Below are 141,181 nucleotides of genomic sequence, written 5' to 3'. Positions count from 1 at the left end.
GAAATTCGGCTTCAAAAAAGTTGAAAATATTCATGAAGAAATTCGGCTTCAAAAAAGTTGAAAATTTTCTTGAAGTATTTGGGCTTCAAAAAAGTTGAAAATTTTCATGAAGAAATTCGGCTTCAAAAAAGTTGAAAATTTTCATGAAGAAATTCGGCTTCAAAAAAGTTGAAAATTTTCACGACAGGATTTCGTCTTTAAAAAAGTCGAACATTTTCATGAAGTATTTGGGCTTCAAAAAAGTTGAAAATTTTCATGAAGTATTTGGGCTTCAAAAAAGTTGAAAATATTCATGAAGAAATTCGGCTTCAAAAAAGTTTAAAATTTTCATGAAGAAATTCGGCTTCAAAAAAGTTGAAAATATTCATGAAGAAATTCGGCTTCAAAAAAGTTGAAAATTATAATGAAGAAATTCTGCTTCAAAAAAGTTGAAAATATTCATGAAGAAATTCGGCTTCAAAAAAGTTGAAAATTTTCATGAAGTATTTGGGCTTCAAAAAAGTTGAAAATTTTCATGAAGAAATTCGGCTTCAAAAAAGTTGAAAATTTTCATGAAGAAATTCGGCTTCAAAAAAGTTGAAAATTTTCTTAAAGTATTTGGGCTTCAAAAAAGTTGAAAATTTTCATGAAGGATTTGGGCATCAAAAAAGTTGAAAATATTCATTAAGTATTTGGGCTTCAAAAAAGTTGAACATTTTCATGAAGGATTTGGGCATCAAAAAAGTTGAAAATATTCTTGATGTATTTGGGCTTCAAAAAAGTTGAAAATTTTCATGAAGGATTTGGGCTTCAAAAAAGTTGAAAATTTTCATGAAGAAATTCGGCTTCAAAAAAGTTGAAAATTTTCATGAAGTATTGCGGCTTCAAAAAAGTTGAATATTTTCATGAAGTATTTGTGCTTCAAAAAAGCTGACAATATTCATGAAGAAATTCGGCTTCAAAAAAGTTGAAAATTATAATGAAGAAATTCGGCTTCAAAAAAGTTGAAAATATTCATGAAGAAATTCGGCTTCAAAAAAGTTGAAAATTTTCATCAAGTATTTGGGCTTCAAAAAAGTTGAAAATTTTCATGAAGAAATTCGGCTTCAAAAAAGTTTTTGCAAGGGGGGGGGTGTTTCGTCTTTTTTCAACCTTTTCGTAAGAGAGGGGTGTTTCGTCTTTTTTCAACTTTTTCGTGAGGGGGGGGTGGGTCAATTGAAAATTTTCATGAAGAAATTCGGCTTCAAAAAAGTTGAAAATTTTCATCAAGTATTTGGGCTTCAAAAAAGTTGAAAATATTCATGAAGAAATTCGGCTTCAAAAAAGTTGAAAATTTTCATGAAGAAATTCGGCTTCAAAAAAGTTGAATATATTCATGACAGGATTTCGTCTTTAAAAAAGTCGAACATTTTCATGAAGTATTTGGGCTTCAAAAAAGTTGAAAATATTCATGAAGAAATTCGGCTTCAAAAAAGTTTAAAATTTTCATGAAGAAATTCGGCTTCAAAAAAGTTGAAAATATTCATGAAGAAATTCGGCTTCAAAAAAGTTGAAAATTATAATGAAGAAATTCTGCTTCAAAAAAGTTGAAAATATCCATGAAGAAATTCAGCTTCAAAAAAGTTGAAAATTTTCATGAAGTATTTGGGCTTCAAAAAAGTTGAAAATTTTCATGAAGAAATTCGGCTTCAAAAAAGTTGAAAATATCCATGAAGAAATTCAGCTTCAAAAAAGTTGAAAATTTTCATGAAGTATTTGGGCTTCAAAAAAGTTGAAAATTTTCATGAAGAAATTCGGCTTCAAAAAAGGTGAAAATTTTCTTGAAGTATTTGGGCTTCAAAAAAGTTGAAAATTTTCATGAAGGATTTGGGCTTCAAAAAAGTTGAAAATATTCATGAAGTATTTGGGCTTCAAAAAAGTTGAAAATTTTCATGAACGATTTGGGCTTCAAAAAAGTTGAAAATTTTCATGAAGTATTTCGGCTTCAAAAAAGTTGAAAAATTTCATGAAGAAATTCGGCTTCAAAAAAGTTGAAAATATTCATGAAGAAATTCGGCTTCAAAAAAGTTGAAAATTATGATGAAGAAATTCTGCTTCAAAAAAGTTGAAAATATTCATGAAGAAATTCGGCTTCAAAAAAGTTGAAAATTTTCATGAAGTATTGCGGCTTCAAAAAAGTTGAATATTTTCATGAAGTATTTGTGCTTCAAAAAAGCTGAAAATATTCATGAAGAAATTCGGCTTCAAAAAAGTTGAAAATTATAATGAAGAAATTCTGCTTCAAAAAAGTTGAAAATATTCATGAAGAAATTCGGCTTCAAAAAAGTTGAAAATTTTCTTGAAGTATTTGGGCTTCAAAAAAGTTGAAAATTTTCATGAAGAAATTCGGCTTCAAAAAAGTTGAAAATTTTCATGAAGAAATTCGGCTTCAAAAAAGTTGAAAATATTCATGAAGAAATTCGGCTTGAAAAAAGTTGAAAATTATAATAAAGAAATTCTGCTTCAAAAAAGTTGAAAATATTCATGAAGAAATTCGGCTTCAAAAAAGTTGAAAATTTTCATGAAGTATTTGGGCTTCAAAAAAGTTGAAAATTTTCATGAAGAAATTCGGCTTCAAAAAAGTTGAAAATTTTCATGAAGAAATTCGGCTTCAAAAAAGTTGAAAATTTTCATGAAGAAATTCGGCTTCAAAAAAGTTGAAAATTTTCTTGAAGTATTTGGGCTTCAAAAAAGTTGAAAATTTTCATGAAGAAATTCGGCTTCAAAAAAGTAGAAAATTTTCATGAAGAAATTCGGCTTCAAAAAAGTTGAAAATTTTCTTGAAGTATTTGGGCTTCAAAAAAGTTGAAAATTTTCATGAAGGATTTGGGCTTCAAAAAAGTTGAAAATATTCATGAAGTATTTGGGCTTCAAAAAAGTTGAAAATTTTCATGAATGATTTGGGCTTCAAAAAAGTTGAAAATTTTCATGAAGTATTTCGGCTTCAAAAAAGTTGAAAATTTTCATGAAGAAATTCGGCTTCAAAAAAGTTGAAAATATTCATGAAGAAATTCGGCTTCAAAAAAGTTGAAAATTATGATGAAGAAATTCTGCTTCAAAAAAGTTGAAAATATTCATGAAGAAATTCAGCTTCAAAAAAGTTGAAAATTTTCATGAAGTATTTGGGCTTCAAAAAAGTTGAAAATTATAATGAAGAAATTCTGCTTCAAAAAAGTTGAAAATATTCATGAAGAAATTCGGCTTCAAAAAAGTTGAAAATTTTCTTGAAGTATTTGGGCTTCAAAAAAGTTGAAAATTTTCATGAAGAAATTCGGCTTCAAAAAAGTTGAAAATTTTCATGAAGAAATTCGGCTTCAAAAAAGTTGAAAATTTTCACGACAGGATTTCGTCTTTAAAAAAGTCGAACATTTTCATGAAGTATTTGGGCTTCAAAAAAGTTGAAAATTTTCATGAAGTATTTGGGCTTCAAAAAAGTTGAAAATATTCATGAAGAAATTCGGCTTCAAAAAAGTTTAAAATTTTCATGAAGAAATTCGGCTTCAAAAAAGTTGAAAATATTCATGAAGAAATTCGGCTTCAAAAAAGTTGAAAATTTTCTTGAAGTATTTGGGCTTCAAAAAAGTTGAAAATTTTCATGAAGAAATTCGGCTTCAAAAAAGTTGAAAATTTTCATGAAGAAATTCGGCTTCAAAAAAGTTGAAAATTTTCACGACAGGATTTCGTCTTTAAAAAAGTCGAACATTTTCATGAAGTATTTGGGCTTCAAAAAAGTTGAAAATTTTCATGAAGTATTTGGGCTTCAAAAAAGTTGAAAATATTCATGAAGAAATTCGGCTTCAAAAAAGTTTAAAATTTTCATGAAGAAATTCGGCTTCAAAAAAGTTGAAAATATTCATGAAGAAATTCGGCTTCAAAAAAGTTGAAAATTATAATGAAGAAATTCTGCTTCAAAAAAGTTGAAAATATTCATGAAGAAATTCGGCTTCAAAAAAGTTGAAAATTTTCATGAAGTATTTGGGCTTCAAAAAAGTTGAAAATTTTCATGAAGAAATTCGGCTTCAAAAAAGTTGAAAATTTTCATGAAGAAATTCGGCTTCAAAAAAGTTGAAAATTTTCTTAAAGTATTTGGGCTTCAAAAAAGTTGAAAATTTTCATGAAGGATTTGGGCATCAAAAAAGTTGAAAATATTCATTAAGTATTTGGGCTTCAAAAAAGTTGAACATTTTCATGAAGGATTTGGGCATCAAAAAAGTTGAAAATATTCTTGATGTATTTGGGCTTCAAAAAAGTTGAAAATTTTCATGAAGGATTTGGGCTTCAAAAAAGTTGAAAATTTTCATGAAGAAATTCGGCTTCAAAAAAGTTGAAAATTTTCATGAAGTATTGCGGCTTCAAAAAAGTTGAATATTTTCATGAAGTATTTGTGCTTCAAAAAAGCTGACAATATTCATGAAGAAATTCGGCTTCAAAAAAGTTGAAAATTATAATGAAGAAATTCGGCTTCAAAAAAGTTGAAAATATTCATGAAGAAATTCGGGTTCAAAAAAGTTGAAAATTTTCATGAAGAATTTGGGCTTCAAAAAAGTTGAAAATTTTCATGAAGAAATTCGGCTTCAAAAAAGTTGAAAATTTTCATGAAGAAATTCGGCTTCAAAAAAGTTGAATATTTTCTTGAAGTATTTGGGCTTCAAAAAAGTTGAAAATTTTCATGAAGGATTTGGGCATCAAAAAAGTTGAAAATATTCATGAAGTATTTGGGCTTCAAAAAAGTTGAACATTTTCAAGAAGAAATTCGGCTTCAAAAAAGTTGAAAATTTTCATGAAGTATTTGGGCTTCAAAAAAGTTGAAAATTTTCATGAAGAAATTCGGCTTCAAAAAAGTTGAAAATTTTCATGAAGAAATTCGGCTTCAAAAAAGTTGAAAATTTTCTTAAAGTATTTGGGCTTCAAAAAAGTTGAAAATTTTCATGAAGGATTTGGGCATCAAAAAAGTTGAAAATATTCATGAAGTATTTGGGCTTCAAAAAAGTTGAACATTTTCATGAAGGATTTGGGCATCAAAAAAGTTGAAAATATTCTTGATGTATTTGGGCTTCAAAAAAGTTGAAAATTTTCATGAAGGATTTGGGCTTCAAAAAAGTTGAAAATTTTCATGAAGAAATTCGGCTTCAAAAAAGTTGAAAATTTTCATGAAGTATTGCGGCTTCAAAAAAGTTGAATATTTTCATGAAGTATTTGTGCTTCAAAAAAGCTGACAATATTCATGAAGAAATTCGGCTTCAAAAAAGTTGAAAATTATAATGAAGAAATTCGGCTTCAAAAAAGTTGAAAATATTCATGAAGAAATTCGGCTTCAAAAAAGTTGAAAATTTTCATGAAGAATTTGGGCTTCAAAAAAGTTGAAAATTTTCATGAAGAAATTCGGCTTCAAAAAAGTTGAAAATTTTCATGAAGAAATTCGGCTTCAAAAAAGTTGAATATTTTCTTGAAGTATTTGGGCTTCAAAAAAGTTGAAAATTTTCATGAAGGATTTGGGCATCAAAAAAGTTGAAAATATTCATGAAGTATTTGGGCTTCAAAAAAGTTGAACATTTTCAAGAAGAAATTCGGCTTCAAAAAAGTTGAAAATTTTCATGAAGTATTTCGGCTTCAAAAAAGTTGAAAATTTTCATGAAGAAATTGGGCTTCAAAAAAGTTGAATATATTCATGAAGTATTTGGGCAACAAAAAAGTTGAAAATATTCATGAAGTATTTGGGCTTCAAAAAAGTTGAACATTTTCATGAAGGATTTGGGCTTCAAAAAAGTTGAAAATTTTCATGAAGGATTTGGGCTTCAAAAAAGTTGAAAATTTTCATGAAGTATTGCGGCTTCAAAAAAGTTGAATATTTTCATGAAGTATTTGTGCTTCAAAAAAGCTGAAAATATTCATGAAGAAATTCGGCTTCAAAAAAGTTGAAAATTATAATGAAGAAATTCTGCTTCAAAAAAGTTGAAAATATTCATGAAGAAATTCGGCTTCAAAAAAGTTGAAAATTATAATGAAGAAATTCTGCTTCAAAAAAGTTGAAAATATTCATGAAGAAATTCGGCTTCAAAAAAGTTGAAAATTTTCATGAAGTATTTGGGCTTCAAAAAAGTTGAAAATTTTCATGAAGAAATTCGGCTTCAAAAAAGTTGAATATTTTCTTGAAGTATTTGGGCTTCAAAAAAGTTGAATATTTTCATGAAGTATTTGTGCTTCAAAAAAGCTGACAATATTCATGAAGAAATTCGGCTTCAAAAAAGTTGAAAATTATAATGAAGAAATTCGGCTTCAAAAAAGTTGAAAATATTCATGAAGAAATTCGGCTTCAAAAAAGTTGAAAATTTTCATGAAGAATTTGGGCTTCAAAAAAGTTGAAAATTTTCATGAAGAAATTCGGCTTCAAAAAAGTTGAAAATTTTCATGAAGAAATTCGGCTTCAAAAAAGTTGAATATTTTCTTGAAGTATTTGGGCTTCAAAAAAGTTGAAAATATTCATGAAGTATTTGGGCTTCAAAAAAGTTGAAAATTTTCATGAATGATTTGGGCTTCAAAAAAGTTGAAAATTTTCATTAAGTATTTCGGCTTCAAAAAAGTTGAAAATTTTCATGAAGAAATTCGGCTTCAAAAAAGTTGAAAATATTCATGAAGAAATTCGGCTTCAAAAAAGTTGAAAATTATGATGAAGAAATTATGCTTCAAAAAAGTTGAAAATATTCATGAAGAAATTCGGCTTCAAAAAAGTTGAAAATTTTCATGAAGTATTGCGGCTTCAAAAAAGTTGAATATTTTCATGAAGTATTTGTGCTTCAAAAAAGCTGAAAATATTCATGAAGAAATTCGGCTTCAAAAAAGTTGAAAATTATAATGAAGAAATTCTGCTTCAAAAAAGTTGAAAATATTCATGAAGAAATTCGGCTTCAAAAAAGTTGAAAATTTTCTTGAAGTATTTGGGCTTCAAAAAAGTTGAAAATTTTCATGAAGAAATTCGGCTTCAAAAAAGTTGAAAATTTTCATGAAGAAATTCGGCTTCAAAAAAGTTGAAAATATTCATGAAGAAATTCGGCTTGAAAAAAGTTGAAAATTATAATAAAGAAATTCTTCTTCAAAAAAGTTGAAAATATTCATGAAGAAATTCGGCTTCAAAAAAGTTGAAAATTTTCATGAAGTATTTGGGCTTCAAAAAAGTTGAAAATTTTCATGAAGAAATTCGGCTTCAAAAAAGTTGAAAATTTTCATGAAGAAATTCGGCTTCAAAAAAGTTGAAAATTTTCATGAAGAAATTCGGCTTCAAAAAAGTTGAAAATTTTCATGAAGAAATTCGGCTTCAAAAAAGTTGAAAATTTTCTTGAAGTATTTGGGCTTCAAAAAAGTTGAAAATTTTCATGAAGGATTTGGGCTTCAAAAAAGTTGAAAATATTCATGAAGTATTTGGGCTTCAAAAAAGTTGAAAATTTTCATGAATGATTTGGGCTTCAAAAAAGTTGAAAATTTTCATGAAGTATTTCGGCTTCAAAAAAGTTGAAAATTTTCATGAAGAAATTCGGCTTCAAAAAAGTTGAAAATATTCATGAAGAAATTCGGCTTCAAAAAAGTTGAAAATTATGATGAAGAAATTCTGCTTCAAAAAAGTTGAAAATATTCATGAAGAAATTCAGCTTCAAAAAAGTTGAAAATTTTCATGAAGTATTTGGGCTTCAAAAAAGTTGAAAATTATAATGAAGAAATTCTGCTTCAAAAAAGTTGAAAATATTCATGAAGAAATTCGGCTTCAAAAAAGTTGAAAATTTTCTTGAAGTATTTGGGCTTCAAAAAAGTTGAAAATTTTCATGAAGAAATTCGGCTTCAAAAAAGTTGAAAATTTTCATGAAGAAATTCGGCTTCAAAAAAGTTGAAAATTTTCACGACAGGATTTCGTCTTTAAAAAAGTCGAACATTTTCATGAAGTATTTGGGCTTCAAAAAAGTTGAAAATTTTCATGAAGTATTTGGGCTTCAAAAAAGTTGAAAATATTCATGAAGAAATTCGGCTTCAAAAAAGTTTAAAATTTTCATGAAGAAATTCGGCTTCAAAAAAGTTGAAAATATTCATGAAGAAATTCGGCTTCAAAAAAGTTGAAAATTTTCTTGAAGTATTTGGGCTTCAAAAAAGTTGAAAATTTTCATGAAGAAATTCGGCTTCAAAAAAGTTGAAAATTTTCATGAAGAAATTCGGCTTCAAAAAAGTTGAAAATTTTCACGACAGGATTTCGTCTTTAAAAAAGTCGAACATTTTCATGAAGTATTTGGGCTTCAAAAAAGTTGAAAATTTTCATGAAGTATTTGGGCTTCAAAAAAGTTGAAAATATTCATGAAGAAATTCGGCTTCAAAAAAGTTTAAAATTTTCATGAAGAAATTCGGCTTCAAAAAAGTTGAAAATATTCATGAAGAAATTCGGCTTCAAAAAAGTTGAAAATTATAATGAAGAAATTCTGCTTCAAAAAAGTTGAAAATATTCATGAAGAAATTCGGCTTCAAAAAAGTTGAAAATTTTCATGAAGTATTGCGGCTTCAAAAAAGTTGAATATTTTCATGAAGTATTTGTGCTTCAAAAAAGCTGACAATATTCATGAAGAAATTCGGCTTCAAAAAAGTTGAAAATTATAATGAAGAAATTCGGCTTCAAAAAAGTTGAAAATATTCATGAAGAAATTCGGCTTCAAAAAAGTTTAAAATTTTCATGAAGAATTTGGGCTTCAAAAAAGTTGAAAATTTTCATGAAGAAATTCGGCTTCAAAAAAGTTGAAAATTTTCATGAAGAAATTCGGCTTCAAAAAAGTTGAATATTTTCTTGAAGTATTTGGGCTTCAAAAAAGTTGAAAATTTTCATGAAGGATTTGGGCATCAAAAAAGTTGAAAATATTCATGAAGTATTTGGGCTTCAAAAAAGTTGAACATTTTCAAGAAGAAATTCGGCTTCAAAAAAGTTGAAAATTTTCATGAAATATTTCGGCTTCAAAAAAGTTGAAAATTTTCATGAAGAAATTGGGCTTCAAAAAAGTTGAATATATTCATGAAGTATTTGGGCAACAAAAAAGTTGAAAATATTCATGAAGTATTTGGGCTTCAAAAAAGTTGAACATTTTCATGAAGGATTTGGGCTTCAAAAAAGTTGAAAATTTTCATGAAGGATTTGGGCTTCAAAAAAGTTGAAAATTTTCATGAAGAAATTCTGCTTCAAAAAAGTTGAAAATATTCATGAAGAAATTCGGCTTCAAAAAAGTTGAAAATTTTCATGAAGTATTTGGGCTTCAAAAAAGTTGAAAATTTTCATGAAGAAATTCGGCTTCAAAAAAGTTGAATATTTTCTTGAAGTATTTGGGCTTCAAAAAAGTTGAATATTTTCATGAAGTATTTGTGCTTCAAAAAAGCTGACAATATTCATGAAGAAATTCGGCTTCAAAAAAGTTGAAAATTATAATGAAGAAATTCGGCTTCAAAAAAGTTGAAAATATTCATGAAGAAATTCGGCTTCAAAAAAGTTGAAAATTTTCATGAAGAATTTGGGCTTCAAAAAAGTTGAAAATTTTCATGAAGAAATTCGGCTTCAAAAAAGTTGAAAATTTTCATGAAGAAATTCGGCTTCAAAAAAGTTGAATATTTTCTTGAAGTATTTGGGCTTCAAAAAAGTTGAAAATTTTCATGAAGGATTTGGGCATCAAAAAAGTTGAAAATATTCATGAAGTATTTGGGCTTCAAAAAAGTTGAACATTTTCAAGAAGAAATTCGGCTTCAAAAAAGTTGAAAATTTTCATGAAGTATTTCGGCTTCAAAAAAGTTGAAAATTTTCATGAAGAAATTGGGCTTCAAAAAAGTTGAATATATTCATGAAGTATTTGGGCAACAAAAAAGTTGAAAATATTCATGAAGTATTTGGGCTTCAAAAAAGTTGAACATTTTCATGAAGGATTTGGGCTTCAAAAAAGTTGAAAATTTTCATGAAGGATTTGGGCTTCAAAAAAGTTGAAAATTTTCATGAAGTATTGCGGCTTCAAAAAAGTTGAATATTTTCATGAAGTATTTGTGCTTCAAAAAAGCTGAAAATATTCATGAAGAAATTCGGCTTCAAAAAAGTTGAAAATTATAATGAAGAAATTCTGCTTCAAAAAAGTTGAAAATATTCATGAAGAAATTCGGCTTCAAAAAAGTTGAAAATTATAATGAGGAAATTCTGCTTCAAAAAAGTTGAAAATATTCATGAAGAAATTCGGCTTCAAAAAAGTTGAAAATTTTCATGAAGTATTTGGGCTTCAAAAAAGTTGAACATTTTCATGAAGGATTTGGGCATCAAAAAAGTTGAAAATATTCTTGAAGTATTTGGGCTTCAAAAAAGTTGAAAATTTTCATGAAGGATTTGGGCTTCAAAAAAGTTGAAAATTTTCATGAAGAAATTCGGCTTCAAAAAAGTTGAATATTTTCTTGAAGTATTTGGGCTTCAAAAAAGTTGAAAATTTTCATGAAGTATTTCGGCTTCAAAAAAGTTGAAAATTTTCATGAAGAAATTCGGCTTCAAAAAAGTTGAAAATTTTCATGAAGTATTGCGGCTTCAAAAAAGTTGAATATTTTCATGAAGTATTTGTGCTTCAAAAAAGCTGAAAATATTCATGAAGAAATTCGGCTTCAAAAAAGTTGAAAATTATAATGAAGAAATTCGGCTTCAAAAAAGTTGAAAATATTCATGAAGAAATTCGGCTTCAAAAAAGTTGAAAATTATAATGAAGAAATTCTGCTTCAAAAAAGTTGAAAATATTCATGAAGAAATTCGGCTTCAAAAAAGTTGAAAATTATAATGAAGAAATTCTGCTTCAAAAAAGTTGAAAATATTCATGAAGAAATTCGGCTTCAAAAAAGTTGAAAATTTTCATGAAGAAATTCGGCTTCAAAAAAGTTGAAAATTTTCTTAAAGTATTTGGGCTTCAAAAAAGTTGAAAATTTTCATGAAGGATTTGGGCATCAAAAAAGTTGAAAATATTCATGAAGTATTTGGGCTTCAAAAAAGTTGAACATTTTCATGAAGGATTTGGGCATCAAAAAAGTTGAAAATATTCTTGAAGTATTTGGGCTTCAAAAAAGTTGAAAATTTTCATGAAGGATTTGGGCTTCAAAAAAGTTGAAAATTTTCATGAAGAAATTCGGCTTCAAAAAAGTTGAGTATTTTCTTGAAGTATTTGGGCTTCAAAAAAGTTGAAAATTTTCATGAAGAAATTCGGCTTCAAAAAAGTTGAAAATTTTCATGAAGTATTGCGGCTTCAAAAAAGTTGAATATTTTCATGAAGTATTTGTGCTTCAAAAAAGCTGAAAATATTCATGAAGAAATTCGGCTTCAAAAAAGTTGAAAATTTTCTTAAAGTATTTGGGCTTCAAAAAAGTTGAAAATTTTCATGAAGGATTTGGGCATCAAAAAAGGGGAAAATATTCATGAAGTATTTGGGCTTCAAAAAAGTTGAACATTTTCATGAAGGATTTGGGCATCAAAAAAGTTGAAAATATTCTTGAAGTATTTGGGCTTCAAAAAAGTTGAAAATTTTCATGAAGGATTTGGGCTTCAAAAAAGTTGAAAATTTTCATGAAGAAATTCGGCTTCAAAAAAGTTGAATATTTTCTTGAAGTATTTGGGCTTCAAAAAAGTTGAAAATTTTCATGAAGTATTTCGGCTTCAAAAAAGTTGAAAATTTTCATGAAGAAATTCGGCTTCAAAAAAGTTGAAAATTTTCATGAAGTATTGCGGCTTCAAAAAAGTTGAATATTTTCATGAAGTATTTGTGCTTCAAAAAAGCTGAAAATATTCATGAAGAAATTCGGCTTCAAAAAAGTTGAAAATTATAATGAAGAAATTCGGCTTCAAAAAAGTTGAAAATATTCATGAAGAAATTCGGCTTCAAAAAAGTTGAAAATTATAATGAAGAAATTCTGCTTCAAAAAAGTTGAAAATATTCATGAAGAAATTCGGCTTCAAAAAAGTTGAAAATTATAATGAAGAAATTCTGCTTCAAAAAAGTTGAAAATATTCATGAAGAAATTCGGCTTCAAAAAAGTTGAAAATTTTCATGAAGAAATTGGGCTTCAAAAAAGTTGAAAATTTTCTTAAAGTATTTGGGCTTCAAAAAAGTTGAAAATTTTCATGAAGGATTTGGGCATCAAAAAAGTTGAAAATATTCATGAAGTATTTGGGCTTCAAAAAAGTTGAACATTTTCATGAAGGATTTGGGCACCAAAAAAGTTGAAAATATTCTTGAAGTATTTGGGCTTCAAAAAAGTTGAAAATTTTCATGAAGGATTTGGGCTTCAAAAAAGTTGAAAATTTTCATGAAGAAATTCGGCTTCAAAAAAGTTGAGTATTTTCTTGAAGTATTTGGGCTTCAAAAAAGTTGAAAATTTTCATGAAGAAATTCGGCTTCAAAAAAGTTGAAAATTTTCATGAAGTATTGCGGCTTCAAAAAAGTTGAATATTTTCATGAAGTATTTGTGCTTCAAAAAAGCTGAAAATATTCATGAAGAAATTCGGCTTCAAAAAAGTTGAAAATTTTCATGAAGTATTTGGGCTTCAAAAAAGTTGAAAATTTTCATGAAGAAATTCGGCTTCAAAAAAGTTGAAAATTTTCATGAAGAAATTCGGCTTCAAAAAAGTTGAAAATTTTCACGACAGGATTTCGTCTTTAAAAAAGTCGAACATTTTCATGAAGTATTTGGGCTTCAAAAAAGTTGAAAATTTTCTTGAAGTATTTGGGCTTCAAAAAAGTTGAAAATTTTCATGAAGGATTTGGGCTTCAAAAAAGTTGAAAATAGTCATGAATTATTTGGGCTTCAAAAAAGTTGAAAATTTTCATGAAGAAATTCGGCTTCAAAAAAGTTGAAAATTTTCATGAAGTATTGCGGCTTCAAAAAAGTTGAATATTTTCATGAAGTATTTGTACTTCAAAAAAGCTGAAAATATTCATGAAGAAATTCGGCTTCAAAAAAGTTGAAAATTATAATGAAGAAATTCGGCTTCAAAAAAGTTGAAAATTTTCTTAAAGTATTTGGGCTTCAAAAAAGTTGAAAATTTTCATGAAGGATTTGGGCATCAAAAAAGTTGAAAATATTCATGAAGTATTTGGGCTTCAAAAAAGTTGAACATTTTCATGAAGGATTTGGGCATCAAAAAAGTTGAAAATATTCTTGAAGTATTTGGGCTTCAAAAAAGTTGAAAATTTTCATGAAGGATTTGGGCTTCAAAAAAGTTGAAAATTTTCATGAAGAAATTCGGCTTCAAAAAAGTTGAGTATTTTCTTGAAGTATTTGGGCTTCAAAAAAGTTGAAAATTTTCATGAAGAAATTCGGCTTCAAAAAAGTTGAAAATTTTCATGAAGTATTGCGGCTTCAAAAAAGTTGAATATTTTCATGAAGTATTTGTGCTTCAAAAAAGCTGAAAATATTCATGAAGAAATTCGGCTTCAAAAAAGTTGAAAATTTTCTTAAAGTATTTGGGCTTCAAAAAAGTTGAAAATTTTCATGAAGGATTTGGGCATCAAAAAAGGGGAAAATATTCATGAAGTATTTGGGCTTCAAAAAAGTTGAACATTTTCATGAAGGATTTGGGCATCAAAAAAGTTGAAAATATTCTTGAAGTATTTGGGCTTCAAAAAAGTTGAAAATTTTCATGAAGGATTTGGGCTTCAAAAAAGTTGAAAATTTTCATGAAGAAATTCGGCTTCAAAAAAGTTGAATATTTTCTTGAAGTATTTGGGCTTCAAAAAAGTTGAAAATTTTCATGAAGTATTTCGGCTTCAAAAAAGTTGAAAATTTTCATGAAGAAATTCGGCTTCAAAAAAGTTGAAAATTTTCATGAAGTATTGCGGCTTCAAAAAAGTTGAATATTTTCATGAAGTATTTGTGCTTCAAAAAAGCTGAAAATATTCATGAAGAAATTCGGCTTCAAAAAAGTTGAAAATTATAATGAAGAAATTCGGCTTCAAAAAAGTTGAAAATATTCATGAAGAAATTCGGCTTCAAAAAAGTTGAAAATTATAATGAAGAAATTCTGCTTCAAAAAAGTTGAAAATATTCATGAAGAAATTCGGCTTCAAAAAAGTTGAAAATTATAATGAAGAAATTCTGCTTCAAAAAAGTTGAAAATATTCATGAAGAAATTCGGCTTCAAAAAAGTTGAAAATTTTCATGAAGAAATTCGGCTTCAAAAAAGTTGAAAATTTTCTTAAAGTATTTGGGCTTCAAAAAAGTTGAAAATTTTCATGAAGGATTTGGGCATCAAAAAAGTTGAAAATATTCATGAAGTATTTGGGCTTCAAAAAAGTTGAACATTTTCATGAAGGATTTGGGCACCAAAAAAGTTGAAAATATTCTTGAAGTATTTGGGCTTCAAAAAAGTTGAAAATTTTCATGAAGGATTTGGGCTTCAAAAAAGTTGAAAATTTTCATGAAGAAATTCGGCTTCAAAAAAGTTGAGTATTTTCTTGAAGTATTTGGGCTTCAAAAAAGTTGAAAATTTTCATGAAGAAATTCGGCTTCAAAAAAGTTGAAAATTTTCATGAAGTATTGCGGCTTCAAAAAAGTTGAATATTTTCATGAAGTATTTGTGCTTCAAAAAAGCTGAAAATATTCATGAAGAAATTCGGCTTCAAAAAAGTTGAAAATTTTCATGAAGTATTTGGGCTTCAAAAAAGTTGAAAATTTTCATGAAGAAATTCGGCTTCAAAAAAGTTGAAAATTTTCATGAAGAAATTCGGCTTCAAAAAAGTTGAAAATTTTCACGACAGGATTTCGTCTTTAAAAAAGTCGAACATTTTCATGAAGTATTTGGGCTTCAAAAAAGTTGAAAATTTTCTTGAAGTATTTGGGCTTCAAAAAAGTTGAAAATTTTCATGAAGGATTTGGGCTTCAAAAAAGTTGAAAATAGTCATGAATTATTTGGGCTTCAAAAAAGTTGAAAATTTTCATGAAGAAATTCGGCTTCAAAAAAGTTGAAAATTTTCATGAAGTATTGCGGCTTCAAAAAAGTTGAATATTTTCATGAAGTATTTGTACTTCAAAAAAGCTGAAAATATTCATGAAGAAATTCGGCTTCAAAAAAGTTGAAAATTATAATGAAGAAATTCGGCTTCAAAAAAGTTGAAAATATTCATGAAGAAATTCGGCTTCAAAAAAGTTGAAAATTTTCATGAAGTATTTGGGCTTCAAAAAAGTTGAAAATTTTCATGAAAAAATTCGGCTTCAAAAAAGTTGAAAATTTTCATGAAGAAATTCGGCTTCAAAAAAGTTGAAAATTTTCACGACAGGATTTCGTCTTCATAAAAGTCGAACATTTTCATGAAGTATTTGGGCTTCAAAAAAGTTGAAAATTTTCATGAAGTATTTGGGCTTCAAAAAAGTTGAAAATATTCAGGAAGAAATTCGGCTTCAAAAAAGTTTAAAATTTCCATGAAGAAATTCGGCTTCAAAAAAGTTTAAAATATTCATGAAGAAATTCGGCTTCTAAAAAGTTGAAAATTATAATGAAGAAATTCTGCTTCAAAAAAGTTGAAAATATTCATGAAGAAATTCGGCTTCAAAAAAGTTAAAAATTTTCATGAAGTATTGGGGCTTCAAAAAAGTTGAAAATTTTCATGAAGAAATTCGGCTTCAAAAAAGTTGAAAATTTTCATGAAGAAATTCGGCTTCAAAAAAGTTGAAAATTTTCTTAAAGTATTTGGGCTTCAAAAAAGTTGAAAATTTTCATGAAGGATTTGGGCATCAAAAAAGTTGAAAATATTCATGAAGTATTTGGGCTTCAAAAAAGTTGAACATTTTCATGAAGGATTTGGGCATCAAAAAAGTTGAAAATATTCTTGAAGTATTTGGGCTTCAAAAAAGTTGAAAATTTTCATGAAGAAATTCGGCTTCAAAAAAGTTGAAAATTTTCATGAAGAAATTCGGCTTCAAAAAAGTTGAATATTTTCTTGAAGTATTTGGGCTTCAAAAAAGTTGAAAATTTTCATGAAGGATTTGGGCATCAAAAAAGTTGAAAATATTCATGAAGTATTTGGGCTTCAAAAAAGTTGAACATTTTCAAGAAGAAATTCAGCTTCAAAAAAGTTGAAAATTTTCATGAAGTATTTCGGCTTCAAAAAAGTTGAAAATTTTCATGAAGAAATTGGGCTTCAAAAAAGTTGAATATATTCATGAAGTATTTGGGCAACAAAAAAGTTGAAAATATTCATGAAGTATTTGGGCTTCAAAAAAGTTGAACATTTTCATGAAGGATTTGGGCTTCAAAAAAGTTGAAAATTTTCATGAAGGATTTGGGCTTCAAAAAAGTTGAAAATTTTCATGAAGTATTGCGGTTTCAAAAAAGTTGAATATTTTCATGAAGTATTTGTGCTTCAAAAAAGCTGAAAATATTCATGAAGAAATTCGGCTTCAAAAAATTTGAAAATTATAATGAAGAAATTCTGCTTCAAAAAAGTTGAAAATATTCATGAAGAAATTCGGCTTCAAAAAAGTTGAAAATTTTCATGAAGTATTTGGGCTTCAAAAAAGTTGAAAATTTTCATGAAGAAATTCGGCTTCAAAAAAGTTGAAAATATTCATGAAGAAATTCGGCTTCAAAAAAGTTGAAAATTTTCTTAAAGTATTTGGGCTTCAAAAAAGTTGAACATTTTCATGAAGGATTTGGGCATCAAAAAAGTTGAAAATATTCTTGAAGTATTTGGGCTTCAAAAAAGTTGAAAATTTTCATGAAGGATTTGGGCTTCAAAAAAGTTGAAAATTTTCATGAAGAAATTCGGCTTCAAAAAAGTTGAATATTTTCTTGAAGTATTTGGGCTTCAAAAAAGTTGAAAATTTTCATGAAGAAATTCGGCTTCAAAAAAGTTGAAAATTTTCATGAAGTATTGCGGCTTCAAAAAAGTTGAATATTTTCATGAAGTATTTGTGCTTCAAAAAAGCTGAAAATATTCATGAAGAAATTCGGCTTCAAAAAAGTTGAAAATTATAATGAAGAAATTCGGCTTCAAAAAAGTTGAAAACATTCATGAAGAAATTCGGCTTCAAAAAAGTTGAAAATTATAATGAAGAAATTCTGCTTCAAAAAAGTTGAAAATATTCATGAAGAAATTCGGCTTCAAAAAAGTTGAAAATTATAATGAAGAAATTCTGCTTCAAAAAAGTTGAAAATATTCATGAAGAAATTCGGCTTCAAAAAAGTTGAAAATTTTCATGAAGAAATTCGGCTTCAAAAAAGTTGAAAATTTTCTTAAAGTATTTGGGCTTCAAAAAAGTTGAAAATTTTCATGAAGGATTTGGGCATCAAAAAAGTTGAAAATATTCATGAAGTATTTGGGCTTCAAAAAAGTTGAACATTTTCATGAAGGATTTGGGCATCAATAAAGTTGAAAATATTCTTGAAGTATTTGGGCTTCAAAAAAGTTGAAAATTTTCATGAAGGATTTGGGCTTCAAAAAAGTTGAAAATTTTCATGAAGAAATTCGGCTTCAAAAAAGTTGAGTATTTTCTTGAAGTATTTGGGCTTCAAAAAAGTTGAAAATTTTCATGAAGAAATTCGGCTTCAAAAAAGTTGAAAATTTTCATGAAGAAATTCGGCTTCAAAAAAGTTGAAAATTTTCACGACAGGATTTCGTCTTTAAAAAAGTCGAACATTTTCATGAAGTATTTGGGCTTCAAAAAAGTTGAAAATTTTCTTGAAGTATTTGGGCTTCAAAAAAGTTGAAAATTTTCATGAAGGATTTGGGCTTCAAAAAAGTTGAAAATAGTCATGAAGTATTTGGGCTTCAAAAAAGTTGAAAATTTTCATGAAGAAATTCGGCTTCAAAAAAGTTGAAAATTTTCATGAAGTATTGCGGCTTCAAAAAAGTTGAATATTTTCATGAAGTATTTGTGCTTCAAAAAAGCTGAAAATATTCATGAAGAAATTCGGCTTCAAAAAAGTTGAAAATTATAATGAAGAAATTCGGCTTCAAAAAAGTTGAAAATATTCATGAAGAAATTCGGCTTCAAAAAAGTTGAAAATTTTCATGAAGTATTTGGGCTTCAAAAAAGTTGAAAATTTTCATGAAGAAATTCGGCTTCAAAAAAGTTGAAAATTTTCATGAAGAAATTCGGCTTCAAAAAAGTTGAAAATTTTCATGAAGAAATTCGGCTTCAAAAAAGTTGAAAATTTTCTTAAAGTATTTGGGCTTCAAAAAAGTTGAAAATTTTCATGAAGGATTTGGGCATCAAAAAAGTTGAAAATATTCATGAAGTATTTGGGCTTCAAAAAAGTTGAACATTTTCATGAAGGATTTGGGCATCAAAAAAGTTGAAAATATTCTTGAAGTATTTGGGCTTCAAAAAAGTTGAAAATTTTCATGAAGAAATTCCGCTTCAAAAAAGTTGAAAATTTTCTTAAAGTATTTGGGCTTCAAAAAAGTTGAAAATTTTCATGAAGGATTTGGGCTTCAAAAAAGTTAAAAATATTCATGAAGTATTTGGGCTTCAAAAAAGTTGAACATTTTCATGAAGAAATTCGGCTTCAAAAAAGTTGAAAATTTTCATGAAGTATTGCGGCTTCAAAAAAGTTGAATATTTTCATGAAGTATTTGTGCTTCAAAAAAGCTGAAAATATTCATGAAGAAATTCGGCTTCAAAAAAGTTGAAAATTTTCATGAAGTATTTGGGCTTCAAAAAAGTTGAAAATTTTCATGAAGAAATTCGGCTTCAAAAAAGTTGAAAATTTTCATGAAGAAATTCGGCTTCAAAAAAGTTGAAAATTTTCACGACAGGATTTCGTCTTTAAAAAAGTCGAACATTTTCATGAAGTATTTGGGCTTCAAAAAAGTTGAAAATTTTCATGAAGTATTTGGGCTTCAAAAAAGTTGAAAATTTTCATGAAGAAATTCGGCTTCAAAAAAGTTGAATATATTCATGAAGTATTTGGGCAACAAAAAAGTTGAAAATATTCATGAAGTATTTGGGCTTCAAAAAAGTTGAACATTTTCATGAAGGATTTGGGCTTCAAAAAAGTTGAAAATTTTCATGAAGTATTTGTGCTTCAAAAAAGCTGAAAATATTCATGAAGAAATTCGGCTTCAAAAAAGTTGAAAATTATAATGAAGAAATTCTGCTTCAAAAAAGTTGAAAATATTCATGAAGAAATTCGGCTTCAAAAAAGTTGAAAATTTTCATGAAGTATTTGGGCTTCAAAAAAGTTGAAAATTTTCATGAAGAAATTCGGCTTCAAAAAAGTTGAAAATATTCATGAAGAAATTCGGCTTCAAAAAAGTTGAAAATTTTCTTAAAGTATTTGGGCTTCAAAAAAGTTGAACATTTTCATGAAGGATTTGGGCATCAAAAAAGTTGAAAATATTCTTGAAGTATTTGGGCTTCAAAAAAGTTGAAAATTTTCATGAAGGATTTGGGCTTCAAAAAAGTTGAAAATTTTCATGAAGAAATTCGGCTTCAAAAAAGTTGAATATTTTCTTGAAGTATTTGGGCTTCAAAAAAGTTGAAAATTTTCATGAAGAAATTCGGCTTCAAAAAAGTTGAAAATTTTCATGAAGTATTGCGGCTTCAAAAAAGTTGAATATTTTCATGAAGTATTTGTGCTTCAAAAAAGCTGAAAATATTCATGAAGAAATTCGGCTTCAAAAAAGTTGAAAATTATAATGAAGAAATTCGGCTTCAAAAAAGTTGAAAACATTCATGAAGAAATTCGGCTTCAAAAAAGTTGAAAATTATAATGAAGAAATTCTGCTTCAAAAAAGTTGAAAATATTCATGAAGAAATTCGGCTTCAAAAAAGTTGAAAATTATAATGAAGAAATTCTGCTTCAAAAAAGTTGAAAATATTCATGAAGAAATTCGGCTTCAAAAAAGTTGAAAATTTTCATGAAGAAATTCGGCTTCAAAAAAGTTGAAAATTTTCTTAAAGTATTTGGGCTTCAAAAAAGTTGAAAATTTTCATGAAGGATTTGGGCATCAAAAAAGTTGAAAATATTCATGAAGTATTTGGGCTTCAAAAAAGTTGAACATTTTCATGAAGGATTTGGGCATCAATAAAGTTGAAAATATTCTTGAAGTATTTGGGCTTCAAAAAAGTTGAAAATTTTCATGAAGGATTTGGGCTTCAAAAAAGTTGAAAATTTTCATGAAGAAATTCGGCTTCAAAAAAGTTGAGTATTTTCTTGAAGTATTTGGGCTTCAAAAAAGTTGAAAATTTTCATGAAGAAATTCGGCTTCAAAAAAGTTGAAAATTTTCATGAAGTATTGCGGCTTCAAAAAAGTTGAATATTTTCATGAAGTATTTGTGCTTCAAAAAAGCTGAAAATATTCATGAAGAAATTCGGCTTCAAAAAAGTTGAAAATTTTCATGAAGTATTTGGGCTTCAAAAAAGTTGAAAATTTTCATGAAGAAATTCGGCTTCAAAAAAGTTGAAAATTTTCATGAAGAAATTCGGCTTCAAAAAAGTTGAAAATTTTCACGACAGGATTTCGTCTTTAAAAAAGTCGAACATTTTCATGAAGTATTTGGGCTTCAAAAAAGTTGAAAATTTTCTTGAAGTATTTGGGCTTCAAAAAAGTTGAAAATTTTCATGAAGGATTTGGGCTTCAAAAAAGTTGAAAATAGTCATGAAGTATTTGGGCTTCAAAAAAGTTGAAAATTTTCATGAAGAAATTCGGCTTCAAAAAAGTTGAAAATTTTCATGAAGTATTGCGGCTTCAAAAAAGTTGAATATTTTCATGAAGTATTTGTGCTTCAAAAAAGCTGAAAATATTCATGAAGAAATTCGGCTTCAAAAAAGTTGAAAATTATAATGAAGAAATTCGGCTTCAAAAAAGTTGAAAATATTCATGAAGAAATTCGGCTTCAAAAAAGTTGAAAATTTTCATGAAGTATTTGGGCTTCAAAAAAGTTGAAAATTTTCATGAAGAAATTCGGCTTCAAAAAAGTTGAAAATTTTCATGAAGAAATTCGGCTTCAAAAAAGTTGAAAATTTTCATGAAGAAATTCGGCTTCAAAAAAGTTGAAAATTTTCTTAAAGTATTTGGGCTTCAAAAAAGTTGAAAATTTTCATGAAGGATTTGGGCATCAAAAAAGTTGAAAATATTCATGAAGTATTTGGGCTTCAAAAAAGTTGAACATTTTCATGAAGGATTTGGGCATCAAAAAAGTTGAAAATATTCTTGAAGTATTTGGGCTTCAAAAAAGTTGAAAATTTTCATGAAGAAATTCCGCTTCAAAAAAGTTGAAAATTTTCTTAAAGTATTTGGGCTTCAAAAAAGTTGAAAATTTTCATGAAGGATTTGGGCTTCAAAAAAGTTAAAAATATTCATGAAGTATTTGGGCTTCAAAAAAGTTGAACATTTTCATGAAGAAATTCGGCTTCAAAAAAGTTGAAAATTTTCATGAAGTATTGCGGCTTCAAAAAAGTTGAATATTTTCATGAAGTATTTGTGCTTCAAAAAAGCTGAAAATATTCATGAAGAAATTCGGCTTCAAAAAAGTTGAAAATTTTCATGAAGTATTTGGGCTTCAAAAAAGTTGAAAATTTTCATGAAGAAATTCGGCTTCAAAAAAGTTGAAAATTTTCATGAAGAAATTCGGCTTCAAAAAAGTTGAAAATTTTCACGACAGGATTTCGTCTTTAAAAAAGTCGAACATTTTCATGAAGTATTTGGGCTTCAAAAAAGTTGAAAATTTTCATGAAGTATTTGGGCTTCAAAAAAGTTGAAAATTTTCATGAAGAAATTCGGCTTCAAAAAAGTTGAAAATTTTCATGAAGAAATTCGGCTTCAAAAAAGTTGAAAATTTTCATGAAGAAATTCGGCTTCAAAAAAGTTGAAAATTTTCTTGAAGTATTTGGGCTTCAAAAAAGTTGAAAATTTTCATGAAGGATTTGGGCTTCAAAAAAGTTGAAAATATTCATGAAGTATTTGGGCTTCAAAAAAGTTGAAAATTTTCATGAATGATTTGGGCTTCAAAAAAGTTGAAAATTTTCATGAAGTATTTCGGCTTCAAAAAAGTTTAAAATTTTCATGAAGAAATTCGGCTTCAAAAAAGTTGAAAATTTTCATGAAGTATTGCGGCTTCAAAAAAGTTGAATATTTTCATGAAGTATTTGTGCTTCAAAAAAGCTGAAAATATTCATGAAGAAATTCGGCTTCAAAAAAGTTGGAAATTATAATGAAGAAATTCGGCTTCAAAAAAGTTGAAAATTTCCATGAAGAAATTCGGCTTCAAAAAAGTTTAAAATATTCATGAAGAAATTCGGCTTCTAAAAAGTTGAAAATTATAATGAAGAAATTCTGCTTCAAAAAAGTTGAAAATATTCATGAAGAAATTCGGCTTCAAAAAAGTTAAAAATTTTCATGAAGTATTGGGGCTTCAAAAAAGTTGAAAATTGTCATGAAGGAATTCGGCTTCAAAAAAGTTGAAAATTTTCATGAAGAAATTCGGCTTCAAAAAAGTTGAAAATTTTCATGAAGGATTTGGGCATCAAAAAAGTTGAAAATATTCATGAAGTATTTGGGCTTCAAAAAAGTTGAACATTTTCATGAAGGATTTGGGCATCAAAAAAGTTGATAATATTCTTGAAGTATTTGGGCTTCAAAAAAGTTGAAAATTTTCATGAAGGATTTGGGCATCAAAAAAGTTGAAAATATTCATGAAGTATTTGGGCTTCAAAAAAGTTGAACATTTTCATGAAGGATTTGGGCATCAAAAAAGTTGATAATATTCTTGAAGTATTTGGGCTTCAAAAAAGTTGAAAATTTTCATGAAGAAATTCCGCTTCAAAAAAGTTGAAAATTTTCTTAAAGTATTTGGGCTTCAAAAAAGTTGAAAATTTTCATGAAGGATTTGGGCTTCAAAAAAGTTAAAAATATTCATGAAGTATTTGGGCTTCAAAAAAGTTGAACATTTTCATGAAGAAATTCGGCTTCAAAAAAGTTGAAAATTTTCATGAAGTATTGCGGCTTCAAAAAAGTTGAATATTTTCATGAAGTATTTGTGCTTCAAAAAAGCTGAAAATATTCATGAAGAAATTCGGCTTCAAAAAAGTTGAAAATTTTCATGAAGTATTGCGGCTTCAAAAAAGTTGAATATTTTCTTAAAGTATTTGGGCTTCAAAAAAGTTGAAAATTTTCATGAAGGATTTGGGCTTCAAAAAAGTTAAAAATATTCATGAAGTATTTGGGCTTCAAAAAAGTTGAACATTTTCATGAAGAAATTCGGCTTCAAAAAAGTTGAAAATTTTCATGAAGTATTGCGGCTTCAAAAAAGTTGAATATTTTCATGAAGTATTTGTGCTTCAAAAAAGCTGAAAATATTCATGAAGAAATTCGGCTTCAAAAAAGTTGAAAATTTTCATGAAGTATTTGGGCTTCAAAAAAGTTGAAAATTTTCATGAAGAAATTCGGCTTCAAAAAAGTTGAAAATTTTCATGAAGAAATTCGGCTTCAAAAAAGTTGAAAATTTTCACGACAGGATTTCGTCTTTAAAAAAGTCGAACATTTTCATGAAGTATTTGGGCTTCAAAAAAGTTGAAAATTTTCATGAAGTATTTGGGCTTCAAAAAAGTTGAAAATTTTCATGAAGAAATTCGGCTTCAAAAAAGTTGAAAATTTTCATGAAGAAATTCGGCTTCAAAAAAGTTGAAAATTTTCTTGAAGTATTTGGGCTTCAAAAAAGTTGAAAATTTTCATGAAGGATTTGGGCTTCAAAAAAGTTGAAAATATTCATGAAGTATTTGGGCTTCAAAAAAGTTGAAAATTTTCATGAATGATTTGGGCTTCAAAAAAGTTGAAAATTTTCATGAAGTATTTCGGCTTCAAAAAAGTTGAAAATTTTCATGAAGAAATTCGGCTTCAAAAAAGTTGAAAATTTTCATGAAGTATTGCGGCTTCAAAAAAGTTGAATATTTTCATGAAGTATTTGTGCTTCAAAAAAGCTGAAAATATTCATGAAGAAATTCGGCTTCAAAAAAGTTGAAAATTATAATGAAGAAATTCGGCTTCAAAAAAGTTGAAAATATTCATGAAGAAATTCGGCTTCAAAAAAGTTGAAAATTTTCATGAAGTATTTGGGCTTCAAAAAAGTTGAAAATTTTCATGAAGAAATTCGGCTTCAAAAAAGTTGAAAATTTTCATGAAGAAATTCGGCTTCAAAAAAGTTGAAAATTTTCACGACAGGATTTCGTCTTTAAAAAAGTCGAACATTTTCATGAAGTATTTGGGCTTCAAAAAAGTTGAAAATTTTCATGAAGTATTTGGGCTTCAAAAAAGTTGAAAATTTTCATGAAGAAATTCGGCTTCAAAAAAGTTGAAAATTTTCATGAAGAAATTCGGCTTCAAAAAAGTTGAAAATTTTCATGAAGAAATTCGGCTTCAAAAAAGTTGAAAATTTTCTTGAAGTATTTGGGCTTCAAAAAAGTTGAAAATTTTCATGAAGGATTTGGGCTTCAAAAAAGTTGAAAATATTCATGAAGTATTTGGGCTTCAAAAAAGTTGAAAATTTTCATGAATGATTTGGGCTTCAAAAAAGTTGAAAATTTTCATGAAGAAATTCGGCTTCAAAAAAGTTGAAAATTTTCATGAAGTATTGCGGCTTCAAAAAAGTTGAATATTTTCATGAAGTATTTGTGCTTCAAAAAAGCTGAAAATATTCATGAAGAAATTCGCCTTCAAAAAAGTTGAAAATTATAATGAAGAAATTCGGCTTCAAAAAAGTTGAAAATATTCATGAAGAAATTCGGCTTCAAAAAAGTTGAAAATTTTCATGAAGAATTTGGGCTTCAAAAAAGTTGAAAATTTTCATGAAGAAATTCGGCTTCAAAAAAGTTGAAAATTTTCATGAAGAAATTCGGCTTCAAAAAAGTTGAATATTTTCTTGAAGTATTTGGGCTTCAAAAAAGTTGAAAATTTTCATGAAGGATTTGGGCATCAAAAAAGTTGAAAATATTCATGAAGTATTTGGGCTTCAAAAAAGTTGAACATTTTCAAGAAGAAATTCGGCTTCAAAAAAGTTGAAAATTTTCATGAAGTATTTCGGCTTAAAAAAAGTTGAAAATTTTCATGAAGAAATTGGGCTTCAAAAAAGTTGAATATATTCATGAAGTATTTGGGCAACAAAAAAGTTGAAAATATGCATGAAGTATTTGGGCTTCAAAAAAGTTGAACATTTTCATGAAGGATTTGGGCTTCAAAAAAGTTGAAAATTTTCATGAAGGATTTCGGCTTCAAAAAAGTTGAATATATTCATGATGTATTTCGGCTTCAAAAAAGTTGAATATTTTCATGAAGTATTTGGGCTTCAAAAAAGTTGAAAATTTTCATGAAGGATTTGGGCTTCAAAAAAGTTGAATATATTCATGAAGAAATTCGGCTTCAAAAAAGTTGAACATTTTCATGAAGTATTTGGGCTTCAAAAAAGTTGAAAATTTTCATGAAGGATTTGGGCTTCAAAAAAGTTGAATATATTCATGAAGAAATTCGGCTTCAAAAAAGTTAAAAATTTTCATGAAGTATTTGGGCTTCAAAAAAGTTGAAAATTTTCGTGAAGAAATTCAGCTTCAAAAAAGTTGAAAATTTTCATGAAGAAATTCGGCTTCAAAAAAGTTGAAAATTTTCTTAAAGTATTTTGGCTTCAAAAAAGTTGAACATTTTCATGAAGGATTTGGGCATCAAAAAAGTTGAAAATATTCATGAAGTATTTGGGCTTCAAAAAAGTTGAACATTTTCATGAAGGATTTGGGCATCAAAAAAGTTGAAAATATTCTTGAAGTATTTGGGCTTCAAAAAAGTTGAAAATTTTCATGAAGAAATTCGGCTTCAAAAAAGTTGAAAATTTTCATGAAGAAATTCGGCTTCAAAAAAGTTGAAAATTTTCTTAAAGTATTTGGGCTTCAAAAAAGTTGAAAATTTTCATGAAGGATTTGGGCTTCAAAAAAGTTGAATATATTCATGAAGAAATTCGGCTTCAAAAAAGTTAAAAATTTTCATGAAGTATTTGGGCTTCAAAAAAGTTGAAAATTTTCATGAAGGATTTGGGCTTCAAAAAAGTTGAATATATTCATGAAGAAATTCGGCTTCAAAAAAGTTAAAAATTTTCATGAAGTATTTGGGTTTCAAAAAAGTTGAAAATTTTCATGAAGAAATTCGGCTTCAAAAAAGTAGAAAATTTTCTTAAAGTATTTGGGCTTCAAAAAAGTTGAACATTTTCATGAAGGATTTGGGCATCAAAAAAGTTGAAAATATTCTTGAAGTATTTGGGCTTCAAAAAAGTTGAAAATTTTCATGAAGACATTCGGCTTCAAAAAAGTTGAAAATTTTCATGAAGAAATTCGGCTTCAAAAAAGTTGAAAATTTTCTTAAAGTATTTGGGCTTCAAAAAAGTTGAAAATTTTCATGAAGGATTTGGGCTTCAAAAAAGTTGAAAATATTCATGAAGTATTTGGGCTTCAAAAAAGTTGAAAATTTTCATGAATGATTTGGGCTTCAAAAAAGTTGAAAATTTTCATGAAGTATTTCGGCTTCAAAAAAGTTGAAAATTTTCATGAAGAAATTCGGCTTCAAAAAAGTTGAAAATTTTCATGAAGTATTGCGGCTTCAAAAAAGTTGAATATTTTCATGAAGTATTTGTGCTTCAAAAAAGCTGAAAATATTCATGAAGAAATTCGGCTTCAAAAAAGTTGAAAATTATAATGAAGAAATTCGGCTTCAAAAAAGTTGAAAATATTCATGAAGAAATTCGGCTTCAAAAAAGTTGAAAATTTTCATGAAGTATTTGGGCTTCAAAAAAGTTGAAAATTTTCATGAAGAAATTCGGCTTCAAAAAAGTTGAAAATTTTCATGAAGAAATTCGGCTTCAAAAAAGTTGAAAATTTTCACGACAGGATTTCGTCTTTAAAAAAGTCGAACATTTTCATGAAGTATTTGGGCTTCAAAAAAGTTGAAAATTTTCATGAAGTATTTGGGCTTCAAAAAAGTTGAAAATTTTCATGAAGAAATTCGGCTTCAAAAAAGTTGAAAATTTTCATGAAGAAATTCGGCTTCAAAAAAGTTGAAAATTTTCATGAAGAAATTCGGCTTCAAAAAAGTTGAAAATTTTCTTGAAGTATTTGGGCTTCAAAAAAGTTGAAAATTTTCATGAAGGATTTGGGCTTCAAAAAAGTTGAAAATATTCATGAAGTATTTGGGCTTCAAAAAAGTTGAAAATTTTCATGAATGATTTGGGCTTCAAAAAAGTTGAAAATTTTCATGAAGTATTTCGGCTTCAAAAAAGTTGAAAATTTTCATGAAGAAATTCGGCTTCAAAAAAGTTGAAAATTTTCATGAAGTATTGCGGCTTCAAAAAAGTTGAATATTTTCATGAAGTATTTGTGCTTCAAAAAAGCTGAAAATATTCATGAAGAAATTCGGCTTCAAAAAAGTTGAAAATTATAATGAAGAAATTCGGCTTCAAAAAAGTTGAAAATATTCATGAAGAAATTCGGCTTCAAAAAAGTTGAAAATTTTCATGAAGAATTTGGGCTTCAAAAAAGTTGAAAATTTTCATGAAGAAATTCGGCTTCAAAAAAGTTGAAAATTTTCATGAAGAAATTCGGCTTCAAAAAAGTTGAATATTTTCTTGAAGTATTTGGGCTTCAAAAAAGTTGAAAATTTTCATGAAGGATTTGGGCATCAAAAAAGTTGAAAATATTCATGAAGTATTTGGGCTTCAAAAAAGTTGAACATTTTCAAGAAGAAATTCGGCTTCAAAAAAGTTGAACATTTTCATGAAGTATTTGGGCTTCAAAAAAGTTGAAAATTTTCATGAAGGATTTGGGCTTCAAAAAAGTTGAATATATTCATGAAGAAATTCGGCTTCAAAAAAGTTAAAAATTTTCATGAAGTATTTGGGCTTCAAAAAAGTTGAAAATTTTCGTGAAGAAATTCAGCTTCAAAAAAGTTGAAAATTTTCATGAAGAAATTCGGCTTCAAAAAAGTTGAAAATTTTCTTAAAGTATTTTGGCTTCAAAAAAGTTGAACATTTTCATGAAGGATTTGGGCATCAAAAAAGTTGAAAATATTCATGAAGTATTTGGGCTTCAAAAAAGTTGAACATTTTCATGAAGGATTTGGGCATCAAAAAAGTTGAAAATATTCTTGAAGTATTTGGGCTTCAAAAAAGTTGAAAATTTTCATGAAGAAATTCGGCTTCAAAAAAGTTGAAAATTTTCATGAAGAAATTCGGCTTCAAAAAAGTTGAAAATTTTCTTAAAGTATTTGGATTTCAAAAAAGTTGAAAATTTTCATGAAGGATTTGGGCTTCAAAAAAGTTGAATATATTCATGAAGAAATTCGGCTTCAAAAAAGTTAAAAATTTTCATGAAGTATTTGGGCTTCAAAAAAGTTGAAAATTTTCATGAAGGATTTGGGCTTCAAAAAAGTTGAATATATTCATGAAGAAATTCGGCTTCAAAAAAGTTAAAAATTTTCATGAAGTATTTGGGCTTCAAAAAAGTTGAAAATTTTCATGAAGAAATTCGGCTTCAAAAAAGTTGAAAATTTTCTTAAAGTATTTGGGCTTCAAAAAAGTTGAACATTTTCATGAAGGATTTGGGCATCAAAAAAGTTGAAAATATTCATGAAGTATTTGGGCTTCAAAAAAGTTGAACATTTTCATGAAGGATTTGGGCATCAAAAAAGTTGAAAATATTCTTGAAGTATTTGGGCTTCAAAAAAGTTGAAAATTTTCATGAAGACATTCGGCTTCAAAAAAGTTGAAAATTTTCATGAAGAAATTCGGCTTCAAAAAAGTTGAAAATTTTCTTAAAGTATTTGGGCTTCAAAAAAGTTGAAAATTTTCATGAAGGATTTGGGCTTCAAAAAAGTTGAAAATATTCATGAAGTATTTGGGCTTCAAAAAAGTTGAAAATTTTCATGAATGATTTGGGCTTCAAAAAAGTTGAAAATTTTCATGAAGTATTTCGGCTTCAAAAAAGTTGAAAATTTTCATGAAGAAATTCGGCTTCAAAAAAGTTGAAAATTTTCATGAAGTATTGCGGCTTCAAAAAAGTTGAATATTTTCATGAAGTATTTGTGCTTCAAAAAAGCTGAAAATATTCATGAAGAAATTCGGCTTCAAAAAAGTTGAAAATTATAATGAAGAAATTCGGCTTCAAAAAAGTTGAAAATATTCATGAAGAAATTGGGCTTCAAAAAAGTTGAAAATTTTCATGAAGAATTTGGGCTTCAAAAAAGTTGAAAATTTTCATGAAGAAATTCGGCTTCAAAAAAGTTGAAAATTTTCATGAAGAAATTCGGCTTCAAAAAAGTTGAATATTTTCTTGAAGTATTTGGGCTTCAAAAAAGTTGAAAATATTCATGAAGTATTTGGGCTTCAAAAAAGTTGAACATTTTCATGAAGGATTTGGGCTTCAAAAAAGTTGAAAATTTTCATGAAGGATTTCGGCTTCAAAAAAGTTGAATATATTCATGAAGTATTTCGGCTTCAAAAAAGTTGAATATTTTCATGAAGTATTTGGGCTTCAAAAAAGTTGAAAATTTTCATGAAGGATTTGGGCTTCAAAAAAGTTGAATATATTCATGAAGAAATTCGGCTTCAAAAAAGTTGAACATTTTCATGAAGTATTTGGGCTTCAAAAAAGTTGAAAATTTTCATGAAGGATTTGGGCTTCAAAAAAGTTGAATATATTCATGAAGAAATTCGGCTTCAAAAAAGTTAAAAATTTTCATGAAGTATTTGGGCTTCAAAAAAGTTGAAAATTTTCGTGAAGAAATTCAGCTTCAAAAAAGTTGAAAATTTTCATGAAGAAATTCGGCTTCAAAAAAGTTGAAAATTTTCTTAAAGTATTTTGGCTTCAAAAAAGTTGAACATTTTCATGAAGGATTTGGGCATCAAAAAAGTTGAAAATATTCATGAAGTATTTGGGCTTCAAAAAAGTTGAACATTTTCATGAAGGATTTGGGCATCAAAAAAGTTGAAAATATTCTTGAAGTATTTGGGCTTCAAAAAAGTTGAAAATTTTCATGAAGAAATTCGGCTTCAAAAAAGTTGAAAATTTTCATGAAGAAATTCGGCTTCAAAAAAGTTGAAAATTTTCTTAAAGTATTTGGGCTTCAAAAAAGTTGAAAATTTTTATGAAGGATTTGGGCTTCAAAAAAGTTGAATATATTCATGAAGAAATTCGGCTTCAAAAAAGTTAAAAATTTTCATGAAGTATTTGGGCTTCAAAAAAGTTGAAAATTTTCATGAAGGATTTGGGCTTCAAAAAAGTTGAATATATTCATGAAGAAATTCGGCTTCAAAAAAGTTAAAAATTTTCATGAAGTCTTTGGGCTTCAAAAAAGTTGAAAATTTTCATGAAGAAATTCGGCTTCAAAAAAGTTGAAAATTTTCTTAAAGTATTTGGGCTTCAAAAAAGTTGAACATTTTCATGAAGGATTTGGGCATCAAAAAAGTTGAAAATATTCATGAAGTATTTGGGCTTCAAAAAAGTTGAACATTTTCATGAAGGATTTGGGCATCAAAAAAGTTGAAAATATTCTTGAAGTATTTGGGCTTCAAAAAAGTTGAAAATTTTCATGAAGACATTCGGCTTCAAAAAAGTTGAAAATTTTCATGAAGAAATTCGGCTTCAAAAAAGTTGAAAATTTTCTTAAAGTATTTGGGCTTCAAAAAAGTTGAAAATTTTCATGAAGGATTTGGGCTTCAAAAAAGTTGAAAATATTCATGAAGTATTTGGGCTTCAAAAAAGTTGAACATTTTCATGAAGAAATTCGGCTTCAAAAAAGTTGAATATTTTCATGAAGTATTTGTGCTTCAAAAAAGCTGAAAATATTCATGAAGAAATTCGGCTTCAAAAAAGTTGAAAATTTTCATGAAGTATTTGGGCTTCAAAAAAGTTGAAAATTTTCTTGAAGTATTTGGGCTTCAAAAAAGTTGAAAATTTTCATGAAGACATTCGGCTTCAAAAAAGTTGAAAATTTTCATGAAGAAATTCGGCTTCAAAAAAGTTGAAAATTTTCTTAAAGTATTTGGGCTTCAAAAAAGTTGAAAATTTTCATGAAGGATTTGGGCTTCAAAAAAGTTGAAAATATTCATGAAGTATTTGGGCTTCAAAAAAGTTGAAAATTTTCATGAATGATTTGGGCTTCAAAAAAGTTGAAAATTTTCATGAAGTATTTCGGCTTCAAAAAAGTTGAAAATTTTCATGAAGAAATTCGGCTTCAAAAAAGTTGAAAATTTTCATGAAGTATTGCGGCTTCAAAAAAGTTGAATATTTTCATGAAGTATTTGTGCTTCAAAAAAGCTGAAAATATTCATGAAGAAATTCGGCTTCAAAAAAGTTGAAAATTATAATGAAGAAATTCGGCTTCAAAAAAGTTGAAAATATTCATGAAGAAATTGGGCTTCAAAAAAGTTGAAAATTTTCATGAAGAATTTGGGCTTCAAAAAAGTTGAAAATTTTCATGAAGAAATTCGGCTTCAAAAAAGTTGAAAATTTTCATGAAGAAATTCGGCTTCAAAAAAGTTGAATATTTTCTTGAAGTATTTGGGCTTCAAAAAAGTTGAAAATATTCATGAAGTATTTGGGCTTCAAAAAAGTTGAACATTTTCATGAAGGATTTGGGCTTCAAAAAAGTTGAAAATTTTCATGAAGGATTTCGGCTTCAAAAAAGTTGAATATATTCATGAAGTATTTCGGCTTCAAAAAAGTTGAATATTTTCATGAAGTATTTGGGCTTCAAAAAAGTTGAAAATTTTCATGAAGGATTTGGGCTTCAAAAAAGTTGAATATATTCATGAAGAAATTCGGCTTCAAAAAAGTTGAACATTTTCATGAAGTATTTGGGCTTCAAAAAAGTTGAAAATTTTCATGAAGGATTTGGGCTTCAAAAAAGTTGAATATATTCATGAAGAAATTCGGCTTCAAAAAAGTTAAAAATTTTCATGAAGTATTTGGGCTTCAAAAAAGTTGAAAATTTTCGTGAAGAAATTCAGCTTCAAAAAAGTTGAAAATTTTCATGAAGAAATTCGGCTTCAAAAAAGTTGAAAATTTTCTTAAAGTATTTTGGCTTCAAAAAAGTTGAACATTTTCATGAAGGATTTGGGCATCAAAAAAGTTGAAAATATTCATGAAGTATTTGGGCTTCAAAAAAGTTGAACATTTTCATGAAGGATTTGGGCATCAAAAAAGTTGAAAATATTCTTGAAGTATTTGGGCTTCAAAAAAGTTGAAAATTTTCATGAAGAAATTCGGCTTCAAAAAAGTTGAAAATTTTCATGAAGAAATTCGGCTTCAAAAAAGTTGAAAATTTTCTTAAAGTATTTGGGCTTCAAAAAAGTTGAAAATTTTTATGAAGGATTTGGGCTTCAAAAAAGTTGAATATATTCATGAAGAAATTCGGCTTCAAAAAAGTTAAAAATTTTCATGAAGTATTTGGGCTTCAAAAAAGTTGAATATATTCATGAAGAAATTCGGCTTCAAAAAAGTTAAAAATTTTCATGAAGTATTTGGGCTTCAAAAAAGTTGAAAATTTTCGTGAAGAAATTCAGCTTCAAAAAAGTTGAAAATTTTCATGAAGAAATTCGGCTTCAAAAAAGTTGAAAATTTTCTTAAAGTATTTTGGCTTCAAAAAAGTTGAACATTTTCATGAAGGATTTGGGCATCAAAAAAGTTGAAAATATTCATGAAGTATTTGGGCTTCAAAAAAGTTGAACATTTTCATGAAGGATTTGGGCATCAAAAAAGTTGAAAATATTCTTGAAGTATTTGGGCTTCAAAAAAGTTGAAAATTTTCATGAAGAAATTCGGCTTCAAAAAAGTTGAAAATTTTCATGAAGAAATTCGGCTTCAAAAAAGTTGAAAATTTTCTTAAAGTATTTGGGCTTCAAAAAAGTTGAAAATTTTCATGAAGGATTTGGGCTTCAAAAAAGTTGAATATATTCATGAAGAAATTCGGCTTCAAAAAAGTTAAAAATTTTCATGAAGTCTTTGGGCTTCAAAAAAGTTGAAAATTTTCATGAAGAAATTCGGCTTCAAAAAAGTTGAAAATTTTCTTAAAGTATTTGGGCTTCAAAAAAGTTGAACATTTTCATGAAGGATTTGGGCATCAAAAAAGTTGAAAATATTCATGAAGTATTTGGGCTTCAAAAAAGTTGAACATTTTCATGAAGGATTTGGGCATCAAAAAAGTTGAAAATATTCTTGAAGTATTTGGGCTTCAAAAAAGTTGAAAATTTTCATGAAGACATTCGGCTTCAAAAAAGTTGAAAATTTTCATGAAGAAATTCGGCTTCAAAAAAGTTGAAAATTTTCTTAAAGTATTTGGGCTTCAAAAAAGTTGAAAATTTTCATGAAGGATTTGGGCTTCAAAAAAGTTGAAAATATTCATGAAGTATTTGGGCTTCAAAAAAGTTGAACATTTTCATGAAGAAATTCGGCTTCAAAAAAGTTGAATATTTTCATGAAGTATTTGTGCTTCAAAAAAGCTGAAAATATTCATGAAGAAATTCGGCTTCAAAAAAGTTGAAAATTTTCATGAAGTATTTGGGCTTCAAAAAAGTTGAAAATTTTCATGAAGAAATTCGGCTTCAAAAAAGTTGAAAATTTTCATGAAGAAATTCGGCTTCAAAAAAGTTGAAAATTTTCATGAAGAAATTCGGCTTCAAAAAAGTTGAAAATTTTCTTGAAGTATTTGGGCTTCAAAAAAGTTGAAAATTTTCATGAAGGATTTGGGCTTCAAAAAAGTTGAAAATATTCATGAAGTATTTGGGCTTCAAAAAAGTTGAAAATTTTCATGAATGATTTGGGCTTCAAAAAAGTTGAAAATTTTCATGAAGTATTGCGGCTTCAAAAAAGTTGAATATTTTCATGAAGTATTTGTGCTTCAAAAAAGCTGAAAATATTCATGAAGAAATTCGGCTTCAAAAAAGTTGAAAATTATAATGAAGAAATTCGGCTTCAAAAAAGTTGAAAATATTCATGAAGAAATTGGGCTTCAAAAAAGTTGAAAATTTTCATGAAGAATTTGGGCTTCAAAAAAGTTGAAAATTTTCATGAAGAAATTCGGCTTCAAAAAAGTTGAAAATTTTCATGAAGAAATTCGGCTTCAAAAAAGTTGAATATTTTCTTGAAGTATTTGGGCTTCAAAAAAGTTGAAAATATTCATGAAGTATTTCGGCTTCAAAAAAGTTGAATATTTTCATGAAGTATTTGGGCTTCAAAAAAGTTGAAAATTTTCATGAAGGATTTGGGCTTCAAAAAAGTTGAATATATTCATGAAGAAATTCGGCTTCAAAAAAGTTGAACATTTTCATGAAGTATTTGGGCTTCAAAAAAGTTGAAAATTTTCATGAAGGATTTGGGCTTCAAAAAAGTTGAATATATTCATGAAGAAATTCGGCTTCAAAAAAGTTGAACATTTTCATGAAGTATTTGGGCTTCAAAAAAGTTGAACATTTTCATGAAGTATTTGGGCTTCAAAAAAGTTGAAAATATTCAGGAAGAAATTCGGCTTCAAAAAAGTTTAAAATTTCCATGAAGAAATTCGGCTTCAAAAAAGTTGAAAATATTCATGAAGAAATTCGGCTTCTAAAAATTTGAAAATTATAATGAAGAAATTCTGCTTCAAAAAAGTTGAAAATATTCATGAAGAAATTCGGCTTCAATAAAGTTAAAAATTTTCATGAAGTATTTGGGCTTCAAAAAAGTTGAAAATTTTCATGAAGAAATTCAGCTTCAAAAAAGTTGAAAATTTTCATGAAGAAATTCGGCTTCAAAAAAGTTGAAAATTTTCTTAAAGTATTTGGGCTTCAAAAAAGTTGAACATTTTCATGAAGGATTTGGGCATCAAAAAAGTTGAAAATATTCATGAAGTATTTGGGCTTCAAAAAAGTTGAACATTTTCATGAAGGATTTGGGCATCAAAAAAGTTGAAAATATTCTTGAAGTATTTGGGCTTCAAAAAAGTTGAAAATTTTCATTAAGAAATTCGGCTTCAAAAAAGTTGAAAATTTTCATGAAGAAATTCGGCTTCAAAAAAGTTGAAAATTTTCTTGAAGTATTTGGGCTTCAAAAAAGTTGAAAATTTTCATGAAGGATTTGGGCTTCAAAAAAGTTGAAAATATTCATGAAGTATTTGGGCTTCAAAAAAGTTGAAAATTTTCATGAATGATTTGGGCTTCAAAAAAGTTGAAAATTTTCATGAAGTATTTCGGCTTCAAAAAAGTTGAAAATTTTCATGAAGAAAATCGGCTTCAAAAAAGTTGAAAATTTTCATGAAGTATTGCGGCTTCAAAAAAGTTGAATATTTTCATGAAGTATTTGTGCTTCAAAAAAGCTGAAAATATTCATGAAGAAATTCGGCTTCAAAAAAGTTGAAAATTATAATGAAGAAATTCGGCTTCAAAAAAGTTGAAAATATTCATGAAGAAATTCGGCTTCAAAAACGTTGAAAATTTTCATGAAGAAATTCGACTTCAAAAAAGTTGAAAATTTTCACGACAGGATTTCGTCTTTAAAAAAGTCGAACATTTTCATGAAGTATTTGGGCTTCAAAAAAGTTGAAAATTTTCATGATGTGTTTGGGCTTCAAAAAAGTTGAAAATTTTCATGAAGAAATTCGGCTTCAAAAAAGTTGAAAATTTTCATGAAGAAATTCGGCTTCAAAAAAGTTGAAAATTTTCTTGAAGTATTTGGGCTTCAAAAAAGTTGAAAATTTTCATGAAGGATTTGGGCTTCAAAAAAGTTGAAAATATTCATGAAGTATTTGGGCTTCAAAAAAGTTGAAAATTTTCATGAATGATTTGGGCTTCAAAAAAGTTGAAAATTTTCATGAAGTATTTCGGCTTCAAAAAAGTTGAAAATTTTCATGAAGAAATTCGGCTTCAAAAAAGTTGAAAATTTTCATGAAGTATTGCGGCTTCAAAAAAGTTGAATATTTTCATGAAGTATTTGTGATTCAAAAAAGCTGAAAATATTCATGAAGAAATTCGGCTTCAAAAAAGTTGAAAATTATAATGAAGAAATTCGGCTTCAAAAAAGTTGAAAATTTTCATGAAGAAATTTGGCTTCAAAAAAGTTGAAAATTTTCATGAAGAAATTCGGCTTCAAAAAAGTTGAATATTTTCTTGAAGTATTTGGGCTTCAAAAAAGTTGAAAATTTTCATGAAGGATTTGGGCATCAAAAAAGTTGAAAATATTCATGAAGTATTTGGGCTTCAAAAAAGTTGAACATTTTCAAGAAGAAATTCGGCTTCAAAAAAGTTGAAAATTTTCATGAAGAAATTTGGCTTCAAAAAAGTTGAAAATTTTCATGAAGAAATTCAGCTTCAAAAAAGTTGAAAATTTTCATGAAGAAATTCGGCTTCAAAAAAGTTGAAAATTTTCTTAAAGTATTTGGGCTTCAAAAAAGTTGAACATTTTCATGAAGGATTTGGGCATCAAAAAAGTTGAAAATATTCATGAAGTATTTGGGCTTCAAAAAAGTTGAACATTTTCATGAAGGATTTGGGCATCAAAAAAGTTGAAAATATTCTTGAAGTATTTGGGCTTCAAAAAAGTTGAAAATTTTCATGAAGAAATTCGGCTTCAAAAAAGTTGAAAATTTTCATGAAGAAATTCGGCTTCAAAAAAGTTGAAAATTATAATGAAGAAATTCGGCTTCAAAAAAGTTGAAAATTTTCATGAAGAAATTTGGCTTCAAAAAAGTTGAAAATTTTCATGAAGAAATTCGGCTTCAAAAAAGTTGAATATTTTCTTGAAGTATTTGGGCTTCAAAAAAGTTGAAAATTTTCATGAAGGATTTGGGCATCAAAAAAGTTGAAAATATTCATGAAGTATTTGGGCTTCAAAAAAGTTGAACATTTTCAAGAAGAAATTCGGCTTCAAAAAAGTTGAAAATTTTCATGAAGAAATTTGGCTTCAAAAAAGTTGAAAATTTTCATGAAGAAATTCAGCTTCAAAAAAGTTGAAAATTTTCATGAAGAAATTCGGCTTCAAAAAAGTTGAAAATTTTCTTAAAGTATTTGGGCTTCAAAAAAGTTGAACATTTTCATGAAGGATTTGGGCATCAAAAAAGTTGAAAATATTCATGAAGTATTTGGGCTTCAAAAAAGTTGAACATTTTCATGAAGGATTTGGGCATCAAAAAAGTTGAAAATATTCTTGAAGTATTTGGGCTTCAAAAAAGTTGAAAATTTTCATGAAGAAATTCGGCTTCAAAAAAGTTGAAAATTTTCATGAAGAAATTCGGCTTCAAAAAAGTTGAAAATTTTCTTGAAGTATTTGGGCTTCAAAAAAGTTGAAAATTTTCATGAAGGATTTGGGCTTCAAAAAAGTTGAAAATATTCATGAAGTATTTGGGCTTCAAAAAAGTTGAAAATTTTCATGAATGATTTGGGCTTCAAAAAAGTTGAAAATTTTCATGAAGTATTTCGGCTTCAAAAAAGTTGAAAATTTTCATGAAGAAAATCGGCTTCAAAAAAGTTGAAAATTTTCATGAAGTATTGCGGCTTCAAAAAAGTTGAATATTTTCATGAAGTATTTGTGCTTCAAAAAAGCTGAAAATATTCATGAAGAAATTCGGCTTCAAAAAAGTTGAAAATTATAATGAAGAAATTCGGCTTCAAAAAAGTTGAAAATATTCATGAAGAAATTCGGCTTCAAAAACGTTGAAAATTTTCATGAAGAAATTCGACTTCAAAAAAGTTGAAAATTTTCACGACAGGATTTCGTCTTTAAAAAAGTCGAACATTTTCATGAAGTATTTGGGCTTCAAAAAAGTTGAAAATTTTCATGATGTGTTTGGGCTTCAAAAAAGTTGAAAATTTTCATGAAGAAATTCGGCTTCAAAAAAGTTGAAAATTTTCATGAAGAAATTCGGCTTCAAAAAAGTTGAAAATTTTCTTGAAGTATTTGGGCTTCAAAAAAGTTGAAAATTTTCATGAAGGATTTGGGCTTCAAAAAAGTTGAAAATATTCATGAAGTATTTGGGCTTCAAAAAAGTTGAAAATTTTCATGAATGATTTGGGCTTCAAAAAAGTTGAAAATTTTCATGAAGTATTTCGGCTTCAAAAAAGTTGAAAATTTTCATGAAGAAATTCGGCTTCAAAAAAGTTGAAAATTTTCATGAAGTATTGCGGCTTCAAAAAAGTTGAATATTTTCATGAAGTATTTGTGATTCAAAAAAGCTGAAAATATTCATGAAGAAATTCGGCTTCAAAAAAGTTGAAAATTATAATGAAGAAATTCGGCTTCAAAAAAGTTGAAAATTTTCATGAAGAAATTTGGCTTCAAAAAAGTTGAAAATTTTCATGAAGAAATTCGGCTTCAAAAAAGTTGAATATTTTCTTGAAGTATTTGGGCTTCAAAAAAGTTGAAAATTTTCATGAAGGATTTGGGCATCAAAAAAGTTGAAAATATTCATGAAGTATTTGGGCTTCAAAAAAGTTGAACATTTTCAAGAAGAAATTCGGCTTCAAAAAAGTTGAAAATTTTCATGAAGAAATTTGGCTTCAAAAAAGTTGAAAATTTTCATGAAGAAATTCAGCTTCAAAAAAGTTGAAAATTTTCATGAAGAAATTCGGCTTCAAAAAAGTTGAAAATTTTCTTAAAGTATTTGGGCTTCAAAAAAGTTGAACATTTTCATGAAGGATTTGGGCATCAAAAAAGTTGAAAATATTCATGAAGTATTTGGGCTTCAAAAAAGTTGAACATTTTCATGAAGGATTTGGGCATCAAAAAAGTTGAAAATATTCTTGAAGTATTTGGGCTTCAAAAAAGTTGAAAATTTTCATGAAGAAATTCGGCTTCAAAAAAGTTGAAAATTTTCATGAAGAAATTCGGCTTCAAAAAAGTTGAAAATTTTCTTAAAGTATTTGGGCTTCAAAAAAGTTGAAAATTTTCATGAAGGATTTGGGCTTCAAAAAAGTTGAAAATATTCATGAAGTATTTGGGCTTCAAAAAAGTTGAACATTTTCATGAAGAAATTCGGCTTCAAAAAAGTTTTAAATTTTCATGAAGTATTGCGGCTTCAAAAAAGTTGAATATTTTCATGAAGTATTTGTGCTTCACAAAAGCTGAAAATATTCATGAAGAATTTCGGCTTCAAAAAAGTTGAAAATTTTCATGAAGAAAATCGGCTTCAAAAAAGTTGAAAATTTTCATGAAGTATTGCGGCTTCAAAAAAGTTGAATATTTTCATGAAGTATTTGTGCTTCAAAAAAGCTGAAAATATTCATGAAGAAATTCGGCTTCAAAAAAGTTGAAAATTATAATGAAGAAATTCGGCTTCAAAAAAGTTGAAAATATTCATGAAGAAATTCGGCTTCAAAAACGTTGAAAATTTTCATGAAGAAATTCGACTTCAAAAAAGTTGAAAATTTTCACGACAGGATTTCGTCTTTAAAAAAGTCGAACATTTTCATGAAGTATTTGGGCTTCAAAAAAGTTGAAAATTTTCATGATGTGTTTGGGCTTCAAAAAAGTTGAAAATTTTCATGAAGAAATTCGGCTTCAAAAAAGTTGAAAATTTTCATGAAGAAATTCGGCTTCAAAAAAGTTGAAAATTTTCTTGAAGTATTTGGGCTTCAAAAAAGTTGAAAATTTTCATGAAGGATTTGGGCTTCAAAAAAGTTGAAAATATTCATGAAGTATTTGGGCTTCAAAAAAGTTGAAAATTTTCATGAATGATTTGGGCTTCAAAAAAGTTGAAAATTTTCATGAAGTATTTCGGCTTCAAAAAAGTTGAAAATTTTCATGAAGAAATTCGGCTTCAAAAAAGTTGAAAATTTTCATGAAGTATTGCGGCTTCAAAAAAGTTGAATATTTTCATGAAGTATTTGTGATTCAAAAAAGCTGAAAATATTCATGAAGAAATTCGGCTTCAAAAAAGTTGAAAATTATAATGAAGAAATTCGGCTTCAAAAAAGTTGAAAATTTTCATGAAGAAATTTGGCTTCAAAAAAGTTGAAAATTTTCATGAAGAAATTCGGCTTCAAAAAAGTTGAATATTTTCTTGAAGTATTTGGGCTTCAAAAAAGTTGAAAATTTTCATGAAGGATTTGGGCATCAAAAAAGTTGAAAATATTCATGAAGTATTTGGGCTTCAAAAAAGTTGAACATTTTCAAGAAGAAATTCGGCTTCAAAAAAGTTGAAAATTTTCATGAAGAAATTTGGCTTCAAAAAAGTTGAAAATTTTCATGAAGAAATTCAGCTTCAAAAAAGTTGAAAATTTTCATGAAGAAATTCGGCTTCAAAAAAGTTGAAAATTTTCTTAAAGTATTTGGGCTTCAAAAAAGTTGAACATTTTCATGAAGGATTTGGGCATCAAAAAAGTTGAAAATATTCATGAAGTATTTGGGCTTCAAAAAAGTTGAACATTTTCATGAAGGATTTGGGCATCAAAAAAGTTGAAAATATTCTTGAAGTATTTGGGCTTCAAAAAAGTTGAAAATTTTCATGAAGAAATTCGGCTTCAAAAAAGTTGAAAATTTTCATGAAGAAATTCGGCTTCAAAAAAGTTGAAAATTTTCTTAAAGTATTTGGGCTTCAAAAAAGTTGAAAATTTTCATGAAGGATTTGGGCTTCAAAAAAGTTGAAAATATTCATGAAGTATTTGGGCTTCAAAAAAGTTGAACATTTTCATGAAGAAATTCGGCTTCAAAAAAGTTTTAAATTTTCATGAAGTATTGCGGCTTCAAAAAAGTTGAATATTTTCATGAAGTATTTGTGCTTCACAAAAGCTGAAAATATTCATGAAGAAATTCGGCTTCAAAAAAGTTGAAAATTTTCATGAAGTATTTGGGCTTCAAAAAAGTTGAAAATTTTCATGAAGAAATTCGGCTTCAAAAAAGTTGAAAATTTTCATGAAGAAATTCGGCTTCAAAAAAGTTGAAAATTTTCACGACAGGATTTCGTCTTTAAAAAAGTCGAACATTTTCATGAAGTATTTGGGCTTCAAAAAAGTTGAAAATTTTCATGAAGTATTTGGGCTTCAAAAAAGTTGAAAATTTTCATGAAGAAATTTGGCTTCAAAAAAGTTGAAAATTTTCATGAAGAAATTCGGCTTCAAAAAAGTTGAAAATTTTCTTGAAGTATTTGGGCTTCAAAAAAGTTGAAAATTTTCATCAAGGATTTGGGCTTCAAAAAAGTTGAAAATATTCATGAAGTATTTGGGCTTCAAAAAAGTTGAAAATTTTCATGAATGATTTGGGCTTCAAAAAAGTTGAAAATTTTCATGAAGTATTTCGGCTTCAAAAAAGTTGAAAATTTTCATGAAGAAATTCGGCTTCAAAAAAGTTGAAAATTTTCATGAAGTATTGCGGCTTCAAAAAAGTTGAATATTTTCATGAAGTATTTGTGCTTCAAAAAAGCTGAAAATATTCATGAAGAAATTCGGCTTCAAAAAAGTTGAAAATTATAATGAAGAAATTCGGCTTCAAAAAAGTTGAAAATTTTCATGAAGAAATTCGGCTTCAAAAAAGTTGAAAATTTTCACGACAGGATTTCGTCTTTAAAAAAGTCAAACATTTTCATGAAGTATTTGGGCTTCAAAAAAGTTGAAAATTTTCATGAAGTATTTGGGCTTCAAAAAAGTTGAAAATTTTCATGAAGAAATTCGGCTACAAAAAAGTTGAAAATTTTCATGAAGGAATTCGGCTTCAAAAAAGTTGAAAATTTTCATGAAGAAATTCGGCTTCAAAAAAGTTGAAAATTTTCTTGAAGTATTTGGGCTTCAAAAAAGTTGAAAATTTTCATGAAGGATTTGGGCTTCAAAAAAGTTGAAAATATTCATGAAGTATTTGGGCTTCAAAAAAGTTGAAAATTTTCATGAATGATTTGGGCTTCAAAAAAGTTGAAAATTTTCATGAAGTATTTCGGCTTCAAAAAAGTTGAAAATTTTCATGAAGAAATTCGGCTTCAAAAAAGTTGAAAATTTTCATGAAGTATTGCGGCTTCAAAAAAGTTGAATATTTTCATGAAGTATTTGTGCTTCAAAAAAGCTGAAAATATTCATGAAGAAATTCGGCTTCAAAAAAGTTGAAAATTATAATGAAGAAATTCAGCTTCAAAAAAGTTGAAAATATTCATGAAGAAATTCGGCTTCAAAAAAGTTGAAAATTTTCATGAAGAATTTGGGCTTCAAAAAAGTTGAAAATTTTCATGAAGAAATTTGGCTTCAAAAAAGTTGAAAATTTTCCTGAAGAAATTCGGCTTCAAAAAAGTTGAATATTTTCTTGAAGTATTTGGGCTTCAAAAAAGTTGAAAATTTTCATGAAGGATTTGGGCATCAAAAAAGTTGAATATTTTCATGAAGTATTTGGGCTTCAAAAAAGTTGAACATTTTCAAGAAGAAATTCGGCTTCAAAAAATTTGAAAATTTTCATGAAGTATTTCGGTTTCAAAAAAGTTGAAAATTTTCATGAAGAAATTGGGCTTCAAAAAAGTTGAATATATTCATGAAGTATTTGGGCATCAAAAAAGTTGAAAATATTCATGAAGTATTTGGGCTTCAAAAAAGTTGAACATTTTAATGAAGGATTTGGGCTTCAAAAAAGTTGAAAATTTTCATGAAGGATTTCGGCTTCAAAAAAGTTCAATATATTCATGAAGTATTTCGGCTTCAAAAAAGTTGAATATTTTCATGAAGTATTTGGGCTTCAAAAAAGTTGAAAATTTTCATGAAGGATTTGGGCTTCAAAAAAGTTGAATATATTCATGAAGAAATTCGGCTTCAAAAAAGTTGAACATTTTCATGAAGTATTTGGGCTTCAAAAAAGTTGAAAATTTTCATGAAGGATTTGGGCTTCAAAAAAGTTGAATATATTCATGAAGAAATTCGGCTTCAAAAAAGTTGAACATTTTCATGAAGTATTTGGGCTTCAAAAAAGTTGAACATTTTCATGAAGTATTTGGGCTTCAAAAAAGTTGAAAATTTTCATGAAGTATTTGGGCTTCAAAAAAGTTGAATATATTCATGAAGCATTTGGGCTTCAAAAAAGTTGAACATTTTCATGAAGGATTTGGGCTTCAAAAAAGTTGAATATATTCATGAAGAAATTCGGCTTCAAAAAAGTTGAATATTTTCATGAAGTATTTGGGCTTCAAAAAAGTTGAAAATTTTCATGAAGTATTTGGGCTTCAAAAAAGTTGAACATTTTCATGAAGGATTTGGGCTTCAAAAAAGTTTAACATTTTCAAGAAGAAATTTGGCTTCAAAAAAGTTGAAAATTTTCATGAAGTATTTCGGCTTCAAAAAAGTTGAAAATTTTCATGAAGAAATTGGGCTTCAAAAAAGTTGAATATATTCATGAAGTATTTGGGCATCAAAAAAGTTGAAAATATTCATAAAGTATTTGGGCTTCAAAAAAGCTGAAAATATTCATGAAGAAATTCGGCTTCAAAAAAGTTGAAAATTATAATGAAGAAATTCGGCTTCAAAAAAGTTGAAAATATTCATGAAGAAATTCGGCTTCAAAAAAGTTGAAAATTTTCATGAAGAATTTGGGCTTCAAAAAAGTTGAAAATTTTCATGAAGAAATTTGGCTTCAAAAAAGTTGAAAATTTTCATGAAGAAATTCGGCTTCAAAAAAGTTGAATATTTTCTTGAAGTATTTGGGCTTCAAAAAAGTTGAAAATTTTCATGAAGGATTTGGGCATCAAAAAAGTTGAAAATATTCATGAAGTATTTGGGCTTCAAAAAAGTTGAACATTTTCAAGAAGAAATTCGGCTTCAAAAAAGTTGAAAATTTTCATGAAGAAATTTGGCTTCAAAAAAGTTGAAAATTTTCATGAAGAAATTCAGCTTCAAAAAAGTTGAAAATTTTCATGAAGAAATTCGGCTTCAAAAAAGTTGAAAATTTTCTTAAAGTATTTGGGCTTCAAAAAAGTTGAACATTTTCATGAAGGATTTGGGCATCAAAAAAGTTGAAAATATTCATGAAGTATTTGGGCTTCAAAAAAGTTGAACATTTTCATGAAGGATTTGGGCATCAAAAAAGTTGAAAATATTCTTGAAGTATTTGGGCTTCAAAAAAGTTGAAAATTTTCATGAAGAAATTCGGCTTCAAAAAAGTTGAAAATTTTCATGAAGAAATTCGGCTTCCAAAAAGTTGAAAATTTTATTAAAGTATTTGGGCTTCAAAAAAGTTGAAAATTTTCATGAAGGATTTGGGCTTCAAAAAAGTTGAAAATATTCATGAAGTATTTGGGCTTCAAAAAAGTTGAACATTTTCATGAAGAAATTCGGCTTCAAAAAAGTTGAAAATTTTCATGAAGTATTGCGGCTTCAAAAAAGTTGAATATTTTCATGCAGTATTTGTGCTTCAAAAAAGCTGAAAATATTCATGAAGAAATTCGGCTTCAAAAAAGTTGAAAATTTTCACGACAGGATTTCGTCTTTAAAAAAGTCGAACATTTTCATGAAGTATTTGGGCTTCAAAAAAGTTGAAAATTTTCATGAAGTATTTGGGCTTCAAAAAAGTTGAAAATTTTCATGAAGAAATTCGGCTTCAAAAAAGTTGAAAATTTTCATGAAGAAATTCGGTTTCAAAAAAGTTGAAAATTTTCATGAAGAAATTCGGCTTCAAAAAAGTTGAAAATTTTCTTGAAGTATTTGGGCTTCAAAAAAGTTGAAAATTTTCATCAAGGATTTGGGCTTCAAAAAAGTTGAAAATATTCATGAAGTATTTGGGCTTCAAAAAAGTTGAAAATTTTCATGAATGATTTGGGCTTCAAAAAAGTTGAAAATTTTCATGAAATATTTCGGCTTCAAAAAAGTTGAAAATTTTCATGAAGAAATTCGGCTTCAAAAAAGTTGAAAATTTTCATGAAGTATTGCGGCTTCAAAAAAGTTGAATATTTTCATGAAGTATTTGTGCTTCAAAAAAGCTGAAAATATTCATGAAGAAATTCGGCTTCAAAAAAGTTGAAAATTATAATGAAGAAATTCGGCTTCAAAAAAGTTGAAAATTTTCATGAAGAAATTCGGCTTCAAAAAAGTTGAAAATTTTCACGACAGGATTTCGTCTTTAAAAAAGTCGAACATTTTCATGAAGTATTTGGGCTTCAAAAAAGTTGAAAATTTTCATGAAGTATTTGGGCTTCAAAAAAGTTGAAAATTTTCATGAAGAAATTCGGCTTCAAAAAAGTTGAAAATTTTCATGAAGGAATTCGGCTTCAAAAAAGTTGAAAATTTTCATGAAGAAATTCGGCTTCAAAAAAGTTGAAAATTTTCTTGAAGTATTTGGGCTTCAAAAAAGTTGAAAATTTTCATGAATGATTTGGGCTTCAAAAAAGTTGAAAATTTTCATGAAGTATTTCGGCTTCAAAAAAGTTGAAAATTTTCATGAAGAAATTCGGCTTCAAAAAAGTTGAAAATTTTCATGAAGTATTGCGGCTTCAAAAAAGTTGAATATTTTCATGAAGTATTTGTGCTTCAAAAAAGCTGAAAATATTCATGAAGAAATTCGGCTTCAAAAAAGTTGAAAATATTCATGAAGAAATTCGGCTTCAAAAAAGTTGAAAATATTCATGAAGAAATTCGGCTTCAAAAAAGTTGAAAATTTTCATGAAGAATTTGGGCTTCAAAAAAGTTGAAAATTTTCATGAAGAAATTTGGCTTCAAAAAAGTTGAAAATTTTCATGAAGAAATTCGGCTTCAAAAAAGTTGAATATTTTCTTGAAGTATTTGGGCTTCAAAAAAGTTGAAAATTTTCATGAAGGATTTGGGCATCAAAAAAGTTGAATATTTTCATGAAGTATTTGGGCTTCAAAAAAGTTGAACAGTTTCAAGAAGAAATTCGGCTTCAAAAAAGTTGAAAATTTTCATGAAGTATTTCGGCTTCAAAAAAGTTGAAAATTTTCATGAAGAAATTGGGCTTCAAAAAAGTTGAAAATATTCATGAAGTATTTGGGCTTCAAAAAAGTTGAACATTTTCATGAAGGATTTGGGCTTCAAAAAAGTTGAAAATTTTCATGAAGGATTTCGGCTTCAAAAAAGTTCAATATATTCATGAAGTATTTCGGCTTCAAAAAAGTTGAATATTTTCATGAAGTATTTGGGCTTCAAAAAAGTTGAAAATTTTCATGAAGGATTTGGGCTTCAAAAAAGTTGAATATATTCATGAAGAAATTCGGCTTCAAAAAAGTTGAACATTTTCATGAAGTATTTGGGCTTCAAAAAAGTTGAAAATTTTCATGAAGGATTTGGGCTTCAAAAAAGTTGAATATATTCATGAAGAAATTCGGCTTCAAAAAAGTTGAACATTTTCATGAAGTATTTGGGCTTCAAAAAAGTTGAACATTTTCATGAAGTATTTGGGCTTCAAAAAAGTTGAAAATTTTCATGAAGTATTTGGGCTTCAAAAAAGTTGAATATATTCATGAAGCATTTGGGCTTCAAAAAAGTTGAACATTTTCATGAAGGATTTGGGCTTCAAAAAAGTTGAAAATTTTCATGAAGGATTTGGGCTTCAAAAAAGTTGAATATATTCATGAAGAAATTCGGCTTCAAAAAAGTTGAATATTTTCATGAAGTATTTGGGCTTCAAAAAAGTTGAAAATTTTCATGAAGTATTTGGGCTTCAAAAAAGTTGAACATTTTCATGAAGGATTTGGGCTTCAAAAAAGTTGAACATTTTCAAGAAGAAATTCGGCTTCAAAAAAGTTGAAAATTTTCATGAAGTATTGCGGCTTCAAAAAAGTTGAATATTTTCATGAAGTATTTGTGCTTCAAAAAAGCTGAAAATATTCATGAAGAAATTCGGCTTCAAAAAAGTTGAAAATATTCATGAAGAAATTCGGCTTCAAAAAAGTTGAAAATATTCATGAAGAAATTCGGCTTCAAAAAAGTTGAAAATTTTCATGAAGAATTTGGGCTTCAAAAAAGTTGAAAATTTTCATGAAGAAATTTGGCTTCAAAAAAGTTGAAAATTTTCATGAAGAAATTCGGCTTCAAAAAAGTTGAATATTTTCTTGAAGTATTTGGGCTTCAAAAAAGTTGAAAATTTTCATGAAGGATTTGGGCATCAAAAAAGTTGAATATTTTCATGAAGTATTTGGGCTTCAAAAAAGTTGAACAGTTTCAAGAAGAAATTCGGCTTCAAAAAAGTTGAAAATTTTCATGAAGTATTTCGGCTTCAAAAAAGTTGAAAATTTTCATGAAGAAATTGGGCTTCAAAAAAGTTGAAAATATTCATGAAGTATTTGGGCTTCAAAAAAGTTGAACATTTTCATGAAGGATTTGGGCTTCAAAAAAGTTGAAAATTTTCATGAAGGATTTCGGCTTCAAAAAAGTTCAATATATTCATGAAGTATTTCGGCTTCAAAAAAGTTGAATATTTTCATGAAGTATTTGGGCTTCAAAAAAGTTGAAAATTTTCATGAAGGATTTGGGCTTCAAAAAAGTTGAATATATTCATGAAGAAATTCGGCTTCAAAAAAGTTGAACATTTTCATGAAGTATTTGGGCTTCAAAAAAGTTGAAAATTTTCATGAAGGATTTGGGCTTCAAAAAAGTTGAATATATTCATGAAGAAATTCGGCTTCAAAAAAGTTGAACATTTTCATGAAGTATTTGGGCTTCAAAAAAGTTGAACATTTTCATGAAGTATTTGGGCTTCAAAAAAGTTGAAAATTTTCATGAAGTATTTGGGCTTCAAAAAAGTTGAATATATTCATGAAGCATTTGGGCTTCAAAAAAGTTGAACATTTTCATGAAGGATTTGGGCTTCAAAAAAGTTGAAAATTTTCATGAAGGATTTGGGCTTCAAAAAAGTTGAATATATTCATGAAGAAATTCGGCTTCAAAAAAGTTGAATATTTTCATGAAGTATTTGGGCTTCAAAAAAGTTGAAAATTTTCATGAAGTATTTGGGCTTCAAAAAAGTTGAACATTTTCATGAAGGATTTGGGCTTCAAAAAAGTTGAACATTTTCAAGAAGAAATTCGGCTTCAAAAAAGTTGAAAATTTTCATGAAGTATTTCGGCTTCAAAAAAGTTGAAAATTTTCATGAAGAAATTGGGCTTCAAAAAAGTTGAATATATTCATGAAGTATTTGGGCATCAAAAAAGTTGAAAATATTCATAAAGTATTTGGGCTTCAAAAAAGTTGAACATTTTCATGAAGGATTTGGGCTTCAAAAAAGTTGAAAATTTTCATGAAGGATTTCGGCTTCAAAAAAGTTGAATATATTCATGAAGTATTTGGGCTTCAAAAAAGTTGAAAATTTTCATGAAGGATTTGGGCTTCAAAAAAGTTGAATATTTTCTTGAAGTATTTGGGCTTCAAAAAAGTTGAAAATTTTCATGAAGGATTTGGGCATCAAAAAAGTTGAATATTTTCATGAAGTATTTGGGCTTCAAAAAAGTTGAAAATATTCATAAAGTATTTGGGCTTCAAAAAAGCTGAAAATATTCATGAAGAAATTCGGCTTCAAAAAAGTTGAAAATTATAATGAAGAAATTCGGCTTCAAAAAAGTTGAAAATATTCATGAAGAAATTCGGCTTCAAAAAAGTTGAAAATTTTCATGAAGAATTTGGGCTTCAAAAAAGTTGAAAATTTTCATGAAGAAATTTGGCTTCAAAAAAGTTGAACATTTTCATGAAGGATTTGGGCTTCAAAAAAGTTGAACATTTTCAAGAAGAAATTCGGCTTCAAAAAAGTTGAAAATTTTCATGAAGTATTGCGGCTTCAAAAAAGTTGAATATTTTCATGAAGTATTTGTGCTTCAAAAAAGCTGAAAATATTCATGAAGAAATTCGGCTTCAAAAAAGTTGAAAATATTCATGAAGAAATTCGGCTTCAAAAAAGTTGAAAATATTCATGAAGAAATTCGGCTTCAAAAAAGTTGAAAATTTTCATGAAGAATTTGGGCTTCAAAAAAGTTGAAAATTTTCATGAAGAAATTTGGCTTCAAAAAAGTTGAAAATTTTCATGAAGAAATTCGGCTTCAAAAAAGTTGAATATTTTCTTGAAGTATTTGGGCTTCAAAAAAGTTGAAAATTTTCATGAAGGATTTGGGCATCAAAAAAGTTGAATATTTTCATGAAGTATTTGGGCTTCAAAAAAGTTGAACAGTTTCAAGAAGAAATTCGGCTTCAAAAAAGTTGAAAATTTTCATGAAGTATTTCGGCTTCAAAAAAGTTGAAAATTTTCATGAAGAAATTGGGCTTCAAAAAAGTTGAAAATATTCATGAAGTATTTGGGCTTCAAAAAAGTTGAACATTTTCATGAAGGATTTGGGCTTCAAAAAAGTTGAAAATTTTCATGAAGGATTTCGGCTTCAAAAAAGTTCAATATATTCATGAAGTATTTCGGCTTCAAAAAAGTTGAATATTTTCATGAAGTATTTGGGCTTCAAAAAAGTTGAAAATTTTCATGAAGGATTTGGGCTTCAAAAAAGTTGAATATATTCATGAAGAAATTCGGCTTCAAAAAAGTTGAACATTTTCATGAAGTATTTGGGCTTCAAAAAAGTTGAAAATTTTCATGAAGGATTTGGGCTTCAAAAAAGTTGAATATATTCATGAAGAAATTCGGCTTCAAAAAAGTTGAACATTTTCATGAAGTATTTGGGCTTCAAAAAAGTTGAACATTTTCATGAAGTATTTGGGCTTCAAAAAAGTTGAAAATTTTCATGAAGTATTTGGGCTTCAAAAAAGTTGAATATATTCATGAAGCATTTGGGCTTCAAAAAAGTTGAACATTTTCATGAAGGATTTGGGCTTCAAAAAAGTTGAAAATTTTCATGAAGGATTTGGGCTTCAAAAAAGTTGAATATATTCATGAAGAAATTCGGCTTCAAAAAAGTTGAATATTTTCATGAAGTATTTGGGCTTCAAAAAAGTTGAAAATTTTCATGAAGTATTTGGGCTTCAAAAAAGTTGAACATTTTCATGAAGGATTTGGGCTTCAAAAAAGTTGAACATTTTCAAGAAGAAATTCGGCTTCAAAAAAGTTGAAAATTTTCATGAAGTATTTCGGCTTCAAAAAAGTTGAAAATTTTCATGAAGAAATTGGGCTTCAAAAAAGTTGAATATATTCATGAAGTATTTGGGCATCAAAAAAGTTGAAAATATTCATAAAGTATTTGGGCTTCAAAAAAGTTGAACATTTTCATGAAGGATTTGGGCTTCAAAAAAGTTGAAAATTTTCATGAAGGATTTCGGCTTCAAAAAAGTTGAATATATTCATGAAGTATTTGGGCTTCAAAAAAGTTGAAAATTTTCATGAAGGATTTGGGCTTCAAAAAAGTTGAATATTTTCTTGAAGTATTTGGGCTTCAAAAAAGTTGAAAATTTTCATGAAGGATTTGGGCATCAAAAAAGTTGAATATTTTCATGAAGTATTTGGGCTTCAAAAAAGTTGAAAATATTCATAAAGTATTTGGGCTTCAAAAAAGCTGAAAATATTCATGAAGAAATTCGGCTTCAAAAAAGTTGAAAATTATAATGAAGAAATTCGGCTTCAAAAAAGTTGAAAATATTCATGAAGAAATTCGGCTTCAAAAAAGTTGAAAATTTTCATGAAGAATTTGGGCTTCAAAAAAGTTGAAAATTTTCATGAAGAAATTTGGCTTCAAAAAAGTTGAAAATTTTCATGAAGAAATTCGGATTCAAAAAAGTTGAATATTTTCTTGAAGTATTTGGGCTTCAAAAAAGTTGAAAATTTTCATGAAGGATTTGGGCATCAAAAAAGTTGAAAATATTCATGAAGTATTTGGGCTTCAAAAAAGTTGAACATTTTCAAGAAGAAATTCGGCTTCAAAAAAGTTGAAAATTTTCATGAAGAAATTTGGCTTCAAAAAAGTTGAAAATTTTCATGAAGAAATTCAGCTTCAAAAAAGTTGAAAATTTTCATGAAGAAATTCGGCTTCAAAAAAGTTGAAAATTTTCTTAAAGTATTTGGGCTTCAAAAAAGTTGAACATTTTCATGAAGGATTTGGGCATCAAAAAAGTTGAAAATATTCATGAAGTATTTGGGCTTCAAAAAAGTTGAACATTTTCATGAAGGATTTGGGCATCAAAAAAGTTGAAAATATTCTTGAAGTATTTGGGCTTCAAAAAAGTTGAAAATTTTCATGAAGAAATTCGGCTTCAAAAAAGTTGAAAATTTTCATGAAGAAATTCGGCTTCCAAAAAGTTGAAAATTTTCTTAAAGTATTTGGGCTTCAAAAAAGTTGAAAATTTTCATGAAGGATTTGGGCTTCAAAAAAGTTGAAAATATTCATGAAGTATTTGGGCTTCAAAAAAGTTGAACATTTTCATGAAGAAATTCGGCTTCAAAAAAGTTGAAAATTTTCATGAAGTATTGCGGCTTCAAAAAAGTTGAATATTTTCATGCAGTATTTGTGCTTCAAAAAAGCTGAAAATATTCATGAAGAAATTCGGCTTCAAAAAAGTTGAAAATTTTCATGAAGTATTTGGGCTTCAAAAAAGTTGAAAATTTTCATGAAGAAATTCGGCTTCAAAAAAGTTGAAAATTTTCATGAAGAAATTCGGCTTCAAAAAAGTTGAAAATTTTCACGACAGGATTTCGTCTTTAAAAAAGTCGAACATTTTCATGAAGTATTTGGGCTTCAAAAAAGTTGAAAATTTTCATGAAGTATTTGGGCTTCAAAAAAGTTGAAAATTTTCATGAAGAAATTCGGCTTCAAAAAAGTTGAAAATTTTCATGAAGAAATTCGGTTTCAAAAAAGTTGAAAATTTTCATGAAGAAATTCGGCTTCAAAAAAGTTGAAAATTTTCTTGAAGTATTTGGGCTTCAAAAAAGTTGAAAATTTTCATCAAGGATTTGGGCTTCAAAAAAGTTGAAAATATTCATGAAGTATTTGGGCTTCAAAAAAGTTGAAAATTTTCATGAATGATTTGGGCTTCAAAAAAGTTGAAAATTTTCATGAAGTATTTCGGCTTCAAAAAAGTTGAAAATTTTCATGAAGAAATTCGGCTTCAAAAAAGTTGAAAATTTTCATGAAGTATTGCGGCTTCAAAAAAGTTGAATATTTTCATGAAGTATTTGTGCTTCAAAAAAGCTGAAAATATTCATGAAGAAATTCGGCTTCAAAAAAGTTGAAAATTATAATGAAGAAATTCGGCTTCAAAAAAGTTGAAAATTTTCATGAAGAAATTCGGCTTCAAAAAAGTTGAAAATTTTCACGACAGGATTTCGTCTTTAAAAAAGTCGAACATTTTCATGAAGTATTTGGGCTTCAAAAAAGTTGAAAATTTTCATGAAGTATTTGGGCTTCAAAAAAGTTGAAAATTTTCATGAAGAAATTCGGCTACAAAAAAGTTGAAAATTTTCATGAAGGAATTCGGCTTCAAAAAAGTTGAAAATTTTCATGAAGGATTTGGGCTTCAAAAAAGTTGAAAATATTCATGAAGTATTTGGGCTTCAAAAAAGTTGAAAATTTTCATGAATGATTTGGGCTTCAAAAAAGTTGAAAATTTTCATGAAGTATTTCGGCTTCAAAAAAGTTGAAAATTTTCATGAAGAAATTCGGCTTCAAAAAAGTTGAAAATTTTCATGAAGTATTGCGGCTTCAAAAAAGTTGAATATTTTCATGAAGTATTTGGGCTTCAAAAAAGCTGAAAATATTCATGAAGAAATTCGGCTTCAAAAAAGTTGAAAATTATAATGAAGAAATTCGGCTTCAAAAAAGTTGAAAATATTCATGAAGAAATTCGGCTTCAAAAAAGTTGAAAATTTTCATGAAGAATTTGGGCTTCAAAAAAGTTGAAAATTTTCATGAAGAAATTTGGCTTCAAAAAAGTTGAAAATTTTCCTGAAGAAATTCGGCTTCAAAAAAGTTGAATATTTTCTTGAAGTATTTGGGCTTCAAAAAAGTTGAAAATTTTCATGAAGGATTTGGGCATCAAAAAAGTTGAATATTTTCATGAAGTATTTGGGCTTCAAAAAAGTTGAACATTTTCAAGAAGAAATTCGGCTTCAAAAAAGTTGAAAATTTTCATGAAGTATTTCGGCTTCAAAAAAGTTGAAAATTTTCATGAAGAAATTGGGCTTCAAAAAAGTTGAATATATTCATGAAGTATTTGGGCATCAAAAAAGTTGAAAATATTCATGAAGTATTTGGGCTTCAAAAAAGTTGAACATTTTCATGAAGGATTTGGGCTTCAAAAAAGTTGAAAATTTTCATGAAGGATTTCGGCTTCAAAAAAGTTCAATATATTCATGAAGTATTTCGGCTTCAAAAAAGTTGAATATTTTCATGAAGTATTTGGGCTTCAAAAAAGTTGAAAATTTTCATGAAGGATTTGGGCTTCAAAAAAGTTGAATATATTCATGAAGAAATTCGGCTTCAAAAAAGTTGAACATTTTCATGAAGTATTTGGGCTTCAAAAAAGTTGAAAATTTTCATGAAGGATTTGGGCTTCAAAAAAGTTGAATATATTCATGAAGAAATTCGGCTTCAAAAAAGTTGAACATTTTCATGAAGTATTTGTGCTTCAAAAAAGCTGAAAATATTCATGAAGAAATTCGGCTTCAAAAAAGTTGAAAATTTTCATGAAGTATTTGGGCTTCAAAAAAGTTGAAAATTTTCATGAAGAAATTCGGCTTCAAAAAAGTTGAAAATTTTCACGACAGGATTTCGTCTTTAAAAAAGTCGAACATTTTCATGAAGTATTTGGGCTTCAAAAAAGTTGAAAATTTTCATGAAGTATTTGGGCTTCAAAAAAGTTGAAAATTTTCATGAAGAAATTCGGCTTCAAAAAAGTTGAAAATTTTCATGAAGAAATTCGGTTTCAAAAAAGTTGAAAATTTTCATGAAGAAATTCGGCTTCAAAAAAGTTGAAAATTTTCTTGAAGTATTTGGGCTTCAAAAAAGTTGAAAATTTTCATCAAGGATTTGGGCTTCAAAAAAGTTGAAAATATTCATGAAGTATTTGGGCTTCAAAAAAGTTGAAAATTTTCATGAATGATTTGGGCTTCAAAAAAGTTGAAAATTTTCATGAAATATTTCGGCTTCAAAAAAGTTGAAAATTTTCATGAAGAAATTCGGCTTCAAAAAAGTTGAAAATTTTCATGAAGTATTGCGGCTTCAAAAAAGTTGAATATTTTCATGAAGTATTTGTGCTTCAAAAAAGCTGAAAATATTCATGAAGAAATTCGGCTTCAAAAAAGTTGAAAATTATAATGAAGAAATTCGGCTTCAAAAAAGTTGAAAATTTTCATGAAGAAATTCGGCTTCAAAAAAGTTGAAAATTTTCACGACAGGATTTCGTCTTTAAAAAAGTCGAACATTTTCATGAAGTATTTGGGCTTCAAAAAAGTTGAAAATTTTCATGAAGTATTTGGGCTTCAAAAAAGTTGAAAATTTTCATGAAGAAATTCGGCTACAAAAAAGTTGAAAATTTTCATGAAGGAATTCGGCTTCAAAAAAGTTGAAAATTTTCATGAAGGATTTGGGCTTCAAAAAAGTTGAAAATATTCATGAAGTATTTGGGCTTCAAAAAAGTTGAAAATTTTCATGAATGATTTGGGCTTCAAAAAAGTTGAAAATTTTCATGAAGTATTTCGGCTTCAAAAAAGTTGAAAATTTTCATGAAGAAATTCGGCTTCAAAAAAGTTGAAAATTTTCATGAAGTATTGCGGCTTCAAAAAAGTTGAATATTTTCATGAAGTATTTGGGCTTCAAAAAAGCTGAAAATATTCATGAAGAAATTCGGCTTCAAAAAAGTTGAAAATTATAATGAAGAAATTCGGCTTCAAAAAAGTTGAAAATATTCATGAAGAATTTCGGCTTCAAAAAAGTTGAAAATTTTCATGAAGAATTTGGGCTTCAAAAAAGTTGAAAATTTTCATGAAGAAATTTGGCTTCAAAAAAGTTGAAAATTTTCCTGAAGAAATTCGGCTTCAAAAAAGTTGAATATTTTCTTGAAGTATTTGGGCTTCAAAAAAGTTGAAAATTTTCATGAAGGATTTGGGCATCAAAAAAGTTTAATATTTTCATGAAGTATTTGGGCTTCAAAAAAGTTGAACATTTTCAAGAAGAAATTCGGCTTCAAAAAAGTTGAAAATTTTCATGAAGTATTTCGGCTTCAAAAAAGTTGAAAATTTTCATGAAGAAATTGGGCTTCAAAAAAGTTGAATATATTCATGAAGTATTTGGGCATCAAAAAAGTTGAAAATATTCATGAAGTATTTGGGCTTCAAAAAAGTTGAACATTTTCATGAAGGATTTGGGCTTCAAAAAAGTTGAAAATTTTCATGAAGGATTTCGGCTTCAAAAAAGTTCAATATATTCATGAAGTATTTCGGCTTCAAAAAAGTTGAATATTTTCATGAAGTATTTGGGCTTCAAAAAAGTTGAAAATTTTCATGAAGGATTTGGGCTTCAAAAAAGTTGAATATATTCATGAAGAAATTCGGCTTCAAAAAAGTTGAACATTTTCATGAAGTATTTGGGCTTCAAAAAAGTTGAAAATTTTCATGAAGGATTTGGGCTTCAAAAAAGTTGAATATATTCATGAAGAAATTCGGCTTCAAAAAAGTTGAACATTTTCATGAAGTATTTGTGCTTCAAAAAAGCTGAAAATATTCATGAAGAAATTCGGCTTCAAAAAAGTTGAAAATTTTCATGAAGTATTTGGGCTTCAAAAAAGTTGAAAATTTTCATGAAGAAATTCGGCTTCAAAAAAGTTGAAAATTTTCACGACAGGATTTCGTCTTTAAAAAAGTCGAACATTTTCATGAAGTATTTGGGCTTCAAAAAAGTTGAAAATTTTCATGAAGTATTTGGGCTTCAAAAAAGTTGAAAATTTTCATGAAGAAATTCGGCTTCAAAAAAGTTGAAAATTTTCATGAAGAAATTCGGTTTCAAAAAAGTTGAAAATTTTCATGAAGAAATTCGGCTTCAAAAAAGTTGAAAATTTTCTTGAAGTATTTGGGCTTCAAAAAAGTTGAAAATTTTCATCAAGGATTTGGGCTTCAAAAAAGTTGAAAATATTCATGAAGTATTTGGGCTTCAAAAAAGTTGAAAATTTTCATGAATGATTTGGGCTTCAAAAAAGTTGAAAATTTTCATGAAATATTTCGGCTTCAAAAAAGTTGAAAATTTTCATGAAGAAATTCGGCTTCAAAAAAGTTGAAAATTTTCATGAAGTATTGCGGCTTCAAAAAAGTTGAATATTTTCATGAAGTATTTGTGCTTCAAAAAAGCTGAAAATATTCATGAAGAAATTCGGCTTCAAAAAAGTTGAAAATTATAATGAAGAAATTCGGCTTCAAAAAAGTTGAAAATTTTCATGAAGAAATTCGGCTTCAAAAAAGTTGAAAATTTTCACGACAGGATTTCGTCTTTAAAAAAGTCGAACATTTTCATGAAGTATTTGGGCTTCAAAAAAGTTGAAAATTTTCATGAAGTATTTAGGCTTCAAAAAAGTTGAAAATTTTCATGAAGAAATTCGGCTACAAAAAAGTTGAAAATTTTCATGAAGGAATTCGGCTTCAAAAAAGTTGAAAATTTTCATGAAGAAATTCGGCTTCAAAAAAGTTGAAAATTTTCTTGAAGTATTTGGGCTTCAAAAAAGTTGAAAATTTTCATGAATGATTTGGGCTTCAAAAAAGTTGAAAATTTTCATGAAGTATTTCGGCTTCAAAAAAGTTGAAAATTTTCATGAAGAAATTCGGCTTCAAAAAAGTTGAAAATTTTCATGAAGTATTGCGGCTTCAAAAAAGTTGAATATTTTCATGAAGTATTTGTGCTTCAAAAAAGCTGAAAATATTCATGAAGAAATTCGGCTTCAAAAAAGTTGAAAATATTCATGAAGAAATTCGGCTTCAAAAAAGTTGAAAATATTCATGAAGAAATTCGGCTTCAAAAAAGTTGAAAATTTTCATGAAGAATTTGGGCTTCAAAAAAGTTGAAAATTTTCATGAAGAAATTTGGCTTCAAAAAAGTTGAAAATTTTCATGAAGAAATTCGGCTTCAAAAAAGTTGAATATTTTCTTGAAGTATTTGGGCTTCAAAAAAGTTGAAAATTTTCATGAAGGATTTGGGCATCAAAAAAGTTGAATATTTTCATGAAGTATTTGGGCTTCAAAAAAGTTGAACAGTTTCAAGAAGAAATTCGGCTTCAAAAAAGTTGAAAATTTTCATGAAGTATTTCGGCTTCAAAAAAGTTGAAAATTTTCATGAAGAAATTGGGCTTCAAAAAAGTTGAAAATATTCATGAAGTATTTGGGCTTCAAAAAAGTTGAACATTTTCATGAAGGATTTGGGCTTCAAAAAAGTTGAAAATTTTCATGAAGGATTTCGGCTTCAAAAAAGTTCAATATATTCATGAAGTATTTCGGCTTCAAAAAAGTTGAATATTTTCATGAAGTATTTGGGCTTCAAAAAAGTTGAAAATTTTCATGAAGGATTTGGGCTTCAAAAAAGTTGAATATATTCATGAAGAAATTCGGCTTCAAAAAAGTTGAACATTTTCATGAAGTATTTGGGCTTCAAAAAAGTTGAAAATTTTCATGAAGGATTTGGGCTTCAAAAAAGTTGAATATATTCATGAAGAAATTCGGCTTCAAAAAAGTTGAACATTTTCATGAAGTATTTGGGCTTCAAAAAAGTTGAACATTTTCATGAAGTATTTGGGCTTCAAAAAAGTTGAAAATTTTCATGAAGTATTTGGGCTTCAAAAAAGTTGAATATATTCATGAAGCATTTGGGCTTCAAAAAAGTTGAACATTTTCATGAAGGATTTGGGCTTCAAAAAAGTTGAAAATTTTCATGAAGGATTTGGGCTTCAAAAAAGTTGAATATATTCATGAAGAAATTCGGCTTCAAAAAAGTTGAATATTTTCATGAAGTATTTGGGCTTCAAAAAAGTTGAAAATTTTCATGAAGTATTTGGGCTTCAAAAAAGTTGAACATTTTCATGAAGGATTTGGGCTTCAAAAAAGTTGAACATTTTCAAGAAGAAATTCGGCTTCAAAAAAGTTGAAAATTTTCATGAAGTATTTCGGCTTCAAAAAAGTTGAAAATTTTCATGAAGAAATTGGGCTTCAAAAAAGTTGAATATATTCATGAAGTATTTGGGCATCAAAAAAGTTGAAAATATTCATAAAGTATTTGGGCTTCAAAAAAGTTGAACATTTTCATGAAGGATTTGGGCTTCAAAAAAGTTGAAAATTTTCATGAAGGATTTCGGCTTCAAAAAAGTTGAATATATTCATGAAGTATTTGGGCTTCAAAAAAGTTGAAAATTTTCATGAAGGATTTGGGCTTCAAAAAAGTTGAATATTTTCTTGAAGTATTTGGGCTTCAAAAAAGTTGAAAATTTTCATGAAGGATTTGGGCATCAAAAAAGTTGAATATTTTCATGAAGTATTTGGGCTTCAAAAAAGTTGAAAATATTCATAAAGTATTTGGGCTTCAAAAAAGCTGAAAATATTCATGAAGAAATTCGGCTTCAAAAAAGTTGAAAATTATAATGAAGAAATTCGGCTTCAAAAAAGTTGAAAATATTCATGAAGAAATTCGGCTTCAAAAAAGTTGAAAATTTTCATGAAGAATTTGGGCTTCAAAAAAGTTGAAAATTTTCATGAAGAAATTTGGCTTCAAAAAAGTTGAAAATTTTCATGAAGAAATTCGGCTTCAAAAAAGTTGAATATTTTCTTGAAGTATTTGGGCTTCAAAAAAGTTGAAAATTTTCATGAAGGATTTGGGCATCAAAAAAGTTGAAAATATTCATGAAGTATTTGGGCTTCAAAAAAGTTGAACATTTGCAAGAAGAAATTCGGCTTCAAAAAAGTTGAAAATTTTCATGAAGAAATTTGGCTTCAAAAAAGTTGAAAATTTTCATGAAGAAATTCAGCTTCAAAAAAGTTGAAAATTTTCATGAAGAAATTCGGCTTCAAAAAAGTTGAAAATTTTCTTAAAGTATTTGGGCTTCAAAAAAGTTGAACATTTTCATGAAGGATTTGGGCATCAAAAAAGTTGAAAATATTCATGAAGTATTTGGGCTTCAAAAAAGTTGAACATTTTCATGAAGGATTTGGGCATCAAAAAAGTTGAAAATATTCTTGAAGTATTTGGGCTTCAAAAAAGTTGAAAATTTTCATGAAGAAATTCGGCTTCAAAAAAGTTGAAAATTTTCATGAAGAAATTCGGCTTCCAAAAAGTTGAAAATTTTCTTAAAGTATTTGGGCTTCAAAAAAGTTGAAAATTTTCATGAAGGATTTGGGCTTCAAAAAAGTTGAAAATATTCATGAAGTATTTGGGCTTCAAAAAAGTTGAACATTTTCATGAAGAAATTCGGCTTCAAAAAAGTTGAAAATTTTCATGAAGTATTGCGGCTTCAAAAAAGTTGAATATTTTCATGCAGTATTTGTGCTTCAAAAAAGCTGAAAATATTCATGAAGAAATTCGGCTTCAAAAAAGTTGAAAATTTTCATGAAGTATTTGGGCTTCAAAAAAGTTGAAAATTTTCATGAAGAAATTCGGCTTCAAAAAAGTTGAAAATTTTCATGAAGAAATTCGGCTTCAAAAAAGTTGAAAATTTTCACGACAGGATTTCGTCTTTAAAAAAGTCGAACATTTTCATGAAGTATTTGGGCTTCAAAAAAGTTGAAAATTTTCATGAAGTATTTGGGCTTCAAAAAAGTTGAAAATTTTCATGAAGAAATTCGGCTTCAAAAAAGTTGAAAATTTTCATGAAGAAATTCGGTTTCAAAAAAGTTGAAAATTTTCATGAAGAAATTCGGCTTCAAAAAAGTTGAAAATTTTCTTGAAGTATTTGGGCTTCAAAAAAGTTGAAAATTTTCATCAAGGATTTGGGCTTCAAAAAAGTTGAAAATATTCATGAAGTATTTGGGCTTCAAAAAAGTTGAAAATTTTCATGAATGATTTGGGCTTCAAAAAAGTTGAAAATTTTCATGAAGTATTTCGGCTTCAAAAAAGTTGAAAATTTTCATGAAGGATTTGGGCTTCAAAAAAGTTGAAAATATTCATGAAGTATTTGGGCTTCAAAAAAGTTGAAAATTTTCATGAATGATTTGGGCTTCAAAAAAGTTGAAAATTTTCATGAAGTATTTCGGCTTCAAAAAAGTTGAAAATTTTCATGAAGAAATTCGGCTTCAAAAAAGTTGAAAATTTTCATGAAGTATTGCGGCTTCAAAAAAGTTGAATATTTTCATGAAGTATTTGGGCTTCAAAAAAGCTGAAAATATTCATGAAGAAATTCGGCTTCAAAAAAGTTGAAAATTATAATGAAGAAATTCGGCTTCAAAAAAGTTGAAAATATTCATGAAGAAATTCGGCTTCAAAAAAGTTGAAAATTTTCATGAAGAATTTGGGCTTCAAAAAAGTTGAAAATTTTCATGAAGAAATTTGGCTTCAAAAAAGTTGAAAATTTTCCTGAAGAAATTCGGCTTCAAAAAAGTTGAATATTTTCTTGAAGTATTTGGGCTTCAAAAAAGTTGAAAATTTTCATGAAGGATTTGGGCATCAAAAAAGTTGAATATTTTCATGAAGTATTTGGGCTTCAAAAAAGTTGAACATTTTCAAGAAGAAATTCGGCTTCAAAAAAGTTGAAAATTTTCATGAAGTATTTCGGCTTCAAAAAAGTTGAAAATTTTCATGAAGAAATTGGGCTTCAAAAAAGTTGAATATATTCATGAAGTATTTGGGCATCAAAAAAGTTGAAAATATTCATGAAGTATTTGGGCTTCAAAAAAGTTGAACATTTTCATGAAGGATTTGGGCTTCAAAAAAGTTGAAAATTTTCATGAAGGATTTCGGCTTCAAAAAAGTTCAATATATTCATGAAGTATTTCGGCTTCAAAAAAGTTGAATATTTTCATGAAGTATTTGGGCTTCAAAAAAGTTGAAAATTTTCATGAAGGATTTGGGCTTCAAAAAAGTTGAATATATTCATGAAGAAATTCGGCTTCAAAAAAGTTGAACATTTTCATGAAGTATTTGGGCTTCAAAAAAGTTGAAAATTTTCATGAAGTATTTGGGCTTCAAAAAAGTTGAATATATTCATGAAGCATTTGGGCTTCAAAAAAGTTGAACATTTTCATGAAGGATTTGGGCTTCAAAAAAGTTGAATATATTCATGAAGAAATTCGGCTTCAAAAAAGTTGAATATTTTCATCAAGTATTTGGGCTTCAAAAAAGTTGAAAATATTCATGAAGTATTTGGGCTTCAAAAAAGTTGAAAATTTTCATGAAGTATTTCGGCTTCAAAAAAGTTGAAAATTTTCATGAAGAAATTCGGCTTCAAAAAAGTTGAAAATTTTCATGAAGTATTGCGGCTTCAAAAAAGTTGAAAATTTTCATGAAGAAATTCAGCTTCAAAAAAGTTGAAAATTTTCATGAAGAAATTCGGCTTCAAAAAAGTTGAAAATTTTCTTAAAGTATTTGGGCTTCAAAAAAGTTGAACATTTTCATGAAGGATTTGGGCATCAAAAAAGTTGAAAATATTCATGAAGTATTTGGGCTTCAAAAAAGTTGAACATTTTCATGAAGGATTTGGGCATCAAAAAAGTTGAAAATATTCTTGAAGTATTTGGGCTTCAAAAAAGTTGAAAATTTTCATGAAGAAATTCGGCTTCAAAAAAGTTGAAAATTTTCATGAAGAAATTCGGCTTCCAAAAAGTTGAAAATTTTCTTAAAGTATTTGGGCTTCAAAAAAGTTGAAAATTTTCATGAAGGATTTGGGCTTCCAAAAAGTTGAAAATATTCATGAAGTATTTGGGCTTCAAAAAAGTTGAACATTTTCATGAAGAAATTCGGCTTCAAAAAAGTTGAAAATTTTCATGAAGTATTGCGGCTTCAAAAAAGTTGAATATTTTCATGCAGTATCTGTGCTTCAAAAAAGCTGAAAATATTCATGAAGAAATTCGGCTTCAAAAAAGTTGAAAATTTTCATGAAGTATTTGGGCTTCAAAAAAGTTGAAAATTTTCATGAAGAAATTCGGCTTCAAAAAAGTTGAAAATTTTCACGACAGGATTTCGTCTTTAAAAAAGTTGAATATTTTCATGAAGTATTTGTGCTTCAAAAAAGCTGAAAATATTCATGAAGAAATTCGGCTTCAAAAAAGTTGAAAATTATAATGAAGAAATTCGGCTTCAAAAAAGTTGAAAATTTTCATGAAGAAATTCGGCTTCAAAAAAGTTGAAAATTTTCACGACAGGATTTCGTCTTTAAAAAAGTCGAACATTTTCATGAAGTATTTGGGCTTCAAAAAAGTTGAAAATTTTCATGAAGTATTTGGGCTTCAAAAAAGTTGAAAATTTTCATGAAGAAATTCGGCTACAAAAAAGTTGAAAATTTTCATGAAGGAATTCGGCTTCAAAAAAGTTGAAAATTTTCATGAAGGATTTGGGCTTCAAAAAAGTTGAAAATATTCATGAAGTATTTGGGCTTCAAAAAAGTTGAAAATTTTCATGAATGATTTGGGCTTCAAAAAAGTTGAAAATTTTCATGAAGTATTTCGGCTTCAAAAAAGTTGAAAATTTTCATGAAGAAATTCGGCTTCAAAAAAGTTGAAAATTTTCATGAAGTATTGCGGCTTCAAAAAAGTTGAATATTTTCATGAAGTATTTGGGCTTCAAAAAAGCTGAAAATATTCATGAAGAAATTCGGCTTCAAAAAAGTTGAAAATTATAATGAAGAAATTCGGCTTCAAAAAAGTTGAAAATATTCATGAAGAAATTCGGCTTCAAAAAAGTTGAAAATTTTCATGAAGAATTTGGGCTTCAAAAAAGTTGAAAATTTTCATGAAGAAATTTGGCTTCAAAAAAGTTGAAAATTTTCCTGAAGAAATTCGGCTTCAAAAAAGTTGAATATTTTCTTGAAGTATTTGGGCTTCAAAAAAGTTGAAAATTTTCATGAAGGATTTGGGCATCAAAAAAGTTGAATATTTTCATGAAGTATTTGGGCTTCAAAAAAGTTGAACATTTTCAAGAAGAAATTCGGCTTCAAAAAAGTTGAAAATTTTCATGAAGTATTTCGGCTTCAAAAAAGTTGAAAATTTTCATGAAGAAATTGGGCTTCAAAAAAGTTGAATATATTCATGAAGTATTTGGGCATCAAAAAAGTTGAAAATATTCATGAAGTATTTGGGCTTCAAAAAAGTTGAACATTTTCATGAAGGATTTGGGCTTCAAAAAAGTTGAAAATTTTCATGAAGGATTTCGGCTTCAAAAAAGTTCAATATATTCATGAAGTATTTCGGCTTCAAAAAAGTTGAATATTTTCATGAAGTATTTGGGCTTCAAAAAAGTTGAAAATTTTCATGAAGGATTTGGGCTTCAAAAAAGTTGAATATATTCATGAAGAAATTCGGCTTCAAAAAAGTTGAACATTTTCATGAAGTATTTGGGCTTCAAAAAAGTTGAAAATTTTCATGAAGTATTTGGGCTTCAAAAAAGTTGAATATATTCATGAAGCATTTGGGCTTCAAAAAAGTTGAACATTTTCATGAAGGATTTGGGCTTCAAAAAAGTTGAATATATTCATGAAGAAATTCGGCTTCAAAAAAGTTGAATATTTTCATCAAGTATTTGGGCTTCAAAAAAGTTGAAAATATTCATGAAGTATTTGGGCTTCAAAAAAGTTGAAAATTTTCATGAAGTATTTCGGCTTCAAAAAAGTTGAAAATTTTCATGAAGAAATTCGGCTTCAAAAAAGTTGAAAATTTTCATGAAGTATTGCGGCTTCAAAAAAGTTGAAAATTTTCATGAAGAAATTCAGCTTCAAAAAAGTTGAAAATTTTCATGAAGAAATTCGGCTTCAAAAAAGTTGAAAATTTTCTTAAAGTATTTGGGCTTCAAAAAAGTTGAACATTTTCATGAAGGATTTGGGCATCAAAAAAGTTGAAAATATTCATGAAGTATTTGGGCTTCAAAAAAGTTGAACATTTTCATGAAGGATTTGGGCATCAAAAAAGTTGAAAATATTCTTGAAGTATTTGGGCTTCAAAAAAGTTGAAAATTTTCATGAAGAAATTCGGCTTCAAAAAAGTTGAAAATTTTCATGAAGAAATTCGGCTTCCAAAAAGTTGAAAATTTTCTTAAAGTATTTGGGCTTCAAAAAAGTTGAAAATTTTCATGAAGGATTTGGGCTTCCAAAAAGTTGAAAATATTCATGAAGTATTTGGGCTTCAAAAAAGTTGAACATTTTCATGAAGAAATTCGGCTTCAAAAAAGTTGAAAATTTTCATGAAGTATTGCGGCTTCAAAAAAGTTGAATATTTTCATGCAGTATCTGTGCTTCAAAAAAGCTGAAAATATTCATGAAGAAATTCGGCTTCAAAAAAGTTGAAAATTTTCATGAAGTATTTGGGCTTCAAAAAAGTTGAAAATTTTCATGAAGAAATTCGGCTTCAAAAAAGTTGAAAATTTTCACGACAGGATTTCGTCTTTAAAAAAGTCGAACATTTTCATGAAGTATTTGGGCTTCAAAAAAGTTGAAAATTTTCATGAAGTATTTGGGCTTCAAAAAAGTTGAAAATTTTCATGAAGAAATTCGGCTTCAAAAAAGTTGAAAATTTTCATGAAGAAATTCGGTTTCAAAAAAGTTGAAAATTTTCATGAAGAAATTCGGCTTCAAAAAAGTTGAAAATTTTCTTGAAGTATTTGGGCTTCAAAAAAGTTGAAAATTTTCATCAAGGATTTGGGCTTCAAAAAAGTTGAAAATATTCATGAAGTATTTGGGCTTCAAAAAAGTTGAAAATTTTCATGAATGATTTGGGCTTCAAAAAAGTTGAAAATTTTCATGAAGTATTTCGGCTTCAAAAAAGTTGAAAATTTTCATGAAGAAATTCGGCTTCAAAAAAGTTGAAAATTTTCATGAAGTATTGCGGCTTCAAAAAAGTTGAATATTTTCATGAAGTATTTGTGCTTCAAAAAAGCTGAAAATATTCATGAAGAAATTCGGCTTCAAAAAAGTTGAAAATTATAATGAAGAAATTCGGCTTCAAAAAAGTTGAAAATTTTCATGAAGAAATTCGGCTTCAAAAAAGTTGAAAATTTTCACGACAGGATTTCGTCTTTAAAAAAGTCGAACATTTTCATGAAGTATTTGGGCTTCAAAAAAGTTGAAAATTTTCATGAAGTATTTGGGCTTCAAAAAAGTTGAAAATTTTCATGAAGAAATTCGGCTTCAAAAAAGTTGAAAATTTTCATGAAGGAATTCGGCTTCAAAAAAGTTGAAAATTTTCATGAAGAAATTCGGCTTCAAAAAAGTTGAAAATTTTCTTGAAGTATTTGGGCTTCAAAAAAGTTGAAAATTTTCATGAATGATTTGGGCTTCAAAAAAGTTGAAAATTTTCATGAAGTATTTCGGCTTCAAAAAAGTTGAAAATTTTCATGAAGAAATTCGGCTTCAAAAAAGTTGAAAATTTTCATGAAGTATTGCGGCTTCAAAAAAGTTGAATATTTTCATGAAGTATTTGTGCTTCAAAAAAGCTGAAAATATTCATGAAGAAATTCGGCTTCAAAAAAGTTGAAAATATTCATGAAGAAATTCGGCTTCAAAAAAGTTGAAAATATTCATGAAGAAATTCGGCTTCAAAAAAGTTGAAAATTTTCATGAAGAATTTGGGCTTCAAAAAAGTTGAAAATTTTCATGAAGAAATTTGGCTTCAAAAAAGTTGAAAATTTTCATGAAGAAATTCGGCTTCAAAAAAGTTGAATATTTTCTTGAAGTATTTGGGCTTCAAAAAAGTTGAAAATTTTCATGAAGGATTTGGGCATCAAAAAAGTTGAATATTTTCATGAAGTATTTGGGCTTCAAAAAAGTTGAACATTTTCAAGAAGAAATTCGGCTTCAAAAAAGTTGAAAATTTTCATGAAGTATTTCGGCTTCAAAAAAGTTGAAAATTTTCATGAAGAAATTGGGCTTCAAAAAAGTTGAAAATATTCATGAAGTATTTGGGCTTCAAAAAAGTTGAACATTTTCATGAAGGATTTGGGCTTCAAAAAAGTTGAAAATTTTCATGAAGGATTTCGGCTTCAAAAAAGTTCAATATATTCATGAAGTATTTCGGCTTCAAAAAAGTTGAATATTTTCATGAAGTATTTGGGCTTCAAAAAAGTTGAAAATTTTCATGAAGTATTTGGGCTTCAAAAAAGTTGAATATATTCATGAAGAAATTCGGCTTCAAAAAAGTTGAACATTTTCATGAAGTATTTGGGCTTCAAAAAAGTTGAAAATTTTCATGAAGGATTTGGGCTTCAAAAAAGTTGAATATATTCATGAAGAAATTCGGCTTCAAAAAAGTTGAACATTTTCATGAAGTATTTGGGCTTCAAAAAGGTTGAACATTTTCATGAAGTATTTGGGCTTCAAAAAAGTTGAAAATTTTCATGAAGTATTTGGGCTTCAAAAAAGTTGAATATATTCATGAAGCATTTGGGCTTCAAAAAAGTTGAACATTTTCATGAAGGATTTGGGCTTCAAAAAAGTTGAAAATTTTCATGAAGGATTTGGGCTTCAAAAAAGTTGAATATATTCATGAAGAAATTCGGCTTCAAAAAAGTTGAATATTTTCATGAAGTATTTGGGCTTCAAAAAAGTTGAAAATTTTCATGAAGTATTTGGGCTTCAAAAAAGTTGAACATTTTCATGAAGGATTTGGGCTTCAAAAAAGTTGAACATTTTCAAGAAGAAATTCGGCTTCAAAAAAGTTGAAAATTTTCATGAAGTATTTCGGCTTCAAAAAAGTTGAAAATTTTCATGAAGAAATTGGGCTTCAAAAAAGTTGAATATATTCATGAAGTATTTGGGCATCAAAAAAGTTGAAAATATTCATAAAGTATTTGGGCTTCAAAAAAGTTGAACATTTTCATGAAGGATTTGGGCTTCAAAAAAGTTGAAAATTTTCATGAAGGATTTCGGCTTCAAAAAAGTTGAACATTTTCATGAAGTATTTGGGCTTCAAAAAAGTTGAAAATTTTCATGAAGGATTTGGGCTTCAAAAAAGTTGAATATATTCATGAAGAAATTCGGCTTCAAAAAAGTTGAACATTTTCATGAAGTATTTGGGCTTCAAAAAAGTTGAAAATTTTCATGAAGTATTTGGGCTTCAAAAAAGTTGAATATATTCATGAAGCATTTGGGCTTCAAAAAAGTTGAACATTTTCATGAAGGATTTGGGCTTCAAAAAAGTTGAAAATTTTCATGAAGGATTTCGGCTTCAGAAAAGTTGAATATATTCATGAAGTATTTGGGCTTCAAAAAAGTTCAAAATTTTCATGAAGAAATTCGGCTACAAAAAAGTTTTCGCAAGGGGGGGGTGTTTCGCCTTTTTTCAACTTTTTCGTAAGGGGGGAGTGTTTCGTCTTTTTTCAACTTTTTCCTGAGGAGGTGGGTCAATTGAAAATTTTCTTGAAGTATTTGGGCTTCAAAAAAGTTGAAAATTTTCATGAAGGATTTGGTCTTCAAAAAAGTTGAATATATTCATGAAGTATTTGGGCTTCAAAAAAGTTGAAAATTTTCATGAAGAAATTCGGCTTCAAAAAAGTTGAAAATTTTCATCAAGTATTTGGGCTTCAAAAAAGTTGAAAATTTTCATGAAGGATTTCGGCTTCAGAAAAATTGAATATATTCATGAAGTATTTGGGCTTCAAAAAAGTTGAAAATTTTCATGAAGAAATTCGGCTTCAAAACAGTTTTCGCAAGGGGGGGTGTTTCGTCTTTTTTCAACTTTTTCGTAAGGGGGGGGTGTTTCGTCTTTTTTCAATTTTTTCGTGAGGGGGGTGGGTCAATTGAAAATATTCATGAAGAAATTCGGCTTCAAAAAAGTTGAAAATTTTCATCAAGTATTTGGGCTTCAAAAAAGTTGAAAATTTTTATGAAGAAATTAGGCTTCAAAAAAGTTTAAAATTTTCATGAAGTAATTGGGCTTCAAAAAAGTTGAACATTTTCATGAAGAAATTCGGCTACAAAAAAGTTTTCGCAAGGGGGGGGTGTTTCGTCTTTTTTCAACTTTTTCGTAAGGGGGGGGGGTGTTTCGTCTTTTTTCAACTTTTTCGTGAGGGGGGTGGGTCAATTGAAAATATTCATGAAGAAATTCGGCTTCAAAAAAGTTGAAAATTTTCATGAAGGATTTGGGCTTCAAAAAAGTTGAAAATTTTCATGAAGGATTTGGGCTTCAAAAAAGTTGAATATATTCATGAAGAAATTAGGCTTCAAAAAAGTTGAAAATTTTCATGAAGAAATTCGGCTTCAAAAAAGTTGAAAATTTTCTTGAAGTATTTGGGCTTCAAAAAAGTTGAAAATTTTCATGAAGTAATTCGGCTTCAAAACAGTTTTCGCAAGGGGGGGTGTTTCGTCTTTTTTCAACTTTTTCGTAAGGGGGGGGTGTTTCGTCTTTTTTCAATTTTTTCGTGAGGGGGGTGGGTCAATCGAAAATATTCATGAAGAAATTCGGCTTGAAAAAAGTTGAAAATTTTCATCAAGTATTTGGGCTTCAAAAAAGTTGAAAATTTTTATGTAGAAATTCGGCTTCAAAAAAGTTGAAAATTTTCATGAAGTATTTGGGCTTCAAAGAAGTTTAAAATTTTCATGAAGAAATTAGGCTTCAAAAAAGTTGAAAATTTTCATGAAGAAATTCGGCTTCAAAAAAGTTGAAAATTTTCATGAAGTATTTGGGCTTCAAAAAAGTTGAAAATATTCATGAAGAAATTCGGCTTAAAAAAAGTTGAAAATTTTCATGAAGAAATTCGGCTTCAAAAAAGTTTTCGCAAGGGGGGGGTGTTTCGTCTTTTTTCAACTTTTTCGTAAGAGGGGTGTGTTTCGTCTTTTTTCAACCTTTTCGTGAGGGGGTGGGTCAATTGAAAGTATTCATGAAGAAATTCGGCTTCAAAAAAGTTTTCGCAACGGGGGGGTGTTTCGTCTTTTTTCAAATTTTTCGTAAGGGGGGGGTGTTTCGTCTTTTTTCAATTTTTTCGTATGGGGGGGTGTTTCGTCTTTTTTCAACTTTTTCGTGAGGGGGGTGGGTCAATTGAAAATATTCATGAAGAAATTCGGCTTCAAAAAAATTGAAAATTTTCATCAAGTATTTGGGCTTCAAAAAAGTTGAAAATTTTCATGAAGGATTTCGGCTTCAGAAAAGTTGAATATATTCATGAAGTATTTGGGCTTCAAAAAAGTTGAAAATTTTCATGAAGAAATTCGGCTTCAAAAAAGTTTTCGCAAGGGGGGGGTGTTTCGTCTTTTTTCAACTTTTTCGTAAGGGGGGGGTGTTTCGTCTTTTTTCATTTTTTTCGTGAGGGGGTGGGTCAATTGAAAATATTCATGAAGAAATTCGGCTTCAAAAAAGTTGAAAATTTTCATGAAGTTTTTGGGCTTCAAAAAAGTTTAAAATTTTCATTAAGAAATTCTGCTTCAAAAAAGTTTAAAATTTTCATGAAGTATTTGGGCTTCAAAAAAGTTGAAAATTTTCATGAAGAAATTCTGCTTCAAAAAAGTTTTCGCAAGGGGGGGGTGTTTCGTCTTTTTTCAACTTCTTCGTAAGGGGGGGGGTGTTTCGTCTTTTTTCAATTTTTTCGTAAGGGGGGGGGTGTTTCGTCTTTTTTCAATTTTTTCGTGAGGGGGGTTGGTCAATTGAAAATATTCATGAAGAAATTCGGCTTCAAAAAAGTTGAAAATATTCATGAAGAAATTCGGCTTCAAAAAAGTTGAAAATTTTCATGAAGTATTTGGGCTTCAAAAAAGTTTAAAATTTTCATGAAGAAATCCGGCTTCAAAAAAGTTTTCGCAAGGGGGGGGTGTTTGTCTTTTTTCAACTTTTTCGTAAGGGGGGGGTGTTTCGTCTTTTTTCAACTTTTTCGTAAGGGGGGGTGTTTCGTCTTTTTTCAACTTTTTCGTAAGAGGGGGGTGTTTCGTCTTTTTTCAACTTTTTCGTGAGGGGGGGTGGGTCAATTGAAAATATTCATGAAGAAATTCGGCTTCAAAAAAGTTGAAAATTTTCATGAAGTATTTGGGCTTCAAAAAAGTTGAAAATATTCATGAAGAAATTCGGCTTCAAAAAAGTTGAAAATTTTCATGAAGTATTTGGGCTTCAAAAAAGTTTAAAATTTTCATGAAGAAATCCGGCTTCAAAAAAGTTTTCGCAAGGGGGGGGGTGTTTCGTCTTTTTTCAACTTTTTCGTAAGGGGGGGGTGTTTCGTCTTTTTTCAACTTTTTCGTAAGGGGGGGGTGTTTCGTCTTTTTTCAACTTTTTCGTGAGGGGGGTTGGTCAATTGAAAATATTCTTGAAGAAATTCGGCTTCAAAAAAGTTGAAAATTTTCATCAAGTATTTGGGTTTCAAAAAAGTTTAAAATTTTCATGAAGAAATTCGGCTTCAAAAAAGTTTAAAATTTTCATGAAGAAATTCGGCTTCAAAAAAGTTTTCGCAAGGGGGGGGTGTTTCGTCTTTTTTCAACTTTGTCGTAAGGGGAGGTTGTTTCGTCTTTTTTCAACTTTTTCGTAAGAGGGGGGTGTTTCGTCTTTTTTCAACTTTTTCGTGAGGGGGGGTGGGTCAATTGAAAATATTCATGAAGAAATTCGGCTTCAAAAAAGTTGAAAATTTTCATGAAGTATTTGGGCTTCAAGAAAGTTGAAAATATTCATCAAGTATTTGGGCTTCAAAAAAGTTGAAAATTTTCATGAAGGATTTCGGCATCAGAAAAGTTGAATATATTCATGAAGTATTTGGGCTTCAAAAAAGTTGAAAATTTTCATGAAGAAATTCGGCTTCAAAAAAGTTTTCGCAAGGGGGGGGTGTTTCGTCTTTTTTCAACTTTTTCGTAAGGGGGGGGTGTTTCGTCTTTTTTCAATTTTTTCGTGAGGGGGGTGGGTCAATTGAAAATATTCATGAAGAAATTCGGCTTCAAAAAAGTTGAAAATTTTCATCAAGTATTTGGGCTTCAAAAAAGTTGAAAATTTTCATGAAGAAATTCGGCTTCAAGAAAGTTTAAAATTTTCATGAAGTATTTCGGCTTCAAAAAAGTTTTCGCAAGGGGGGGGTGTTTCGTCTTTTTTCAACTTTTTCGTAAGGGGGGGGTGTTTCGTCTTTTTTCGACTTTTTCGTAAGAGGGGGGTGTTTCGTCTTTTTTCAACTTTTTCGTGAGGGGGGGTGGGTCAATTGAAAATATTCATGAAGAAATTCGGCTTCAAAAAAGTTTAAACTTTTCATGAAGTATTTGGGCTTCAAAAAAGTTGAAAATTTTCATGAAGAAATTCGGCTTCAAAAAAGTTTTCGCAAGGGGGGGGTGTTTCGTCTTTTTTCAACTTTTTCGTAAGGGGGGGGTGTTTCGTCTTTTTTCAACTTTTTCGTAAGAGGGGGGTGTTTCGTCTTTTTTCAACTTTTTCGTGAGGGGGGGTGGGTCAATTGAAAATATTCATGAAGAAATTCGGCTTCAAAAAAGTTGAAAATTTTCATGAAGAAATTCGGCTTCAGAAAAGTTTAAAATTTTCATGAAGTATTTGGGCTTCAAAAAAGTTTAAAATTTTCATGAAGAAATCCGGCTTCAAAAAAGTTTTCGCAAGGGGGCGGTGTTTCGTCTTTTTTCAACTTTTTCGTAAGGGGGGGGTGTTTCGTCTTTTTTCAACTTTTTCGTAAGAGGGGTGTGTTTCGTCTTTTTTCAACCTTTTCGTGAGGGGGTGGGTCAATTGAAAGTATTCATGAAGAAATTCGGCTTCAAAAAAGTTTTCGCAAGGGGGGGGTGTTTCGTCTTTTTTCAACTTTTTCGTAAGGGGGGGGGTGTTTCGTCTTTTTTCAACTTTTTCGTGAGGGGGCTGGGTCAATTGAAAGTATTCATGAAGAAATTCGGCTTCAAAAAAGTTTAAAATTTTCATGAAGAAATCCGGCTTCAAAAAAGTTTTCGCAAGGGGGGGGTGTTTCGTCTTTTTTCAACTTTTTCGTAAGGGGGGGGTGTTTCGTCTTTTTTCAACTTTTTCGTAAGGGGGGGGTGTTTCGTCTTTTTTCAACTTTTTCGTGAGAGGGGGGTGTTTCGTCTTTTTTCAACTTTTTCGTGAGGGGGGGTGGGTCAATTGAAAATATTCATGAAGAAATTCGGCTTCAAAAAAGTTGAACATTTTCATGAAGTATTTGGGCTTCAAAAAAGTTGAAAATATTCATGAAGAAATTCGGCTTCAAAAAAGTTGAAAATTTTCATGAAGTATTTGGGCTTCAAAAAAGTTTAAAATTTTCATGAAGAAATTTGGCTTCAAAAAAGTTTAAAATTTTCATGAAGTATTTGGGCTTCAAAAAAGTTTAAAATTTTCATGAAGAAATCCGGCTTCAAAAAAGTTTTCGCAAGGGTCGTCTTTTTTCAACTTTTTCGCAAGGGGGGGGTGTTTCGTCTTTTTTCAACTTTTTCGTAAGGGGGAGGGTGTTTCGTCTTTTTTCAACTTTTTCGTAAGAGGGGTGTGTTTCGTCTTTTTTCAACCTTTTCGTGAGGGGGTGGGTCAATTGAAAATATTCATGAAGAAATTCGGCTTCAAAAAAGTTTAAAATTTTCATGAAGTATTTCGGCTTCAAAAAAGTTTTCGCAAGGGGGGGTGTTTCGTCTTTTTTCAACTTTTTCGTGAGGTGGGGTGGGTCAATTGAAAATATTCATGAAGAAATTCGGCTTCAAAAAAGTTGAACATTTTCATGAAGTATTTGGGCTTCAAAAAAGTTGAAAATATTCGTGAAGAAATTCGGCTTCAAAAAAGTTGAAAATTTTCATGAAGTATTTGGGCTTCAAAAAAGTTGAAAATTTTCATGAAGAAATTCGGCTTAAGAAAAGTTTTCGCAAGGTGGGGGTGTTTCGTCTTTTTTCAACTTTTTCGTAAGGGGGGGGTGTTTCGTCTTTTTTCAATTTTTTCGTGAGGGGGGTGGGTCAATTGAAAATATTCATGAAGAAATTCGGCTTCAAAAAAGTTGAAAATTTTCATCAAGTATTTGGGGTTCAAAAAAGTTGAAAATTTTCATGAAGAAATTCGGCTTCAAAAAAGTTGAAAATTTTCATGAAGTATTTGGGCTTCAAAAAAGTTTAAAATTTTCATGAAGAAATTTGGCTTCAAAAAAGTTTAAAATTTTCATGAAGTATTTGGGCTTCAAAAAAGTTGAAAATTTTCATGAAGAAATTCGGCTTCAAAAAAGTTGAAAATTTTCATGAAGTATTTGGGCTTCAAAAAAGTTTAAAATTTTCATGAAGTATTTCGGCTTCAAAAATGTTTTCGCAAGGGGGGGGTGTTTCGTCTTTTTTCAACTTTTTCGTAAGGGGGGGGTGTTTCGTCTTTTTTCAACTTTTTCGTAAGAGGGGGGTGTTTTGTCTTTTTTCAACTTTTTCGTGAGGGGGGGTGGGTCAATTGAAAATATTCATGAAGAAATTCGGCTTCAAAAAAGTTGAACATTTTCATGAAGTATTTGGGCTTCAAAAAAGTTGAAAATATTCATGAAGAAATTCGGCTTCAAAAAAGTTGAAAATTTTCATGAAGTATTTGGGCTTCAAAAAAGTTGAAAATTTTCATGAAGAAATTCGGCTTCAGAAAAGTTTTCGCAAGGTGGGGGTGTTTCGTCTTTTTTCAACTTTTTCGTAAGGGGGGGGTGTTTCATCTTTTTTCAATTTTTTCGTGAGAGGGGTGGGTCAATTGAAAATATTCATGAAGAAATTCGGCTTCAAAAAAGTTGAAAATTTTCATCAAGTATTTGGGGTTCAAAAAAGTTGAAAATTTTCATGAAGAAATTCGGCTTCAAAAAAGTTGAAAATTTTCATGAAGTATTTGGGCTTCAAAAAAGTTTAAAATTTTCATGAAGAAATTTGGCTTCAAAAAAGTTTAAAATTTTCATGAAGTATTTGGGCTTCAAAAAAGTTGAAAATTTTCATGAAGAAATTCGGCTTCAAAAAAGTTTTCGCAAGATGGGGGTGTTTCGTCTTTTTTCAACTTTTTCGTAAGAGGGGGGTGTTTCGTCTTTTTTCAACTTTTTCGTGAGGGGGGGTGGGTCAATTGAAAATATTCATGAAGAAATTCGGCTTCAAAAAAGTTGAAAATTTTCATGAAGTATTTGGGCTTCAAAAAAGTTGAAAATATTCATGAAGAAATTCGGCTTCAAAAAAGTTGAAAATTTTCATGAAGTATTTGGGCTTTAAAAAAGTTGAAAATTTTCATGAAGAAATCCGGCTTCAAAAAAGTTTTCGCAAGGGGGGGGTGTTTGGTCTTTTTTCAACTTTTTCGTAAGAGGGGGGTGTTTCGTCTTTTTTCAACTTTTTCGTGAGGGGGGGTGGGTCAATTGAAAATATTCATGAAGAAATTCGGCTTCAAAAAAGTTGAACATTTTCATGAAGTATTTGGGCTTCAAAAAAGTTGAAAATATTCATGAAGAAATTCGGCTTCAAAAAAGTTGAATATTTTCATGAAGTATTTGGGCTTCAAAAAAGTTTAAAATTTTCATGAAGAAATCCGGCTTCAAAAAAGTTTTCGCAAGGGGGGGGTGTTTCGTCTTTTTTCAACTTTTTCGAAGGGGGGGGGTGTTTCGTCTTTTTTCAACTTTTTCGTAAGAGGGGTGTGTTTCGTCTTTTTTCAACCTTTTCGTGAGGGGGTGGGTCAATTGAAAGTATTCATGAAGAAATTCGGCTTCAAAAAAGTTTTCGCAAGGGGGGGGTGTTTCGTCTTTTTTCAACTTTTTCGTAAGGGGGGGGTGTTTCGTCTTTTTTCAACTTTTTCGTGAGGGGGGTGGGTCAATTGAAAGTATTCATGAAGAAATTCGGCTTCAAAAAAGTTTAAAATTTTCATGAAGTATTTGGGCTTCAAAAAAGTTGAAAATTTTCATGAAGAAATTCGGCTTCAAAAAAGTTTTCGCAAGGGGGGGGTGTTTCGTCTTTTTTCAACTTTTTCGTAAGGGAGGGGTGTTTCGTCTTTTTTCAACTTTTTCGTGAGGGGGGGTGGGTCAATTGAAAATATTCATGAAGAAATTCGGCTTCAAAAAAGTTTAAAATTTTCATGAAGTATTTGGGCTTCAAAAAAGTTTAAAATTTTCATGAAGAAATCCGGCTTCAAAAAAGTTTTCGCAAGGGGGGGGTGTTTCGTCTTTTTTCAACTTTTTCGTAAAGGGGGGGTGTTTCGTCTTTTTTCAACTTTTTCGTGAGGGGGGTGGGTCAATTGAAAGTATTCATGAAGAAATTCGGCTTCAAAGAAGATTAAAATTTTCATGAAGTATTTGGGCTTCAAAAAAGTTTAAAATTTTCATGAAGAAATTCGGCTTCAAAAATGTTTTCGCAAGGGGGGGGTGTTTCGTCTTTTTTCAACTTTTTCGTAAGGGGGGAGTGTTTCGTCTTTTTTCAACTTTTTCGTGAGGGGGGTGGGTCAATTGAAAATATTCATGAAGAAATTCGGCTTCAAAATAGTTGAAAATTTTCATCAAGTATTTGGGCTTCAAAAAAGTTTAAAATTGACATGAAGAAATTCGGCTTCAAAAAAGTTTAAAATTTTCATGAAGAAATTCAGCTTCAAAAAAGTTGAAAATTTTCATGAAGTATTTGGGCTTCAAAAAAGTTTAAAATTTTCATGAAGAAATTTGGCTTCAAAAAAGTTTAAAATTTTCATGAAGTATTTGGGCTTCAAAAAAGTTTAAAATTTTCATGAAGAAATCCGGCTTCAAAAAAGTTTTCGCAAGGGTCGTCTTTTTTCAACTTTTTCGCAAGGGGGGGGTGTTTCGTCTTTTTTCAACTTTTTCGTAAGGGGGAGGGTGTTTCGTCTTTTTTCAACTTTTTCGTAAGAGGGGTGTGTTTCGTCTTTTTTCAACCTTTTCGTGAGGGGGTGGGTCAATTGAAAGTATTCATGAAGAAATTCGGCTTCAAAAAAGTTTTCGCAAAGGGGGGGTGTTTCGTCATTTTTCAACTTTTTCGTAAGGGGGGGGTGTTTCGTCTTTTTTCAACTTTTTCGTGAGGGGGGTGGGTCAATTGAAAGTATTCATGAAGAAATTCGGCTTCAAAAAAGTTTAAAATTTTCATGAAGTATTTGGGCTTCAAAAAAGTTGAAAATTTTCATGAAGAAATTCGGCTTCAAAAAAGTTTTCGCAAGGGGGGGGTGTTTCGTCTTTTTTCAACTTTTTCGTAAGGGCGGGGTGTTTCGTCTTTTTTCAACTTTTTCGTAAGAGGGGGGTGTTTCGTCTTTTTTCAACTTTTTCGTGAGGGGGGTGGGTCAATTGAAAATATTCTTGAAGAAATTCGGCTTCAAAAAAGTTGAAAATTTTCATCAAGTATTTGGGCTTCAAAAAAGTTGAAAATTTTCATGAAGGATTTCGGCTTCAGAAAATTTGAATATATTCATGAAGTATTTGGGCTTCAAAAAAGTTGAAAATTTTCATGAAGAAATTCGGCTTCAAAAAACTTTTTGCAAGGGGGGGTGTTTCGTCTTTTTTCAACTTTTTCGTAAGGGGGGGGTGTTTCGTCTTTTTTCAATTTTTTCGTGAGGGGGGTGGGTCAATTGAAAATATTCATGAAGAAATTCGGATTCAAAAAAGTTGAAAATTTTCATCAAGTATTTGGGCTTCAAAAAAGTTTAAAATTTTCATGAAGAAATTCGGCTTCAAAAAAGTTTAAAATTTTCATGAAGTATTTCGGCTTCAAAAAAGTTTTCGCAAGGGGGGGTGTTTCGTCTTTTTTCAACTTTTTCGTGAGGGGGGGTGGGTCAATTGAAAATATTCATGAAGAAATTCGGCTTCAAAAAAGTTGAACATTTTCATGAAGTATTTGGGCTTCAAAAAAGTTGAAAATATTCGTGAAGAAATTCGGCTTCAAAAAAGTTGAAAATTTTCATGAAGTATTTGGGCTTCAAAAAAGTTGAAAATTTTCATGAAGAAATTCGGCTTAAGAAAAGTTTTCGCAAGGTGGGGGTGTTTCGTCTTTTTTCAACTTTTTCGTAAGGGGGGGGTGTTTCGTCTTTTTTCAATTTTTTCGTGAGGGGGGTGGGTCAATTGAAAATATTCATGAAGAAATTCGGCTTCAAAAAAGTTGAAAATTTTCATCAAGTATTTGGGGTTCAAAAAAGTTGAAAATTTTCATGAAGAAATTCGGCTTCAAAAAAGTTGAAAATTTTCATGAAGTATTTGGGCTTCAAAAAAGTTTAAAATTTTCATGAAGAAATTTGGCTTCAAAAAAGTTTAAAATTTTCATGAAGTATTTGGGCTTCAAAAAAGTTGAAAATTTTCATGAAGAAATTCGGCTTCAAAAAAGTTGAAAATTTTCATGAAGTATTTGGGCTTCAAAAAAGTTTAAAATTTTCATGAAGTATTTCGGCTTCAAAAATGTTTTCGCAAGGGGGGGGTGTTTCGTCTTTTTTCAACTTTTTCGTAAGGGGGGGGTGTTTCGTCTTTTTTCAACTTTTTCGTAAGAGGGGGGTGTTTTGTCTTTTTTCAACTTTTTCGTGAGGGGGGGTGGGTCAATTGAAAATATTCATGAAGAAATTCGGCTTCAAAAAAGTTGAACATTTTCATGAAGTATTTGGGCTTCAAAAAAGTTGAAAATATTCATGAAGAAATTCGGCTTCAAAAAAGTTGAAAATTTTCATGAAGTATTTGGGCTTCAAAAAAGTTGAAAATTTTCATGAAGAAATTCGGCTTCAGAAAAGTTTTCGCAAGGTGGGGGTGTTTCGTCTTTTTTCAACTTTTTCGTAAGGGGGGGGTGTTTCATCTTTTTTCAATTTTTTCGTGAGAGGGGTGGGTCAATTGAAAATATTCATGAAGAAATTCGGCTTCAAAAAAGTTGAAAATTTTCATCAAGTATTTGGGGTTCAAAAAAGTTGAAAATTTTCATGAAGAAATTCGGCTTCAAAAAAGTTGAAAATTTTCATGAAGTATTTGGGCTTCAAAAAAGTTTAAAATTTTCATGAAGAAATTTGGCTTCAAAAAAGTTTAAAATTTTCATGAAGTATTTGGGCTTCAAAAAAGTTGAAAATTTTCATGAAGAAATTCGGCTTCAAAAAAGTTTTCGCAAGATGGGGGTGTTTCGTCTTTTTTCAACTTTTTCGTAAGAGGGGGGTGTTTCGTCTTTTTTCAACTTTTTCGTGAGGGGGGGTGGGTCAATTGAAAATATTCATGAAGAAATTCGGCTTCAAAAAAGTTGAAAATTTTCATGAAGTATTTGGGCTTCAAAAAAGTTGAAAATATTCATGAAGAAATTCGGCTTCAAAAAAGTTGAAAATTTTCATGAAGTATTTGGGCTTTAAAAAAGTTGAAAATTTTCATGAAGAAATCCGGCTTCAAAAAAGTTTTCGCAAGGGGGGGGTGTTTGGTCTTTTTTCAACTTTTTCGTAAGAGGGGGGTGTTTCGTCTTTTTTCAACTTTTTCGTGAGGGGGGGTGGGTCAATTGAAAATATTCATGAAGAAATTCGGCTTCAAAAAAGTTGAACATTTTCATGAAGTATTTGGGCTTCAAAAAAGTTGAAAATATTCATGAAGAAATTCGGCTTCAAAAAAGTTGAATATTTTCATGAAGTATTTGGGCTTCAAAAAAGTTTAAAATTTTCATGAAGAAATCCGGCTTCAAAAAAGTTTTCGCAAGGGGGGGGTGTTTCGTCTTTTTTCAACTTTTTCGAAGGGGGGGGGTGTTTCGTCTTTTTTCAACTTTTTCGTAAGAGGGGTGTGTTTCGTCTTTTTTCAACCTTTTCGTGAGGGGGTGGGTCAATTGAAAGTATTCATGAAGAAATTCGGCTTCAAAAAAGTTTTCGCAAGGGGGGGGTGTTTCGTCTTTTTTCAACTTTTTCGTAAGGGGGGGGTGTTTCGTCTTTTTTCAACTTTTTCGTGAGGGGGGTGGGTCAATTGAAAGTATTCATGAAGAAATTCGGCTTCAAAAAAGTTTAAAATTTTCATGAAGTATTTGGGCTTCAAAAAAGTTGAAAATTTTCATGAAGAAATTCGGCTTCAAAAAAGTTTTCGCAAGGGGGGGGTGTTTCGTCTTTTTTCAACTTTTTCGTAAGGGAGGGGTGTTTCGTCTTTTTTCAACTTTTTCGTGAGGGGGGGTGGGTCAATTGAAAATATTCATGAAGAAATTCGGCTTCAAAAAAGTTTAAAATTTTCATGAAGTATTTGGGCTTCAAAAAAGTTTAAAATTTTCATGAAGAAATCCGGCTTCAAAAAAGTTTTCGCAAGGGGGGGGTGTTTCGTCTTTTTTCAACTTTTTCGTAAGGGGGGGGTGTTTCGTCTTTTTTCAACTTTTTCGTGAGGGGGGTGGGTCAATTGAAAGTATTCATGAAGAAATTCGGCTTCAAAGAAGATTAAAATTTTCATGAAGTATTTGGGCTTCAAAAAAGTTGAAAATTTTCATGAAGAAATTCGGCTTCAAAAATGTTTTCGCAAGGGGGGGGTGTTTCGTCTTTTTTCAACTTTTTCGTAAGGGGGGAGTGTTTCGTCTTTTTTCAACTTTTTCGTGAGGGGGGTGGGTCAATTGAAAATATTCATGAAGAAATTCGGCTTCAAAATAGTTGAAAATTTTCATCAAGTATTTGGGCTTCAAAAAAGTTTAAAATTGACATGAAGAAATTCGGCTTCAAAAAAGTTTAAAATTTTCATGAAGAAATTCAGCTTCAAAAAAGTTGAAAATTTTCATGAAGTATTTGGGCTTCAAAAAAGTTGAACATTTTCATGAAGTATTTGGGCTTGAAAAAAGTTTAAAATTTTCATGAAGAAATCCGGCTTCAAAAAAGTTTTCGCAAGGGGGGGGTGTTTCGTCTTTTTTAAACTTTTTCGTAAGGGGGGGGTGTTTCGTCTTTTTTCAACTTTTTCGTAAGAGGGGTGTGTTTCGTCTTTTTTCAACCTTTTCGTGAGGGGGTGGGTCAATTGAAAGTATTCATGAAGAAATTCGGCTTCAAAAAAGTTTTCGCAAGGGGGGGGTGTTTCGTCTTTTTTCAACTTTTTCGTAAGGGGGGGGTGTTTCGTCTTTTTTCAACTTTTTCGTGAGGGGGGTGGGTCAATTGAAAGTATTCATGAAGAAATTCGGCTTCAAAAAAGATTAAAATTTTCATGAAGTATTTGGGCTTCAAAAAAGTTGAAAATTTTCATGAAGAAATTCGGCTTCAAAAATGTTTTCGCAAGGGGGGGGTGTTTCGTCTTTTTTCAACTTTTTCGTAAGGGGGGAGTGTTTCGTCTTTTTTCAACTTTTTCGTGAGGGGGGTGGGTCAATTGAAAATATTCATGAAGAAATTCGGCTTCAAAATAGTTGAAAATTTTCATCAAGTATTTGGGCTTCAAAAAAGTTTAAAATTGACATGAAGAAATTCGGCTTCAAAAAAGTTTAAAATTTTCATGAAGAAATTCAGCTTCAAAAAAGTTGAAAATTTTCATGAAGTATTTGGGCTTCAAAAAAGTTGAACATTTTCATGAAGTATTTGGGCTTGAAAAAAGTTTAAAATTTTCATGAAGAAATCCGGCTTCAAAAAAGTTTTCGCAAGGGGGGGGTGTTTCGTCTTTTTTCAACTTTTTCGTAAGGGAGGGGTGTTTCGTCTTTTTTCAACTTTTTCGTGAGGGGGGGTGGGTCAATTGAAAATATTCATGAAGAAATTCGGCTTCAAAAAAGTTTAAAATTTTCATTAAGTATTTGGGCTTCAAAAAAGTTTAAAATTTTCATGAAGAAATCCGGCTTCAAAAAAGTTTTCGCAAGGGGGGGGTGTTTCGTCTTTTTTCAACTTTTTCGTAAGGGGGGGGTGTTTCGTCTTTTTTCACCTTTTTCGTAAGGGGGGGGTGTTTCGTCTTTTTTCAACTTTTTCGTGAGGGGGGTGGGTCAATTGAAAATATTCTTGAAGAAATTCGGCTTCAAAAAAGTTGAAAATTTTCATCAAGTATTTGGGCTTCAAAAAAGTTTAAAATTTTCATGAAGGATTTCGGCTTCAGAAAAGTTGAATATATTCATGAAGTATTTGGGTTTCAAAAAAGTTGAAAATTTTCATGAAGAAATTCGGCTTCAAAAAAGTTTTCGCAAGGGGGGGGTGTTTCGTCTTTTTTCAACTTTTTCGTAAGGGGGGGGGTGTTTCGTCTTTTTTCAATTTTTTCGTGAGGGGGGTGGGTCAATTGAAAATATTCATGAAGAAATTCGGCTTCAAAAAAGTTGAAAATTTTCATCAAGTATTTGGGCTTCAAAAAAGTTTAAAATTTTCATGAAGAAATTCGGCTTCAAAAAAGTTTAAAATTTTCATGAAGTATTTCGGCTTCAAAAAAGTTTTCGCAAGGGGGGGGTGTTTCGTCTTTTTTCAACTTTTTCGTAAGGGGGGGGTGTTTCGTCATTTTTCAACTTTTTCGTAAGAGGGGGGTGTTTCGTCTTTTTTCAACTTTTTCGTGAGGGGGGGTGGGTCAATTGAAAATATTCATGAAGAAATTCGGCTTCAAAAAAGTTGAACATTTTCATGAGGTATTTGGGCTTCAAAAAAGTTGAAAATATTCATGAAGAAATTCGGCTTCAAAAAAGTTTAAAATTTTCATGAAGGATTTGGGCTTCAAAAAAGTTTAAAATTTTCATGAAGAAATCCGGCTTCAAAAAAGTTTTCGCAAGGGGGGGGTGTTTCGTCTTTTTTCAACTTTTTCGTAAGGGGGGGGTGTTTCGTCTTTTTTCAACTTTTTCGTGAGGGGGGGGTGTTTCGTCTTTTTTCAACTTTTTCGTGAGGGGGGTGGGTCAATTGAAAATATTCTTGAAGAAATTCGGCTTCAAAAAAGTTCAAAATTTTCATCAAGTATTTGGGCTTCAAAAAACTTGAAAATTTTCATGAAGGATTTCGGCTTCAGAAAAGTTGAATATATTCATGAAGTATTTGGGCTTCAAAAAAGTTGAAAATTTTCATGAAGAAATTCGGCTTCAAAAAAGTTTTCGCAAGGGGGGGGTGTTTCGTCTTTTTTCAACTTTTTCGTAAGAGGGGTGTGTTTCGTCTTTTTTCAACCTTTTCGTGAGGGGGTGGGTCAATTGAAAGTATTCATGAAGAAATTCGGCTTCAAAAAAGTTTTCGCAAGGGGGGGGTGTTTCGTCTTTTTTCAACTTTTTCGTAAGGGGGGGGTGTTTCGTCTTTTTTCAACTTTTTCGTGAGGGGGGTGGGTCAATTGAAAGTATTCATGAAGAAATTCGGCTTCAAAAAAGATTAAAATTTTCATAAAGTATTTGGGCTTCAAAAAAGTTGAAAATTTTCATGAAGAAATTCGGCTTCAAAAATGTTTTCGCAAGGGGGGGGTGTTTCGTCTTTTTTCAACTTTTTCGTAAGGGGGGAGTGTTTCGTCTTTTTTCAACTTTTTCGTGAGGGGGGTGGGTCAATTGAAAATATTCATGAAGAAATTCGGCTTCAAAATAGTTGAAAATTTTCATCAAGTATTTGGGCTTCAAAAAAGTTTAAAATTGACATGAGGAAATTCGGCTTCAAAAAAGTTTAAAATTTTCATGAAGAAATTCAGCTTCAAAAAAGTTGAAAATTTTCATGAAGTATTTGGGCTTCAAAAAAGTTGAACATTTTCATGAAGTATTTGGGCTTGAAAAAAGTTTAAAATTTTCATGAAGAAATCCGGCTTCAAAAAAGTTTTCGCAAGGGGGGGGTGTTTCGTCTTTTTTCAACTTTTTCGTAAGGGAGGGGTGTTTCGTCTTTTTTCAACTTTTTCGTGAGGGGGGGTGGGTCAATTGAAAATATTCATGAAGAAATTCGGCTTCAAAAAAGTTTAAAATTTTCATTAAGTATTTGGGCTTCAAAAAAGTTTAAAATTTTCATGAAGAAATCCGGCTTCAAAAAAGTTTTCGCAAGGGGGGGGTGTTTCGTCTTTTTTCAACTTTTTCGTAAGGGGGGGGGGTGTTTCGTCTTTTTTCACCTTTTTCGTAAGGGGGGGGTGTTTCGTCTTTTTTCAACTTTTTCGTGAGGGGGGTGGGTCAATTGAAAATATTCTTGAAGAAATTCGGCTTCAAAAAAGTTGAAAATTTTCATCAAGTATTTGGGCTTCAAAAAAGTTGAAAATTTTCATGAAGGATTTCGGCTTCAGAAAAGTTGAATATATTCATGAAGTATTTGGGTTTCAAAAAAGTTGAAAATTTTCATGAAGAAATTCGGCTTCAAAAAAGTTTTCGCAAGGGGGGGGTGTTTCGTCTTTTTTCAACTTTTTCGTAAGGGGGGGGGTGTTTCGTCTTTTTTCAATTTTTTCGTGAGGGGGGTGGGTCAATTGAAAATATTCATGAAGAAATTCGGCTTCAAAAAAGTTGAAAATTTTCATCAAGTATTTGGGCTTCAAAAAAGTTTAAAATTTTCATGAAGAAATTCGGCTTCAAAAAAGTTTAAAATTTTCATGAAGTATTTCGGCTTCAAAAAAGTTTTCGCAAGGGGGGGGTGTTTCATCTTTTTTCAACTTTTTCGTAAGGGGGGGGTGTTTCGTCATTTTTCAACTTTTTCGAAAGAGGGGGGTGTTTCGTCTTTTTTCAACTTTTTCGTGAGGGGGGGTGGGTCAATTGAAAATATTCATGAAGAAATTCGGCTTCAAAAAAGTTGAACATTTTCATGAGGTATTTGGGCTTCAAAAAAGTTGAAAATATTCATGAAGAAATTCGGCTTCAAAAAAGTTTAAAATTTTCATGAAGTATTTGGGCTTCAAAAAAGTTTAAAATTTTCATGAAGAAATCCGGCTTCAAAAAAGTTTTCGCAAGGGGGGGGTGTTTCGTCTTTTTTCAACTTTTTCGTAAGGGGGGGGTGTTTCGTCTTTTTTCAACTTTTTCGTGAGGGGGGGGTGTTTCGTCTTTTTTCAACTTTTTCGTGAGGGGGGTGGGTCAATTGAAAATATTCTTGAAGAAATTCGGCTTCAAAAAAGTTGAATATATTCATGAAGTATTTGGGCTTCAAAAAAGTTGAAAATTTTCATGAAGAAATTCGGCTTCAAAAAAGTTTTCGCAAGGGGGGGGTGTTTCGTCTTTTTTCAACTTTTTCGTAAGGGGGGGATGTTTCGTCTTTTTTCAATTTTTTCGTGAGGGGGGTGGGTCAATTGAAAATATTCATGAAAAAATTCGGCTTCAAAAAAGTTGAAAATTTTCATCAAGTATTTGGGCTTCAAAAAAGTTTAAAATTTTCATGAAGAAATTCGGCTTCAAAAAAGTTTAAAATTTTCATGAAGTATTTCGGCTTCAAAAAAGTTTTCGCAAGGGGGGGGTGTTTCGTCTTTTTTCAACTTTTTCGTAAGGGGGGGGTGTTTCGTCATTTTTCAACTTTTTCGTAAGAGGGGGGTGTTTCGTCTTTTTTCAACTTTTTCGTGAGGGGGGGTGGGTCAATTGAAAATATTCATGAAGAAATTCGGCTTCAAAAAAGTTGAACATTTTCATGAAGTATTTGGGCTTCAAAAAAGTTGAAAATATTCATGAAGAAATTCGGCTTCAAAAAAGTTGAAAATTTTCATGAAGTATTTGGGCTTCAAAAAAGTTTAAAATTTTCATGAAGAAATTCGGCTTCAGAAAAGTTTTCGCAAGGTGGGGGTGTTTCGTCTTTTTTCAACTTTTTCGTAAGGGGGGGGTGTTTCGTCTTTTTTCAATTTTTTCGTGAGGGGGGTGGGTCAATTGAAAGTATTCATGAAGAAATTCGGCTTCAAAAAAGTTGAAAATTTTCATCAAGTATTTGGGCTTCAAAAAAGTTGAAAATTTTCATGAAGAAATTCGGCTTCAAAAAAGTTGAAAATTTTCATGAAGTATTTGGGCTTGAATTTTTTTTTAAATTTTCATGAAGAAATTCGGCTTCAAAAAAGTTTAAAATTTTCATGAAGAAATTCGGCTTCAAAAAAGTTTTCGCAAGGTGGGGGTGTTTCATCTTTTTTCAACTTTTTCGTAAGGGGGGGGTGTTTCGTCTTTTTTCAATTTTTTCGTGAGGGGGGTGGGTCAATTGAAAGTATTCATGAAGAAATTCAGCTTCAAAAAAGTTGAAAATTTTCATCAAGTATTTGGGCTTCAAAAAAGTTTAAAATTTTCATGAAGAAATTCGGCTTCAAAAAAGTTGAACATTTTCATGAAGTATTTGGGCTTCAAAAAAGTTTAAAATTTTCATGAAGAAATTCGGCTTCAAAAAAGTTTAAAATTTTCATGAAGAAATTCAGCTTCAAAAAAGTTGAAAATTTTCATGAAGAAATTCGGCTTCAAAAAAGTTGAAAATTTTCATCAAGTATTTGGGCTTCAAAAAAGTTTAAAATTTTCATGAAGAAATTCGGCTTCAAAAAATTTTAAAATTTTCATGAAGAAATTCAGCTTCAAAAAAGTTGAAAATTTTCATGAAGTATTTGGGCTTCAAAAAAGTTGAAAATTTTCATGAAGTATTTGGGCTTCAAAAAAGTTGAACATTTTCATGAAGTATTTGGGCTTGAAAAAAGTTGAAAATTTTCATGAAGAAATTCGGCTTCAAAAAAGATTAAAATTTTCATGAAGTATTTGGGCTTCAAAAAAGTTGAAAATTTTCATGAAGAAATTCGGCTTCAAAAATGTTTTCGCAAGGGGGGGGTGTTTCGTCTTTTTTCAACTTTTTCGTAAGGGGGGAGTGTTTCGTCTTTTTTCAACTTTTTCGTGAAGGGGGTGGGTCAATTGAAAATATTCATGAAGAAATTCGGCTTCAAAATAGTTGAAAATTTTCATCAAGTATTTGGGCTTCAAAAAAGTTTAAAATTGACATGAAGAAATTCGGCTTCAAAACAGTTTAAAATTTTCATGAAGAAATTCAGCTTCAAAAAAGTTGAAAATTTTCATGAAGTATTTGGGCTTCAAAAAAGTTGAACATTTTCATGAAGTATTTGGGCTTGAAAAAAGTAGAAAATATTCATGAAGAAATTCGGCTTCAAAAAAGTTTTCGCAAGGGGGGGGTGTTTCGTCTTTTTTCAACTTTTTCGTAAGGGGGGGTGTTTCGTCTTTTTTCAACTTTTTCGTAAGAGGGGTGTGTTTCGTCTTTTTTCAACTTTTTCGTGAGGGGGTGGGTCAATTGAAAATATTCATGAAGAAATTCGGCTTCAAAAAAGTTTTCGCAAGGGGGGGGGTGTTTCGTCTTTTTTCAACTTTTTCGTGAGGGGGGTGGGTCAATTGAAAATATTCATGAAGAAATTCGGCTTCAAAAAAGTTGAAAATTTTCATGAAGTATTTGGGCTTCAAAAAAGTTTAAAATTTTCATGAAGAAATTCGGCTTCAAAAAAGTTTAAAATTTTCATGAAGAAATTCGGCTTCAAAAAAGTTTTCGCAAGGGGGGGGTGTTTCGTCTTTTTTCAACTTTTTCGTGAGGGGGGTGGGTCAATTGAAAATATTCATGAAGAAATTCGGCTTCAAAAAAGTTTAAAATTTTCATGAAGAAATTCAGCTTCAAAAAAGTTGAAAATTTTCATGAAGTATTTGGGCTTCAAAAAAGTTGAACATTTTCATGAAGTATTTGGGCTTGAAAAAAGTTGAAAATTTTCATGAAGAAATTCGGCTTCAAAAAAGATTAAAATTTTCATGAAGTATTTGGGCTTCAAAAAAGTTGAAAATTTTCATGAACAAATTCGGATTCAAAAAAGTTTATAATTTTCATGAAGAAATTCGGCTTCAAAAAAGTTGAAAATTTTCATGAAGTATTTGGGACTCAAAAAAGTTGAAAATTTTCATGAAGAAATTCGGCTTCAAAAAAGTTTTCGCAAGGGGGGGGTGTTTCGTCTTTTTTCAACTTTTTCGTGAGGGGGGGTGTTTCGTCTTTTTTCGACTTTTTCGTAAGAGGGGTGTGTTTCGTCTTTTTTCAACTTTTTCGTGAGGGGGTGGGTCAATTGAAAATATTCATGAAGAAATTCGGCTTCAAAAAAGTTTTCGCAAGGGGGGGGGTGTTTCGTCTTTTTTCAACTTTTTCGTAAGCGGGGATGGGTCAATTGAAAATATTCATGAAGAAATTTGGCTTCAAAAAAGTTGAAAATTTTCATGAAGAAATTCGCCTTCAAAAAAGTTTTCGCAAGGGGGGGGTGTTTCGTCTTTTTTCAACTTTTTCGTGAGGGGGGTGGGTCAATTGAAAATATTCATGAAGAAATTCGGCTTCAAAAAAGTTGAACATTTTCATCAAGTATTTGGGCTTCAAAAAAGTTTAAAATTTTCATGAAGAAATTCGGCTTCAAAAAAGTTGAAAATTTTCATGAAGAAATTCAGCTTCAAAAAAGTTGAAAATTTTCATGAAGTATTTGGGCTTCAAAAAAGTTGAACATTTTCATGAAATATTTGGGCTTGAAAAAAGTTGAAAATTTTCATGAAGAAATTCGGCTTCAAAAAAGATTAAAATTTTTCATGAAGTATTTCGTCTTCAAAAAAGTTAAAAATTTCCATGAAGAAATTCGGCTTCAAAAAAGTTAAAAATTTTCATGATGTATTTGGGCTTCAAAAAAGTTTAAAATTTTCATGAAGAAATTCGGCTTCAAAAAGTTTGAAAATTTTCATGAAGTATTTGGGCTTCAAAAAAGTTGAAAATATTCATGAAGAAATTCGGCTTCAAAAAAGTTGAAAATTTTCATGAAGTATTTGGGCTTGAAATTTTTTTTAAATTTTCATGAAGAAATTCGGCTTCAAAAAAGTTTAAAATTTTCATGAAGAGATTCAGCTTCAAAAAAGTTGAAAATTTTAATGAAGAAATTCGGCTTCAAAAAAGACTAAAATTTTCATGAAGTATTTGGGCTTCAAAAAAGTTGAAAATTTTCATGAAGAAATTCGGATTCAAAAAAGTTAAAAATTTTCATGAAGAAATTCGGCTTCAAAAAAGTTAAAAATTTTCATGAAGAAATTCAGCTTCAAAAAAGTTTTCGCAAGGTGGGGGGTGTTTCGTCTTTTTTCAACTTTTTCATGAGGGGGGGGTGTTTCGTCTTTTTTCAACTTTTTCGTAAGGGGGGGTGTTTCGTCTTTTTTCAACTTTTTCGTAAGAGGGGTGTGTTTCGTCTTTTTTCAACTTTTTCGTGAGGGGGTGGGTCAATTGAAAATATTCATGAAGAAATTCGGCTTCAAAAAAGTTTTCGCAAGGGGGGGGGTGTTTCGTCTTTTTTCAACTTTTTCGTAAGCGGGGATGGGTCAATTGAAAATATTCATGAAGAAATTTGCCTTCAAAAAAGTTGAAAATTTTCTTGAAGAAATTCGGCTTCAAAAAAGTTTTCGCAAGGGGGGGGTGTTTCGTCTTTTTTCAACTTTTTCGTGAGGGGGGTGGGTCAAATGAAAATATTCCTGAAGAAATTCGGCTTCAAAAAGGTTGAACATTTTCATCAAGTATTTGGGCTTCAAAAAAGTTTAAAATTTTCATGAAGAAATTCGGCTTCAAAAAAGTTTAAAATTTTCATGAAGAAATTCAGCTTCAAAAAAGTTGAAAATTTTCATGAAGTATTTGGGCTTCAAAAAAGTTGAACATTTTCATGAAATATTTGGGCTTGAAAAAAGTTGAAAATTTTCATGAAGAAATTCGGCTTCAAAAAAGATTAAAATTTTCATGAAGTATTTGGTCTTCAAAAAAGTTAAAAATTTTCATGAAGAAATTCGGATTCAAAAAAGTTAAAAATTTTCATGAAGAAATTCGGCTTCAAAAAAGTTGAAAATTTTCATGAAGTATTTGGGCTTGAAAATTTTTTTAAATTTTCATGAAGAAATTCGGCTTCAAAAAAGTTTAAAATTTTCATGAAGAAATTCAGCTTCAAAAAAGTTGAAAATTTTCATGAAGTATTTGGGCTTCAAAAAAGTTGAACATTTTCATGAAGAAATTCGGCTTCAAAAAAGTTTTCGCAAGGGGGGGGTGTTTCGTCTTTTTTCAACTTTTTCGTGAGGGGGGGTGTTTCGTCTTTTTTCGACTTTTTCGTAAGAGGGGTGTGTTTCGTCTTTTTTCAACTTTTTCGTGAGGGGGTGGGTCAATTGAAAATATTCATGAAGAAATTCGGCTTCAAAAAAGTTTTCGCAAGGGGGGGGGGTGTTTCGTCTTTTTTCAACTTTTTCGTAAGCGGGGATGGGTCAATTGAAAATATTCATGAAGAAATTTGGCTTCAAAAAAGTTGAAAATTTTCATGAAGAAATTCGGCTTCAAAAAAGTTTTCGCAAGGGGGGGGTGTTTCGTCTTTTTTCAACTTTTTCATGAGGGGGGTGGGTCAATTGAAAATATTCATGAAGAAATTCGGCTTCAAAAAAGTTGAACATTTTCATCAAGTATTTGGGCTTCAAAAAAGTTTAAAATTTTCATGAAGAAATTCGGCTTCAAAAAAGTTGAAAATTTTCATGAAGAAATTCAGCTTCAAAAAAGTTGAAAATTTTCATCAAGTATTTGGGCTTCAAAAAAGTTTAAAATTTTCATGAAGAAATTCGGCTTCAAAAAAGTTTAAAATTTTCATGAAGAAATTCAGCTTCAAAAAAGTTGAAAATTTTCATGAAGAAATTCGGCTTCAAAAAAGTTGAAAATTTTCATCAAGTATTTGGGCTTCAAAAAAGTTGAAAATTTTCATGAAGAAATTCGGCTTCAAAAAAGTTGAAAATTTTCATGAAGTATTTGGGCTTGAATTTTTTTTTAAATTTTCATGAAGAAATTCGGCTTCAAAAAAGTTTAAAATTTTCATGAAGAAATTCGGCTTCAAAAAAGTTTTCGCAAGGTGGGGGTGTTTCGTCTTTTTTCAACTTTTTCGTAAGGGGGGGGTGTTTCGTCTTTTTTCAATTTTTTCGTGAGGGGGGTGGGTCAATTGAAAGTATTCATGAAGAAATTCAGCTTCAAAAAAGTTGAAAATTTTCATCAAGTATTTGGGCTTCAAAAAAGTTTAAAATTTTCATGAAGAAATTCGGCTTCAAAAAAGTTGAACATTTTCATGAAGTATTTGGGCTTCAAAAAAGTTTAAAATTTTCATGAAGAAATTCGGCTTCAAAAAAGTTTAAAATTTTCATGAAGAAATTCAGCTTCAAAAAAGTTGAAAATTTTCATGAAGAAATTCGGCTTCAAAAAAGTTGAAAATTTTCATCAAGTATTTGGGCTTCAAAAAAGTTTAAAATTTTCATGAAGAAATTCGGCTTCAAAAAATTTTAAAATTTTCATGAAGAAATTCAGCTTCAAAAAAGTTGAAAATTTTCATGAAGTATTTGGGCTTCAAAAAAGTTGAAAATTTTCATGAAGTATTTGGGCTTCAAAAAAGTTGAACATTTTCATGAAGTATTTGGGCTTGAAAAAAGTTGAAAATTTTCATGAAGAAATTCGGCTTCAAAAAAGATTAAAATTTTCATGAAGTATTTGGGCTTCAAAAAAGTTGAAAATTTTCATGAAGAAATTCGGCTTCAAAAATGTTTTCGCAAGGGGGGGGTGTTTCGTCTTTTTTCAACTTTTTCGTAAGGGGGGAGTGTTTCGTCTTTTTTCAACTTTTTCGTGAGGGGGGTGGGTCAATTGAAAATATTCATGAAGAAATTCGGCTTCAAAATAGTTGAAAATTTTCATCAAGTATTTGGGCTTCAAAAAAGTTTAAAATTGACATGAAGAAATTCGGCTTCAAAACAGTTTAAAATTTTCATGAAGAAATTCAGCTTCAAAAAAGTTGAAAATTTTCATGAAGTATTTGGGCTTCAAAAAAGTTGAACATTTTCATGAAGTATTTGGGCTTGAAAAAAGTAGAAAATTTTCGTGAAGAAATTCAGCTTCAAAAAAGTTTTCGCAAGGTGGGGGGTGTTCCGTCTTTTTTCAACTTTTTCATAAGAGGGGGGTGTTTCGTTTTTTTTCAACTTTTTCGTGAGGGGGGGTGGGTCAATTGAAAATATTCATGAAGAAATTCGGCTTCAAAAAAGTTTAAAATTTTCATCAAGTATTTGGGCTTCAAAAAAGTTTAAAATTTTCATGAAGAAATTCGGCTTCAAAAAGTTTGAAAATTTTCATGAAGTATTTGGGCTTCAAAAAAGTTGAAAATATTCATGAAGAAATTCGGCTTCAAAAAAGTTTTCGCAAGGGGGGGGTGTTTCGTCTTTTTTCAACTTTTTCGTAAGGGGGGGTGTTTCGTCTTTTTTCAACTTTTTCGTAAGAGGGGTGTGTTTCGTCTTTTTTCAACTTTTTCGTGAGGGGGTGGGTCAATTGAAAATATTCATGAAGAATTTCGTCTTCAAAAAAGTTTTCGCAAGGGGGGGGGTGTTTCGTCTTTTTTCAACTTTTTCGTGAGGGGGGTGGGTCAATTGAAAATATTCATGAAGAAATTCGGCTTCAAAAAAGTTGAAAATTTTCATGAAGTATTTGGGCTTCAAAAAAGTTTAAAATTTTCATGAAGAAACTCGGCTTCAAAAAAGTTTAAAATTTTCATGAAGAAATTCGGCTTCAAAAAAGTTTTCGCAAGGGGGGGGTGTTTCGTCTTTTTTCAACTTTTTCGTGAGGGGGGTGGGTCAATTGAAAATATTCATGAAGAAATTCGGCTTCAAAAAAGTTTAAAATTTTCATGAAGAAATTCAGCTTCAAAAAAGTTGAAAATTTTCATGAAGTATTTGGGCTTCAAAAAAGTTGAACATTTTCATGAAGTATTTGGGCTTGAAAAAAGTTGAAAATTTTCATGAAGAAATTCGGCTTCAAAAAAGATTAAAATTTTCATGAAGTATTTGGGCTTCAAAAAAGTTGAAAATTTTCATGAACAAATTCGGATTCAAAAAAGTTTATAATTTTCATGAAGAAATTCGGCTTCAAAAAAGTTGAAAATTTTCATGAAGTATTTGGGACTCAAAAAAGTTGAAAATTTTCATGAAGAAATTCGGCTTCAAAAAAGTTTTCGCAAGGGGGGGGTGTTTCGTCTTTTTTCAACTTTTTCGTGAGGGGGGGTGTTTCGTCTTTTTTCGACTTTTTCGTAAGAGGGGTGTGTTTCGTCTTTTTTCAACTTTTTCGTGAGGGGGTGGGTCAATTGAAAATATTCATGAAGAAATTCGGCTTCAAAAAAGTTTTCGCAAGGGGGGGGGTGTTTCGTCTTTTTTCAACTTTTTCGTAAGCAGGGATGGGTCAATTGAAAATATTCATGAAGAAATTTGGCTTCAAAAAAGTTGAAAATTTTCATGAAGAAATTCGGCTTCAAAAAAGTTTTCGCAAGGGGGGGGTGTTTCGTCTTTTTTCAACTTTTTCGTGAGGGGGGTGGGTCAATTGAAAATATTCATGAAGAAATTCGGCTTCAAAAAAGTTGAACATTTTCATCAAGTATTTGGGCTTCAAAAAAGTTTAAAATTTTCATGAAGAAATTCGGCTTCAAAAAAGTTGAAAATTTTCATGAAGAAATTCAGCTTCAAAAAAGTTGAAAATTTTCATGAAGTATTTGGGCTTCAAAAAAGTTGAACATTTTCATGAAATATTTGGGCTTGAAAAAAGTTGAAAATTTTCATGAAGAAATTCGGCTTCAAAAAAGATTAAAATTTTTCATGAAGTATTTCGTCTTCAAAAAAGTTAAAAATTTCCATGAAGAAATTCGGCTTCAAAAAAGTTAAAAATTTTCATGATGTATTTGGGCTTCAAAAAAGTTTAAAATTTTCATGAAGAAATTCGGCTTCAAAAAGTTTGAAAATTTTCATGAAGTATTTGGGCTTCAAAAAAGTTGAAAATATTCATGAAGAAATTCGGCTTCAAAAAAGTTGAAAATTTTCATGAAGTATTTGGGCTTGAAATTTTTTTTAAATTTTCATGAAGAAATTCGGCTTCAAAAAAGTTTAAAATTTTCATGAAGAGATTCAGCTTCAAAAAAGTTGAAAATTTTCATGAAGAAATTCGGCTTCAAAAAAGACTAAAATTTTCATGAAGTATTTGGGCTTCAAAAAAGTTGAAAATTTTCATGAAGAAATTCGGATTCAAAAAAGTTAAAAATTTTCATGAAGAAATTCGGCTTCAAAAAAGTTAAAAATTTTCATGAAGAAATTCAGCTTCAAAAAAGTTTTCGCAAGGTGGGGGGTGTTTCGTCTTTTTTCAACTTTTTCATGAGGGGGGGGTGTTTCGTCTTTTTTCAACTTTTTCGTAAGGGGGGGTGTTTCGTCTTTTTTCAACTTTTTCGTAAGAGGGGTGTGTTTCGTCTTTTTTCAACTTTTTCGTGAGGGGGTGGGTCAATTGAAAATATTCATGAAGAAATTCGGCTTCAAAAAAGTTTTCGCAAGGGGGGGGGTGTTTCGTCTTTTTTCAACTTTTTCGTAAGCGGGGATGGGTCAATTGAAAATATTCATGAAGAAATTTGCCTTCAAAAAAGTTGAAAATTTTCTTGAAGAAATTCGGCTTCAAAAAAGTTTTCGCAAGGGGGGGTGTTTCGTCTTTTTTCAACTTTTTCGTGAGGGGGGTGGGTCAAATGAAAATATTCATGAAGAAATTCGGCTTCAAAAAGGTTGAACATTTTCATCAAGTATTTGGGCTTCAAAAAAGTTTAAAATTTTCATGAAGAAATTCGGCTTCAAAAAAGTTTAAAATTTTCATGAAGAAATTCAGCTTCAAAAAAGTTGAAAATTTTCATGAAGTATTTGGGCTTCAAAAAAGTTGAACATTTTCATGAAATATTTGGGCTTGAAAAAAGTTGAAAATTTTCATGAAGAAATTCGGCTTCAAAAAAGATTAAAATTTTCATGAAGTATTTGGTCTTCAAAAAAGTTAAAAATTTTCATGAAGAAATTCGGATTCAAAAAAGTTAAAAATTTTCATGAAGAAATTCGGCTTCAAAAAAGTTAAAAATTTTCATGATGTATTTCGGCTTCAAAAAAGTTTAAAATTTTCATGAAGAAATTCGGCTTCAAAAAGTTTGAAAATTTTCATGAAGTATTTGGGCTTCAAAAAAGTTGAAAATATTCATGAAGAAATTCGGCTTCAAAAAAGTTGAAAATTTTCATGAAGTATTTGGGCTTGAAATTTTTTTTAAATTTTCATGAAGAAATTCGGCTTCAAAAAAGTTTAAAATTTTCATGAAGAAATTCAGCTTCAAAAAAGTTGAAAATTTTCATGAAGTATTTGGGCTTCAAAAAAGTTGAAAATTTTCATGAAGTATTTGGGCTTCAAAAAAGTTGAACATTTTCATGAAGTATTTGGGCTTGAAAAAAGTTGAAAATTTTCATGAAGAAATTCGGCTTCAAAAAAGATTAAAATTTTCATGAAGTATTTGGGCTTCAAAAAAGTTGAAAATTTTCATGAAGAAATTCGGATTCAAAAAAGTTTAAAATTTTCATGAAGAAATTCGGCTTCAAAAAGTTTGAAAATTTTCATGAAGTATTTGGGCTTCAAAAAAGTTGAAAATATTCATGAAGAAATTCGGCTTCAAAAAAGTTGAAAATTTTCATGAAGAAATTCGACTTCAAAAAAGTTGAAAATTTTCATGAAGTATTTGGGACTCAAAAAAGTTGAAAATTTTCATGAAGAAATTCGGCTTCAAAAAAGTTTTCGCAAGGGGGGGGTGTTTCGTCTTTTTTCAACTTTTTCGTAAGGGGGGGTGTTTCGTCTTTTTTCGACTTTTTCGTAAGAGGGGTGTGTTTCGTCTTTTTTCAACTTTTTCGTGAGGGGGTGGGTCAATTGAAAATATTCATGAAGAAATTCGGCTTCAAAAAAGTTTTCGCAAGGGGGGGGGGTGTTTCTTCTTTTTTCAACTTTTTCGTAAGCGGGGATGGGTCAATTGAAAATATTCATGAAGAAATTTGGCTTCAAAAAAGTTGAAAATTTTCATGAAGAAATTCGGCTTCAAAAAAGTTTTCACAAGGGGGGGGTGTTTCGTCTTTTTTCAACTTTTTCGTGAGGGGGGTGGGTCAAATGAAAATATTCATGAAGAAATTCGGCTTCAAAAAGGTTGAACATTTTCATCAAGTATTTGGGCTTCAAAAAAGTTTAAAATTTTCATGAAGAAATTCGGCTTCAAAAAAGTTTAAAATTTTCATGAAGAAATTCAGCTTCAAAAAAGTTCAAAATTTTCATGAAGTATTTGGGCTTCAAAAAAGTTGAACATTTTCATGAAATATTTGGGCTTGAAAAAAGTTGAAAATTTTCATGAAGAAATTCGGCTTCAAAAAAGATTAAAATTTTCATGAAGTATTTGGTCTTCAAAAAAGTTAAAAATTTTCATGAAGAAATTCGGATTCAAAAAAGTTAAAAATTTTCATGAAGAAATTCGGCTTCAAAAAAGTTAAAAATTTTCATGATGTATTTCGGCTTCAAAAAAGTTTAAAATTTTCATGAAGAAATTCGGCTTCAAAAAGTTTGAAAATTTTCATGAAGTATTTGGGCTTCAAAGAAGTTGAAAATATTCATGAAGAAATTCGGCTTCAAAAAAGTTGAAAATTTTCATGAAGTATTTGGGCTTGAAAATTTTTTTAAATTTTCATGAAGAAATTCGGCTTCAAAAAAGTTTAAAATTTTCATGAAGAAATTCAGCTTCAAAAAAGTTGAAAATTTTCATGAAGTATTTGGGCTTCAAAAAAGTTGAAAATTTTCATGAAGTATTTGGGCTTCAAAAAAGTTGAACATTTTCATGAAGTATTTGGGCTTGAAAAAAGTTGAAAATTTTCATGAAGAAATTCGGCTTCAAAAAAGATTAAAATTTTCATGAAGTATTTGGGCTTCAAAAAAGTTGAAAATTTTCATGAAGAAATTCGGATTCAAAAAAGTTTAAAATTTTCATGAAGAAATTCGGCTTCAAAAAGTTTGAAAATTTTCATGAAGTATTTGGGCTTCAAAAAAGTTGAAAATATTCATGAAGAAATTCGGCTTCAAAAAAGTTGAAAATTTTCATGAAGAAATTCGACTTCAAAAAAGTTGAAAATTTTCATGAAGTATTTGGGACTCAAAAAAGTTGAAAATTTTCATGAAGAAATTCGGCTTCAAAAAAGTTTTCGCAAGGGGGGGGTGTTTCGTCTTTTTTCAACTTTTTCGTAAGGGGGGGTGTTTCGTCTTTTTTCGACTTTTTCGTAAGAGGGGTGTGTTTCGTCTTTTTTCAACTTTTTCGTGAGGGGGTGGGTCAATTGAAAATATTCATGAAGAAATTCAGCTTCAAAAAAGTTGAAAATTTTCATGAAGTATTTGGGCTTCAAAAAAGTTGAACATTTTCATGAAATATTTGGGCTTGAAAAAAGTTGAAAATTTTCATGAAGAAATTCGGCTTCAAAAAAGATTAAAATTTTCATGAAGTATTTGGTCTTCAAAAAAGTTAAAAATTTTCATGAAGAAATTCGGATTCAAAAAAGTTAAAAATTTTCATGAAGAAATTCGGCTTCAAAAAAGTTAAAAATTTTCATGATGTATTTCGGCTTCAAAAAAGTTTAAAATTTTCATGAAGAAATTCGGCTTCAAAAAGTTTGAAAATTTTCATGAAGTATTTGGGCTTCAAAAAAGTTGAAAATATTCATGAAGAAATTCGGCTTCAAAAAAGTTGAAAATTTTCATGAAGTATTTGGGCTTGAAAATTTTTTTAAATTTTCATGAAGAAATTCGGCTTCAAAAAAGTTTAAAATTTTCATGAAGAAATTCAGCTTCAAAAAAGTTGAAAATTTTCATGAAGTATTTGGGCTTCAAAAAAGTTGAAAATTTTCATGAAGTATTTGGGCTTCAAAAAAGTTGAACATTTTCATGAAGTATTTGGGCTTGAAAAAAGTTGAAAATTTTCATGAAGAAATTCGGCTTCAAAAAAGATTAAAATTTTCATGAAGTATTTGGGCTTCAAAAAAGTTGAAAATTTTCATGAAGAAATTCGGATTCAAAAAAGTTTAAAATTTTCATGAAGAAATTCGGCTTCAAAAAGTTTGAAAATTTTCATGAAGTATTTGGGCTTCAAAAAAGTTGAACATTTTCATGAAGTATTTGGGCTTGAAAAAAGCTGAAAATTTTCATGAAGAAATTCGGCTTCAAAAAAGATTAAAATTTTCATGAAGTATTTGGGCTTCAAAAAAGTTGAAAATTTTCATGAAGAAATTCGGATTCAAAAAAGTTTAAAATTTTCATGAAGAAATTCGGCTTCAAAAAGTTTGAAAATTTTCATGAAGTATTTGGGCTTCAAAAAAGTTGAAAATATTCATGAAGAAATTCGGCTTCAAAAAAGTTGAAAATTTTCATGAAGAAATTCGACTTCAAAAAAGTTGAAAATTTTCATGAAGTATTTGGGACTCAAAAAAGTTGAAAATTTTCATGAAGAAATTCGGCTTCAAAAAAGTTTTCGCAAGGGGGGGGTGTTTCGTCTTTTTTCAACTTTTTCGTAAGGGGGGGTGTTTCGTCTTTTTTCGACTTTTTCGTAAGAGGGGTGTGTTTCGTCTTTTTTCAACTTTTTCGTGAGGGGGTGGGTCAATTGAAAATATTCATGAAGAAATTCAGCTTCAAAAAAGTTGAAAATTTTCATGAAGTATTTGGGCTTCAAAAAAGTTGAACATTTTCATGAAATATTTGGGCTTGAAAAAAGTTGAAAATTTTCATGAAGAAATTCGGCTTCAAAAAAGATTAAAATTTTCATGAAGTATTTGGGCTTCAAAAAAGTTGAAAATTTTCATGAAGAAATTCGGCTTCAAAAATGTTTTCGCAAGGGGGGGGTGTTTCGTCTTTTTTCAACTTTTTCGTAAGGGGGGAGTGTTTCGTCTTTTTTCAACTTTTTCGTGAGGGGGGTGGGTCAATTGAAAATATTCATGAAGAAATTCGGCTTCAAAATAGTTGAAAATTTTCATCAAGTATTTGGGCTTCAAAAAAGTTTAAAATATTCATGAAGAAATTCGGCTTCAAAAAAGTTGAAAATTTTCATGAAGAAATTCGACTTCAAAAAAGTTGAAAATTTTCATGAAGTATTTGGGACTCAAAAAAGTTGAAAATTTTCATGAAGAAATTCGGCTTCAAAAAAGTTTTCGCAAGGGGGGGGTGTTTCGTCTTTTTTCAACTTTTTCGTAAGGGGGGGTGTTTCGTCTTTTTTCGACTTTTTCGTAAGAGGGGTGTGTTTCGTCTTTTTTCAACTTTTTCGTGAGGGGGTGGGTCAATTGAAAATATTCATGAAGAAATTCAGCTTCAAAAAAGTTGAAAATTTTCATGAAGTATTTGGGCTTCAAAAAAGTTGAACATTTTCATGAAATATTTGGGCTTGAAAAAAGTTGAAAATTTTCATGAAGAAATTCGGCTTCAAAAAAGATTAAAATTTTCATGAAGTATTTGGGCTTCAAAAAAGTTGAAAATTTTCATGAAGAAATTCGGCTTCAAAAATGTTTTCGCAAGGGGGGGGTGTTTCGTCTTTTTTCAACTTTTTCGTAAGGGGGGAGTGTTTCGTCTTTTTTCAACTTTTTCGTGAGGGGGGTGGGTCAATTGAAAATATTCATGAAGAAATTCGGCTTCAAAATAGTTGAAAATTTTCATCAAGTATTTGGGCTTCAAAAAAGTTTAAAATTGACATGAAGAAATTCGGCTTCAAAACAGTTTAAAATTTTCATGAAGAAATTCAGCTTCAAAAAAGTTGAAAATTTTCATGAAGTATTTGGGCTTCAAAAAAGTTGAACATTTTCATGAAGTATTTGGGCTTGAAAAAAGTAGAAAATTTTCGTGAAGAAATTCAGCTTCAAAAAAGTTTTCGCAAGGTGGGGGGTGTTCCGTCTTTTTTCAACTTTTTCATAAGAGGGGGGTGTTTCGTTTTTTTTCAACTTTTTCGTGAGGGGGGGTGGGTCAATTGAAAATATTCATGAAGAAATTCGGCTTCAAAAAAGTTTAAAATTTTCATCAAGTATTTGGGCTTCAAAAAAGTTTAAAATTTTCATGAAGAAATTCGGCTTCAAAAAGTTTGAAAATTTTCATGAAGTATTTGGGCTTCAAAAAAGTTGAAAATATTCATGAAGAAATTCGGCTTCAAAAAAGTTTTCGCAAGGGGGGGGTGTTTCGTCTTTTTTCAACTTTTTCGTAAGGGGGGGTGTTTCGTCTTTTTTCAACTTTTTCGTAAGAGGGGTGTGTTTCGTCTTTTTTCAACTTTTTCGTGAGGGGGTGGGTCAATTGAAAATATTCATGAAGAATTTCGTCTTCAAAAAAGTTTTCGCAAGGGGGGGGGTGTTTCGTCTTTTTTCAACTTTTTCGAGAGGGGGGTGGGTCAATTGAAAATATTCATGAAGAAATTCGGCTTCAAAAAAGTTGAAAATTTTCATGAAGTATTTGGGCTTCAAAAAAGTTTAAAATTTTCATGAAGAAACTCGGCTTCAAAAAAGTTTAAAATTTTCATGAAGAAATTCGGCTTCAAAAAAGTTTTCGCAAGGGGGGGGTGTTTCGTCTTTTTTCAACTTTTTCGTGAGGGGGGTGGGTCAATTGAAAATATTCATGAAGAAATTCGGCTTCAAAAAAGTTTAAAATTTTCATGAAGAAATTCAGCTTCAAAAAAGTTGAAAATTTTCATGAAGTATTTGGGCTTCAAAAAAGTTGAACATTTTCATGAAGTATTTGGGCTTGAAAAAAGTTGAAAATTTTCATGAAGAAATTCGGCTTCAAAAAAGATTAAAATTTTCATGAAGTATTTGGGCTTCAAAAAAGTTGAAAATTTTCATGAACAAATTCGGATTCAAAAAAGTTTATAATTTTCATGAAGAAATTCGGCTTCAAAAAAGTTGAAAATTTTCATGAAGTATTTGGGACTCAAAAAAGTTGAAAATTTTCATGAAGAAATTCGGCTTCAAAAAAGTTTTCGCAAGGGGGGGGTGTTTCGTCTTTTTTCAACTTTTTCGTGAGGGGGGGTGTTTCGTCTTTTTTCGACTTTTTCGTAAGAGGGGTGTGTTTCGTCTTTTTTCAACTTTTTCGTGAGGGGGTGGGTCAATTGAAAATATTCATGAAGAAATTCGGCTTCAAAAAAGTTTTCGCAAGGGGGGGGGTGTTTCGTCTTTTTTCAACTTTTTCGTAAGCAGGGATGGGTCAATTGAAAATATTCATGAAGAAATTTGGCTTCAAAAAAGTTGAAAATTTTCATGAAGAAATTCGGCTTCAAAAAAGTTTTCGCAAGGGGGGGGTGTTTCGTCTTTTTTCAACTTTTTCGTGAGGGGGGTGGGTCAATTGAAAATATTCATGAAGAAATTCGGCTTCAAAAAAGTTGAACATTTTCATCAAGTATTTGGGCTTCAAAAAAGTTTAAAATTTTCATGAAGAAATTCGGCTTCAAAAAAGTTGAAAATTTTCATGAAGAAATTCAGCTTCAAAAAAGTTGAAAATTTTCATGAAGTATTTGGGCTTCAAAAAAGTTGAACATTTTCATGAAATATTTGGGCTTGAAAAAAGTTGAAAATTTTCATGAAGAAATTCGGCTTCAAAAAAGATTAAAATTTTTCATGAAGTATTTCATCTTCAAAAAAGTTAAAAATTTCCATGAAGAAATTCGGCTTCAAAAAAGTTAAAAATTTTCATGATGTATTTGGGCTTCAAAAAAGTTTAAAATTTTCATGAAGAAATTCGGCTTCAAAAAGTTTGAAAATTTTCATGAAGTATTTGGGCTTCAAAAAAGTTGAAAATATTCATGAAGAAATTCGGCTTCAAAAAAGTTGAAAATTTTCATGAAGTATTTGGGCTTGAAATTTTTTTTAAATTTTCATGAAGAAATTCGGCTTCAAAAAAGTTTAAAATTTTCATGAAGAGATTCAGCTTCAAAAAAGTTGAAAATTTTCATGAAGAAATTCGGCTTCAAAAAAGACTAAAATTTTCATGAAGTATTTGGGCTTCAAAAAAGTTGAAAATTTTCATGAAGAAATTCGGATTCAAAAAAGTTAAAAATTTTCATGAAGAAATTCGGCTTCAAAAAAGTTAAAAATTTTCATGAAGAAATTCAGCTTCAAAAAAGTTTTCGCAAGGTGGGGGGTGTTTCGTCTTTTTTCAACTTTTTCATGAGGGGGGGGTGTTTCGTCTTTTTTCAACTTTTTCGTAAGGGGGGGTGTTTCGTCTTTTTTCAACTTTTTCGTAAGAGGGGTGTGTTTTGTCTTTTTTCAACTTTTTCGTGAGGGGGTGGGTCAATTGAAAATATTCATGAAGAAATTCGGCTTCAAAAAAGTTTTCGCAAGGGGGGGGGTGTTTCGTCTTTTTTCAACTTTTTCGTAAGCGGGGATGGGTCAATTGAAAATATTCATGAAGAAATTTGCCTTCAAAAAAGTTGAAAATTTTCTTGAAGAAATTCGGCTTCAAAAAAGTTTTCGCAAGGGGGGGGTGTTTCGTCTTTTTTCAACTTTTTCGTGAGGGGGGTGGGTCAAATGAAAATATTCCTGAAGAAATTCGGCTTCAAAAAGGTTGAACATTTTCATCAAGTATTTGGGCTTCAAAAAAGTTTAAAATTTTCATGAAGAAATTCGGCTTCAAAAAAGTTTAAAATTTTCATGAAGAAATTCAGCTTCAAAAAAGTTGAAAATTTTCATGAAGTATTTGGGCTTCAAAAAAGTTGAACATTTTCATGAAATATTTGGGCTTGAAAAAAGTTGAAAATTTTCATGAAGAAATTCGGCTTCAAAAAAGATTAAAATTTTCATGAAGTATTTGGTCTTCAAAAAAGTTAAAAATTTTCATGAAGAAATTCGGATTCAAAAAAGTTAAAAATTTTCATGAAGAAATTCGGCTTCAAAAAAGTTAAAAATTTTCATGATGTATTTCGGCTTCAAAAAAGTTTAAAATTTTCATGAAGAAATTCGGCTTCAAAAAGTTTGAAAATTTTCATGAAGTATTTGGGCTTCAAAAAAGTTGAAAATATTCATGAAGAAATTCGGCTTCAAAAAAGTTGAAAATTTTCATGAAGTATTTGGGCTTGAAAATTTTTTTAAATTTTCATGAAGAAATTCGGCTTCAAAAAAGTTTAAAATTTTCATGAAGAAATTCAGCTTCAAAAAAGTTTAAAATTTTCATGAAGTATTTGGGCTTCAAAAAAGTTGAAAATTTTCATGAAGTATTTGGGCTTCAAAAAAGTTGAACATTTTCATGAAGTATTTGGGCTTGAAAAAAGTTGAAAATTTTCATGAAGAAATTCGGCTTCAAAAAAGATTAAAATTTTCATGAAGTATTTGGGCTTCAAAAAAGTTGAAAATTTTCATGAAGAAATTCGGATTCAAAAAAGTTTAAAATTTTCATGAAGAAATTCGGCTTCAAAAAGTTTGAAAATTTTCATGAAGTATTTGGGCTTCAAAAAAGTTGAACATTTTCATGAAGTATTTGGGCTTGAAAAAAGTTGAAAATTTTCATGAAGAAATTCGGCTTCAAAAAAGATTAAAATTTTCATGAAGTATTTGGGCTTCAAAAAAGTTGAAAATTTTCATGAAGAAATTCGGATTCAAAAAAGTTTAAAATTTTCATGAAGAAATTCGGCTTCAAAAAGTTTGAAAATTTTCATGAAGTATTTGGGCTTCAAAAAAGTTGAAAATATTCATGAAGAAATTCGGCTTCAAAAAAGTTGAAAATTTTCATGAAGAAATTCGACTTCAAAAAAGTTGAAAATTTTCATGAAGTATTTGGGACTCAAAAAAGTTGAAAATTTTCATGAAGAAATTCGGCTTCAAAAAAGTTTTCGCAAGGGGGGGGTGTTTCGTCTTTTTTCAACTTTTTCGTAAGGGGGGGTGTTTCGTCTTTTTTCGACTTTTTCGTAAGAGGGGTGTGTTTCGTCTTTTTTCAACTTTTTCGTGAGGGGGTGGGTCAATTGAAAATATTCATGAAGAAATTCAGCTTCAAAAAAGTTGAAAATTTTCATGAAGTATTTGGGCTTCAAAAAAGTTGAACATTTTCATGAAATATTTGGGCTTGAAAAAAGTTGAAAATTTTCATGAAGAAATTCGGCTTCAAAAAAGATTAAAATTTTCATGAAGTATTTGGTCTTCAAAAAAGTTAAAAATTTTCATGAAGAAATTCGGATTCAAAAAAGTTAAAAATTTTCATGAAGAAATTCGGCTTCAAAAAAGTTAAAAATTTTCATGATGTATTTCGGCTTCAAAAAAGTTTAAAATTTTCATGAAGAAATTCGGCTTCAAAAAGTTTGAAAATTTTCATGAAGTATTTGGGCTTCAAAAAAGTTGAAAATATTCATGAAGAAATTCGGCTTCAAAAAAGTTGAAAATTTTCATGAAGTATTTGGGCTTGAAAATTTTTTTAAATTTTCATGAAGAAATTCGGCTTCAAAAAAGTTTAAAATTTTCATGAAGAAATTCAGCTTCAAAAAAGTTGAAAATTTTCATGAAGTATTTGGGCTTCAAAAAAGTTGAAAATTTTCATGAAGTATTTGGGCTTCAAAAAAGTTGAACATTTTCATGAAGTATTTGGGCTTGAAAAAAGTTGAAAATTTTCATGAAGAAATTCGGCTTCAAAAAAGATTAAAATTTTCATGAAGTATTTGGGCTTCAAAAAAGTTGAAAATTTTCATGAAGAAATTCGGATTCAAAAAAGTTTAAAATTTTCATGAAGAAATTCGGCTTCAAAAAGTTTGAAAATTTTCATGAAGTATTTGGGCTTCAAAAAAGTTGAAAATATTCATGAAGAAATTCGGCTTCAAAAAAGTTGAAAATTTTCATAAAGAAATTCGACTTCAAAAAAGTTGAAAATTTTCATGAAGTATTTGGGACTCAAAAAAGTTGAAAATTTTCATGAAGAAATTCGGCTTCAAAAAAGTTTTCGCAAGGGGGGGGTGTTTCGTCTTTTTTCAACTTTTTCGTAAGGGGGGGTGTTTCGTCTTTTTTCGACTTTTTCGTAAGAGGGGTGTGTTTCGTCTTTTTTCAACTTTTTCGTGAGGGGGTGGGTCAATTGAAAATATTCATGAAGAAATTCAGCTTCAAAAAAGTTGTAAATTTTCAGGAAGAAATTCGGCTTCAAAAAAGATTTCGCAAGGGGGGGGTGTTTCGTCTTTTTTCAACTTTTTCGTAAGGGGGGGTGTTTCGTCTTTTTTCGACTTTTTCGTAAGAGGGGTGTGTTTCGTCTTTTTTCAACTTTTTCGTGAGGGGGTGGGTCAATTGAAAATATTCATGAAGAAATTCAGCTTCAAAAAAGTTGAAAATTTTCATGAAGTATTTGGGCTTCAAAAAAGTTGAACATTTTCATGAAATATTTGGGCTTGAAAAAAGTTGAAAATTTTCATGAAGAAATTCGGCTTCAAAAAAGATTAAAATTTTCATGAAGTATTTGGTCTTCAAAAAAGTTAAAAATTTTCATGAAGAAATTCGGATTCAAAAAAGTTAAAAATTTTCATGAAGAAATTCAGCTTCAAAAAAGTTGAAAATTTTCATGAAGTATTTGGGCTTCAAAAAAGTTGAAAATTTTCATGAAGTATTTGGGCTTCAAAAAAGTTGAACATTTTCATGAAGTATTTGGGCTTGAAAAAAGTTGAAAATTTTCATGAAGAAATTCGGCTTCAAAAAAGATTAAAATTTTCATGAAGTATTTGGGCTTCAAAAAAGTTGAAAATTTTCATGAAGAAATTCGGATTCAAAAAAGTTAAAAATTTTCATGAAGAAATTCGGCTTCAAAAAAGTTAAAAATTTTCATGAAGAAATTCAGCTTCAAAAAAGTTTTCGCAAGGTGGGGGGTGTTTCGTCTTTTTTCAACTTTTTCATAAGGGGGGGGTGTTTCGTCTTTTTTCAACTTTTTCGTAAGGGGGGGTGTTTCGTCTTTTTTCAACTTTTTCGTGAGGGGGGGTGGGTCAATTGAAAATATTCATGAAGAAATTCGGTTTCAAAAAAGTTTAAAATTTTCATGAAGTATTTGGGCTTCAAAAAAGTTTAAAATTTTCATGAAGAAATTCGGCTTCAAAAAGTTTGAAAATTTTCATGAAGTATTTGGGCTTCAAAAAAGTTGAAAATATTCATGAAGAAATTCGGCTTCAAAAAAGTTGAAAATTTTCATGAAGTATTTGGGCTTGAAATTTTTTTTAAATTTTCATGAAGATATTCGGCTTTAAAAAAGTTTAAAATTTTCATGAAGTATTTGGGACTCAAAAAAGTTGAAAATTTTCATGAAGAAATTCGGCTTCAAAAAAGTTTTCGCAAGGGGGGGGTGTTTCGTCTTTTTTCAACTTTTTCGTAAGGGGGGGTGTTTCGTCTTTTTTCGACTTTTTCGTAAGAGGGGTGTGTTTCGTCTTTTTTCAACTTTTTCGTGAGGGGGTGGGTCAATTGAAAATATTCATGAAGAAATTCGGCTTCAAAAAAGTTTTCGCAAGGGGTGGGTGTTTCGTCTTTTTTCAACTTTTTCGTAAGCGGGGATGGGTCAATTGAAAATATTCATGAAGATATTTGGCTTCAAAAAAGTTGTAAATTTTCAGGAAGAAATTCGGCTTCAAAAAAGATTTCGCAAGGGGGGGGTGTTTCGTCTTTTTTCAACTTTTTCGTGAGGGGGGTGGGTCAATTGAAAATATTCATGAAGAAATTCGGCTTCAAAAAAGTTGAACATTTTCAACAAGTATTTGGGCTTCAAAAAAGTTTAAAATTTTCATGAAGAAATTCGGCTTCAAAAAGTTTGAAAATTTTCATGAAGTATTTGGGCTTCAAAAAAGTTGAAAATATTCATGAAGAAATTCGGCTTCAAAAAAGTTGAAAATTTTCATGAAGTATTTGGGCTTGAAATTTTTTTTAAATTTTCATGAAGAAATTCGGCTTCAGAAAAGTTTAAAATTTTCATGAAGTATTTGGGACTCAAAAAAGTTGAAAATTTTCATGAAGAAATTCGGCTTCAAAAAAGTTTTCGCAAGGGGGGGGTGTTTCGTCTTTTTTCAACTTTTTCGTAAGGGGGGGTGTTTCGTCTTTTTTCGACTTTTTCGTAAGAGGGGTGTGTTTCGTCTTTTTTCAACTTTTTCGTGAGGGGGTGGGTCAATTGAAAATATTCATGAAGAAATTCGGCTTTAAAAAAGTTTTCGCAAGGGGGGGGTGTTTCGTCTTTTTTCAACTCTTTCGTAAGCGGGGATGGGTCAATTGAAAATATTCATGAAGATATTTGGCTTCAAAAAAGTTGTAAATTTTCAGGAAGAAATTCGGCTTCAAAAAAGATTTCGCAAGGGGGGGGTGTTTCGTCTTTTTTCAACTTTTTCGTGAGTGGGGTGGGTCAATTTAAAATATTCATGAAGAAATTCGGCTTCAAAAAAGTTGAACATTTTCATCAAGTATTTGGGCTTCAAAAAAGTTTAAAATTTTCATGAAGAAATTCGGATTCAAAAAAGTTAAAAATTTTCATGAAGAAATTCAGCTTCAAAAAAGTTTTCGCAAGGTGGGGGGTGTTTCGTCTTTTTTCAACTTTTTCGTAAGGGGGGGTGTTTCGTCTTTTTTCAACTTTTTCGTGAGGGGGGGTGGGTCAATTGAAAATATTCATGAAGAAATTCGGCTTCAAAAAAGTTTAAAATTTTCATGAAGTATTTGGGCTTCAAAAAAGTTTAAAATTTTCATGAAGAGATTCGGCTTCAAAAAGTTTGAAAATTTTCATGAAGTATTTGGGCTTCAAAAAAGTTGAAAATATTCATGAAGAAATTCGGCTTCAAAAAAGTTTTCGCAAGGGGGGGGTGTTTCGTCTTTTTTCAACTTTTTCGTAAGCGGGGATGGGTCAATTGAAAATATTCATGAAGATATTTGGCTTCAAAAAAGTTGTAAATTTTCAGGAAGAAATTCGGCTTCAAAAAAGTTTTCGCAAGGGGGGGGTGTTTCGTCTTTTTTCAACTTTTTCGTGAGGGGGGTGGGTCAATTGAAAATATTCATGAAGAAATTCAGCTTCAAAAAAGTTTTCGCAAGGTGGGGGGTATTTCGTCTTTTTTCAACTTTTTCATAAGGGGGGGGTGTTTCGTCTTTTTTCAACTTTTTCGTAAGGGGGGGTGTTTCGTCTTTTTTCAACTTTTTCGTGAGGGGGGGTGGGTCAATTGAAAATATTCATGAAGAAATTCGGCTTCAAAAAAGTTTAAAATTTTCATGAAGTATTTGGGCTTCAAAAAAGTTTAAAATTTTCATGAAGAGATTCGGCTTCAAAAAGTTTGAAAATTTTCATGAAGTATTTGGGCTTCAAAAAAGTTGAAAATATTCATGAAGAAATTCGGCGTCAAAAAAGTTTTCGCAAGCGGGGGGTGTTTCGTCTTTTTTCAACTTTTTCGTAAGCGGGGATGGGTCAATTGAAAATATTCATGAAGATATTTGGCTTCAAAAAAGTTGTAAATTTTCAGGAAGAAATTCGGCTTCAAAAAAATTTCGCAAGGGGGGGGTGTTTCGTCTTTTTTCAACTTTTTCGTGAGGGGGGTGGGTCAATTGAAAATATTCATGAAGAAATTCGGCTTCAAAAAAGTTAAAAATTTTCATGAAGAAATTCAGCTTCAAAAAAGTTTTCGCAAGGTGGGGGGTGTTTCGTCTTTTTTCAACTTTTTCATAAGGGGGGGGTGTTTTGTCTTTTTTCAACTTTTTCGTAAGGGGGGGTGTTTCGTCTTTTTTCAACTTTTTCGTGAGGGGGGGTGGGTCAATTGAAAATATTCATGAAGAAATTCGGCTTCAAAAAAGTTGAAAATTTTCATGTAGTATTTGGGCTTCAAAAAAGTTTAAAATTTTCATGAAGAGATTCGGCTTCAAAAAGTTTGAAAATTTTCATGAAGTATTTGGGCTTCAAAAAAGTTGAAAATATTCATGAAGAAATTCGGCTTCAAAAAAGTTTAAAATTTTCATGAAGAGATTCGGCTTCAAAAAAGTTGAAGATTTTCATGAAGTATTTGGGCTTCAAAAAAGTTTAAAATTTTGATGAAGAAATTCGGCTTCAAAAAAGTTTTCGCAAGGGGGGGGTGTTTCGTCTTTTTTCAACTTTTTCGTAAGGGGGGGGTGTTTCGTCTTTTTTCAACTTTTTTGTAAAAGGGGGGTGTTTCGTCTTATTTCAACTTTTTCGTGAGGGGGGGTGGGTCAATTGAAAATATTCATGAAGAAATTCAGCTTCAAAAAAGTTGAAAATTTTCAAAAAGTATTTCGGCTTCAAAAAAGTTTAAAATTTTCTTGAAGAAATTTGGCTTCAAAAAAGTTGAAATTTTTCATGAAGTATTTGGGATTCAAAAAAGTTCAAAATTTTCTTGAAGAAATTCGGCTTCAAAAAAGTTTTCGCAATGGGGGGGTGTTTCGTCTTTTTTCAACTTTTTCGTAAGAGGGGTGTGTTTCGTCTTTTTTCAACTTTATCGTGAGGGGGTGGGTCAATTGAAAATATTCATGAAGAAATTCGGCTTCAAAAAAGTTTTCGCAAGGGGGGGGTGTTTCGTCTTTTTTCAACTTTTTCGTAAGGGGGGGGTGTTTCGTCTTTTTTCAACTTTTTCGTAAGCGGGGGTGGGTCAATTGAAAATATTCATGAAGAAATTTGGCTTCAAAAAAGATGAAAATTTTCATGAAGTATTTGGGCTTCAAAAAAGTTGAAAATTTTCATGAAGAAATTCGGCTTCAAAAAAGTTTTCGCAAGGGGGGGGTGTTTCGTCTTTTTTCAACTTTTTCGTAAGAGGGTGGTGTTTCGTCTTTTTTCATCTTTTTCGTGAGGGGGGTGGGTCAATTGAAAATATTCATGAAGAAATTCGGCTTCAAAAAAGTTGAAAATTTTCAAAAAGTATTTGGGCTTCAAAAAAGTTTAAAATTTTCATGAAGAAATTCGGCTTCAAAAAAGTTGAAAATTTTAGTGAAGTATTTGGGCTTCAAAAAAGTTGAAAATATTCATGAAGAAATTCGGCTTCAAAAAAGTAGAAAATTTTCATGAAGAATTTGGGCTTCAAAAATTTTTTAAATTTTCATGAAGAAATTCGGCTTCAAAAAAGTTAAAAATTTTCATGAAGAAATTCGGCTTCAAAAAAGTTGAAAATTTTCATGAAGTATTTGGGCTTCAAAAAAGTTGAAAATTTTCATGAAGAAATTCGGCTTCAAAAAAGTTTTCGCAAGGGGGGGGTGTTTCGTCTTTTTTCAACTTTTTCGTAAGAGGGTGGTGTTTCGTCTTTTTTCATCTTTTTCGTGAGGGGGGTGGGTCAATTGAAAATATTCATGAAGAAATTCGGCTTCAAAAAAGTTGAAAATTTTCAAAAAGTATTTGGGCTTCAAAAAAGTTTAAAATTTTCATGAAGAAATTCGACTTCAAAAAAGTTGAAAATTTTAGTGAAGTATTTGGGCTTCAAAAAAGTTGAACATTTTCATGAAGTATTTGGGCTTCAAATTTTTTTTAAATTTTCATGAAGAAATTCGGCTTCAAAAAAGTTGAAAATTGTCATGAAGAAATTCGGCTTCAAAAAAGTTGAAAATTTTCATGAAGTATTTGGGCTTCAAAAAAGTTGAAAATTTTCATGAAGTATTTGGGCTTGAAAAAAGTTGAAAATTTTCATGAAGAAATTCGGCTTCAAAAAAGTTTTCGCAAGGGGGGGGTGTTTCGTCTTTTTTCAACTTTTTCTTAAGGGGGGGGTGTTTCGTCTTTTTTCAACTTTTTCGTGAGGGGGGTGGGTCAATTGAAAATATTAATGAAGAAATTCGGCTTCAAAAAAGTTTAGAATTTTCATGAAGAAATTCAGCTTCAAAAAAGTTGAAAATTTTCATGAAGTATTTGGGCTTGAAAAAAGTTGAAAATTTTCATGAAGTATTGCGGCTTCAAAAAAGTTGAATATTTTCATGAAGTATTTGGGCTTCAAAAAAGCTGAAAATTTTCATCAAGTATTTGGGCTTCAAAAAAGTTGAAAATTTTCATGTGGAAATTCGGCTTTAAAAAAGTTGAAAATTTTCATGAAGTATTTGGGCTTGAAAAAAGTTGAAAATTTTCATGAAGAAATTCGGCTTCAAAAAAGTTTTCGCAAGGGGGGGGTGTTTCGTCTTTTTTCAAATTTTTCGTGAGTGGGGTGGGTCAATTGAAAATATTCATGATGAAATTCGGCTTCAAAAAAGTTGAAAATTTTCATGAAGCATTTGGGCTTCAAAAAAGTTGAAAATTTTCATGAAGAAATTCGGATTCAAAAAAGTTAAAAATTTTCATGAAGAAATTCGGCTTCAAAAAAGTTTTCGCAAGGGGGGGGTGTTTCGTCTTTTTTCAACTTTTTCTTAAGGGGGGGGTGTTTCGTCTTTTTTCAACTTTTTCGTGAGGGGGGTGGGTCAATTGAAAATATTAATGAAGAAATTCGGCTTCAAAAAAGTTTAAAATTTTCATGAAGAAATTCAGCTTCAAAAAAGTTGAAAATTTTCATGAAGTATTTGGGCTTGAAAAAAGTTGAAAATTTTCATGAAGTATTGCGGCTTCAAAAAAGTTGAATATTTTCATGAAGTATTTGGGCTTCAAAAAAGCTGAAAATATTCATGAAGAAATTCGGCTTCAAAAAAGTTGAAAATTATAATGAAGAAATTCTGCTTCAAAAAAGTTGAAAATATTCACGAAGAAATTCGGCTTCAAAAAAGTTGAAAATTTTTATGAAGTATTTGGGCTTAAAAAAAGTTGAAAATTTTCATGAAGAAATTCGGCTTCAAAAAAGGTGAAAATTTTCATGAAGAAATTCGGCTTCAAAAAAGTTGAAAATTTTCATGAAGTATTTGGGCTTCAAAAAAGTTGAAAATTTTCATGAAGAAATTCGGCTTCAAAAAAGTTTTTGCAAGGGGGGGGTGTTTCGTCATTTTTCAACCTTTTCGTAAGAGAGGGGTGTTTCGTCTTTTTTCAACTTTTTCGTGAGGGGGGGTGGGTCAATTGAAAATTTTCATGAAGAAATTCGGCTTCAAAAAAGTTGAAAATTTTCATCAAGTATTTGGGCTTCAAAAAAGTTGAAAATATTCATGAAGAAATTCGGCTTCAAAAAAGTTGAAAATTTTCATGAAGTATTTGGGCTTCAAATTTTTTTTAAATTTTCATGAAGAAATTCAGCTTCAAAAAAGTTGAACATTTTCATGAAGTATTTGGGCTTCAAAAAAGTTGAACATTTTCATGAAGTATTTGGGCTTGAAAAAAGTTGAAAATTTTCATGAAGAAATTCGGCTTCAAAAAAGTTTTCGCAACGGGGGGGTGTTTCGTCTTTTTTCAAATTTTTCGTGAGGGGGGTGGGTCAATTGAAAATATTCATGAAGAAATTCGGCTTCAAAAAAGTTGAAAATTTTCATGAAGAATTTGGGCTTCAAAAAAGTTGAAAATTTTCATGAAGAAATTCGGATTCAAAAAAGTTAAAAATTTTCATGAAGAAATTCGGCTTCAAAAAAGTTGAAAATTTTCATGAAGTATTTGGGCTTCAAAAAAGTTGAAAATTTTCATGAAGAAATTCGGCTTCAAAAATGTTTTCGCAAGGGGGGGGTGTTTCGTCTTTTTTCAACTTTTTCGTAAGGGGGGGTGTTTCGTCTTTTTTCAACTTTTTCGTAAGAGGTGGGTGTTTCGTCTTTTTTCAACTTTTTCGTGAGGGGGGGTGGGTCAATTGAAAATATTCATGAAGAAATTCGGCTTCAAAAAAGTTTAAAATTTTCAAAAAGTATTTGGGCTTCAAAAAAGTTTAAAATTTTCATGAAAAAATTCGGCTTCAAAAAAGTTTAAAATTTTCGTGAAGTATTTGGGATTCAAAAAAGTTGAAAATATTCATAAAGAAATTCGGCTTCAAAAAAGTTTAAAATTTTCATGAAGAAATTCGGCTTCAAAAAAGTTTTCGCAAGGGGGGTGTGTTTCGTCTTTTTTCAACTTTTTCGTGAGGAGGGTGGGTCAATTGAAAATATTCATGAAGAAATTCGGCTTCAAAAAAGTTGAAAATTTTCATCAAGTATTTGGGCTTCAAAAAAGTTGAAAATTTTCATGTAGAAATTCGGCCTAAAAAAAGTTGAAAATTTTCATGAAGTATTTGGGATTCAAAAAAGTTGAAAATTTTCATGAAGAAATTCGGCTTCAAAAAAGTTTTCGCAAGGGGGGGGTGTTTCTTTTTTTTTCAAATTTTTCGTGAGGGGGGGTGGGTCAATTGAAAATATTCATGAAGAAATTCGGTTTCAAAAAAGTTGAAAATTTTCATGAAGCATTTGGGCTTCAAAAAAGTTGAAAATTTTCATGAAGAAATTCGGATTCAAAAAAGTTAAAAATTTTCATGAAGAAATTCGGCTTCAAAAAAGTTAAAAATTTTCATGATGAAATTCGGCTTAAAAAAGTTTAAATTTTTCATGAAGTATTTGGGCTTCAAAAAAGTTGAAAATTTTCATGAAGAAATTCGGCATCAAAAAAGTTGAAAATTTTCATGAAGTATTTGGGCTTCAAAAAAGTTGAAAATTTTCATGAAGAAATTCGGCTTCAAAAATGTTTTCGCAAGGGGGGGGTGTTTCGTCTTTTTTCAACTTTTTCGTGAGGGGGGTGGGATAATTGAAAATATTAATGAAGAAATTCGGCTTCAAAAAAGTTTAAAATTTTCATGAAGAAATTCAGCTTCAAAAAAGTTGAAAATTTTCATGAAGTATTTGGGCTACAAAAAAGTTGAACATTTTCATGAAGTATTTGGGCTTGAAAAAAGTTGAAAATTTTCATGAAGTATTGCGGCTTCAAAAAAGTTGAATATTTTCATGAAGTATTTGGGGTTCAAAAAAGCTGAAAATATTCATGAAGAAATTCGGCTTCAAAAAAGTTGAAAATTATAATGAAGATATTCTGCTTCAAAAAAGTTGAAAATATTCATGAAGAAATTCGGCTTCAAAAAAGTTGAAAATTTTCATGAAGTATTTGGGCTTCAAAAAAGTTGAAAATTTTCATGAAGAAATTCGGCTTCAAAAAAGGTGAAAATTTTCATGAAGTATTTGGGCTTCAAAAAAATTTAAAATTTTCATGAAGAAATTCGGCTTCAAAAAGTTTGAAAATTTTTATGAAGTATTTGGGCTTCAAAAAAGTTTAAAATTTTCATGAAGTATTTGGGCTTGAAATTTTTTTTTAAATTTTCATGAAGAAATTCGGCTTCAAAAAAGTTGAAAATTTTCATGAAGTATTTGGGATTCAAAAAAGTTGAAAATTTTCATGAAGAAATTCGGCTTCAAAAAAGTTTTTGAAAGGGGGGTGTGTTTCGTCATTTTTCAACCTTTTCGTAAGAGAGGGGTGTTTCGTCTTTTTTCAACTTTTTCGTGAGGGGGGGTGGGACAATTGAAAATTTTCATGAAGAAATTCGGCTTCAAAAAAGTTGAAAATTTTCATGAAGTATTTGGGCTTCAAAAAAGTTGAAAATTTTCATGAAGTATTTGGGCTTGAAATTTTTTTTAAATTTTCATGAAGAAATTCGGCTTCAAAAAAGTTGAAAATTTTCATGAAGTATTTGGGATTCAAAAAAGTTGAAAATTTTCATGAAGAAATTCGGCTTCAAAAAAGTTTTCATAGGGGGGGGTGTTTCTTTTTTTTTCAAATTTTTCGTGAGGGGGGGTGGGTCAATTGAAAATTTTCATGAAGCATTTGGGCTTCAATAAAGTTGAAAATTTTCATGAAGAAATTCGGATTCAAAAAAGTTAAAAATTTTCATGAAGAAATTCGGCTTCAAAAAAGTTAAAAGTTTTCATGATGAAATTCGGCTTAAAAAAGTTTAAATTTTTCATGAAGTATTTGGGCTTCAAAAAAGTTGAAAAATTTTCATGAAGAAATTCGGCTTCAAAAAAGTTTTCGCAAGGGGGGGGTGTTTCGTCTTTTTTCAACTTTTTCGTAAGGGGGGGTGTTTCGTCTTTTTTCAACTTTTTCGTAAGAGGTGGGTGTTTCGTCTTTTTTCAACTTTTTCGTGAGGGGGGGTGGGTCAATTGAAAATATTCATGAAGAAATTCGGCTTCAAAAAAGTTTAAAATTTTCAAAAAGTATTTGGGCTTCAAAAAAGTTTAAAATTTTCATAAAAAAATTCGGCTTCAAAAAAGTTTAAAATTTTCGTGAAGTATTTGGGCTTCAAAAAAGTTGAAAATATTCATAAAGAAATTCGGCTTCAAAAAAGTTGAAAATTTTCATGAAGTATTTGGGCTTCAAATTTTTTTTTAAATTTTCATGAAGAAATTCGGCTTCAAAAAAGTTTAAAATTTTCATGAAGAAATTCGGCTTCAAAAAAGTTTTCGCAAGGGGGGTGTGTTTCGTCTTTTTTCAACTTTTTCGTGAGGAGGGTGGGTCAATTGAAAATATTCATGAAGAAATTCGGCTTCAAAAAAGTTGAAAATTTTCATCAAGTATTTGGGCTTCAAAAAAGTTGAAAATTTTCATGTAGAAATTCGGCCTAAAAAAAGTTGAAAATTTTCATGAAGTATTTGGGATTCAAAAAAGTTGAAAATTTTCATGAAGAAATTCGGCTTCAAAAAAGTTTTCGCAAGGGGGGGGTGTTTCTTTTTTTTTCAAATTTTTCGTGAGGGGGGGTGGGTCAATTGAAAATATTCATGAAGAAATTCGGTTTCAAAAAAGTTGAAAATTTTCATGAAGCATTTGGGCTTCAAAAAAGTTGAAAATTTTCATGAAGAAATTCGGCATCAAAAAAGTTGAAAATTTTCATGAAGTATTTGGGCTTCAAAAAAGTTGAAAATTTTCATGAAGAAATTCGGCTTCAAAAATGTTTTCGCAAGGGGGGGGTGTTTCGTCTTTTTTCAACTTTTTCGTGAGGGGGGTGGGAAAATTGAAAATATTAATGAAGAAATTCGGCTTCAAAAAAGTTTAAAATTTTCATGAAGAAATTCAGCTTCAAAAAAGTTGAAAATTTTCATGAAGTATTTGGGCTTCAAAAAAGTTGAACATTTTCATGAAGTATTTGGGCTTGAAAAAAGTTGAAAATTTTCATGAAGTATTGCGGCTTCAAAAAAGTTGAATATTTTCATGAAGTATTTGGGGTTCAAAAAAGCTGAAAATATTCATTAAGAAATTCGGCTTCAAAAAAGTTGAAAATTATAATGAAGAAATTCTGCTTCAAAAAAGTTGAAAATATTCATGAAGAAATTCGGCTTCAAAAAAGTTGAAAATTTTCATGAAGTATTTGGGCTTCAAAAAAGTTGAAAATTTTCATGAAGAATTTCGGCTTCAAAAAAGGTGAAAATTTTCATGAAGAAATTCGGCTTCAAAAAGTTTGAAAATTTTCATGAAGTATTTGGGCTTCAAAAAAGTTTAAAATTTTCATGAAGTATTTGGGCTTGAAACTTTTTTTAAATTTTCATGAAGAAATTCGGCTTCAAAAAAGTTGAAAATTTTCATGAAGTATTTGGGATTCAAAAAAGTTGAAAATTTTCATGAAGAAATTCGGCTTCAAAAAAGTTTTTGCAAGGGGGGGGTGTTTCGTCATTTTTCAACCTTTTGTAAGAGAGGGGTGTTTCGTCTTTTTTCAACTTTTTCGTGAGGGGGGGTGGGACAATTGAAAATTTTCATGAAGAAATTCGGCTTCAAAAAAGTTGAAAGTTTTCATCAAGTATTTGGGCTTCAAAAAAGTTGAAAATATTCATGAAGAAATTCGGCTTCAAAAAAGTTGAAAATCTTCATGAAGTATTTGGGCTTCAAATTTTTTTTAAATTTTCAAGAAGAAATTCGGCTTCAAAAAAGTTTAAAATTTTCATGAAGAAATTCGGCTTCAAAAAAGTTGAAAATTTTCATGAAGTATTTGGGCTTCAAAAAGTTTAAAATTTTCATGAAGAAATTCGGCTTCAAAAAATTTTTCGCAAGGGGGGGGTGTTTCGTCTTTTTTCAACTTTTTCGTGAGGGGGTGGGTCAATTGAAAATATTCATGAAGAAATTCGGCTTCAAAAGTTGAAAATTTTCATGAAGTATTTGGGCTTCAAAAAAGTTTAAAATTTTCATGAAGAAATTCGGCTTAAAAAAAGTTGAAAACTTTCATGAAGAAATTCGGCTTCAAAAAAGTTGAAAATTATAATGAAGAAATTCTGCTTCAAAAAAGTTGAAAATATTCATGAAGAAATTCGGCTTCAAAAAAGTTGAAAATTTTCATGAAGTATTTGGACTTCAAAAAAGTTGAAAATTTTCATGAAGAAATTCGGCTTCAAAAAAGGTGAAAATTTTCATGAAGAAATTCGGCTTCAAAAAAGTTGAAAATTTTCATGAAGTATTTGGGCTTCAAAAAAGTTGAAAATTTTCATGAAGAAATTCGGCTTCAAAAAGTTTGAAAATTTTCATGAAGTATTTGGGCTTCAAAAAAGTTGAAAATTTTCATGAAGTATTTGGGCTTGAAATTTTTTTTAAATTTTCATGGAGAAATTCGGCTTCAAAAAAGTTGAAAATTTTCATGAAGAAATTCTGCTTCAAAAATTTTTTTGCAAGGGGGGGGTGTTTCGTCATTTTTCAACCTTTTCGTAAGAGAGGGGTGTTTCGTCTTTTTTCAACTTTTTCGTGAGGGGGGGTGGGACAATTGAAAATTTTCATGAAGAAATTCGGCTTCAAAAAAGTTGAAAATTTTCATCAAGTATTTGGGCTTCAAAAAAGTTGAAAATATTCATGAAGAAATTCGGCTTCAAAAAAGTTGAAAATCTTCATGAAGTATTTGGGCTTCAAATTTTTTTTAAATTTTCAAGAAGAAATTCGGCTTCAAAAAAGTTTAAAATTTTCATGAAGTATTTGGGCTTCAAAAAGTTTAAAATTTTCATGAAGAAATTCGGCTTCAAAAATTTTTTCGCAAGGGGGGGGTGTTTCGTCTTTTTTCAACTTTTTCGTAAGGGGGGGTGTTTCGTCTTTTTTCAACTTTTTCGTGAGGGGGGAGGGTCAATTGAAAATATTCATGAAGAAATTCGGCTTCAAAAGTTGAAAATTTTCATGAAGAAATTCTGCTTCAAAAATTTTTTTGCAAGGGGGGGGTGTTTCGTCATTTTTCAACCTTTTCGTAAGAGAGGGGTGTTTCGTCTTTTTTCAACTTTTTCGTGAGGGGGGGTGGGACAATTGAAAATTTTCATGAAGAAATTCGGCTTCAAAAAAGTTGAAAATTTTCATCAAGTATTTGGGCTTCAAAAAAGTTGAAAATATTCATGAAGAAATTCGGCTTCAAAAAAGTTGAAAATCTTCATGAAGTATTTGGGCTTCAAATTTTTTTTAAATTTTCAAGAAGAAATTCGGCTTCAAAAAAGTTTATAATTTTCATGAAGTATTTGGGCTTCAAAAAGTTTAAAATTTTCATGAAGAAATTCGGCTTCAAAAATTTTTTCGCAAGGGGGGGGTGTTTCGTCTTTTTTCAACTTTTTCGTAAGGGGGGGTGTTTCGTCTTTTTTCAACTTTTTCGTGAGGGGGGAGGGTCAATTGAAAATATTCATGAAGAAATTCGGCTTCAAAAGTTGAAAATTTTCATGAAGTATTTGGGCTTCAAAAAAGTTTAAAATTTTCATGAAGAAATTCGGCTTCAAAAAAGTTGAAAACTTTCATGAAGAAATTCGGCTTCAAAAAAGTTGAAAATTATAATGAAGAAATTCTGCTTCAAAAAAGTTGAAAATATTCATGATGAAATTCGGCTTCAAAAAAGTTGAAAATTTTCATGAAGTATTTGGGCTTCAAAAAAGTTGAAAATTTTCATGAAGAAATTCGGCTTCAAAAAAGGTGAAAATTTTCATGATGAAATTCGGCTTCAAAAAAGTTGAAAATTTTCATGAAGTATTTGGGCTTCAAAAAAGTTTAAAATTTTCATGAAGAAATTCGGCTTCAAAAAAGTTGAAAACTTTCATGAAGAAATTCGGCTTCAAAAAAGTTGAAAATTTTCATGAAGTATTTGGGCTTCAAAAAAGTTTAAAATTTTCATGAAGAAATTCGGCTTCAAAAAAGTTGAAAATTTTCATGAAGTATTTGGGCTTCAAAAAGTTTAAAATTTTCATGAAGAAATTCGGCTTCAAAAAAGTTTTCGCAAGGTGGGGGGTGTTTCGTCTTTTTTCAACTTTTTCGTAAGGGGGGGGTGTTTCGTCTTTTTTCAACTTTTTCGTAAGGGGGGGGTGTTTCGTCTTTTTTCAACTTTTTCGTAAGAGGGGGGTTTTTCGTCTTTTTTCAACTTTTTCGTGAGGGGGGGTGGGTCAATTGAAAATTTTCATGAAGAAATTCGGCTTCAAAAAAGTTGAAAATTTTCATGAAGAAATTCGGCTTCAAAAAAGTTGAAAATTTTCATGAAGAAATTCGGCTTCAAAAAAGTTGAAAATATTCATGAAGAAATTCGGCTTCAAAAAAGTTGAAAATTTTCATGAAGTATTTGGGCTTCAAAAAAGTTGAAAATTTTCATGAAGAAATTCGGCTTCAAAAAAGTTGAAAATTTTCATGAAGTATTTGGGCTTCAAAAAAGTTGAACATTTTCATGAAGTATTTGGGCTTGAAAAAAGTTGAAAATTTTCATGAAGAAATTCGGCTTCAAAAAAGTTTTCGCAAGGTGGGGGGTGTTTCGTCTTTTTTCAACTTTTTCGTAAGGGGGGGGGTGTTTCGTCTTTTTTCAACTTTTTCGTAAGGGGGGGGGTGTTTCGTCTTTTTTCAACTTTTTCGTAAGAGGGGGGTGTTTCGTCTTTTTTAAACTTTTTCGTGAGGGGGGGTGGGTCAATTGAAAATATTCATGAAGAAATTCGGCTTCAAAAAAGTTGAAAATTTTCATGAAGTATTTGGGCTTCAAAAAAGTTGAAAATTTTCATGAAGAAATTCGGCTTCAAAAAATTTTTCGCAAGGGGGGGGTGTTTCGTCTTTTTTCAACTTTTTCGTAAGGGGGGGTGTTTCGTCTTTTTTCAACTTTTTCGTGAGGGGGTGGGTCAATTGAAAATATTCATGAAGAAATTCGGCTTCAAAAGTTGAAAATTTTCATGAAGTATTTGGGCTTCAAAAAAGTTTAAAATTTTCATGAAGAAATTCGGCATCAAAAAAGTTGAAAATTTTCATGAAGAAATTCAGCTTCAAAAAAGTTGAAAATTTTCATGAAGTATTTGGGCTTCAAAAAAGTTGAACATTTTCATGAAGTATTTGGGCTTGAAAAAAGTTGAAAATTTTCATGAAGAAATTCGGCTTCAAAAAAGTTTTCGCAAGGTGGGGGGTGTTTCGTCTTTTTTCAACTTTTTCGTGAGGGGGGGGTGTTTCGTCTTTTTTCAACTTTTTCGTAAGGGGGGGGTGTTTCGTCTTTTTTCAACTTTTTCGGAAGAGGGGGGTGTTTCGTCTTTTTTCAACTTTTTCGTGAGGGGGGGTGTGTCATTTGAAAATATTCATGAAGAAATTCGGCTTCAAAAAAGTTGAAAATTTTCATGAAGTATTTGGGCTTCAAAAAAGTTGAAAATTTTCATGAAGAAATTCGGCTTCAAAAATTTTTTCGCAAGGGGGGGGTGTTTCGTCTTTTTTCAACTTTTTCGTAAGGGGGGGTGTTTCGTCTTTTTTCAACTTTTTCGTGAGGGGGGTGGGTCAATTGAAAATATTCATGAAGAAATTCGGCTTCAAAAGTTGAAAATTTTCATGAAGTATTTGGGCTTCAAAAAAGTTTAAAATTTTCATGAAGAATTTCGGCTTCAAAAAAGTTGAAAATTTTCATGAAGAAATTCAGCTTCAAAAAAGTTGAAAATTTTCATGAAGTATTTGGGCTTCAAAAAAGTTGAACATTTTCATGAAGTATTTGGGCTTGAAAAAAGTTGAAAATTTTCATGAAGAAATTCGGCTTCAAAAAAGTTTTCGCAAGGTGGGTGGTGTTTCGTCTTTTTTCAACTTTTTCGTAAGGGGGGGGGTGTTTCGTCTTTTTTCAACTTTTTCGTAAAGGGGGGGTGTTTCGTCTTTTTTCAACTTTTTCGTAAGAGGGGGGTGTTTCGTCTTTTTTCAACTGTTCCGTGAGGGGGTGTGGGTCAATTGAAAATATTCATGAAGAAATTCGGCTTCAAAAAAGTTTAAAATTTTCAAAAAGTATTTGGGCTTCAAAAAAGTTTAAAATTTTCATGAAGAAATTGGGCTTCAAAAAAGTTTTCGCAAGGGGGGGGTGTTTCGTCTTTTTTCAAATTTTTCGTGAGGGGGGTTGAAGAATTGAAAATATTCATGAAGAAATTCGGCTTCAAAAAAGTTGAAAATTTTCATGAAGAAATTCGGCTTCAAAAAAGTTTTCGCAAGGGGGGGGTGTTTCGTCTTTTTTCAACTTTTTCGTAAGGGGGGGTGTTTCGTCTTTTTCAACTTTTTCGTAAGAGGGTGTGTTTCGTCTTTTTTCAACTTTTTCGTGAGGGTGTGGGTCAATTGAAAATATTCATGAAGAAATTCGGCTTTAAAAAAGTTTTCGCAAGGGGGGGGTGATTCGTCTTTTTTCAACTTTTTCGTAAGGGGGGGGTGTTTCGTCTTTTTTCAACTTTTTCGTAAGCTGGGGTGGGTCAATTGAAAATATTCATGAAGAAATTCTGCTTCAAAAAAGTTGAAAATTTTCATGAAGAAATTCGACTTCAAAAAAGTTGAAAATTTTCATGAAGAAATTTGGCTTCAGAAAAGTTGAAAATTATCATGAAGAAATTCGGCTTCAAAAAAGTTGAAAATTTTCATGAAGAAATTCGGCTTCAAAAAAATTCAAAATTTTCCTGAAGTATTTGGGCTTCAAAAAAGTTGAAAATTTTCATGATGAAATTCGGCTTCAAAAAAGTTTTCGCAAGGGGGGGGTGTTTCGTCTATTTTCAATTTTTTCGTAAGGGGGGAGTGTTTCGTCTTTTTTCATCTTTTTCGTAAGGGGGGGGTGTTTCGTCTTTTTTCATCTTTTTCGTAAGGGGGGGGTGTTTCGTCTTTTTCAACATTTTCGTAAGGGGCGTGGGTCAATTGAATATATTCATGAAGAAATTCGGCTTCAAAAAAGTTGAATATATTCAAGAAGTATTTCACCTTCAATAAAGTTGAAAATTTTCATGAAGAAATTCGGCTTCAAAAAAGTTGAAAATTTTCATGAAGTATTTGGGCTTCAAAAAAGTTGAAAATATTCATGAAGTATTTGGGCTTCAAAAAAGTTGAATATATTCATGAAGTATTTGGGCTTCAAAAAAGTTGAAAATTTTCATGAAGTATTTGGGCTTCAAAAAAGTTGAAAATTTTCATGATGAAATTCGGCTTGAAAAAAGTTTTCGCAAAGGGGGGGTGTTTCGTCGTTTTTCAACTTTTTCGTAAGGGGGGGGTGTTTCGTCTTTTTTCAAGTTTTTCGTAAGGGGGGGTGTTTCGTCTTTTTTCAAATTTTTCGTGAGGGGGGTGGAAGAATTGAAAATATTCATGAAGAAATTCGGCTTCAAAAAAGTTGAAAATTTTCATGAAGAAATTCGGCTTCAAAAAAGTTTTCGCAAGGGGGGGGTGTTTCGTCTTTTTTCAACTTTTTCGTAAGGGGGTGTGTTTCGTCTTTTTTCAACTTTTTCGTAAGAGGGTGTGTTTCGTCTTTTTTCAACTTTTTCGTGAGGGGGTGGGTCAATTGAAAATATTCATGAAGAAATTCGGCTTTAAAAAAGTTTTCGCAAGGGGGGGGTGATTCGTCTTTTTTCAACTTTTTCGTAAGGGGGGGGTGTTTCGTCTTTTTTCAACTTTTTCGTAAGCTGGGGTGGGTCAATTGAAAATATTCATGAAGAAATTCTGCTTCAAAAAAGTTGAAAATTTTCATGAAGAAATTCGGCTTCAAAAAAGTTGAAAATTTTCATGAAGAAATTTGGCTTCAAAAAAGTTGAAAATTATCATGAAGAAATTTGGCTTCAAAAAAGTTGAAAATTTTTATGAAGAAATTCGGCTTCAAAAAAATTCAAAATTTTCATGAAGTATTTGGGCTTCAAAAAAGTTGAAAATTTTCATGAAGAAATTCGGCTTCAAAAAAGTTGAAAATTTTCATGAAGGATTTGGGCTTCAAAAAAGTTGAAAATATTCATGAAGTATTTGGGATTCAAAAAAGTTGAAAATTTTCATGATGAAATTCGGCTTGAAAAAAGTTTTCGCAAAGGGGGGGTGTTTCGTCTTTTTTCAAGTTTTTCGTAAGGGGGAGTGTTTCGTCTTTTTTCAACTTTTTCGTAAGGGGGGATGTTTCGTCTTTTTTCAACTTTTTCGTAAGAGGTGGGTGTTTCGTCTTTTTTCAACTTTTTCGTAAGGGGGGGTGGGTCAATTGAAAATATTCATGAAGAAATTCGTCTTCAAAAAAGTTGAAAATTTTCATGAAGGATTTGGGCTTCAAAAAAGTTGAAAATATTCATGAAGTATTTGGGCTTCAAAAAAGTTGAAAATTTTCATGAAGAAATTCGGCTTCAAAAAAGTTTTCCCAAGGGGGGGGGTGTTTAGTCTTTTTGAAAAATTTTCGTAAGGGGGGGGGTGTTTCGTCTTTTTTCATCTTTTTCATAAGGGGGTGGTGTTTCGTCTTTTTTCATCTTTTTCGTAAGGGGGGGGTGTTTTGTCTTTTTCAACATTTTCTTAAGGGGGGTGGGTCAATTGAAAATATTCATTAAGAAATTCAGCTTCAAAAAAGTTGAAAATTTTCATGAAGAAATTCGGCTTCAAAAAAGTTGAAAATTTTCATGAAGGATTTGGGCTTCAAAAAAGTTGAAAATATTCATGAAGTATTTGGGATTCAAAAAAGTTGAAAATTTTCATGAAGTATTTGGGCTTCAAAAAAGTTGAAAATATTCATGAAGTATTTGGGCTTCAAAAAAGTTGAAAATTTTCATGAAGTATTTCGCCTTCTATAAAGTTGAAAATTTTCATGAAGAAATTCGGCTTCAAAAAAGTTGAAAATTTTCATGAAGGATTTGGGCTTCAAAAAAGTTGAAAATTTTCATGTAGAAATTCGGCTTCAAAAAAGTTGAATATATTCCTGAAGTATTTGGGCTTCAAAAAAGTTGAAAATTTTCATGAAGAAATTCGGCTTCAAAAAAGTTGAAAATTTTCATGAAGAAATTCGGCTTCAAAAAAGTTGAAAATTTTCATGAAGAATTTCTGCTTCAAAAAAGTTTTCCCAAGATGGGGGTGTTTTGTCTTTTTTCAAATTTTTCGTAAGGGGGGGGGGTGTGTCGTCTTTTTTCAACTTTTTCGTAAGTGGGGGATGTTTCGTCTTTTTTCAACTTTTTCGTAAGAGGTGGGTGTTTCGTCTTTTTTCAACTTTTTCGTAAGGGGGGGTGGGTCAATTGAAAATATTCATGAAGAAATTCGTCTTCAAAAAAGTTGAAAATTTTCATGAAGGATTTGGGCTTCAAAAAAGTTGAAAATATTCATGAAGTATTTGGGCTTCAAAAAAGTTGAAAATTTTCATGAAGAAATTCGGCTTCAAAAAAGTTTTCCCAAGGGGGGGGGTGTTTAGTCTTTTTGAAAAATTTTCGTAAGGGGGGGGGTGTTTCGTCTTTTTTCATCTTTTTCATAAGGGGGTGGTGTTTCGTCTTTTTTCATCTTTTTCGTAAGGGGGGGGTGTTTTGTCTTTTTCAACATTTTCTTAAGGGGGGTGGGTCAATTGAAAATATTCATTAAGAAATTCAGCTTCAAAAAAGTTGAAAATTTTCATGAAGAAATTCGGCTTCAAAAAAGTTGAAAATTTTCATGAAGGATTTGGGCTTCAAAAAAGTTGAAAATATTCATGAAGTATTTGGGATTCAAAAAAGTTGAAAATTTTCATGAAGTATTTGGGCTTCAAAAAAGTTGAAAATATTCATGAAGTATTTGGGCTTCAAAAAAGTTGAAAATTTTCATGAAGTATTTCGCCTTCTATAAAGTTGAAAATTTTCATGAAGAAATTCGGCTTCAAAAAAGTTGAAAATTTTCATGAAGGATTTGGGCTTCAAAAAAGTTGAAAATTTTCATGAAGAAATTCGGCTTCAAAAAAGTTGAATATATTCCTGAAGTATTTGGGCTTCAAAAAAGTTGAAAATTTTCATGAAGAAATTCGGCTTCAAAAAAGTTGAAAATTTTCATGAAGAAATTCGGCTTCAAAAAAGTTGAAAATTTTCATGAAGAATTTCTGCTTCAAAAAAGTTTTCCCAAGATGGGGGTGTTTTGTCTTTTTTCAAATTTTTCGTAAGGGGGGGGGGTGTTTCGTCTTTTTTCAACTTTTTCGTAAGTGGGGGGTGTTTCGTCTTTTTTCAAATTTTTCGTAAGGGGGGGGTGTTTCGTCTTTTTTCAACTTTTTCGTGACGGGGGGGTGTTTCGTCTTTTTTCAACTTTTTCGTAAGGGGGGGTGGGTCAATTGAAAATATTCATGAAGAAATTCGGCTTCAAAAAAGTTTTCCCAAGGGGGGGGTGTTTCGTCTTTTTTCAACTTTTTTGTAAGGGGGGGGTGTTTCGTCTTTTTTCAACTTTTTCGTAAGGGGGGGTGTTTCGTCTTTTTTCAAATTTTTCGTAAGCGGGGGTGGGTCAATTGAAAATATTCATGAAGAAATTCGGCTTCAAAAAAGTTGAATATATTGATGAAGTATTTCGCCTTCAATAAAGTTGAAAATTTTCATGAAGAAATTCTGCTTCAAAAAAGTTGAAAATTTTCATGAAGTATTTGGGCTTCAAAAAAGTTGAAAATTTTCATGAAGTATTTCGCCTTCAATAAAGTTGAATATTTTCATGAAGAAATTCGGCTTCAAAAAAGTTGAAAATTTTAAGAAAGTATTTGGGCTTCAAAAAAGTTGAATATATTCATGAAGTATTTGGGCTTCAAAAAAGTTGAAAATTTTCATGAAGGATTTGGGCTTCAAAAAAGTTGAAAATATTCATGAAGTATTTGGGATTCAAAAAAGTTGAAAATTTTCATGAAGTATTTGGGCTTCAAAAAAGTTGAAAATATTCATGAAGTATTTGGGCTTCAAAAAAGTTGAAAATTTTCATGAAGTATTTCGCCTTCTATAAAGTTGAAAATTTTCATGAAGATTTTCGGCTTCAAAAAAGTTGAAAATTTTCATGAAGGATTTGGGCTTCAACAAAGTTGAATATATTCATGAAGTATTTGGGCTTCAAAAAAGTTGAAAATTTTCATGAAGAAATTCGGCTTCAAAAAAGTTGAAAATTTTCATGAAGAAATTCGGCTTCAAAAAAGTTGAAAATTTTCATGAAGAAATTCGGCTTCAAAAAAGTTGAAAATTTTCTTGAAGTATTTGGGCTTCAAAAAAGTAGAAAATTTTCATGAAGGATTTGGGCTTCAAAAAAGTTGAAAATATTCATGAAGTATTTGGGATTCAAAAAAGTTGAAAATTTCATGAAGTTTTTGGGCTTCAAAAAAGTTGAAAATATTCATGAAGTATTTGGGCTTCAAAAAACTTGAAAATTTTCATGAAGTATTTCGCCTTCTATAAAGTTGAAAATTTTCATGAAGAAATTCGGCTTCAAAAAAGTTGAAAATTTTCATTAAGTATTTGGGCTTCAAAAAAGTTGAAAATTTTCATGAAGGATTTGGGCTTCAAAAAAGTTGAATATATTCATGAAGTATTTGGGCTTCAAAAAAGTTGAAAATTTTCATGAAGAAATTCGGCTTCAAAAAAGTTGAAAATATTCATGAAGAAATTCGGCTTCAAAAAAGTTTTCGCAAGGGGGGGGTGTTTCGTCTTTTTTCAATTTTTTCGTAAGGGGGGAGTGTTTCGTCTTTTTTCATCTTTTTCGTAAGGGGGGGGTGTTTCGTCTTTTTTCATCTTTTTCGTAAGGGGGGGGTGTTTCGTCTTTTTCAATATTTTCGTAAGGGGCGTGGGTCAATTGAAAATATTCATGAAGAAATTCGGCTTCAAAAAAGTTGAATATATTGATGAAGTATTTCGCCTTCAATAAAGTTGAAAATTTTCATGAAGAAATTCGGCTTCAAAAAAGTTGAAAATTTTCATGAAGTATTTGGGCTTCAAAAAAGTTGAAAATTTTCTTGAAGTATTTGGGCTTCAAAAAAGTTGAAAATTTTCATGAAGTATTTCGCCTTCAATAAAGTTGAAAATTTTCATGAAGAAATTCGGCTTCAAAAAAGTTGAAAATTTTCATGAAGTATTTGGGCTTCAAAAAAGTTGAAAATTTTCATGAAGTATTTGGGCTTCAAAAAAGTTGAAAATTTTCATGAAGGATTTGGGCTTCAAAAAAGTTGAATATATTCATGAAGTATTTGGGCTTCAAAAAAGTTGAAAATGTTCATGAAGTATTTGGGCTTCAAAAAAGTTGAAAATTTTCATGAAGAAATTCGGCTTCAAAAAAGTTTTCCCAAGGGGGGGGGTGTTTAGTCTTTTTTCAAATTTTTCGTAAGGGGGGGGTGTTTCGTCTTTTTTCATCTTTTTCGTAAGGGGGGGTGTTTTGTCTTTTTTCATCATTTTCGTAAGGGGGGGTTGTTTCGTCTTTTTCAACATTTTCGTAAGGGGGGTGGGTCAATTGAAAATATTCATGAAGAAATTTGGCTTCAAAAAAGTTGAATATATTGATGAAGTATTTCGCCTTCAATAAAGTTGAAAATTTTCATGAAGAAATTCGGCTTCAAAAAAGTTGAAAATTTTCATGAAGTATTTGGGCTTCAAAAAAGTTGAAAATTTTCATGAAGTATTTCGCCTTCAATAAAGTTGAATATTTTCATGAAGAAATTCGGCTTCAAAAAAGTTGAAAATTTTAAGAAAGTATTTGGGCTTCAAAAAAGTTGAATATATTCATGAAGTATTTGGGCTTCAAAAAAGTTGAAAATTTTCATGAAGGATTTGGGCTTCAAAAAAGTTGAAAATATTCATGAAGTATTTGGGATTCAAAAAAGTTGAAAATTTTCATGAAGTATTTGGGCTTCAAAAAAGTTGAAAATATTCATGAAGTATTTGGGCTTCAAAAAAGTTGAAAATTTTCATGAAGTATTTCGCCTTCTATAAAGTTGAAAATTTTCATGAAGATTTTCGGCTTCAAAAAAGTTGAAAATTTTCATGAAGGATTTGGGCTTCAACAAAGTTGAATATATTCATGAAGTATTTGGGCTTCAAAAAAGTTGAAAATTTTCATGAAGAAATTCGGATTCAAAAAAGTTGAAAATTTTCATGAAGAAATTCGGCTTCAAAAAAGTTGAAAATTTTCATGAAGAAATTCGGCTTCAAAAAAGTTGAAAATTTTCTTGAAGTATTTGGGCTTCAAAAAAGTAGAAAATTTTCATGAAGGATTTGGGCTTCAAAAAAGTTGAAAATATTCATGAAGTATTTGGGATTCAAAAAAGTTGAAAATTTCATGAAGTTTTTGGGCTTCAAAAAAGTTGAAAATATTCATGAAGTATTTGGGCTTCAAAAAACTTGAAAATTTTCATGAAGTATTTCGCCTTCTATAAAGTTGAAAATTTTCATGAAGAAATTCGGCTTCAAAAAAGTTGAAAATTTTCATGAAGAATTTCGGCTTCAAAAAAGTTTTCCCAAGATGGGGGTGTTTCGTCTTTTTTCAAATTTTTCGTAAGGGGGGGGGTGTTTCGTCTTTTTTCAACTTTTTCGTAAGTGGGGGGTGTTTCGTCTTTTTTCAAATTTTTCGTAACGGGGGGGTGTTTCGTCTTTTTTCAACTTTTTCGTAAGGGGGGGTGGGTCAATTGAAAATATTCATGAAGAAATTCGGGTTAAGAAAAGTTGAAAATATTCATGAAGAAATTCGGCTTCAAAAAAGTTTTCCCAAGGGATGGGGGTTTCGTCTTTTTACAAGTTTTTCGTAAGGGGGGGTGTTTCGTCTTTTTTCAACTTCTTCGTAAGGGGGGGGTGTTTCGTCTTTTTTCAACTTTTTCGTAAGAGGTGGGTGTTTCGTCTTTTTTCAACTTTTTCGTAAGGGGGGGTGGGTCAATTGAAAATTTTCATGAAGAAATTCGGCTTCAAAAAAGTTGAAAATATTCATGAAGAAATTCGGGTTAAGAAAAGTTGAAAATATTCATGAAGAAATTCGGCTTCAAAAAAGTTTTCCCAAGGGATGGGGGTTTCGTCTTTTTACAAGTTTTTCGTAAGGGGGGGTGTTTCGTCTTTTTTCAACTTCTTCGTAAGGGGGGGGTGTTTCGTCTTTTTTCAACTTTTTCGTAAGAGGTGGGTTTTTCGTCTTTTTTCAACTTTTTCGTAAGGGGGGGTGGGTCAATTGAAAATTTTCATGAAGAAATTCGGCTTCAAAAAAGTTGAAAATTTTCATGAAGGATTTGGGCTTCAAAAAAGTTGAAAATATTCATGAAGTATTTGGGCTTCAAAAAAGTTGAAAATTTTCATGAAGAAATTCGGCTTCAAAAAAGTTGGAAATTTTCATGAAGTATTTGGGCTTCAAAAAAGTTGAAAATTTTCATGAAGAAATTTGGCTTCAAAAAAGTTGAAAATTTTCTTGAAGTATTTGGGCTTCAAAAAAGTAGAAAATTTTCATGAAGGATTTGGGCTTCAAAAAAGTTGAAAATATTCAGGAAGTATTTGGGATTCAAAAAAGTTGAAAATTTTCATGAAGTATTTGGGCTTCTGAAAAAAGTTGAAAATTTTCATGAAGAAATTCGGCTTCAAAAAAGTTGAAAATTTTCATGAAGTATTTGGGCTTCAAAAAAGTTGAATATATTCATGAAGTATTTGGGCTTCAAAAAAGTTGAAAATTTTCATGAAGTATTTGGGATTCAAAAAAGTTGAAAATATTCATGAAGAAATTCGGCTTCAAAAAAGTTTTCCCAAGGGGGGGGGTGTTTCGTCTTTTTTCAACTTTTTTGTAAGGGGGGGGTGTTTCGTCTTTTTTCAACTTTTTCGTAAGGGGGGGTGTTTCGTCTTTTTTCAACTTTTTCGTGAGCGGGGGTGGGTCAATTAAAAATATTCATGAAGAAATTCGGCTTCAAAAAAGTTGAAAATATTCATGAAGAAATTCGGGTTAAGAAAAGTTGAAATTATTCATGAAGAAATTCGGCTTCAAAAAAGTTTTCCCAAGGGATGGGTGTTTCGTCTTTTTACAACTTTTTCGTAAGGGGGGGTGTTTCGTCTTTTTTCAACTTTTTCGTAAGGGGGGGGTGTTTCGTCTTTTTTCAACTTTTTCGTAAGAGGTGGGTGTTTCGTCTTTTTTCAACTTTTTCGTAAGGGGGGGGTGTTTCGTCTTTTTTCAACTTTTTCGTAAGAGGTGGGTGTTTCGTCTTTTTTCAACTTTTTCGTAAGGGGGGGTGGGTCAATTGAAAATATTCATGAAGAAATTCGGCTTCAAAAAAGTTGAAAATTTTCAGGAAGTATTTGGGCTTAGAATATTTTTTAAATTTTTTCATGAAGAAATACGGCTTCAATAAAGTTGAAAATTTTCATGAAGTATTTGGGCTTCAAAAAAGTTGAAAATTTTCATGAAGAAATTCGGCTTCAAAAAAGTTTTCCCAAGGGGGGGGTGTTTCGTCTTTTTTCAAATTTTTCGTAAGGGGGGGCGTCTTTTTTCAACTTTTTCGTAAGGGGGGGTGTTTCGTCTTTCTTTAAAATTTTCGTGAAGGGGGGTGGGTCAATTGAAAATATTCATGAAGAAATTCGGCTTCAAAAAAGTTTTCCCAAGGGGGGGGTGTTTCTTCTTTTTTCAAATTTTTCGTAAGGGGGGGGTGTTTCGTCTTTTTTCAACTTTTTCGTAAGGCGGGGTTTTTCGTATTTTTTCAACTTTTTCGTAAGGGGGGGGGTGTTTCGTCTTTTTTCAACTTTTTCGTAAGGGGGGGTGGGTCAATTGAAAACATTCATGAAGAATTTCGGCTTCAAAAAAGTTGAAAATTTTCATGAAGTTTTTGGGCTTCAAAAAAGATGAAAATTTTCATGAAGTATTTGGGCTTGAAAAAAGTTGAAAATTTTAATGAAGAAATTCGGCTTCAAAAAAGTTTTCGCAAGGGGGGGATGTTTCGTCTTTTTTCAACTTTTTCGTAAGGGGGGGGTGTTTCGACTTTTTTCAACTTTTTCTTGAGGGGGGGTGGGTCAATTGAAAATATTCATGAAGAAATTCGGCTTGAAAAAAGTTGAAAATTTTCATGAAGAAATTCGGCTTCAAAAATTTTTTCGCAAGGGGGGGGTGTTTCGTCTTTTTTCAACTTTTTCGTAAGGGGGGGTGTTTCGTCTTTTTTCAACTTTTTCGTAAGGGAGGGGTGTTTCGTCTTTTTTCAACTTTTTCGATAGGGGGGGTGGGTCAATTGAAAATATTCATGAAGAAATTCGGCTTCAAAAAAGTTGAAAATTTTCATGAAGTATTTGGGCTTCAAAAAAGTTGAAAATATTCATGAAGAAAATCGGCTTCAAAAAAGTTGAAAATTTTCATGAAGTATTTGGGCTTGAAAAAAGTTGAAAATTTTCATGAAGAAATTCGGCTTCAAAAAAGTTTTCGCAAGGGGGGGGTGTTTCGTCTTTTTTCAAATTTTTCGTAAGGGGGGGGTGTTTCGTCTTTTTTCAACTTTTTCGTGAGGGGGGGTGTTTCGTCTTTTTTCAACTTTTTCGTAAGGGGGGGTGGGTCAATTGAAAACATTCATGAAGAATTTCGGCTTCAAAAAATTTGAAAATTTTCATGAAGAAATCCGGCTTCAAAAAAGTTTAAAATTTTCATGAAGAAATTCGGCTTCAAAAAAGTTGAAAATTTTCGTGAAGTATTTGGGCTTCAAAAAAGTTGAAAATATTCATGAAGAAATTCGGTTTCAAAAAAGTTGAAAATATTCATGAAAAAATTCGGCTTCAAAAAAGTTTTCCCAAGGGGGGGTGTTTAGTCTTTTTTCAACTTTTTTGTAAGGGGGGGGTGTTTCGTCTTTTTTCAACTTTTTCGTAAGGGGGGGTGTTTCATCTTTTTTCAACTTTTTCGTAAGGGCGGTTGGGTCAATCGAAAATATTCATGAAGAAATTCGGTTTCAAAAAAGTTGAAAATTTTCTTGAAGTATTTAGGCTTGAAAAAAGTTGAAATTTTCATGAAGTATTTGGGCTTCAAAAAATTTGAAAATTTTCATGAAGAAATTCGGCTTCAAAAATGTTGAAAATATTCATGAAGAAATTCGGCTTCAAAAAAGTTGAAAATTTTCATGAAGTATTTGGTCTTCAAAAAAGTTGAAAATTTTCATGAAATTCGGCTTCAAAAAAGTTGAAAATTTTAATGAAGAAATTCGGCTTCAAAAAAGTTTAAAATTTTCATGAAGAAATTCGGCTTCAAAAAAGTTGAAAATTTTTAGGAAGTATTTGGGCTTCAAAAAAGTTGAAAATTTTCATGAAGAAATTCGGCTTCAAAAAAGTTTTCCCAAGGGGGGGGAGTTTAGTCTTTTTTCAAATTTTTCGTAAGGGTGGGGTGTTTCGTCTTTTTTCATCTTTTTCGTAAGGGGGGGGTGTTTCCTCTTTTTCACCATTTTCGTAAGGGGGGTGGGTCAATTGAAAATATTCATGAAGAAATTCGGCTTCAAAAAAGTTGAAAATTTTCATGAAGAAATTCGACTTCAAAAAAGTTGAAAATTTTCGTGAAGAAATTCGGCTTCAAAAAAGTTGAAAATTTTCATGAAGTATTTGGGCTTCAAAAAAGTTGAAAATTTTCATGAAGAAATTCGGCTTCAAAAATGTTGAAAATATTCATGAAGAAATTCGGCTTCAAAAAAGTTGAAAATTTTCATGAAGTATTTGGTCTTCAAAAAAGTTGAAAATTTTCATGAAATTCGGCTTCAAAAAAGTTGAAAATTTTCATGAAGAAATTCGGCTTCAAAAAAGTTTAAAATTTTCATGAAGAAATTCGGCTTCAAAAAAGTTGAAAATTTTTAGGAAGTATTTGGGCTTCAAAAAAGTTGAAAATTTTCATGAAGAAATTCGGCTTCAAAAAAGTTTTCCCAAGGGGGGGGAGTTTAGTCTTTTTTCAAATTTTTCGTAAGGGTGGGGTGTTTCGTCTTTTTTCATCTTTTTCGTAAGGGGGGGGTGTTTCCTCTTTTTCACCATTTTCGTAAGGGGGGTGGGTCAATTGAAAATATTCATGAAGAAATTCGGCTTCAAAAAAGTTGAAAATTTTCATGAAGAAATTCGACTTCAAAAAAGTTGAAAATTTTCGTGAAGAAATTCGGCTTCAAAAAAGTTGAAAATTTTCATGAAGTATTTGGGCTTCAAAAAAGTTGAAAATTTTCATGAAGTATTTGGGCTTCAAAAAAGTTGAAAATTTTCATGATGAAATTCGGCTTCAAAAAAGTTTTCGCAAGGGGGGGGTGTTTCGTCTTTTTTCAACTTTTTCGTAAGTGGGGGGTGTTTCGTCTTTTTTCAAATTTTTCGTAAGGGGGGGGTGTTTCGTCTTTTTTCAACTTTTTCGTAACGGGGGGGTGTTTCGTCTTTTTTCAACTTTTTCGTAAGGGGGGGTGGGTCAATTGAAAATATTCATGAAGAAATTCGGCTTCAAAAAAGTTGAAAATATTCATGAAGAAATTCGGGTTAAGAAAAGTTGAAAATATTCATGAAGAAATTCGTCTTCAAAAAAGTTTTCCCAAGGGGGGGTGTTTCGTCTTTTTTCAACTTTTTCGTAAGGGGGGCGTGTTTCGTCTTTTTTCAACTTTTTCGTAAGGGGGGGTGTTTCGTCTTTTTTCAACTTTTTCGTAAGCGGGGGTGGGTCAATTGAAAATATTCATGAAGAAATTCGGTTTCAAAAAAGTTGAAAATATTCATGAAGAAATTCGGGTTAAAAAAGTTTAAATTTTTCAGGAAGTATTTGGTCTTCAAAAAAGTTTAAAATTTTCATGAAGAAATTCGGCTTCAAAAAAGTTGAAAATTTTCAGGAAGTATTTGGGCTTCAAAAAAGTTGAAAATTTTCATGATGAAATTCGGCTTCAAAAAAGTTTTCGCAAGGGGGGGGTGTTTCGTCTTTTTTCAACTTTTTCGTAAGGGGGGGTGGGTCAATTGAAAATATTCATGAAGAAATTCGGTTTCAAAAAAGTTGAAAATATTCATGAAGAAATTCGGGTTAAAAAAGTTTAAATTTTTCAGGAAGTATTTGGTCTTCAAAAAAGTTGAAAATTTTCATGAAATTCGGCTTCAAAAAAGTTTAAAATTTTCATGAAGAAATTCGGCTTCAAAAAAGTTTAAAATTTTCATGAAGAAATTCGGCTTCAAAAAAGTTGAAAATTTTCAGGAAGTATTTGGGCTTCAAAACAGTTGAAAATTTTCATGAAGAAATTCGGCTTCAAAAAAGTTTTCCCAAGGGGGGGGAGTTTAGTCTTTTTTCAAATTTTTCGTAAGGGGGGGGTGTTTCCTCTTTTTCACCATTTTCGTAAGGGGGGTGGGTCAATTGAAAATATTCATGAAGAAATTCGACTTCAAAAAAGTTGAAAATTTTCATGAAGAAATTCGGCTTCAAAAAAGTTGAAAATTTTCATGAAGTATTTGGGCTTCAAAAAAGTTGAAAATTTTCATGAAGTATTTGGGCTTCAAAAAAGTTGAAAATATTCATGAAAAAATTCGGCTTCAAAAAAGTTTTCCCAAGAGGGGGTGTTTAGTCTTTTTTCAACTTTTTTGTAAGGGGGGGGTGTTTCGTCTTTTTTCAACTTTTTCGTAAGGGGGGGTGTTTCGTCTTTTTTCAACTTTTTCGTAAGGGCGGTTGGGTCAATCGAAAATATTCATGAAGAAATACGGTTTCAAAAAAGTTGAAAATTTTCTTGAAGTATTTAGGCTTGAAAAAAGTTGAAATTTTCATGAAGTATTTGGGCTTCAAAAAAGTTGAAAATTTTCATGAAGAAATTCGGCTTCAAAAAAGTTGAAAATATTCATGAAGAAATTCGGCTTCAAAAAAGTTGAAAATTTTCATGAAGTATTTGGGATTCAAAAAAGTTGAAAATTTTCATGAAGAAATTCGGCTTCAAAAAAGTTTTCGCAAGGGGGGGGTGTTTCGTCTTTTTTCAACTTTTTCGTAAGGGGGGGTGTTTCTTTTTTTTTCAATTTTTTCGTAAGAGGGGGGTGTTTCGTCTTTTTTCAACTTTTTCGTGAGGGGGGGTGGGTCAATTGAAAATATTCATGAAGAAATTCGGCTTCAAAAAAGTTTAAAATTTTCATGACGTATTTGGGCTTCAAAAAAGTTGAAAATTTTCATGAAGAAATTCGGCTTCAAAAAAGTTTAAAATTTTCATGAAGTATTTGGGCTTCAAAAAAGTTGAAAATATTCATGAAGAAATTCGGCTTCAAAAAAGTTGAAAATTTTCATGAAGTATTTGGGCTTCAAAAATGTTTTAAATTTTCATGAAGAAATTCGGCTTCAAAAAAGTTTAAAATTTTCATGAAGAAATTCGGCTTCAAAAAAGTTAAAAATTTTCATGAAGAAATTCGGCTTCAAAAAAGTTGAAATTTTTCATGAAGTATTTGGGCTTCAAAAAAGTTGAAAATTTTCATGAAGAAATTCGGCTTCAAAAAAGTTTTCGCAAGGGGGGGGTGTTTCGTCTTTTCTCAAATTTTTCGTAAGGGGTGGGTGTTTCGTCTTTTTTCAATTTTTTCGTAAGGGGGGGTGTTTCGTCTTTTTTCAACTTTTTCGTAAGAGGGGGGTGTTTCGTCTTTTTTCAACTTTTTTGTGAGGGGGGTGGGTCAATTGAAAGTATTCATGAAGAAATTCGGCTTCAAAAAAGTTGAAAATTTTCATGAAGAAATTCGGCTTCAAAAAAGTTGAAAATTTTCATGAAGAAATTCGGCTTCAAAAAAGTTGAAAATTTTCATGAAGTATTTTGGCTTCAAAAAAGTTGAAAATTTTCATGAAGAAATTCGGCTTCAAAAAAGTTTTCGCAAGGGGGGGTGTTTCGTCTTTTTTCAACTTTTTCGTAAGGGGGGGGTGTTTCGTCTTTTTTCAACTTTTTCGTAAGAGGGGGGTGTTTCGTCTCTTTTCAACTTTTTCGTGAGGGGGGTGGGTAAATTGTAAATTTTCATGAAGAAATTCGGCTTCAAAAAAGTTGAAAATTTTCATGAAGAAATTCGGCTTCAAAAAAGTTGAAAATTTTCATGAAGTATTTTGGCTTCAAAAAAGTTGAAAATTTTCATGAAGAAATTCGGCTTCAAAAAAGTTTTCGCAAGGGGGGGGTGTTTCGTCTTTTTTCAACTTTTTCGTAAGGGGGGGGTGTTTCGTCTTTTTTCAACTTTTTCGTAAGAGGGGGGTGTTTCGTCTCTTTTCAACTTTTTCGTGAGGGGGGTGGGTAAATTGTAAATTTTCATGAAGAAATTCGGCTTCAAAAAAGTTTAAAATTTTCATGAAGAAATTCGGCTTCAAAAAGGTTGAAAATTTTCATGAAGTATTTGGGCTTGAAAATTTTTGTAAATTTTCATGAAGAAATTCGGCTTCAAAAAAGTTTAAAATTTTCATGAAGAAATTCGGCTTCAAAAAAGTTGAAAATTTTCATGAAGTATTTGGGCTTCAAAAAAGTTGAAAATATTCATGAAGAAATTCGGCTTCAAAAAAGTTGAAAATTTTCATGAAGTATTTGGGCTTCAAAAATGTTTTAAATTTTCATGAAGAAATTCGGCTTCAAAAAAGTTTAAAATTTTCATGAAGAAATTCGGCTTCAAAAAAGTTAAAAATTTTCATGAAGAAATTCGGCTTCAAAAAAGTTTAAAATTTTCATGAAGAAATTCGGCTTCAAAAAAGTTAAAAATTTTCATGAAGAAATTCGGCTTCAAAAAAGTTGAAATTTTTCATGAAGTTTTTGGGCTTCAAAAAAGTTGAAAATTTTCATGAAGAAATTCGGCTACAAAAAAGTTTTCGCAAGGGGGGGGTGTTTCGTCTTTTCTCAAATTTTTCGTAAGGGGTGGGTGTTTCGTCTTTTTTCAATTTTTTCGTAAGGGGGGGTGTTTCGTCTTTTTTCAACTTTTTCGTAAGAGGGGGGTGTTTCGTCTTTTTTCAACTTTTTCGTGGGGGGGGGTGGGTCAATTGAAAATATTCATGAAGAAATTCGGCTTCAAAAAAGTTGAAAATTTTCATCAAGTATTTGGGCTTCAAAAAAGTTTAAAATTTTCATGAAGAAATTCGGCTTCAAAAAGGTTGAAAATTTTCATGAAGTATTTGGGCTTCAAAAAAGTTGAAAATATTCATGAAGAAATTCGGCTTCAAAAAATTTGAAAATTTTCATGAAGTATTTGGGCTTGAAAATTTTTGTAAATTTTCATGAAGAAATTCGGCTTCAAAAAAGTTTTCGCAAGGGGGGGGTGTTTCGTCTTTTTTCAACTTTTTCGTGAGGGGCGGGTGTTTTGTCTTTTTTCAACTTTTTCGTAAGAGGGGGGTGTTTCGTCTTTTTTCAACTTTTTCGTGAGGGGGGTGGGTCAATTGAAAGTATTCATGAAGAATTTCGGCTTCAAAAAAGTTGAAAATTTTCATGAAGAAATTCGGCTTCAAAAAAGTTGAAAATTTTCATGAAGTATTTGGGCTTCAAAAAAGTTGAAAATTTTCCTGAAGAAATTCGGCTTCAAAAAAGTTTTCGCAAGGGGGGGGTGTTTCGTCTTTTTTCAACTTTTTCGTAAGGGGGGGGTGTTTCGTCTTTTTTCAACTTTTTCGTAAGAGGGGGGTGTTTCGTCTCTTTTCAACTTTTTCATGAGGGGGGTGGGTAAATTGAAAATATTCATGAAGAAATTCGGCTTCAAAAGTTGAAAATTTTCATGAAGCATTTGGGCTTCAAAAAAGTTGAAAATTTTCATGAAGAAATTCGGCTTCAAAAAAGTTATCGCAAGGGGGGGGTGTTTTGTCTTTTTTCTACTTTTTCGGAAGGGGGGGGTGTTTCGTCTTTTTTCAAATTTTTCGTGAGGGGGGTGGGTCAATTGAAAATATTCATGAAGAAATTCGTCTTCAAAAAAGTTGAAAATTTTCATGAAGCATTTGGGCTTCAAAAAAGTTGAAAATTTTCATGAAGAAATTCGGCTTCAAAAAAGTTTAAAATTTTCATGAAGAAATTCGGCTTCAAAAAGGTTGAAAATTTTCATGAAGTATTTGGGCTTCAAAAAAGTTGAAAATATTCATGAAGAAATTCGGCTTCAAAAAAGTTTAAAATTTTCATGAAGTATTTGGGCTTGAAAATTTTTGTAAATTTTCATGAAGAAATTCGGCTTCAAAAAAGTTTAAAATTTTCATGAAGAAATTCGGCTTCAAAAAAGTTGAAAATTTTCATGAAGTATATGGGCTTCAAAAAAGTTTAAAATTTTCATGAAGAAATTCGGCTTCAAAAAAGTTTAAAATTTTCATGAAGAAATTCGGCTTCAAAAAAGTTTAAAATTTTCATGAAGAAATTCAACTTCAAAAAAGTTGAAAATTTTCATGAAGTATTTTGGCTTCAAAAAAGTTGAAAATTTTCATGAATAAATTCGGCTTCAAAAAAGTTTTCGCAAGGGGGGTGTTTCGTCTTTTTTCAACTTTTTCGTAAGAGGGGGGTGTTTCGTCTTTTTTCAACTTTTTCGTGAGGGGGGTGGGTCAATTGAAAGTATTCATGAAGAAATTCGGTTTCAAAAAAGTTGAAAATTTTCATGAAGTATTTGGGCTTCAAATTTTTTTTAAATTTTCATGAAGAAATTTGGCTTCAAAAAAGTTTAAAATTTTCATGAAAAAATTCGGCTTCAAAAAAGTTGAAAATTTTCATGAAGTAATTGGGCTTCAAAAAAGTTGAAAATTTTCATGAAGAAATTCGGCTTCAAAAAAGTTTTTGCAAGGGGGGGTGTTTCGTCTTTTTTCAACTTTTTCGTGAGGGGGGTGGGTCAATTGAAAATATTCATGAAGAAAATCGGCTTCAAAAGTTGAAAATTTTCATGAAGTATTTGGGCTTCAAAAAAGTTGAACATTTTCATGAAGAAATTCGGCTTCAAAAAAGTTTTCGCAAGGGGGGGGTGTTTCGTCTTTTTTCAACTTTTTCGTAAGGGGCGGGTGTTTTGTCTTTTTTCAACTTTTTCGTAAGAGGGGGGTGTTTCGTCTTTTTTCAACTTTTTCGTGAGGGGGGTGGGTCAATTGAAAGTATTCATGAAGAATTTCGGCTTCAAAAAAGTTGAAAATTTTCATGAAGAAATTCGGCTTCAAAAAAGTTGAAAATTTTCATGAAGTATTTGGGCTTCAAAAAAGTTGAAAATTTTCATGAAGAAATTCGGCTTCAAAAAAGTTTTCGCAAGGGGGGGTGTTTCGTCTTTTTTCAACTTTTTCGTAAGGGGGGGGTGTTTCGTCTTTTTTCAACTTTTTCGTAAGAGGGGGGTGTTTCGTCTCTTTTCAACTTTTTCGTGAGGGGGTGGGTAAATTGAAAATATTCATGAAGAAATTCGGCTTCAAAAGTTGAAAATTTTCATGAAGCATTTGGGCTTCAAGAAAGTTGAAAATTTTCATGAAGAAATTCGGCTTCAAAAAAGTTATCGCAAGGGGGGGGTGTTTTGTCTTTTTTCTACTTTTTCGGAAGGGGGGGGTGTTTCGTCTTTTTTCAAATTTTTCGTGAGGGGGGGTGGGTCAATTGAAAATATTCATGAAGAAATTCGTCTTCAAAAAAGTTGAAAATTTTAATGAAGCATTTGGGCTTCAAAAAAGTTGAAAATTTTCATGAAGAAATTCGGATTCAAAAAAGTTAAAAATTTTCATGAAGAAATTCGGCTTCAAAAAAGTTTAAAATTTTTATGAAGAAATTCGGCTTCAAAAAAGTTGAAAATTTTCATGAAGAAATTCGGCTTCAAAAAAGTTTTCGCAAGGGGGGGTTGTTTCGTCTTTTCTCAAATTTTTCGTAAGGGGGTGGTGTTTCGTCTTTTTTCAACTTTTTCGTAAGGGGGGGTGTTTCGTCTTTTTTCAACTTTTTCGTGAGGGGGGTGGGTCAATTGAAAGTATTCATGAAGAAATTCGGCTTCAAAAAGGTTGAAAATTTTCATGAAGTATTTGGGCTTCAAAAAAGTTGAAAATATTCATGAAGTATTTGGGCTTGAAAATTTTTGTAAATTTTTATGAAGAAATTCGGCTTCAAAAAAGTTTAAAATTTTCATGGAGAAATTCGGTTTCAAAAAAGTTGAAAATTTTCATGAAGTATTTGGGCTTCAAAAAAGTTGAAAATTTTCATGAAGAAATTCGGCTTCAAAAAAGTTTTCGCAAGGGGGGGGTGTTTCGTCTTTTTTCAACTTTTTCGTAAGAGGGGGGTGTTTCGTCTTTTTTCAACTTTTTCGTGAGGGGGGGTGGGTCAATTGAAAATATTCTTGAAGAAATTCGGCTTCAAAAAAGTTGAAAATTTTCATGAAGTATTTGGGCTTCAAAAAAGTTTAAAATTTTCATGAAGAAATTCGGCTTCAAAAAAGTTGAAAATTTTCATGAAGTATTTGGGCTTCAAAAAAGTTTAAAATTTTCATGAAGAAATTCGGCTTCAAAAAGGTTGAAAATTTTCATGAATAAATTCGGCTTCAAAAAAGTTTTCGCAAGGGGGGTGTTTCGTCTTTTTTCAACTTTTTCGTAAGAGGGGGGTGTTTCGTCTTTTTTCAACTTTTTCGTGAGGGGGGTGGGTCAATTGAAAGTATTCATGAAGAAATTCGGTTTCAAAAAAGTTGAAAATTTTCATGAAGTATTTGGGCTTCAAATTTTTTTTAAATTTTCATGAAGAAATTTGGCTTCAAAAAAGTTTAAAATTTTCATGAAAAAATTCGGCTTCAAAAAAGTTGAAAATTTTCATGAAGTAATTGGGCTTCAAAAAAGTTGAAAATTTTCATGAAGAAATTCGGCTTCAAAAAAGTTTTTGCAAGGGGGGGTGTTTCGTCTTTTTTCAACTTTTTCGTGAGGGGGGTGGGTCAATTGAAAATATTCATGAAGAAAATCGGCTTCAAAAGTTGAAAATTTTCATGAAGTATTTGGGCTTCAAAAAAGTTGAACATTTTCATGAAGAAATTCGGCTTCAAAAAAGTTTTCGCAAGGGGGGGGTGTTTCGTCTTTTTTCAACTTTTTCGTAAGGGGCGGGTGTTTTGTCTTTTTTCAACTTTTTCGTAAGAGGGGGGTGTTTCGTCTTTTTTCAACTTTTTCGTGAGGGGGGTGGGTCAATTGAAAGTATTCATGAAGAATTTCGGCTTCAAAAAAGTTGAAAATTTTCATGAAGAAATTCGGCTTCAAAAAAGTTGAAAATTTTCATGAAGTATTTGGGCTTCAAAAAAGTTGAAAATTTTCATGAAGAAATTCGGCTTCAAAAAAGTTTTCGCAAGGGGGGGTGTTTCGTCTTTTTTCAACTTTTTCGTAAGGGGGGGGTGTTTCGTCTTTTTTCAACTTTTTCGTAAGAGGGGGGTGTTTCGTCTCTTTTCAACTTTTTCGTGAGGGGGTGGGTAAATTGAAAATATTCATGAAGAAATTCGGCTTCAAAAGTTGAAAATTTTCATGAAGCATTTGGGCTTCAAGAAAGTTGAAAATTTTCATGAAGAAATTCGGCTTCAAAAAAGTTATCGCAAGGGGGGGGTGTTTTGTCTTTTTTCTACTCTTTCGGAAGGGGGGGGTGTTTCGTCTTTTTTCAAATTTTTCGTGAGGGGGGGTGGGTCAATTGAAAATATTCATGAAGAAATTCGTCTTCAAAAAAGTTGAAAATTTTAATGAAGCATTTGGGCTTCAAAAAAGTTTAAAATTTTCATGAAGAAATTCGGATTCAAAAAAGTTAAAAATTTTCATGAAGAAATTCGGCTTCAAAAAAGTTTAAAATTTTTATGAAGAAATTCGGCTTCAAAAAAGTTGAAAATTTTCATGAAGAAATTCGGCTTCAAAAAAGTTTTCGCAAGGGGGGGTTGTTTCGTCTTTTCTCAAATTTTTCGTAAGGGGGTGGTGTTTCGTCTTTTTTCAACTTTTTCGTAAGGGGGGGTGTTTCGTCTTTTTTCAACTTTTTCGTGAGGGGGGTGGGTCAATTGAAAGTATTCATGAAGAAATTCGGCTTCAAAAAGGTTGAAAATTTTCATGAAGTATTTGGGCTTCAAAAAAGTTGAAAATATTCATGAAGTATTTGGGCTTGAAAATTTTTGTAAATTTTTATGAAGAAATTCGGCTTCAAAAAAGTTTAAAATTTTCATGGAGAAATTCGGTTTCAAAAAAGTTGAAAATTTTCATGAAGTATTTGGGCTTCAAAAAAGTTGAAAATTTTCATGAAGAAATTCGGCTTCAAAAAAGTTTTCGCAAGGGGGGGGTGTTTCGTCTTTTTTCAACTTTTTCGTAAGAGGGGGGTGTTTCGTCTTTTTTCAACTTTTTCGTGAGGGGGGGTGGGTCAATTGAAAATATTCTTGAAGAAATTCGGCTTCAAAAAAGTTGAAAATTTTCATGAAGTATTTTGGCTTCAAAAAAGTTTAAAATTTTCATGAAGAAATTCGGCTTCAAAAAAGTTGAAAATTTTCATGAAGTATTTGGGCTTCAAAAAAGTTTAAAATTTTCATGAAGAAATTCGGCTTCAAAAAGGTTGAAAATTTTCATGAATTATTTGGGCTTCAAAAAATTTGAAAATATTCATGAAGAAATTCGGCTTCAAAAAAGTTGAAAATTTTCATGAAGAAATTCAGCTTCAAAAAAGTTGAAGCCGAAGAAATTCGGATTCAAAAAAGTTAAAAATTTTCATGAAGAAATTCGGCTTCAAAAAAGTTTAAAATTTTCATGAAGAAATTCGGCTTCAAAAAAGTTGAAAATTTTCATGAAGTATTTGGGCTTCAAAAAAGTTGAAAATTTTCATGAAGAAATTCGGCTTCAAAAAAGTTTTCGCAAGGGGGGGGTGTTTCGTCT

Source organism: Labrus mixtus, chromosome 11 (genome assembly GCF_963584025.1).
Source record: "Labrus mixtus chromosome 11, fLabMix1.1, whole genome shotgun sequence".
Taxonomy (NCBI): Eukaryota; Metazoa; Chordata; class Actinopteri; order Labriformes; family Labridae; genus Labrus; species Labrus mixtus.
This window is presented reverse-complemented; position numbering follows the sequence as displayed.